The 142,349-nt window shown below is 50.1% G+C and overlaps 3 protein-coding genes and 1 pseudogene across 3 annotated transcripts; 1 reads left to right on the top strand and 3 right to left on the bottom strand.

Moving 5' to 3' along the window:
• The first annotated feature begins 12,312 nt into the window (after positions 1 to 12,312).
• On the top strand, positions 12,313 to 18,870 carry TRNP1 (TMF1 regulated nuclear protein 1). Its single transcript, XM_036256895.1, has 2 exons — positions 12,313 to 13,238; positions 18,138 to 18,870. The coding sequence occupies exon 1, from the start codon at positions 12,409 to 12,411 to the stop codon at positions 13,096 to 13,098; it is 690 nt and encodes a 229-aa protein (XP_036112788.1). The 5' UTR covers positions 12,313 to 12,408; the 3' UTR covers positions 13,099 to 13,238; positions 18,138 to 18,870.
• A 5,250-nt stretch (positions 18,871 to 24,120) lies between these two features.
• On the bottom strand, positions 24,121 to 30,671 carry TENT5B (terminal nucleotidyltransferase 5B). Its single transcript, XM_036256704.1, has 2 exons — positions 30,314 to 30,671; positions 24,121 to 25,859 (listed from the first exon to the last, which is right to left on the bottom strand). The coding sequence occupies exons 1-2, from the start codon at positions 30,575 to 30,577 to the stop codon at positions 24,837 to 24,839; spliced, it is 1,287 nt and encodes a 428-aa protein (XP_036112597.1). The 5' UTR covers positions 30,578 to 30,671; the 3' UTR covers positions 24,121 to 24,836.
• Positions 30,672 to 89,198: 58,527 nt separating this feature from the next.
• SLC9A1 (solute carrier family 9 member A1) lies at positions 89,199 to 141,257 on the bottom strand. Its single transcript, XM_036255720.1, has 12 exons — positions 140,316 to 141,257; positions 102,276 to 102,736; positions 99,150 to 99,400; positions 98,122 to 98,339; positions 96,158 to 96,360; positions 94,310 to 94,399; positions 93,824 to 93,894; positions 93,531 to 93,704; positions 93,137 to 93,251; positions 92,901 to 93,002; positions 91,584 to 91,656; positions 89,199 to 90,979 (listed from the first exon to the last, which is right to left on the bottom strand). The coding sequence occupies exons 1-12, from the start codon at positions 140,665 to 140,667 to the stop codon at positions 90,645 to 90,647; spliced, it is 2,445 nt and encodes an 814-aa protein (XP_036111613.1). The 5' UTR covers positions 140,668 to 141,257; the 3' UTR covers positions 89,199 to 90,644.
• LOC118626286 lies at positions 121,200 to 121,681 on the bottom strand (annotated as a pseudogene).
• Positions 141,258 to 142,349: the final 1,092 nt, after the last annotated feature.

The raw sequence follows: 142,349 nt of genomic DNA, 5'->3' as shown, positions 1-142,349 counted from the left end.
GCAAATGGCACATTGTGTCCTCATTTGGAGCTCAGAAAGTGAGTCACATTGTGTACAGTTGAACATCTGTGTACCCAAAGACCCAGCAAATCCATTCCTGGGGTACAAGAATTGCACACATGCACCAGGAGATGTGTACAAGAATGGTAGTAGAAACATTGTTCATGGTAGCTCCAAACAAAAACACCCAAATGCCATTGACAGAAGATAAAGAATGAAAAACAGCAAAATGGCTGAATCATGGTGATAAAATATTAAGTAAAAAAATGCAAGACCACCTGGCTGGTGTGGCTCAGTGGTTGAGTGTCAACCCATGCACCTAGAGGTCACTGGTTTGATTCCTGGGCAGGACACATGCCCAGGCTGTGGGCCAAATCCCCAGTTGAGGGCATGCAGGAGGCAGCCAATCGATGTTCTCTCAATAAAGAAAAAATAAATACAGTTTTATTTTTTATTTTATTTTATTTTTTATCCTCACCCGAGAACATTTTTCCATCTTTTGTACGGATAGAGTGGGACGGAGAGAGAGGAAGAGAGAGAGAGAGAGAAGCATCGACGTGAAAGGGACACATCGAGTGGCTGCCACCCGCACGACCAACCAGGACCGGGGACAAACTGCAACCGAGGCACGCGCCCTTAGCGGGAACCGAACCTGGGTCTCTCAGGACCACAGGCCGATGGTCTAACCACTGAGCCAAATCGGCCAGGGCAGAACTACTGTCTTTACCTAGAAAGAAGAAGGAAGAGAGGGAGGGAGGAAGAGAGGGAGGAAGGAAAATATACCTCTGAACCTCTGGCTGCACTTTCTAATGTGAGGGAATCTTTGGAGCTCCATCCCTGCCTCTCACCAGCTGTGTGACCTTGGAGAAGTCATTTCCCTTCTCCTCATTCATAAAATGAGGATAATAATTCCCCCTCTAGAGTGTTTTGTGGAGTGTTTTGCAAAAGGCACAAGTTAGCTGGTATTCCAACCACAGCCACACTAAAACCTCTCTTCTCTGCCCCTCTCCCTCCCACACTTGAACACACTGGGCCCTGTAATCCTTTACCACAATGCATATTGAAAAACTTCATAGCACTGGCTGGCTGTGCTCAGTGGTTAGAGCGTTAGCCCGAGGACCAAAGTTGCAGGTTCAATACCCAGACAAAAGCATGTATCTGGGTTGCAGATTTGAACCCCAGCCCCAGTTGGGGTCATGAGGGAAGGCAACCAGTCGACGTGTCTCTCTTATATCCACATATCTCTCTCACATTAATGTTTCTCTCTCTCTCTCCCTCCCTCCCTCACTTCCATTCTATTTAAAAATCAATAGAAAAATATCCTTGGTGAGGATTAACAAAAAAAAAAAAAAAAAGGAAAAACTTCATTAAAAAACGGTGACACTATAGGTGTATACCCAAAAGAATTGAAAGTAGGGACTCAGATACTTATATGCAATGATCATTGCAGCATTATTCACAATAGCCAAAAGATATAAACAACTCAAGTGTCCATCAACAGATGAATGGATAAACAAAATGTATATACACAAAATATAATATTATTTAGCAATAAAAATGAAATTCTGAGACATGCTGCAACATAGATGAACCTTGAAGAGAGTATGCTAAGTGAAATAAGCCAGACACAAAAGAATAGATATTGTGATTCCACTTATATTAAATATTTAGAACAGACTTTATAGAGAGAAATTATCAAGTAGCAGGGGCTGGAGAGAGGAAAGAATGGGGAGTTGTTGCTTACAGAGCTTTTATTTGGGATGATGAAAAATTTTGGAAATAGATCACGGTGAGGACTGCACAACAGTGTGAATGTAATTAATGCTACGAAATTGTACACTTAAAAATATTTAAAATGGCATTTAAAAAGAAATCCTGACCTGAGCCCTGGCTGGTTTGGCTCAGTGGTTAGAGCGTCGGCCTGTGGTCTGGAGAGACCCGGGTTCAGTTTCCTCTAAGGGCACTTACCTCGGTTGCAGTTTGTCCCCGGCCCTGGTTGGGTTGTGTGGGTGGCAGCCACTCGATGTGTACCTTTCACGTCGATGTCTCTCTCTCTCTCTCTCTCTCTCTCTCTCTCTCTCTCTCTCTCTCTCTTCCTCTCTCTCCCTCCCACTCTATCTGAACAAAAAATGAAAAAATGTCCTCGGGTAAGGATTTAAAAAAAAAAAATTTAAATGGCATTTAAAAAGAAATCCTTACCTGAGCCCTGGCTGGTTTGGCTCAGTGGTTAGAGCGTTGGCCTGCGGTCCAGAGAGACCCAGGTTCAGTTTCTGCTAAGGGCATGTACCTCGGTTGTAGTTTGTCCCCAGCCTTGGTTGGATCGTGCGGATGGCAGCCACTCAATGTGTCTCTTTCATGTCTATGTTTCTCTCTTCCTCTCTCTCCCTCCCTCCCACTCTATCTGAACAAAAAATGGAAAAATGTCCTTGGGTGAGGATAAAAAAAAATCCTTACCTGAGAACTTGCTTAAAGAGAGGAAGGGAGGGAGGGAGAGAGACGTAGACTGGTTGCTTCCTGTACAGGCCCGACCAGGTGTCAAACCTGCAACCTAGGTATGTGCCCTGATGGGGGAATTAAACCTACAACCTTTTGGTGTACAAGATGACGTGCCAACAAACTGAGCCATACCAGCTAGGGCAGCAAACATTTTTCTTTCCTTCTTTCTTTCTTTCTTTCTTTCTTTCTTTCTTTCTTTCTTTCTTTCTCTCTCTCTCTCTCTCTCTCTCTCTCTCTCTCTCTCCCTCTCTCCCTTCCTTCCTTCCTTCCTTCCTTCCTTCCTTCCTTCCTTCCTTCCTTCCTTTCTCTCTCTCTCTCTCTCTCTCTCTCTCTCTCTTTCTTTCTTTCTTTCTTTCTTTCTCTCCCAAGGATATTTTTCCATTTATCTACAGATAGAATAGGAGGGAGGGAAGAAGGGAGGGAGGGAGGAAGAGGGAGAGAGAGAGAGAGAGAGAGAGAGAGAGACATTGATATGAGAGAGACCTATTGACTGGTTGCCTCTTGCACGACTGGACCAGGGCAGGGGACTGAACTGCAACCAATATACATGCCCTTGACCGGAATAAAACTCAAGACACTTTGGTTTAAAGGCCAGTGCTCTAAATGCTGGGCCAAACTGGCTAGGATAGCAAACACTTTTTGATCCTCACAATAGCCCTAGGTAGGCATTGTCATATTCATTTTACAGATGGGGAAACTGAGGCTCATCAAGGTTTTGAGGCTCTACTGTGACTGACCAGTGGAGCTGGGTGGGAACCCAGGCTCCCAATACAGTGCTCTCCTCCCAGCCATAAAGCTGCATTTGGGCGTTTTTCTAAGCAGAAAGGCCTGTCTCTCTAACCAGAGCTCAGTTTTGCCTCTTGGCCAAGACGGAGAGCCATCGTCCTGATCCTCTGCTTCCACCACTGTTGCTCTGCTGTGTTCAATGTTTACTTTTCTGGTCTTCTTCCTCTGCTACCATGCAGACTCCTGAGCTGGTGACAGACACTGGTGGGGGAATGGAGGTGTCATGGATGGCTAGGATTCTGGCTTGTGCTACTGGATGAATGGAAATGACTAGAGGAGGGCAAATTTGAGGTATAAAAGTACAAAATCCGTGTTAGACCTGTTGAACTGGTGGATTCGTGAGATAGCTAGGAAATATCATAACATATATGGATGACATTCAGAGTGATATTTAGTATCTGTAAGTCCTGCAGCTTTGGGCATGGGGAGGAGCAGTGGGTCAGGGAAGTGAGAGATCCATGGGTATGTGCTGCTTGCCTCTGGTGTGCTTCTCCTAAAGTGGGCACTAGGGGGCAGCACGCAAAAGCATAAATACCAGAACTTCAACGTCACAGGATCTGAATTGGAGTCCTAGGTGCACCCCTCCGAGTTCAACTGCAGTGTGAACTTAACCTCTTTGAACTCTCAGCATTTCTCATCCAAAAACGGATTTAATGTGAGGTAGGATGTACAGTGGTTCAGAATGTGAACTTTGGAGTCAGAAAGCCTAAATAAGTGCTCCAATTCTGCCATTTACTTGCTGGGTGACTTTGGCCAAGTTACTGAACTTCTCTGTGCCTCAGATATCTGATCTACAAAGTGAATGTAGTAATAGTTTCATGTGGTGATTACAGCAGGGGCCGGCACATGGTAAGTGCTAAATAGATGATAGCTATTTTATTTTGACCCCTTCTTCCTGCCCTGACCCAGCCTCCCCAGCCATTCCGGGCCAGGACTCTCTGAGGCAACACATGCCTCTGAGAATCAGCAGGAGAGTAAATTACTACTACTGACTATGACCACCTACTGTGTGTTAGGTAAATTATGTGCCTAATTCCATTTAATCCTCACAATAACTCAGTACATAAACCCAAATCCTCATTGTACAGCTAAGAAAACAAAGGCCCAGACATTTGAGCCACTTGCCCAAGATGACACAATTCATAAGTGGCAGAGCCCAGAGCTGAGCCCAAGTCCATTCTGTTCAGAGCCTGAGCTCTTTGCATTGGCTCCTCTGGGTACCCCAGAAACTGGGTCCTGGAGATTGCCCCAGGCCCCAGCAGAATGGAGGATTCTCCCTGCAAGAATTCCCATCTGTAATCAGCTCCAATTCTGCCTACTAAACCCCATTTTCCCAGGTAGAATACCCTGGAATTCTGATTGGAATAAATAGAATGGAACCAACTGAAAGGAAACCTGGTGAGGTGGAAGGGAACAGAATGGTAGAGGGTGGGCAGAATGGGAATGTGGGAGTTGAGGCTGTCTCAGCTCCTCTGATTGGTCAGGTCTGTCTGTACAGGTCAGACAATGAATCAATGGCCATTCAGAGTTGCCTCTCCCCTTTCCTTCATTGGCCAAAGGATGGTGTATCCTAGAAGCTGGAGAGAACCAGGGAAGCCCAGGAGTTACCCTGGGGAGTGAAGGGCAGGTGGGCTGGGATCTGGGCTGGATGGATGATGTGGATAAAGGTGCAGCCGGAGCCCCAGAATTCTAAGGAGCTGGTCTGTAAGGGGCTTCTGGAACTCTGGGTTGGGCTCTATGGTGGGGGCTCCCTGGCTTTAGCTAGTGCAGCAGCCAGCTGCTGAACCTGAAGGGAGCTTCAGGGTGAAGCACCATCCTGTGCTAGGCTGAGGCAGAGGCTGCTGCTTTGGTCCTGGGTTTGGTTCTCAGCTTTAGTAGAAGTACTTTCTACAGTTTTGTGCTGAAAGAACCTTCATCAAATTCCCTCAGTTCACTGATGAGGGAATGAGTCCCACAAGGGAAATGGCCTCAGCTGAGGTCACATAGTGAATAAGGGGTGGGCCCTGGAGGAGGTAGACCTCCACTTTTCCACCTTGCTCTGTGTGGTGCCAAGATAGGCCTGGGTTTAAATTCTGCCTTAACTACCCAGTGGCTTTGTGAACTGGGGCAAATGACTCAGCCTCTCTGGGCCTTACAGCTTCCACACCAGTAAAATCCATCCATTCACTCAGCCCTTCTCTTGCCTACCCTCCGTACTGCTCTCTCACTCTTTTACACATGTACACACACACACACACACACACACACACACACACAAACGTACTGGTATGGATACACATTGCCAATATTGAGTCTTCCTGTCAAAATAGGCAGCTCTGGCCACCGATCACCATCCCCACTTTCTGGCCCTTTCTCCCACAGCCAATCTCACAACCCTGGTAAGCCTTCCCAAAGAGCCCCCAGCTAGAAGGTTATCTCCCTGAGCTAACTCAGAAGGCTTTCTGAGCCCCTCTGATGGCCTTGACCTCCTCTGTTGTTTTCCATATCCCCAAATGGGAGCTCTCAGAGAGCAAAGTCTGGTCTGATTCATCTGATTGCCCAGCTGAGGAAAGGGTCCAAAGACTACTGCTGGGACTGTTTGTGGAAAGGAGCCCCTCCAAGCCCTCCCCTTTCTCAGGAGCCCATGCACCTCACCTTCACCTTCCCAAACTATCGATGTGGTAGAAAGAGCCCTGGAGTGAGGAGGGTCACACAGACCTAGGATGGGATCCCAGGCCAGCCTCTTCCTGTGTGAACTTGGGAAATGACCTCACTTCTCCAAGCCTCAGTTTCCTCTTCTGTCAGTAGCCTTCCTGAAGAGAGGACATTTAGGCTGAGAACTGAGAGACCTAGACAGAAAGACCTAGGGGAAGAGTCTTCTGGACCAAAAACTGGGGATTTATAATGGGCTATTACTGTAGACCCCTTTCATTTTTGTAATGAAGCAATTATCATTTAGGTTAAACAAAACAAAACAAAACAAAAAACCTCTTGACTTTGATTTCTCTAGTTATCTTGCTTCTCCCTTGGTCTTTGGTCTTTCCTATCTTAGTCAAGGGCACTGTAATTCATTCTGCAGCTCCATCCACAGACCCAGAGGGCATTCCCTCACTCCCACACTAATCCATTCGCAAATCCTCTCGTTCACCTCCAAATAAAACTCAAATTCAGAGGCAGTTCCTGAATCCTAAGCACAAACCAATGACAGTTGGGGAAATTACGCTTCCCATATTAAGTATGTTATGGTTGTATCTTTGGGACTTGTTTGTATTATTGTCCAATAATATGCCCCGACCTTTAAAAAAAAAACAACCCAAAAAAACAAACTCAAATCCCCCCCCCCCCCCCCCCCCCCCCGTCATTACTCCTGGCCTGGCACTGTCCTCTCTCTGCTGGATTACTGCAGTAATATCCTAACTGGTCTTCCTTGTGCTCTTCTTGCTCCCTTTAAGTTCACTTTTTTTTTTTTTTTTTTTTTTATCCTCACCCGAGGATATTTTTCCATTTTTTGTACAGATACAGCGGGAGGGAGAGAGAGGAAGAGAGAGAGAGAGAGAAACATCGATGTGAAGGGACACATCGAGTGGCTGCCACCCGCACGACCCAACCAGGGCCGGGGACAAACTGCAACCCAATTACGTGCCCTTAGCGGGAACCGAACCCGGGTCTCTCCGGACCGCAGGCCGACACTCTAACCGCTGAGCCAAACTGGCCAGGGCTTAAGTTCATTCTTGACATAGCAAACAGCAGCACAATCTTTATTTTTTTAATTTTAATTTTTATCCTCACCTGAGGACATTTTTTGATAGTTTGTTCAGATAGAGTGTGAGGGAGAGAGAGAGAAACATCGACGTGAAAGGGACACATCGAGGGGCTGCCACCCACGCGACCCAAGCAGGACCGGGGACAAACTGCAACCAAGGTAGATGCCCTTAGCGGGAACAGAACTCGGGTCTCTCTGGACCGCAGGCCGACTCTCTAAGCGCTGAGCCAACCCTGCCAGGGCCTTGTTCATAATTTCTAAGGAAGCCCTATGGCTACGTGGTTGAAAACAGGCTCTGGAGGCAGACTGTCTGTGTGTTAAATCCTAGCCTGGCCACTCCTTGACCATGTGACCTTGGCCATATTTACTTGACCACCCTGTCCTTCAGTTTCCTCCTATATAAAATGGGGTATGCTCCCCTGGCCTGTTTGGCTCAGCAGTTGGAGCGTCAGCCTGTGGACCAGACACTCTCGGGTTCGATTCCCGCTAGGGGCATGTACCAAAAATATATATATAAATAAGTAATAAATAAATAAAATGGGGTATGTTAATAATAGCACATTATAGGGTCAGTACCTGACATAGAGTAAGTACTAATTAAATATTATCAGGTATTTTTTTATTCCTAGTGACACATGCCTTGGGATTTAATTATTTTTATTTCTGAAATATAAGCTTTGAGGGAACAAGGACTGTGCTGCTTTTATTTTCTGCTGTGCCCCTAGCACCTTGCATAGTGGTTGGTTCATATTAAGTGCTTAATTGTGTTGTTGAATGAATGCATGAAAACAGAATGGATCTCGGCCACTTTTGGAGCTTACAGTCTAAAGATTGCGAAATCTTACCTTCTTCTGCTTACCCTTCAATGCCTGGCCACTGTAGAGATGCAAAAACTGAGACTCATAAAGGTGAGGTGATTTGAGCAAAGACCCATCAAGGGGGAAGGGGTTTTGCTCTTCCCAACTTCCCAGAGGAAGTAAAATTTCGACTTGTCAGAAACGTGATGAAGTACCAAAAGCACATGAAACCTGCGACATCCATTGTGAACACACATCATACGCAGCCTTTTATTCTAGGAATAATAACTAGGGCATTTTTCATCACAGGAGAAGTTAAAAACAAAGAGAACCTATGAGCTTTCTGAATGGAGCAGGAGGGTGGGTTATCGTGCTGCTGGCTAAGATGGCACTGACATTGCAGCTGTGCCTTTCTGGGGAAGACATCCAGTCCCGTTCAAGTAATTGCCACTACCCAAACATTTTGTTCCTGCCACACTTAGGAATCCAGAGGCCTCATTATACAAATGGAGGAACAGAAGAGAAGGCACTTACTTGCTCAGAGCACATAACGAATTAAACCCAAAAGCTTCTGACTTCCATCACAAGATTTTTAAAGCTCTAATTAGTATAAAAACTCTTAATATGAGAATTGAGAGAAAGAAGAGGTGAGGAGGGTGGAGAAGGAGAAGAGCTAGAAGAAGGAAAAAGCTGAGGTGTCAAGTCAGGTGCCCACTGGTGGGCAGGGGCACTGACAGGTGTGGGGGCAACCAGAAACCTTTCGAAGAGAGCAGGAAGTCTGCTGGGGAAAGAGGAGATGAAGGCTGAGCCTAGCTGGGTTATTTTCAGAGCTGCTATCTTTATCTGCATCTGCTAAATTATTAAACTGATATCACATCCTGGAGGGTGCCAGGTCAGGTTGCAGGGAAGAGACTGAAAGGGAGGGGTTGGGTCTCTTAGCAGAGACTTGAATCTTCTAGGCTGGGATGGAAGTCGACTTCTTAGGCCTTGACCTCCTGGCCCATGCACTCTCAGCTGATAGAGGGGATATTGATTTGGGCCACAGCCACACTCTCCCACCATAAGGCTGTTTTTCTGCTGGCTGCTGTCCAGGGAGGGGTGTGTATATAATGGACAGGACTCTGGCATCAGGTCCCCCTCAGGCTGTCTCTTCTCTTTCAGAGTCTCTGACTCAGACCAAGGACAGATATTTCTAGCTTTCTGACACCTTGGACAAATCCCTGTATCTATCAATACCCTTGTCTATGCTCTAGGTGTTAGCAGTTCCATTCCTCAGACCCTGAAGATCACAGAGAAAACATGCCTTTCTCAAGGTTGCACAGCTAGGAAAGGACTGAACTTCAATTCAAACTCAAGTCTCTCTAATTCCAGATGCCTTTGTCTCTATGTTTTTATTTTACTATTTTCTCTATTTCCCATCTTTTCTGCAGGAGGAATGTATAACTATTATAAAGATCAGAAAGAAAACACAATGATTATTATAATCTAAAAATTATCTTCCTAAGTCCAAATATTGTGTTTGCCAGGCTGGCTATGCACTAAGAGGTGGTTGGCTGTGGCCCCTATCCATTTCTGGGAGTGCAGAACCCAGGGCAACAAAGGAAGCTGGCAGATGCCAAAGTCCTCACCTCTGGTCCTGTGCACACAATATTCCCATTGTGAATCCTCTCCTTTTCCATCTGCTCCACCATCTTTGCATCGCTTGCTTTAATTCATCCTTCACGTCTCTGTTTAAATATAATCTACTAAGAACTCTCCCTGATTCCCTCCCCACCCAACTGGGATCAGTGTCAGCTTCGTGTTCCCAGAGCCCCTGTGTTTCCCCATCCCAGTAGATAGATACTTCACTGAACTGCCATCATATGTCTGTGTCCCCCCTAGACTGTGTGTTCCCTGAAGGCCCCATCTGATCTTTGCTGTAAACTCCAGGGGCCAGCCCAACAGAGAAGGTAATGATCAAATTTGTCAAATGAATGAATCAATGAGTGAATAAAGAAGAGGACTTCTCTATTCTCAATAAGCTCTATCTACCCTTGCATCATTTTTCAATTCAAACAAATGTTTACTGGGTGCTTTATGGGGCCAGACATTCTACTTAACTTCAGGGGAATCTAATGATAAGCAAAACCAGTCTAGGGTAGGGTAGGGTAACTAAAAAATATACATATATGGAAAATGCCATAGAGGATAGGAATAGGTGACATATCAGAGAATAACAGGGAGGTGAGCTATGACTGTGAGTTAGGTCAAATCTGTGTTTGAATTCTTGCCTGACCAACTACTTATCTACTGTGTGACCTTGGGCAAGTCTCTTTACTTCTCTGGGCTTTGGTTTCTCATCAGGAAGAAAAGGCAGCTGATGCCCTTTTCTTATGTATGTTGTGAGGAGATAGAGAACATTCATCTATTCTATAAAAACAGGTTGCGCTCAGCTGGTGTAGCTCAGTGGATTGAGCATCATCCCATGGACTGAGAGGTCCCTGTTCGATTCCTAGTCAGGGCACAAGCTTGGGTTGCTGGCTCGATTCCCAGTAGGGGGTGTGCAGGAGACAACCAAGCGATGTGTCTCACATCAATGTTTCTCTCTCTCCCTTCTTTTCTCTCTAAAAAATCAATAAAAACATTTTAAAAAATAGGTTGAGTATCTCCTCCTACTTAGAGAAAGGACTTTCCCAAGGTTACCTAAATGGGCCCAGTGTAGGATTTGAACTCAGATTTGTCTGGTTCCCTGGATGATGGGGGTCAGTCCTGGTCTTGTTCCCCTTATTCATCCCCCAGAAGTTAGGAGCAGTGATCTGCCTGCTTCAGTCAAAATACCTGTCAATCTCCCCACAGTGGTGATGATGATAATGATGTGTGTGTGGTCTTCTGCACAGAGAAAGACACAAGGTTTGATGACACAAAGGAGACCATTAAACAGGACATTCCTTCTTGCTGGGGGCAACCTGGTAACTCCTGAGCCTCCATCTGACTTCTCTTCTTTCTTCTTCCTCTGTGACTCCCCTCTAGAACCAATGCACCCACTAAATTCCCCCCTCCCTGAGCCCATCACAGTCAAGGAACCCCTTTTCTTGCCCTCATTGAGCCCCTCCCCTTGCCCTCCACTGAGCCTCCACCACTCCTGGTCACTGAACACCCTCCCCCTCACTCCCTCCTCCTAAGGCATCCTCCCTTCCTCTTCACTGAGCTTGATCATCGATCTCTCCCTCCTCTCCGAGCCCCTTCTGAGCTGCCTCTCAGGAGCCCAGCTGTCTCACCCATGAGTCAGTCAGTCAATCTAAGGCACCTGAAAGCACTTAGAGAACATGGAGGGGGAGGCTCCATCGTTTTCATCCGCATCAAGCGAGTGCTATTCCCCCATCTGCCTCCTCTTCAAGCAAGGGCAGTAATCACACTGGCCACATTTTTGGCAAGTCCTGCTGAGCCCAGGGTTAGCTACCGTTCCCAATCGGTGTGAACTAGTTTCTGGCCCTCCAGCCTCTGCCCCGCCCATCACAGAGACCTCCCATTTCTGATGGCACCTTTAAAGGGATGGAAACTGAGGCAGGGCCCTGGTGTCTGGGCCAGAGTTTGGAGCGGGTATGGCAGGGTCATATCTGGTGTGGGGAAAATGGGCAGGACTCCGTTTTATTGTTTTGCCAGGATGACAAGGTCCCAGTGAAGGCCCTCCCCAGTATCTGCGCCCCAAGAGGGCATAAATGGCAGAGCTGCTCCCATCCAGTGATCCATATTCAGCGACTGACCTGCAGTGTGACCTTGGGGAAGGCACCACTGCACCTTCTGAATCTGTTTCCCTCTGTGTAAAGGGTGGGGACATCTATTAGGAGGAGCAAACAGGAACAAGAGCATGGAAAGAATTTTGCACACTGTGTGGTCCAGGGTTCCTCTGGGGGTCCATCAAGGTTCGCGAAAGCTGGGCTGGACTAAGCGGCAGCGCTGTAGTTTGTTCTGCACGCGAAGAGCCTTCTTGGTGGGGAATATATCCAATCAGATCCCCATCAAGACATCAGTAGCCCCTCCGTGTTAATCTCTCCACTGCCCCCAAGGAGATTGGAGAAGGGGGTCCTGGTGAGCCTTGTGGCCCAGGACACCGAGCAGAACCGATTGGACCAAGGAGTGCATTACAGAAAGGAGCACTGTGCTCCTGAGTTGTAGTCCAGGCTCTCACTGTCGCATGGGCAAAACCCTCCCCCAGGTGGAGACCGGAGTCCATGATTTATAAGCACAAACTACCAGAGCTTACGACTCGGGCCAAACCAGAGAAGATGCAGTCCTCTTTCCACCCAAAATCTGGGGGGAGGTGATGGATGCCTGATCCAGGCAGAGCCGGACGAAAGACGTGAAGGATGTGGGCAATGTCAAGAACCTTAGGGGCCGAGGAGGCGGGTTCAGAGAATGCCAGACGTTGATTGGCTCTGCTGTCTAGCGCTCCGCCCCGTGTTCTATAAGAGGCACTGGTGGCTCGTGAGGCTCTCGCGCGGGGGCTGCGGGCACACTTCTTGCGTTCTTGACGTCCATCCTCCCCCGCGCCGGGGGAGGCCGGCTAAACCAGGGGACAGATCGCTGCAGACCGCCGGGGGGCGGGGGATGCCGGGCTGCCGCATCAGCGCCTGCGGCCCGGGGGCCCAGGAAGGGGCGGCGGAACCGGGGTCCCCGCCACCGCCGCCCCGGGAGCCCCCGCCGTCCCCTCAGCCCCCGCCCCCACCTCCAACTTTGACCCCGACTCCGACTCAGGCCGCGTCGCTGCCAGAGGCGACCCCGGCGTCTGTGGGTTCGACCGGTGGGCAAGAGCTGCAGCGCTGGCGCCAGAGTGCTAACGGGGGTTCGGGGGATACGGGGCCGTTAGGGAGTGCGGGCGGCGGCCCGGGCGCGGCGGGGGTAGGGGGGCGCGCACTGGAGCTGGCCGAAGCGCGTCGGCGACTGCTGGAGGTGGAGGGCCGCCGGCGCCTGGTGTCGGAGCTGGAGAGCCGCGTGCTGCAGCTGCACTGCGTTTTTTTGGCGGCCGAGCTGCGCCTGGCGCACCGCGCCGAGAGCCTAAGCCGTTTGGGTGGTGGCGTGGCGCAGTCCGAGCTCTACCTGGCGGCGCACGGGTCGCGTCTTAAGAAGGGCTCGCGCCGCGGCCGGCGCGGCCGCCCGCCCGCGCTGCTCGCCTCGGCGCTGGGTCTGGGCAGCTGCATGCCCTGGGGCACCGGACGCCTGCGGCGGGGCCGCGGCCCTGAGCCAGACTCGCCCTTCCGCCGGAGCCCGCCCCGCGGCCCCGCCTCCCCCCAGCGCTGACCTCCGCGCCTGGACCCCTGGCCACCCGAGACAGGCTGTTGCCGAGGCACCGACGAACGATTGTTGACGCCGGCTGGATGGACTGACCGACCACAGGAAGAGACAGTCGGGCGGCCAGGGAACCAGTTAAGGAGGCTGAGGTACGGTCTTAGAGGCTGGTGCATCTAAAGGGCGGGAGAGGTGATCCAGGGACCCGGATCTCCCTTCCTAGGAGCTTCTGGAGTCCGCTAGGTCACTAATAAAGCTGTCCACTTTTTGTTGCCGCCTCTTCAGCACCAAGTCCCCATTATACAGTTGGACAAAGTGAGGGTGCTCAGACCCCAGGAGGGTTTGCCAGTAAACTTTTACCAATTGGAGCCTGCTGCACTGACGCAGCACTCCCTCCTCCTTCTCTGCACCTGCGTTGACTTTCCTGAGTCCCTCGGGGCTGTAAGAAGAGTCTTGCCCTTGAGGCTGCTATTTTCTGGTACCGCCTAGCTTCAAACTTTTGGGCGGACAGAATAATGAGGTCCCAAGAGGGGGCGGGGGCTGGTATAGCAATGTACCACCGAATTTTCTCCTAAGCCCCTATTTTGTATTTGGGGAGATGGAATCCCAGAGAGATTGAGGATTTTTTTCCCATAATACTTAAGCCCTTCCACTTCTAGGAGAGATTTTTTTCTCATGCCCTCATGCAGCTTTGCTCAGAGTACAGCCTTAGATAACCATTGTTTGGTAATGCCTAAAGCCTTACCTGTTCTCCTAGCTCTCCCCCCCTCCCCCATCCTGGCTCTAAAATGGCTCTGCCAGGGATGGAGCCAGGTGACATCTTTTAACAGGCCCAAAGGGAGCAGGTATGTCATTGGCTTCTAGAAAGGGAGGCCTTAAAGGGCCAGACCTGAAATGAGATCTCTTCCTGTTCAAATGCCATTCAGGCTGCCCTTCCCCTGCTCCCACTCAGCTGTGAATGACCTCAATGCTGCTTGCTTCTCACCATCTGGGTTGACTGCAGCTTCACTTGTCAGTCTGTGAAATGAGCATCTTCACTTCCCGGAAGGGGAGTAGTGAGGTTAACACAGAGCAGAGGTCTGCCTTCTTCACCTATAAGTCATGGAAGAATGTTGTATCTCTTATAACACCTAGAAACAGGCAGTGCTTTTGCTGGTGGAGCCAGGGGCTAATTTAAAGTCCTCCTTTTGCAGAGTGGCAAGGTCACATGCCAGCAAAGGGACAGAACTAGATCCCCAGGCCTTCTTCTAGTGTCTCTTCCCTGTCCAGGGGCAGGAGTTAGAGAGAGCTGGTGTCCACCTTATCCGCTGTGTGACCTGGAACAATTCTCTTTGTCCCCTGTTTAGGCTGGTTTCCCCAGTCTCTCTCTGAACATAGCTGTCTCTCCTCATGTCAGGGATTGGAGCCAGGTGACATCTGGGAATAGGGAGAAGGGGGTAGGATGAGAACATCAGAGTCAAAGGAATCTGGTTTAATCCTAGAGTCCTGAGGGTCAGGTGTACTGCTCTGAAAGGCAGAGCCCCAGGGACCCTCACCTGACTCTCTCCCATCAGCCCTTCCTTCCCGGTACCAAACTTTTGGGCTGGTTTCTCAGCTAACAGCCAGGCTTTCCTGAACCCATTCTTAGCTGGGGAAGGGGAGTCCAGGAGGAGGTCTCAGAAGAGGAGAGCTTGGGGACCTAGAGAGCAGTGAGTGGCCCTGGCATCCTCTGGCCTCCCCAGAGAGGAGATGCTTCTGAAGCCACTTGGGTCATTGGGGTCTAGAGGTCCAGAAAGGACAAGGACATTCTGGGCATGATGACAGCACTGGGCTGCAGCCGGAACAGTTTGTTTTCGGAGTTGCACAAAAGAGGGGCATTTGGTCCAGAGAAGCTTTTAGCTAATGGTGTAAAGTGCTCTGTGCCATCACAATTTTGTCTTTCTCTGGGATTTGTTGGTAATCAGCTTTGTCCTGGTTTGGAGGTGGGGGAGGGGTGGGGAATTAGAGATGGCTCTTGCTGGAGAAAGTGGTATGTATGTGTAGGAAATGGAGATAGGTCCTGCACAGGCAGCTCTGTCTCTTCCCTCCACTTCCAGATGTCCCACTGCTTCTTACCTTGGCCAGGGCCCACAGTGCTCAGTGGCTTGAACCCCAGCTCTTGGTTTAGTGCTCTGCCCACTACCCCTCAGCCCAGAGTCTCATCTAGAAAGCTCCAGTTTCTCCTCAATCAACAAACACTGATATCTCCTCAATCCAAGGGCTCAAGAGGCAGCACTGAATCAGAGGGTCTCTGCTTTTAAGGTTCTCCCAACCCTCTAGGCAGCCTTCCCTGACAGTCACCATCCCAGGGGATCTCTGGAGGCTGGGCAATTTGTGTTGTTGGGAGAGTTATTATTTTTTCTTTATTAATTTTAGATAGAGAGGAAGGAAGAGTGCGAGAGAGATAGAAACATCGATGAGAGAGAACATCCACTGGCCACCTTCTGCATGCCCCCCACTGGGGATTGGCCCACAACCTGGGCATGTGCCCAGACCGGGAATCGACTGGTGACCTCTTGGTGCATGGGTTGATGCTCAACCACTGAGCCACACCGACTGGTGGGAGAGTAATTGTTAGGCCTTCACAAATAAGAATGGCCCCTAGCCCTGGTCGGTTTGGCTCAGCGGTTAGAGCGTCGGCCTGTGGTTTAAAGAGACCCGGGTTTGGTTCCCGCTAGGCTCGTGTACCTCGGTTGCAGTTTGTCCCCGGCCCTGGTTGGTCGTGTGTGGCAGCCAGCCACTCGATGTGTCCCTTTCACGTCCATGTTTCTCTCTCTCTCTCTCTCTCTCTCTCTCTCTCTCTCTCTCCCCCTCCCACTCTATCTGAACAAAAAATGGAAAAATGTCCTCGGGTGAGGATTTAGAAAAAAAAGAATGGTCCCTAGTCAGGAAACTGACTCCCCCTTCCCATGATTTCCTGAACACTCTCTTGATGGCCCCCAGCCCTGGGTACTGGACCTGTACATTGAGGACATTGATGGCCACCAGTGCATCTGGGATCTCAGCAAAGGGAAATGAGGAAACAGGAACCTTTTTTCAGGTTAATGCCTGAGGCTAGAGAACCAATTCAGGGTTCTAGTCCGAGACCTGTTCCTCCCCTAAATAAGCCGGTCCGCTCTGCTCTTGGCTGGCCCTTGCCAAGTGAGAGCATCCCTCCAGTCTCTGGGTGGCACCACCAGAGGGCAGTGTGGGGCTGCTTCCTTGGGCACCTGGGCGTAGCCTGGAGCAGCTCGGACTCCTGGTGTTCCCGCCCCAAACCAGCCTCTTCTAGCAGTGGTAGGGCGCCCTAGGCCTTGAGCTTTAAGAGTCTGGCAGAAGAGCAGTTAGGGGAGGTCACTTAGAGAAGAGGCTCAAAAGAAGCCTTCTGGTGGGGCCAGTCTCTGGGTCTGGCTAGAAGGCTCATCAGGAAAGACTTTCCTGGAAAGAGGCTGCCCCTGTTGGTGGTCACCATTTGAGTAGAAGCCCGGAGTCACTTTGCTTCTCACAGATTTGTTACACTGATAAATGATCAGAACACCCTGTCTCACCACCACCTGGGGACCAAGGTGGCTTCCTAGAGATTAGGCTGAAGCAACAGGTCTTGGCTCAGGTGCTCCAAACCTGCAAATGGGCAATCTCCAGGAGGCTCCTTTTCCCTGACAGCCAGCTTTGGAGAAAAACCTAGGGGTCCAGACTTCTCAGAGCCGAAGGAGAGAGCCAACAGGGCAGGAGATGTTTGGGAAGGCTGGGAGATCCCCAGTGTATTTCTTCCCCCATTAGTCCTGACCAGCCGCAACCTGGCCAGGAGTCATGGGGGAAGGGAATCCTTGGCTCTGGAATAACATATTACCACCTCTATACCCGGCACTGTGCTAAGCACTTTACACCCATTATCTGTTTCAATCCTCCACGCTATTCTGCAACATAAGGTTTATTATTCCCATTTCCACAGATAAGGAAACAGGGTCAAGGAAGACAGGTGATTTTCCCAAGGATATATAACCTCTAGGTGGGAGATCCCTTAAACTTCTGGCTATGTGGCTTTTATCATTTATCAGGTGAATATGGGGGGATTTCTGTACTCTCACCTTTATGTCTGGGGCCAGTGACCCCTGGTCCTTGGTCTGGAAATGATGTGATAAGATACTGGAGGGATAGCAGAAGGTGCCCCTCTCCAAGGTCTGAGCACACCTCCAGAGACTGGCTCCCCAACCTGGGTTGTCTGTGCTCTGGGGGAAGGGGATAGAGTTAGGCTGAGTCAGCACACCTGATTTCAGGTAAGGGCCGGCCAACCATGCTGAGGGCCTGTGCTTGCCTTGGAGGGCTCGGAGGTTTGGTGCCAGGAAAGCAAAGAGCCTGGGATGGCAGAGAAGGGGGCTGATAGGCCCCATGGTAGGGTAGGAAGTACCCCAGGCTTGGAACAAAACAGACCTAGGATTCTATCCTGGCCTGGAACTTCTCAGCTGGGAGACCTTGGGCAAATAAGTTAACTTCTTCCTGAGCCAGTTTCTTTTCTGTGTGTGTTTATTTTGGGCAGCTAGGGAGGAGATAGCTTCTGAGTATTAAATATGAGGTCACACTAAGCGCCTAGCACCTAGAGAGATCTGTACATGGGTAATGGAGCAGATCCGCCCAGCTTCGGAGAGGCTGCCAGGACATAGCTCCCGGACAGTGTGGGCCTTCCCTTCTCCAGAGCATCGCCATATCAGGAATCCCTGGAACAGTTTCCCTCTCCCCACCACAGGCCCTGGGGAACTCCATAAAGGGGAGAGGTGGAGGAAGGGGCAGGCTTTTCATCCCAGGAACATTCCATTCCAGCTGCTCAGACCAGTGGGGATCCCAGCCAAGGACAAAGACCCAAGGGAACCTCTGCTTACCCCAGGAGCCTCCACCCGTTCCAGGGTGGGAGTCAGTGGAGCCCAGTTCCATAATATTGCCCTGGCACCTTCTCTCCATAATGGTCCCTCTTAAGGAGGTAGATGTTGAAGTGTCTGGGTGGGGCTGGGTGGCTGTGGGAAAGAGGTAATTGAAGATCTTGAAATTGTTCTCTCCAGCTCCTCCCAGCAACTCTGTGGATCTGAACTCCTGGATTCTGTTCTTTCCCTGAGCACCTCCTTCAGGAAGACTTCTTCGGTCAACCCTACACAACTCTGAGCCCTCCTCACTTCATGGGAGCACTTGGTTTCACCGAGGCGAGGGGCTGGATTCTGGGGAAATTGCCTATCCTTTGAATTTCTTTATGTATGCCATATTCGACTTTGGCTTACGCTGTACAACTGGAAGTGTTACTACAGGTCCCTGAGATGCAATCAGATTATTTAAGAGTGCAGTAAACATTTCCAGTGTGAAAGTGAAAAGGATTTCTTTAAAAAATAGAGTCATCATTCTTTTAAACAAGTCACAACGCGGCTTAGTAGCTGCAGTTGCTTCTCAGTCAAACAGCTTGGAGACCTGTTTGAGAGAAACCGGTTTGAGAAACTTCTTTTCCTCATTCACGGTTCTTGCCCCGTCTCCGTGGGAGCATGCCTGTGGCCCTTCAGAAAGGTGATCAGCTCTAGCTTTTTGGGGGACATACCTCTTTCTCAGAAAGAGGTAGTGGCCACATAATTGTAAGCAAAGTTTTAAGTGAGAAAAGGAACCACACTTATTCACATTTATCCTCATAATAGAGGGAAGGGGGCCACATTTACTCACACACAACCCAGAACTTGTAGAATTCTTCAAAATGAATGTGTATTAAGTCAGTCCCCTGATTCATACATTCAGGAAGAATAAACTTCAATAATGTAAGACAATTGCATGTGGTTTTGAGGTTTACTTTGCAAGTGTCCTTACCTTGTTTTCCTTTGTGTATCTGTCACCACTTTAAGTTGGCAGTTAGTTCCTCGAGCAACTTGTTTAGTTTCATTTGGCAATCCTGAGACCGTGGACTGATTAGCAGACTGATTTCTCCCTTGACCTGGTTCAAAGCTGACCCTCTCCAGCAGGTCTTCCTAATGAAGGCTGTGATGAGGAAGCTAGGGGGTGGGAATGCACATGTGAGGCTGTGACTGTGAGGGAGGTCGTGCTTGTTTGTGATAACATGTGACTGCTGGTGACTGTATGGACCTGTCAGTCAGGGTCCCAGCAGGAGACAAGGGCACACTCTAACTGGGAAGAGATTTAAAAGAAACTATTTCATTCCTGGACTGTATGACACAATGGTTAGAGTGTTGGCCCTTGCACTGAAGGGTCATGGGTTCAATTTCCAGTCAAGGGCATGTACCTGGGTTGCAGGTTCAACCTCCACCCTGGCTGGGGAGGCAGCCAACAGCAACCAATTGATGTGTGTCTCTCTCATTGATTTCTCTCTCTCTCCCTCCCTTCCCCTCCCTCCCTCCCTCCCTCCCTCCCTTCTACGCTCTCTAAAAATCAATGGAGCCTGGCAGTCATGCGGGTGGCGGCCACTCGATGTGTCCCTTTTTTTTTTTTATCCTCACCCGAGGACATTTTCCCATTTTTTTGTTCAGGTAGAGTGGGAGGGAGAGAGAGGAACAGAGAGAGAGAGAGAGAGAAACATCGATGTGAAAGGACCACATCGAGTGGCTGCCACCCGCACGACCGACCAGGGCCGGGGACAAACTGCAACCGAGGTACGCGCCCTTAGCGGGAACCGAACCCGGGTCTCTCAGGACCGCAGGTCGATGCTCTAACCGCCGAGCCAAACCAGCCAGGGCCGATGTGTCCCTTTCACATCGATGTTTCTCTCTCTCTCTTCCTCTCTCTCCCTCCCACTCTATCTGAACAAAATATCGAAAAATGTCCTCGGGTGAGGATAAAAAAAAAAAAAAATCAGTGGAGCCTGGCTGGTGTGGCTCAGTAGTTGAGCATCCACCCATGCACCAAGAGGTTGTTGGTTCGATTCCCCATCAGGGCACATGCCCAGGTTGTGGGTCAAATCCCCAGTGGGGGCCATGCAGGAGGTGGCCAATTGATGTTCTCTCTCATTGATGTTTCTCTACCTCTCCCTCCCTTTCTCTCTCTAAAATCAATAAAGAAAAAGAAAAAAATTTGTTAAAAAAATCAATGGAGCCCTGGCCGGTTTGGCTCAGCAGTTAGAGTGTCGGCCTGCGGTCCAGAGAGACCCGGGTTCGGTTCCCACTAAGGGCACATACCCTGGTTGCAATTTGTCCCTGGCCCTGGTTGGGTAGTGTGGGTGGCAGCCACTCGATGTGTCCCTTTCACGTTGATGTTTCTCTCTCTCTCTCTCCCTCCCACTCTGTCTGAACAAAAAATGGAAAAATGTCCTAGAGTGAGGATAAAAAAAAAAAATCTTCCAGTGAGGATTAACAAAAAAATTTAAAAAATAAAGGGCACTATTTCCAAAAATGTGGCATATGAAACAAGGGATGGTACAGCTCTCAGGGGATAGTAAAAATGGGAAACCTTTACAACTGTGGACTTAAAAGGGGGAATGGAGGGGAGGGCAAAGGGGTGAGAGTACAGCTGTGTGGAGAGGTCCCTGACAGGAGCAGGCGCTTCGAGGGGTATAGCAGACAGGACGACCTAGTGGGGAGGGAGCAGGGGAATACATACCCCATTCTCTAATTTCCTGCTGGTCCTCTCATTGGCCAAACCCAGCAGGAAGGCAGGGAACAAGGGAGTCATTGATGTAGTAATTGATCCTCCTCAGGGAAAATAGCAGGGAGAAGGGTGGAGAGTGGGACTGGAGAGGCCAAAACATTTGTAACCGCCTAGGGAACATACCTCCTATTCCCTAATCTTACAGCAATGCTTCTTTCCCCTCTGGAGTTCCCCCACCTACTGTGGTCATAGGGGTGGGTGAACTGTTGCCTGGTGAGCACGAGGATGGGGGATAGGGGGCTTTCCTTCCTCATCCTTCCCGACTGGCTCTCTGATTTCCAGTTCTTTTTTTTTTATCCTCACCCGAGGACATTTTTCCATTTTTTTATTCAGATAGAGTGGAAGAGAGAGAAACATCGATGTGAAAGGGACACATCGAATGGCTGCCACCCGCATGACCCAACCAGGGCCGGGGACAAACTGCAACCGAGGTACATGCCCTTAGCAGGAACCGAACCCGGGTTTCTCTGGACTGCAGGCCGACGCTCTAACCACTGAAAAAACCAGCCAGGGCTGATTTTCAGTTCTTGATTCCTGCCTGTCCTGGCATCTTAGATGCCTGCAGGAATTGTCCATGAGAGAACAATGCCAGCGTTCTTCTCACACGTACTGTACCCCCCCCAGACATCCCCACAGGCACACCTGTTATCATCATAGGCCTCTGACAATCAGCACAAGTCATGGCTGTTGTCACATTTACATCAAGAAAATGTACATCTTGTCATATTGCTACACTCTGCCATAGTCATATATAAAATGGCAAATGTCACAGAAATACAAACTCATTCTGTCACATGCCAACATGGCCTGTCACATATGCATATATGTACAGGAGACATGCTGTCATGCTCATCCATGAGAATTCAGAGTGTAGGGCAGGACGGTGCAGGGGTTAACAGCAATGGCTTTGGAGTCAGACAAACTTCTCTGATCTCTCTGGCATTAGTTTCCTGATCTGTGACATGGAGATAATCCTTGCTCTCTTCTCATGGAGTTGTGAAGATGAAATGAGCAGCAATGATCGGAAGACCTTAGCATAGTTTTGGCCTAGGGTAAAAGCACTCGAGAAATGGTAGGTGTTACCGGGAACTCCTGTCTTACTCTCTCCTGCTTCTCACACCCATGCAGGTTGCATATGAACACCAGTGAGCACACGCACCTGCACAAGGCCAGCTAGACACCCTCAGGTGCACACGCCCTCCTCAGACATGCATCCTGGGAACATGTGTACATTATCAGAGAAGTTCCCTCTGCCTGGACGCTCTTTCCCCAGACATCTGCATAGCTTTCTTCCCACCACATGCCTTTAAATCTGTGCAATCAAATGTCACACTTTTGCCTTGGCCAGTCTGGCTCAGTGGTTAGAGTGTCGGCCCACAGACCAAAAGGTTGTGAGTTTGATTCTGGTCAAGGGCACGTACCTCAGTTGCAGTTTGGTTGAGGTCATGCAGGAGACAACCAGTCAATGTGTCTCCCTCACATCGATGGTTCTCTCTATATATATCTGAAAATAAATGGAAAATATCCTCAGGTGAGGATTTAAAAAATAAAGTTACACTTTTGATGAGATCCACCCTGACTTTTTTTCTTTATTGATTTTAGAGAGAAAGGAAGAGAGAGAAACATTGATGTCAGAGAATATTCATTGGCCACTCTTGCATGCTACCCACTGGGGATTTGGCCCACAATCTGGGCATGTGCCCTTAACTGGGGATTGAATCAACAATCTCTTGATGGATGGGTTGATGCTCAACCACTGAACCACATCGGCCGGGCCACTCTGACTTCTTTTATTTCTTTCTTTTATTTCTTTTTATTTTTTGATACATGCCCCTAGCGGAAACCGAACCCAGGACTCTCTGATCCGCAGGCCGACACTCCAACCACTGAACCAAACCGGCCAGGGCTGACTTTTTAAAAATTGCATATTTCAGCTATTCCAATCCCTTATCCTGCTATGTATATTTTTTAGTATCGCTGACCTTCTAAGACTATATAATTTGGTTTGTTTTCTGTCTACCCTATTAGAATGTAATCTTCAAGAGGGCAGGGATCTTGGTCTTGAGTTTGCTGACACATTCCGTCACTAGAGAGGTAGTTGGCTCACCACGGGCTGAACAGGCATACACACTTACGTACCATTGGTTCCTGGCTTTCTCACCCTCTGAAACAAGCATATCCAAGTGAAGCCTGCTCCTTATACCCTAACAAGCTAAGCCTCTGTGGTTACACTGTGAGCATCCTCTATGTGCCCAAATCAGGAGCTGGGACAAACTTAGTCCCTCCCAGGACCCTAGTTGGGTGGGCATGGTCAGAGTAAAGGTGGGGGCTATTTTAGTCACTAAGCAAAGAAAGCCTTTCCACTCACCTTTCTAGCCATTTTAAGCTCAGCAGGGACCCACTGAGCCGGTGAGGTGGCTGGACTCACCCAGGTGACCTGGGGCCTCTTCTGTGGCCTTGTTTTTTTTTTCACCTGGCTGAAACCATCAAAGCCACCACTTCAGAGACCACTAATGAGGCTGAATATGTTAAGGGCTTTGCAATCCCTGGATCAAAGAGGCTAGGTAAACAGCGGAAGCGTCCAGGTCCATGACTGGCTGATGCCCTGAGGGAACAGCTCCCTGAGAGCTTGACATTCACGAGAGCCTCATATGGCCCCTGGTGGGTTTGAAAAGGAGAAAACTGCCCCTCTAGGGAACCTGCTTAGAACAAGTTAGAATGTGCACATCTGCACTTGGGGGTGACAGAGGGAGTCAGAGGTTTGAGGGGATCTCTCCCAGATAGGGCAGCTAAACCTGGGGTCAGGCTCTGGGGCACCCTAGAAGTACCCCAGTCTTAGCTGTGACTACTGGAGGGGTCTCCAGTCTGGATTCACCCAATTTGTTCTCCACCTGCTTCCTGGGAAGGGATGGGGTAAGATGGGCAGAAATGGGGTCCAGCAGCCCTGAGCACCACACTGTGAGGCCCGGCTCAGGGTCATTAGGACTCTAGGGAGGAAACACTAAAACATTTCCTCTGGAGCAGGAGGCTTGCTGAGGTAATGTGCAGGCGCAAGGCACACGTGCAGACCAGCTCCCAGCACAGTTGTCAAGCTGTGTTGAGGGAAGAACGGACATTCCTTCAGCCACAGCCCAGAGCTCAGACAACCCCCCTCCCCAATGTTCCCTCCCACAATATAAACCAGACTCAGGCTAGGGGAGGCAGCCACAGCCCCCACAGCTATGGAAGGTCCTTCTTCTAGGAGAAAGCACTGTGCTAGGCTCAGTGTAGACAATTTTTATTGGCAGGTGTTAAGAGTGCAAAATAGTAATGGGAGGCGGGGCATGGTTCTCCTTCCCTAAGTGAGGATCCTGTAACCAGGCCAGTGGGGTGGTAGCACTTGACTGTGGCCACTTTGGGCCCTGTACCCTCCTAAGAACAAGCTCCCAGGCAGGAGGGCTCCTCATGACATGGGGAAAGGGAGCAACACCCTGGAAGGGTCATGGGCTGTGTCCCACCCCAGGCCACTTGGTTCCTGCCCACCATACACCTTGGCAGCTCAGGTTAGGGCTATCAAGGGACTGGGTCAAACATATTCCTTTCCAGTTATCTGCCTCATACCTCGTTTTCCCTCCCCACAGTGATTAGCCAGGTTGGACCACCAGGCCCTGTGAGTGGCCCAGCTAGACCCAAAGTGACTAGTTCCCATAACATACCATATTTTAGCCACTGTGTGGGCTGCAGGCCCCTGGAGGCTGCTGGGCTCACTGCAGGCTGACCCTAGCCAAAAACACCCTTTCTAGGCCACAGAAATCAACCCAATAAGACAGACATTGAGGCTACCACCCCAAACATGCTTTGTGTGCTAAAGGCAACTAACCCCCAAGTCAAACAGCTACTGCACCCCACAATCATGCTGGTCTAAAAGTGTGCGACGATAAGCAAAGTGTCCATCTGCCAAGAAACCCGGCTTGGTCTCAAGTCCACAGGGGCCTCACTCAGGGAGTCGGGTCTGTTCAGTTGAAGGCCCAACCCTGTAGCAGTGCTGGGCCACCTGGCACAGGCTGCCTGTCTCTGGTCATGCCCTCCACACACTCCTTGAGGCCCAACTCCATCTGGGGAGACCCAGTTGCTCCTAACCAGGGTCTGAGTCAGTTACAAGGCAGCCAGGTGGGATAGCAGGAGTGGGCCCAGGCCAGCAGAGGTTGCACAGGGGTCACATAATAATTGAAAGTGGCAGGCACAACCCCGTCAGGGCCTGGAGTGTGCCAGGCCAGGGCAGCGGCGGCAGCTGGGCCCTGCTCAGCCAGTGCCTGGAGAGCCATGGTGGCGATGAGGTCCAGCGTCTGGCGGCGCTCGTGGCTCATGAGGCACACAGTGCTCTCGTTGACCACCTGGTGCAGCGTCACCAGGCAGGCATAGCGCCGGGCTGAGTCAGCCCCGCTAAAGTGGGCCTCCAGGTAGCGCTCCAGCGTGCGCTGCTGCTCCACCAGGTCCGGGAAGTCAATGAAGAAGCGGGAACACATGTAGCGTTGCAGGGCGCGCACGTCAGTGCTGGGCTGTGGCTGGAAGCCACGCACCAGGAGGTGGCAGTACTTGAGGAGGCCACCACCGCGGATCTCTTCAGGGTTGCGTGTGGCGATGACTCTGTGCCGCAGGTGCTCCAGGGCTTCGTTGAAGTCCCCGTACAAGCTCTCACCTGTCACAGTTGGATGGAAGGCCTCAGACATGGGCGTGGATGAGCACTGGCCAAAGAGCAGCAGGGAGTCCAGGATGATCTGGAAGGAGTCTATACTGAACTCGAACTGGCGCCTGACTGAGTCTACAAATTTGAGCTCCATGTTCTTGCCACTCTTGTTGGACAGTGAGATGAGGCTCCAACGGTCTGTGTCTGTGCACACTTTCACTAGCTTCTGCACATACGCCTCCTTGAGTGTCAGTGGCGTGATCTTGGCCCGGCTCACACCGGCTGGCAGGAAGTCCAGCAGGCAGGCCAGCACCACCTCCTTGGTCAGCTGGAAGGATGCCTCGCTGCGCAGGTCCACGCGGAACACTAAGTCCAGATCCTTATAGCCCAGGCCATTCTCCGGGTGCAGCACGTGGCTGGCAGCTGAGCCGTGTAGCCGCACACCATGCACTCGCAGCCCCTGTGCTTCTAGGCTGCTTTGGACGACCTGTGGAGGGGACGGCAGGAAGGAGAGGTGTCAGGAGCCTGTCCCCCACCTCCCCAAGGTTCGCTATGGGCTTCCATGTAATAGCCACAATAACATCAACCGCTGTCGACTACTTATCAGCTGTTGTGTCTTTGGAAAGACATTTAACTCTCTAAGCCTTAGTTTCCTAAGCTAAAGAATGGCCTATTTGGAGGAAATCCTCAGAAAGAACAATAATGATACCAAACACAAGCATAGAATTTACTAAAAGCTAGGTACTCATCTAAGCACTTTTTACATGAACCACTATGCTATTCTATGTCTCTAAAACTGCAAGTAAAACACTTAGTTTTGTGTCAGGCATGATGCTAACGGCTCAAATGTATTGGGAACATAATTGTCAGTTCACATGCATTACTACATTATTCCTCACAATAGTCCTATGTTTGAGTATTATCATCCCAATTTATAGACAGAGAAGCTGAGGTAAAGAGAGGAGGATAAGGAACACGTCCAAGGTCAGAGTGGTCAGGCTGAGACTAGAACCCTGGTTAGTTTGGTTCTCAAGTCCATGCATGCTCTTTGACTCTGAGATATTCATCTTAATTCATCTTTACAAGAACACAGCAAGCAAATATACTCATTTTACAGATGAGGAAACTGAGGCTTAAAGTGGTAAAATATCTAAGACTCAGAGGGGAAGCCATTCAGAAAGGGGAGGGCTGGAAGTTAAAACCCAGACCCTTTCCATTCTTGGGAGAAGGAATGGGTCAAGATCTCAGGAAGCCTCCCAAACCAAGTGAGAAGAGATGTAGCAGATCCCATCTGCTGACACAGGAGCACAATAGGTAACCCTACAAGTCATCTTGAACCTGCTCCTCTAGCCAGAGGCGTCTTCCCAGGCCTAGGACCAGAAAGGGAGAAAGAGGGGAGCTGGGCCGGACACTCAGCCACCCACAGTATTTCACACACTGTCCTGAAAGTGACCAGGCAGCATTCCTACCCTGAGTGATTCTGCAACCCTTGCTGCCAAGTCAGCGTCTGCAGAGGGGCTGCCCTCCTCGCCTCCCAAGGAATTACTACAAAGAATGCACCTAAGTGCTGAGGAGGCAAGATGCAGTGGGGCAATCTGAGGCGGGCGGCTCCCTCCAGGAAGACTTCCGGGAGGAGGAAGTCTATTCTACAGGAAGGTATTGTCATGGCTATGGGGGGTGAGCAACTGGCCATCAAAAACATGTGTGTGTGTGTGTGTGGGGGGGTAGCTGGGGGAGGGGAAGAGGAGTGTTGGTTAGGTGTCTATTGGGTGCCAGGTACTGGACCGTCTCACCAGAATGTATGAGCTAGGTCTTTATGACTTCCATGGGGACAGAGGCTCACAAGAGTGAAGTCACCTGCCCCAAATCATGCAGAGGTGCCTTCAAATCCAGCTATGACTGACTCCAAAGCCTATCCTTTCTGCCACATTACCACTCCAAGGTTCAGAGGGAGCAGAAATCAGAAACTAGGGTTCCAATCTTCCCTTCCTCTCAAAATTTCAAAATGAGGGCAAAGCTCCAGTCACTGAAGCCCAGAGCCAGAGTAGCTGGGGAGCAGAAAAGTGGAGGTTGGGGAATGCCTTGGCCGGATAGACAGGGGGGGCTGGAGGTAAGGAGCCAGCTGCTGCAGTCCAGCCTGTGGAGCTTCTAATCCACACCCTGGCAGCTGTGTCCATATAAGCCAAGGAGAGAAATAGGCCAAAGACCTTGTCCCAAGGACCCTGGTCAGGCTTGCAGGGCAGACTAGCCCCCTCTCTAAGCCCCATTAGCGCTGACTAAGCCTTACTCAGTGCCAGCTACTGCTCCCAGGATGATGCTCACCCTAGGGCATGGCATCTAGCCTGGTGAGTAGGTAGCAGTACCCTTGTTAAATCACCTGCGTCAGGCCATGGGGCTGGCTGTGTCAGCCAGCCAGAGGCTGTTGTCTCTTTCCAGGGTGTGATTACATTCGGCTTGGCAGACAGTCCCCAGATACTGCCACACCCAGGGACTGCAGGGCAGCTTGGAGTCTCCTGAATCAGACTTTCCAGCCATGCAGGGGGCAGTGGCTGCATCCTCCTTTCTCCTGTGTCAAGGCCTTCCCTAAAACTATTCTGCTCCCAGGCCACTGCTGAGACCTTCAGGGAGACTGTAGGTGCTGCCAGCCAGCAGGCTTATAAAACTCAAATTAAGAGCCACTAATGCACGCCCTCTGGCTGCAGCTGGAGAGATGATTGTGAACTTGGGCAAAGGACTTATCCAAGGTCACACAGTCAATAAATGCCTGAACTTAATTAGAACCAGGCCTCCCAGAGGGCAGGGGGCCTCCTACCAAAGAATGGGTCCCCTAGCCCACGGACAAGCAAGAACAGCATCTCTAGCTGCTCAAGTTGTTGCTGTAGGTGAAACTTTGTGGAGGAAAGAAGGAGAAAGATTCCAATTCTTGAACCATGGGGCAACTCAGCACTGGTAAGAAACCCAAATTCAATAGCCAGCGCCCCCACCATGCACTCCCAGCACCGCCACCACACACTTCCCAACAGCCTGTGAAGCTGCCAGCTGCAGATTCCTCCAGGAGATGGACTTTCTTCCCCATGGTAGCAATTGTACAGGCAGGTGAAGGCAACTGTTTCCTTTGGATTCTAGAAACAAAAGGGTGTTGGGAGAGCAGTACAACCCATCCCCATTGAACAGATGGCGACACTGGGCCCAGCAGAGAGAACAGACAAGAGTCCAGGTCCGAAAGCCAGATGTCTAGCTCTGAAGTCTCTGCTGCCCTCCCCACCACAGCAGGCAGCTCCCTATTCTGGGATGTCTCTGACCCTTGTCTAGGAAGACGTTGTACTATTATCACATTATAGAGTCAGCTCCTACTGACCTGCAGTTTCCCCCACCTGGATGGGAGAAACTGGAAAGCAGGGAGGCTGCGTCCTAGTCATATCTATGCCCTCTAGTGTCGTGAAGAGGAATGGCATAGAGCAGGCACCAGTAAAGGCAGTTTGGAGCACATGATAAGGGCAGATATTTCCACTCGAGAGCACCCCTTGTCCTTGTGGAAGGGAGCTGCCACATCGGGCTCCTCCACTCCCTCCCTATGCCTAAAACAACAGTCTTGGAGGTACAGCAATTAGGGCCCCAAGGTTGACTGTCCTGGGTAGAAAAGCCTCAACTGGTTTCCTAATTACCCTTGACAGCGGGCAGCGGAGGAATGCCTCTGTGAGGTGTCACTGGGCTGCAGATGAGTCAGCCCAGGAAAATCTGCTCCCACCCTCTCCCATTCCTTGGGAGGGAGGGCAAGGTAAATCCCTCAGCAAGCACCCCGTCCCCTCTGTGGGAGCTAAGGCTTCACCTAGCTTGTCAGCTACTGTCCCAGAAAGTCCATTTCTGGGAGGAATGTGCAGGAATTGTGGCTGATTTTCTGGTTATCAGGAGATATTCCATAGACCTAGAAGTTGAGTCTTGGGAGCTGGGGAAGGGGTGGAAACACCCTGAACCTGCAGCAGAGGCTCCTGAGAAGATCCAAGATTCTCTGGATTTGGGTTTGATTTTCACTTTTGTAGGTAGCCTTAGGCAGCTCACTGCCCCTCTTGGGGCCTCAGCTTCACCAGCTATAAAATGCGTACAACAATTACCATATTCTGGCATTTCAGAGTGTGACAGTGCCTAGACTAAACAGATTTTAGGGTTGCTAAAGATCAGGTAAAGGGAAGAGGGAGTCTGAGGAAGAGGAGAGCTGTTGCCAGACTTCTCCAGCTCCTCAGGACAGAGTTGGGGCTGGGGATCTGGGCTGACCTTCATTTCCAGTCTTGAGGAGGGGAAGAAACACCAAAACTAAACACCAAAACTGAACACCTGAGGTTGCCTTCCAGCATGCGGGCATCAGGTCTGACCTGGTACTTAATGTCTTCCTGCCACAACCCAGCTGAGAGGGAGTCCTTGTCAGGATTTCTAGGCTTTTCTATTTAGTAGCTAAGGGGCTCTTGAGCAAAGGGCTGTGGGAGCACAGGACAGTCTGCCCCCAGAACCTTGAGAGAGGGAAGGCCCAGGAATGGCGATTTGGGGATGAAAATAACTATATAAGACCCAAGAACGCACACCTAGCCACCCAGGGCTGCCTGGCACCTTTTGTCCTTGCAGGCAGGACTGTTCTTCCCCAGTGCTGAGTCCCTCCTCATTCTGCTCCCTCTCCAAACCAGGGCCTAGGTGGATGGTCCTAGGGGAATCTGGGCTCCCCAGGGGCAAGGGAAGGGAAAGTCAATTGGGGAGGGTCTGTGAGGTGCAGGGAGGAAGGGATTAGGTCTACATATCCCCCCCCCCCTTGCACCTGTTTTGTTACAACCCTTGTCTCTCTCTCTCAGTCTCATTTTCCCTAGATGTCCAGCAAATCGAACGGACTCCGGGTTCCTTGCAGCCTCAGGTTAGAGACCCGAGACCCCATCCGCCCACCCAGCGTCCTCTCACCTGCACGATCTGCCGGGGCTGCACGCTCAGCGTGGGGAAATTGCCGCGCCCGTGAATGGGAATAGGTTCGCTCAGGAGTGCATCCAGCCGCTTCACCTGTGGCCAGCTTAGCCCACTCAGGTGCCGTCCGAGGGAAGCCGATGAGGCTTCCGGGTCGGGGCCACCGCCCGCCTGGGTGGCCATGGCCACTACCGAGACCGCAGCTGTCCCTACCTGCCCAGCCGCCCGGTCTGAGCTCTCAGCTCCGCTCTCCGACGGCATCATTAGCCCGGCCCCGGGGCCCCGACCGCAGAAACCGGGTGGAGGGTGGTTAAGGGGCGGAGGGCTAGGAGAGCAGCTGGGCTGGGGCCAAGGCAGGGGCGCGGCTGCAGGGACCGCGCCGCAGCAACGGCCAGGCAATCCCAGGGCACACCTACGACGGCGACGACCTACCGACCCGAAAGCTAGTCGCTTGGTGCCCAGCTGACTTTTATAGGCCGCGGGCGACATGCCCATTGGTCCCAGCAGCTGTCACACAGCGGAAGCCGCCCCGCCTCTTGACGACACTGCCATTGGTCAGCAGAGCCAGGGATATTCTGATTGGCTGGAAGGCACACTTCTGCCCCGTCCTCCTTCTCGGCTGAATTCCCTCCTTTGGGCCTTGAAGAACTTCTGTTCACAGTGATTGGCCCCGCAGAGCAGGCCCTAGACTTAAAGGGATTGCGCTCGCTAGGGCCGGACAGGAGGGAGTGATCAGTGGAGTTCATAGCGGAGTCGGACCACTAATGAACTCCAGGTTTTTTTTGGTTTGTTTTTGACGTTGGAAGAAAATTAGAAATCACCTGGCCCGGTCCTAGTCATCCACTATATTCAGAAGCCCAGCGAGATCGCGTCGCTTGTTCCACTCTACACAGCGCTACTTCTGCTTCTCCGCAATCGTCCAGAGTTGAAGAAAGATAACAAAAGTATACCGAGGTAGTGACTTTTTAACGCACTCTCCTGATTGGCCCTTCCCAACTACGGCCAGCCTTAATGTTCACGTTCGGGGAAGGGGGGGATCCTGGGGGCAGGAGGGAGGTGCATGATTCCCCCAAGGTCACACGAATCTGTGGGCGCATACTCATTCCACTACACTTGCACAGACCCAGGACATTTACGAGGATAGAGGGAACTGGAACTGAGGGTTTGGTTTTCCTGACCCAGCGTCTCAGGCCCTTCTGCAGCATCGACTGTCAGGAGCTTCCTTGGTGACTGGTGGAAATCTTTCCTGCTAGCCTGTTCTCAGCCTTCTCGGGTCCTGTGTGCCCTTAGGCAAGTCACTGAACCCCTCAGAGTCAGTTTCTTCATCCACCCCAGAGAAGGTGCTCAGTTAATATTTTTAAAATGTTGGTTTATTTATAGTTGGCCAAAGATTTTCATATGTTCTATAGAAATAATGTTTACAAGCCCCACCCCTTTACAGAGCCCAGAGAGATGCAGCTTATTATTATTGTTACTTTTAATCTTTTTGCTCCGAATTTAAATATATGTTCTTGTGGCAAATTTTAGAAATTGAATGTGTCTGATTTCATCACTGTAATATTTTCTCTTAAATTAAATATCATGCTCCTAACAATACATCAAATTAAATATCATTCCCTAACACTTCTGAGACAGGCTAGTAAGCAGAATAGAGAAATTGAGACAGATAGTTAAACAGCAGTTTGCAGCCATCTAGCAAAACCTACCTTCCCTAAACCAAGGACATTTATTTATTTATTTATTTATTTATTTATTTATTTGGTACATGCCCCTAGCGGGAACCGAACCAGGGTCTCTCTGGTCCGCAGGCCGACGCTCCAACCACTGAGCCAAACCGGCCAGGGCTAAACCAAGGACATTTAATTGTAAATGGTTTGAGAGAGAGAGAGAGAGAGAGAGAAAGAGAGAGAGAGAGAAAGAAATTACAAGACTATCTGGAGATTCCTTTAATTAATGACATTTTACTCTATGATTAAATCATAACATTTCTTACTAGACTCCTATTGATGAATATTTAAGTTGATTACAATAATAATGCAATACTATATTTTGCCCATATGTTCAAATATTTTCTTTTAAAAAATTCTTGCAGATGTAATTTCTCAAAAAAAAAAAAAAAAAAAAGAAGAAGAAGAAAAAGAAAAGAAGATGCCTTGGCCGGTTTGGCTCAGCGATTAGAGCGTCGGCCTACGGTCCAGAGAGACCCGGGTTCGGTTCCTGCTAAGGGCACATACCTTGGTTGTAGTTTGTCCCTGGCCCTGGTTGGGTCGTGCAGGTGGCAGCCACTCGATGTGTCCCTTTCACGTTGATGTTTCTCTCTCTCTCTCTCCCTCCGACTCTATCTGAACAAAAATGGAAAAAATGTCCTCGGGTGAGGATTAAAAAAAAAAAAAAAAACAGAAGAAAGAAAATAAATGGTTTGCACTTCTCCCCAACCAGAGGTAAATAGCGTAAATCACCCTACTCAGGGAGACAGGTAGCAGAAATCCAATTAGTGCCATTTGCCAACCACACACAAGAACAGAAGAAGTGAAGAGAATAAATCTCACTTTGGTACATAAGTACAAAGCTGATGAATATTCTATTGAGACCCTCCCCTAAGACCTCCCCTAAACACTCAGCCTTTAAAACCCCTCAAAACTCTAGTGCCCACTTGCCCTCCCAGGAACACCCTGGTGCCTTTCCCCTCCCCATTCTCCACTCCTTTCCCCACAGGCATGTATCTCCTGAACTAAGGGACCCCAGGAGGCTTGCAACAGGGCAGCAATGGGCAGCAGTTTGTCCCAAGCAAACCCCCTGAACTTGTCCCCAAGGCCCCCTTTCTCTGACTTCTTAGTGGCCAAGGCAGCCCAGCCTAGGCTCATTTCTCCACATTGTTCCTCTCCTGTTATCCTTGGCTCTTCCTTGCTACACTGTCCCCAGCTTTAATAAATGTCCTCTAAAATTTCACATGGACTCATGTAGTAAAAGTTTTCCTACACAAAGTCAAGAACCCACATACTACCAGCCAGCCTAAGCAGACTGCTAATGGCAGGTCTTCTTTCTAGGAACATTTCCATTCTATAAGGCAGGCTGGGCAAGGAGTAATATGCCCAATGTACAGAAAGAGAAATCAAGAACTATAAATAGTAAACTATATTCCAAAATCTCCAGCTTGTTGCTGACAAATTTAGGACTAGAACCCAGGAGGCTGACTCTCAGACTAGGGAAGCCACTTCCTCCTTCTGGAGGCCTAACCCAAGCAAGATCCTGCACTTGTTCCCTCTCTCTATCTTGTCTGGGACCAGGGGCTTCCTCTGGCCCCCAGGGAAGGGACCTGCTGCTTACTCCACTGCTTGGCTATGTGACTTTGGCCAAGTCCCTTGCTCTGTCCTCAGCGAAGTTGCTTGCTGTTTTGTTTACCTTGAAAGATAAGAAATAGGTAAGCGCCCCTGCTGGTGTGGCTCAGTTGGTTGGAGCTCTGTCCCATGCACCAGAAGGTTGTGAGTTTGATTCCCAGTTAAGAGTACGTACCTAGGTTTTAGGTTCAATTCCCAGTCTGGGTTCATGCAAGAGGCAACTGATGGATGTATCTCTCTCACATTAATGTTTCTCTCTCTCCCTCTCTCTCCATTTCTCTCTCCCTCTCTCCCTCCCTCCCTGCCTCCCTCACCTTTCCTCCCTCTCTAAAATCTATAAAAGCCTGGCTGATGTGGCTCAGTGGATTGAGCGTCCTCCCATGGACTGAGGTCCTGGTTCCATTAGGGCATGATCCCCAGTAGGGGGCATGCTGTGCAGGAGTTGATGTTTCTATTTCTCTCTTCTCCTTTCCTCTCTAAAAAATCAATTAAAAAATATTCAAAACAAAGAATAAAATAAAATCAATAATAAAAAAAGAAATAGCCCGGCCGGGCTGGCTCAGTGGTTGAGTGTTGACACATGCACCAAGAGGTTGCTGGTTTGATTCCTGGTCAGGGTACATGCCCAAATTGTGGGCCCAATCCCCAGTGGGGGGCATGCAGGAGGAGGCCAGTCAATATTCTCTCTCATTGACATTTCTCTCTCTCTCTCCCTCTCCCTTCCTCTCTCTAAAAGCAATAAAACAAAATAAAAGAAGAAGAAAGATAAATCTCTTTTGGCTGAGTCCAGAATCTCCAAACCCTTGACCTCCTATCTCTATGCCTCAGCAGAGGAAAGAAAAGAAACTAACATTTACTGAATACCTGTTATGCATCAGATCGCTTTATGTACACCACCTCTAATTCCTAAAAATACACCTTGAGATATGGGATCATTATCCTCAATTTACAGATGAAGAAACCAAGGCTTAGAGAGGTCAAGAGAAATGCCTAAGGTTATACAACCACTAATTGGCAGTGTGGGTTTCGAATCCAGGTCTCCTGACTCCAGAGCCCTATATTTCAGCTGCTCCTCATGGAAGAGTTGGTACAGATCACAGCCATACTTGGCACAGCTCTGGTATCACCCACAGATTCATTCATTCATTCTTTCGTTCATTCATTCATTCATTCATTCATCAGACAACACATATATACTAAGCACTTACTGTGTACCAGGCGCTCAGCTAGGCCCAGAGATATGAGAGGCAAGGTTCTTGCCCTTTTAGAACTAACATTCTAGTGTAGAAAGACAATAGTTAAGTAAACAAATATCTAAGACATTTCAGATAGTGCTAAGAAGAAAATAAACAGGAGAGGGAGGAACCATGTGTGTATGTGAGTGTGGAAAAGAGAAATAGTGAGCAAGAAAGAACTGGAAAGATGGATTAAATCATTGGATTGTGTAATCATGGAAGGCCTCACTAATGAGGTGACATTCCCATTGCTTCTGCTGGATTGACTTCTGCCCTATCTCCCCATGCTTGTTCTTAGACAGTCAGGGTAGCAGAGAAGGTGCTAAGCCACACATTCCTAGAAACCTAAGGCTCAAGCTGGGAGCCTTGACAATCATCTTGTTTACTCTCTTTGTACTTTATAAATGGGAAAACTGGAGTCCAGATAGCAGATGGGGCTTTCCCCAGGGAGACTGACTGGGGCTGGAACTACACAGGGGCAGGGCCTTGTGAGGCTGGCCCGGTGCTGTGCCCACCCCACACATTTGAATAAAGTTCTTCAAGGAAAGGAAGGTTTCCGTTCCTCTCTCCTTCTATCTGCATTAGGAAGAGCAATTAGCAAATTCATGTACTGTAAATCACCCTGCTGTAGATACTTTTCTTCCCAAAGCTAATTGGTCTAATGTTTGCCCAGTCACAGGACCTGAGCATCATTGTGATGGGGGTGGGGTGACTTGGGGATGTAGGAATAGGAGAGAGAAGGAGAGAGGGAGAGAGGGAGAGAGGAGGGGTGTACTCAGTAGAGTTTTTCATTTTCACCAAAACTAAATTGGGGGGGGGACATCTGTAACAAAAATAAATTAATAAAAATAATTTTTTAAATGAAAAATGAGGAGTCTGAAAAGAAAAAAAAAAGAAACAAAACTAATTTTTTTTTTTTTTTTTAATCCTCACCCGAGGACATTTTTCCATTTTTTGTACAGATAGAGTGGGAGGGAGAGAGAGGAAGAGAGAGAGAGAGAAACATCGACGTGAAAGGGACACATCGAGTGGCTGCCACCGCACGACGGGCCAGGGCCAGGGCCGGGGACAAACTGCAACTGAAGTATGTGCCCTTAGCGGGAACCGAACCCGGGTCTCTCCGGACCGCAGGCCGATGCTCTAACCGCTGAGCCAAACCGGCCAGGGCTAAATTTTAATTTTCCTATTGAATGGAGGAAAACAACGACTGGGGTATATCCTGAAGAGTCCAACTGGCTTTCAAATACTATATATGAGCCTTTCTCTCCTGTACAAATTTCCCATATTCATTCTGACTTATTTTATTACTCTTTTCTTTATTGATTTTTAGAGAGAAGAAGGGGCAGAGAGAGAGAGAGAGATAGAAACATCAGTGAGGGAGAACATCGATTGGCTGCTTCCTGCATGCCCCCTACTGGGGATTGGGCCCACAACCCGGGCATGTGCCCTGACGGGAATCAAACCAGTAACCTCTTGGTGCATGGGTTGACGCTCAGCCACTGAGCCACACCAACTGGGCCTTTGATTTATTTTAAAAGGGAACTTAGTCTCTATGATAATTAAGTCTTAGTAACATAGATAAGTCACTTTATCTGGACCTCAGTTTCCAATTCTATGAAATGGGAGTGAAATAGGAGTCAGGCCCTTCCATTCACACCTTCTATGATTTGAGGTAGTGGGAAGGGAGAAGGAGTTCTGAAGAGAGTCTTGGTCCCTACATTGGCCCTTCCTCAGCTTTGGGACACCACACTAGAGCCTAGATCATACTAGGCACTAATCTTTTAACACAGGAGCCATCTCTCACTTCACCGATATAAAGTGTACACTCAATACTGATTTTTATACTCACAGAGTTATTCAACCAGTACCATAATCAACTGTCGGACATTTTTTTTTTAAATCCTCACCTAAGGATATTTTTCCATTTATCATCGGATAGAGTGGGAAGGAAAAAGGGGGAGGGAGAAACATTGATGTGAAAGAGATACATCGACCTGTTGCCTCCTGCATGAACTGATCAGGGCCCGGGATGAACCGCAACTGAGGTATATGCCCTTGGCTGGAATCAAACCCGTGACTCATTGGTCTGAGGGCTGATGCTCTAACCGCTGAGCCAAACCAGCCCGGGCAATTTTAGGACATTTTTATCACACCTAAGGAAACCATGTACCCTTTAGCAGCCACTCCCCCATTTTCCTCAGTCTCCTCAACTCACAGTCCTAGGCAACCACCGAACTGCTTTGTTTCTAAATAGATTGCCCCATTCTGAACATTTCATATAAACAGAATTCTATATGTGGTATTTGTGATTTCTTTTTTTTTACTCAACAATTTTTTTTTTTTTGGTATGTGCCCCTAGCGGGAACTGAACCCAGGACTTTCTGGTCCGCAGGCCGATGCTCCAACCACTGAGCCAAACAGGCTAGGGCTCAACAATGTTTTTAAGGTTCATCTGTATTGTAGCATGTATTAGTATTTCATTTTTTCTTTATTGCCAAATAATATTCCATGGACATATGGATATACCGCATTTTATTTATTCATTCATCAGTTGATGGACATTTGGGTTGTTTCCACTATTTGCATGTCCAAAGCTGAATTCTTGAACTGAATTGCCCCTCCCACAGCAAATGGCAACTTTCAGTTATGTCCCCTCAGGGCTGATGTTGCCAACTAAAAATGGGAGTAGGGCTCATCAGTGGGTTCCCAGCTCCAGCAGACCCCCATCTCCCTTTTATTTATTTATTTATTTATTTATTTATTTATTTATTTATTTATTTTTAATCCTCACTTGAGGATATTTTTCATCTTTGTTCAGATAGAGTGGGAGGGAGGGAGAGAGTGAGAGAGAGAGAGAGAGAAACATCGACCTGAGAGGAACACATCAACTGGTTGCCTCCCGCACAACCCCAATCAGGGCCAATGATGAACCACAACCAAGGTACATGCCCTTGACTGGAATGAACCAGCAACTCACTGGTCTGCAGGCCGATGCTCTAACCGCTGAGCCAAACCGGTCAGGGCCCCATCTCCCTTTTATAACAAATATCTTGCAATACCTTCTTCTCTGTAATGAAACACAATTCATAGGTAATATATACTATTTATACACTCCTGATTTTGAAAAAAAATTAAGATAATGCTCTAACTGAAATGTAAAAAAGAACTTAAAGGAAGGTAATCTGTCTTTTTATGGTTTAATTTTTCATTGAGATATAATTGACATACAACATGTTTTAGGTGTACAATGTGATTCCATATTTGTATATATTGTGAAATGATCATAGTAAATCTAGTTATCATCTAACACCATATAGTTACATTTTTTTTCTTGTGACAGAGAAATTTTAAGATCGATCTTCTTAGCAACTTTCAAATATACAATACAGTACTGTCAACTATATTCACTGCTCTGTACATTACATCCCAGGACTTTTTAATTTTTTTTATTTATTTTTAATCCTCACCTGAGAATATTTTTCTATTTATCTTCAGATAGAGTGGGAGGGAGAGAGAGAGAGAAACATGGATGTGAGAGGGACACATGGACTGGTTGCCTCCGCATAACCGGGTCAGGACCGGGTCAGGGCCGGGGACTAACTGTGAAGGAGGTACATGCCATTGGCCGGAATCAAACCTGGGACTCATTGGTCTGCAGGCAGATGCTCTAACCGCTGAGCCAAACCAGCCAGGGCCCCAGGACTTATTTTATTTTACTTTTTTTAACCTGTAAGTGTGCGGGTTGACTGGTAGAACTGGGCTTCTCAAATTGCAATGTGCATAGGAGTCATTTGAGGATCTTGTTAAAATACAGGTTATGGTCCTGGCTGGTGTAGCTCAGTTGGCTGGGCATTGTCCTGTGCACCGAAAAGTTGCGGGTTTGATTCCCTGACTAGGCACATGCCCGGGTTACCAGCTGGATCCACAGTTGGGGGCGTGCAGGAGGCAGCCCACTGATGTTTCTTTCTCTCCCTCTCCCTTCCTCTCTTTAAAATAAATAAAAACATATTTTTAAAAAATACAGATTATTATGCCCTGGCCAGTTTGGCCCAGCGGTTAGAGCATTGGCCTGCGGTCCGGAGAGACCCGGGTTCGGTTCCCGCTAAGGGCATGTACCTTGGTTGCAGTTTGTCCCCGGCCCTGGTTGGTCGTGCAGCCACTCGATGTATCCCTTTCACATTGATGTTTCTCTCTCTCTCTCTCTCTTCCTCTCTCTCCCTCCCACTCTATCTGTACAAAAAATGGAAAAATGTCCTCGGGTGAGGATAAAATAAATAAATAAACAAACAAACAAACAAACAAACAAACATATTTTTAAAAAATACAGATTATTATGCCCTGGCTGGTTTGGCTCAGCGGTTAGAGCATCAGCCTGCGGTCCAGAGAGACCCGGGTTCGGTTCCCGCCAAGGGCATGTACCTCGGATGCAGTTTGTCCCCGGCCCTAGTTGGGTTGTGCGGGTGGCAGCCACTCGATGTATCCCTTTCACATTGATGTTTCTCTCTCTCTCTCTCTCTCCCTCCCTTCCTCCTGCTCTATCTGAACAAAAAATGAAAGAAAATGTCCTCGAGTGAGGATTAAAAAAAAAATACAGATTATGAATCAGCAGATCTAGGGAAGGACATGAGAATCTGCATTTCTAACCAGCTCCCAGGTGTTGTCCAGTTGCTGCTCCAGAGCCTGCAGAAGTAGGCGTCTGATTCCTTGGGCCCACTGAGGGGCCACAGCCCACACCCACCTTCCTTCCCCAGGCCCAAGCAAGGGGCAGCCCTGTCTGGAGCCTCCCAAAAGGCTGCCCAGGGAAGTGCCCGCCCCGCAGCCCAGCCTTTTTCCTGGCACCCAAGTGTCTCCGCGCCTGCTGCTGCTGCCAAAACAGCAGTTCCCATGGGAGGAGACAGGAGCCAGCCATGGGGAATGAGCCTCTGGGTAGGGAGGGAGGGAAGTGCTGGAATTGACATTGACGTCCGAGTGGGTGGGGCTTCTGCGTCCTCTTCACGCCAGCCCCACCCTCCTCACGCCAGCCCCACCCTCCTCCCTATTACTGCTTGGGTTTGTAAATCCCAAGGCACTGATCACTTGCTCCAGCTACCCTCCCGTCCCCTTTTCTCCTAAAGCTCCCTCTTCCCTTTGCTCTCAGTCTGGGCTGGGCTTCTGCAGTGGGGAGGCCAGATGAATCCAGAGGCCAAGTCACTAACACAGGTACCAGAGCTAAGAGGACATCCCATACATGTTTTGGGGAAAGTTTCCTGAGTTCGAATTATCCAGGAAGTGCAACCCGTCTAATCCTTGAACATGAGGCCCTAAATTTCCATCAGAGTCCTTAACTTTGGATATTAGAGCTGGAAGACTAAGTTTCTCACTATGTAGGCATGCACCATAATGAAGGTTGGGTCATCTATGGACCACATATAGGCTGGTGGTCCCATAAGATTATAATGGAACTGAAAATGTCATATTGCCTAGTGACATCTTAGCCTTGTAGCGTGCTGACTTGGTAGTGCAATGTATTACACAAATACTTACCATTGTGTTACAATTGCCTACAGTATTTAGTACAGTAACATGCTATACAGGTTTGTAGCCTAAGAGCTGTAGGGAAACAGAATTTGTTATCCTCAAATATGTCTCTTGTCTTTGGTACAGGATTACTTTAGGCTGCTTAAGAAACAGACAAGGAGAAGCTCTGAAAACCAAGTAGAGGTAACACCCTTTGTAAGATATTTATATTTGTAAGGGTGTCTCCCTTGGTACCTGGAAGGGGTGCGGGTTGACCTTATTTCTAGAAACACTTATCAATACAGAAGACTGAAATCTGCATAATAACCTTACTGTGCTTTTCCTGATAACCTCCCCAAACTCCCTCCATCCCCAGCATCTTACTCTGTCTTCAGCTGAAGATTATTTATGCTGGTGGCTTCAGCCAGTAGGGCAAGTTACTCAGTTTTCCCGATTCCCTCCCATCTATACAGGAGGTGTACACATTATTAAATTTTTGTTTGTTTTTCTCCTGTCAATCTGTCTTATTACAGGTATCTCAGCCAAGAACCCAAAAGCATAGAGGGAAAATTATTTTGCCTTCCCTATAGAGCTACAGGCTAGACCGTGTAGCCTAGGTGTGGAGTGGGCTATACCATCTAGGTTTGTGGAAGTACACTCCATGATGTTTGCACAGTGTAATGGCCTAACAACCCATGTCTCAGAATGTATCCCATCATAAAGTGGCACAGGACTGTATAAATGGGGAAACTGAGGCCCAGAGAGTGGAAGAGTCTTGCCCCAGCTCATAAGCCTGGTAAGGTCTGGTCTTCATCCCACCACGGGCTCCCAGATGAAGTTCCTGGGACTTTCACAGCTCCCTCTCCTCCTGGGGACATGGAGGCAACTTGGAGGGAGGATTTAAGGCAAGAATCCTCTAAATCAAACGGGAAGCCCAGCAGGGGCAGGGAGGGGTTAGGGCCTTAGAACAGAGACTTTGCTTTTAGGCTTCATTTCCTAAGATGTGGTGTGTCACTGAAGCAAGGAGGAGATGGCGGTGAGCTTTAATTTGGTCTTGTTTTCATTATTGCTACCCCCCCAACTGCAGAGTGAACATCGGTGCTGAGCCAAGCCTGCTCCTGGCCTGCTCGCTTTTGGGCTCAAGGGCCAGGCTCGTCATGATTCTCGGGCTGAGCTAGGGCCTGCATCAGGTGCAGATAAAGGTGAGAGTGTGCTTTCTGTGGCTCCACCAGTGCCCCACCCAGAACCAGGGCGGGGCTCTCTCTGGGCCTGGGTGGGGATCTTTGTCACCAGGCTCAGACCAGTTTATGACCAAGGTCAGGGCTCATCCTGGGATCAGGGAACAGGGAGAAGCAGTGCTTGGTCCCTCCCGGGACAGATGCACCTCAGAATTCCAACTTCAAGAGGGTGAGTCAGGCAGCCAGGCTGAAAGCCACAGGCCTTAGGCTCCTGGGCTGCGGCCGAGGCTCTGGTGACGGTGATGCCCCTGAGCCAATGCCCAGAGTCCCTGGTCTACCATCAGGTGTATCTTTTGGGATGGTGACCTCCTATCTCCACTATATATACCCACCCGACAACCTGCCCACCAGAACTCGACGCACATAGTTGGCCGGCTCCTTCGCCTGGTTCTGCTCCAGGCTCTGGCATTTATAGAGGCAAGTGGTGGGGATCAGGGTCTCACAGCCCTCAGGGTTCTGTCCAGAGATATGCTGGTGAACTGGGAAAAATAACCCAAAGTCCTCCAATGGAGCTGGTTTCAAGTTACCTACCTGCATTCTGTGTTGGGAAGAGATGAACAGATCGCCTCTCACGAGCTGGTAGGGGCAGGCTCTGGCGCGGACCCAGGGCCGTCCCATTGCCTTCCACAGGCTCAGGAAGGGTCGGAGCCCTGCCAACTCTCAGAGTCAGGGGGCCCTTGAGGATTTCCTCCTGTCCTTGTGGCTGTTGGTGTGAAGGTGACAGTGATTTTGATTGTGGCTGTGGTTGACACTGTGATTGTGATGATTGAGGCTTCAGTTGCTACCACTGGCCCCTTCTCAGTGACCAGGGAGGTGTCAGTGAAGGAAGTGCCATTCTCCCTCTAAGGCAGCGGTTTCAACCTGTGGGTTGCGAACCCTTTGGGGGTCCAACGACCCTTTCACAGGGATCACCTAAGACCATCGGAAAACACATATTTCCGATGGCAATTCATAACAGTAGCAAAATTACAGTTATGAAATAACAACGAAAATAATTTTATGCTTGGGGGTCACCACAACATGAGGAACTGTATTAAAGGGCCGTGGCATTAGGAAGGTTGAGAACCACTGCCCTAGGGAAACTGCCAGGAGGTGCCCAGGAGCGTGAGGGCCGATTAGGGCCTGGGTTCTTCAGGGCTGTATCATGGCTCCATCCAGGACACTGGAAACCTGACATGGCCTAATGGACACACGTCCTGCCACTCTCCCCCTACCCCTGTGCAGTGATGACCTAGCTGAGGGGCAGGAGCCCAGCGTGGGGGAAGCCCTCGCCTTACCACCACTGAATCTGTGCACTCGTCCACACTGTGCCTATCTTCTCCTTCCCGACTCATGGCTGAGGACTCTTCTTCTTTTTTTTTTTATCCTCACTTGAGGACATTTTTCCATTTTTTGTTCAGATAGAGCGGGAGAGAGAGAGAGAAACATCGATGTGAAAGGGACACATCGAGTGGCTGCCACCCGCACAACCAACCAGGGCTGGGGACAAACTGCAACCAAGTTACGTGCCCTTAGCGGGAACTGAACCCAGGTCTCTCTGGACCGCAGGCCAACGCTCTAACCGCTGAGCCAAACTGGCCAGGGCTGAGGACTCTTCTTATCAAAGGACAGCCCTTACTGATGAGCAAAATGCCACTTCTTTCCCCAGTTGACTTTAACCTCATCTCCTCCTCCCATCCCTGGCTTCTCATGCGCCAGCTGCACTGGCCACTTTCCTGCTTCACAAGCACAACAAGCTTGTTCTTGCTGCAGGGATGGAGCCCACACTTGCCCCAAAACTCTGCATGCGTATTTGGCTGCTTATCCTTCCAGCTTCAGCTTGAAGAGTACTTCCCTGATTCCACTCTAAGTGGCTCCCCAGTCCCTCTCCAATTCATCCTCCTTGTGTTCCCAGCACCGCACTTACCTTGTCTACTTGTGTGTTACTGGTCTGAGTGTCTTCCCCACTAGATTGTAAGCTCCATGGGGTAGGGCCCTCATTCTCTGTTCTAACGGGTACCTAGTTGGTGCCAAATAAATAAACATGAAGAGGTTTCTGTGCTTCTTTCCCCTTTGTTCTCCCTGGGCTATTGATAGCATCTTGTTTGAACATCTAGGTTCCTGCTCCACACTGGGCTATGAAGGGAAGGGGCAGTGTGCCATATACTCTTGGCCAGAGTGTGAAAGATGGACCTGTCCCCACATGGGCACTTGTGGTGGTGACAGCAGAAGTCCCTGGGTGATCACAAGGGGCTTTGGGTCTTGCCAGTGTTGGTTTGGTTTTGATAAAGAAGGCAGCATCTCCTTCAGCTCCTTTGTTCCATCATCACCACCAGGCTTCCTTACTGAGTGGGCTTTTTGTTGTTGTTGTTTTTTGGCTGCCCTGCATCCAAAGCCCATTTCTTTTTAGGGGGAAGCCCCCACTGTGTGAATCTTGATGAACATCATGGTCCCACTGCCTACTACTGAAGCTGAAAGGGACCACAGACCCCTCCTCCCACTGTCTGGCAGACAAGACAGGGGCACATAGCCTGAGCTCAGCCAAGGGGATGCTTCAGCCCAGGACTTTACATCTTGAGTGGGTGATGCAAAAACAGGAGGGTTTAGAATTTGCTCAGAAGGGTGGCCTTTGGTAGCAGTGATCAATGTGGTGTCTGATGGTGACAGTCGTGTCCAGGGGTCCTGCAGTGGAGTTTGGTCTGTTCATTGCTGTCACTTCCTTTGTTCTAGCCCTTTGTCTGAGCCAGGATCTCTGGGCTTTGTGTCCATCCTCAGAGCTCCCAGTATCTTCCTTTTCTTCCGATGTTAGCAAGCCCAGTTCTGTTGCTTACACCCAAGACTGCTTGTTACCACCTACCTCTACCATCAGACATTGTCATTATCACCATTTCTGTCAATCCCAAGATCCAGCACCTATCAAACTAGCTCCATCACCCTCACTAGACACCATCATCCTCCATGTCACCATATTTGTTACTTCAAGCATCACTAGCTTTAACCGTCAGGCTCTCGAACTGTATTAGTCAGGTTCCAGAGCAGGAAACAGAAAGCCCCCCTAGCTATTTTTAGCAGGACAATTATTCATTTAAGAGAATTAGCCAAGCCTCCAGGAATGACTCAAAGAACTACACACATCTGACCCACCAAGAGAGCCACTACCTCTGGAGCTGTGAATTCAAGAAGCTTCAATCCAGGGATCAGGTAGCTGGATTTAAGAAGCTGCTACCACCACTTTGACCACCGCCGCTGCCTCTGGGCCAGCTGGAAGCTGCGGAGAAAGCTGGAGACCTGACACCAGAAAACTGCTGCGGAAGAAACTCCCGTTATTTGCAGCCTTGCAAGCAGGCAGGAACAGCCAAAAGGGGGCAAGAAACAAAGACATTTAAAAAACAATAATAGCAGCAACAACCAACATTTATATAGTGTTTATTATGTGGCAGGCACTATCCTATTGTATCCTTATTTTTAAAAAAATTATTTTTCTTTATCGATTTTAGAAAGAGAGGAAGGGAAAAGGAGAAAGAGAGAAACATCAATATGAGAGAGAAACATCAATTGTCCACCTCTTGCATGCCGCCCCTCCACCCCCAGACCAGGCCCACAACCTGGGCATGTGCCCTGGCCAGGAATCAAACCAGCAATCCCTTGGTGAATGGGTCAACGCTCAACCACTGAGCCACACCGGCCAGGCTGTATCCCTATTTTTTAAGTGAGAAAACTGAAGCACAGAAACAACTGAGTTGTCTCACTTTGGCTCCCAATCTTACTTGAGTAAATCTAATTTATCTGTTCCACATACAAACAGGGGAGAAGGTATTTGCTGGCTTTCCAACCTCCCCATCTAGGAGGGTGGAATGAAGGCTGAGAGCCCAGCCATAGGGACATCACTGCCACTGTCACCTCTCGATCAATACTAGTATCTGCCACCACCATTAGCCATCACCTTAACCACCACCAAGTCAATTACCAGCCCCATCACCTCCTCCACCAACATCAAGATCTGACAGAGCCATCATCTTTTCCGTCACTTGACAACGTCACCGTCAGTGTCATTACTACCAGTGCCATGATTATCCTCATTACCTCCAGCCCCAGCGGCAGGGCAGTGTTGAATGGCCAATGAGGTCACTTGCTTGCCTTGGCGCTCCCAGAGCTAATTGCTTAATGAGATGGTTGCAGCTCTGAGCTCTTAGTTACACTGAACAGCTAGGACATCTTCCCAGGCTTTGACAAGCTGGGATGGTTTATAAGCTGAAGAGATCTTTAGCTGAGTGTGAATGAGAAGGTCCAAGACAGGTCTCTGGGAAGCCATTTCGTCCATCCCCCTTGCCTTTGTGGTAGAGAAAAGCAATATAGTATATGGTAAAGAGGGCTGGTAGGGTCAGATTAGGTCAATTTAGACAAGTGGATTCACCTTTGTGGGCCTCAGGTTCTTCATCTGTAAAGTGGGAACTATAAGTGATTGGGTTGCAGCCAGTCTCCAACTCCCTCCTCCCTCGCTATATGCCAAGGTCTCCAACTCCCTCCTCCCTCGCTATATGCCAGGGTCTCCAACTCCCTCCTCCCTTGCTATATGCCAAGGTCTCCAACTCCCTCCTCCCTTGATATATGAAAAGAATTCTGAGAAACAGGATGTTCCAGAACACTACCCCAGGTGTCCAGGTTGAATCACCCTGGGAGTGGGGACCCCCCTTGGTCTCCTTACAGTTAAACCTACGCAAGTAGCCAAATCACATTGTCCTCTCCCTCTAAGGGCTGCCGGCCCCTCACCCATAAATCCCCTATGTAACCTTGCCTGTTGGAGATACTGGCGCTGACCCCACCTTAGGAGTCAGCCCGGCAGGTAACTCCCCAGTAAAGTTCTCGTGCCTGAACCCAGGTGTTCCTCCTTCGGCCGACCTTTCAACAAGAACTGTCGTGAGGGAATGTGGGGATTAGCGGTAAGGGATGTGAAGAACTGTGGGGATTAGCGGTAAGGGATGTGAAGAACCCGGCGCAGTCCCCAGCGCCCAGGAGGCTCTCACATGGAAGTCACTAATACCTTTTATTTCTTTTATCAACACTTATACAGATGGGGCAAAAGTAGGTTTACAATTGTGAGTACACAAAACAGTTTATTCTTATATTATTATTTATTAATTATTGTATTCTTTTTCTTTTCTTTTTTTCTCTAATCCTCACCTGAGGACATTTTTTCATTTTTTGTTCAGATAGAGTGGGAGGGAGAGAGAGAGAGAGAGAAAGAGAGAGAGAGAGAAAGAAACATCGACGTGAAAGGGACACATCGAGTGGCTGCCACCCGCATGACCCAACCAGGGCCAGGGACAAACTGCAACCTAAGTACGTGCCCTTAGCGGGAACCGAACCCAGGTCTCTCTGGACCGCAGGCCGATGCTCTCACCGCTGAGCCAAACCGGCCAGGGCTGTATTCTTTTTCATACAAACAACTGTAAACTTACTTTTGTCCCACCCTGTACAGTTCTCACTTTGTACTAGGCACTGTTCTGAGCACTCCACACATTTCAGTTCATTAAGTGACGCTTCATGAATCCCTAGAGATAGTACCACTATCGCTTCCATTTTACACATGAGGAAACAGGCACAGAGGTTAAGTAGCTTACCTAAGGTTACACAGCCGGTTAGTGACAGAGCTAGGATTTCAGCACAGGGAGTCTAGCTCCAATCTGAGCTCTTGACCTTGATGCTCTTTGGCAGCAAGTACTCCCTGCCCCCCTGTCCCCTGACCCCCACCCCCACCCTCAATTCAAAAAGCTCCCCTCGCCCTAGTTTGGCTTGGCAGTTAGAGGGTCTGACGGCCAGCAGAGGGTCGTGGGTTTGATTCCGGCCTAGGGCACGTACCTGGGTTGCAGGTTCAATCCTCACCCCATTCGGTGAGGGTCGTGCAGTAGCCAACCCATCACTGTGTCTCTCTCACATTGATGTTTCTCCCCCCACCCCTTGCTCCCTCCCTTCCACTCTATCTAAAAATCAGTGGAACCCTGGCTTGTTTGGCTCAGTGGTTGGAGTGTCGGCCTGCGGACCAGAGAGTCCCTGGTTCGGTTCCCGCTTGGGGCATGTACAAAAAAATTAAAAAGTAAATAAATAAAAGCACTTAAGTTTAAAAAAAAAATCAATGGAAAAACATCCTCTGGTGAGGATTAACAAACAAAAAACAAACAAACAGAAAGCTCCCCTCCCTTCCCCATTCAGTTTGGACCTTGAGAGCTTGTTTTGGAGGTTTGTATACCCTTGCCCGAAGACCGGTCCTCTCCTCTGGGGGGAAGGTCGTCCTCTTCCACCAAGCGCGCAGCTTCAGCTTCGGGAGGGACTCACATGGATCGGTTACGCACTTGGATGGGTTGAGGGAGGAGGGGGACACCCGCCTAGCCAGTCGGATCAGCCGAATCAACTCTGGCGATCAATGGGGTGACAGATGTTGCAGCCAGATTGCCCTCACATCTCCCTATTCAGTTTGGAGGAGACTCTGCTCTTTTTGTCCAGCAATAGAAAGGGGCCTCCAGAGTCACTGTGTTTAGTCCCTTGTCTTGGGACAGAAATTACCTCATTCACCTTGTCCAGAGCCTCCCATCCCTCCCAGCCCAGAAGTCTTCCCTGTTCCACTTGAATTTGGGTTGAGGCAATGGTTCCCAGGGAGGAAACGCCTCAGCTAGGATGATACCTTGTGGGGGGACCTCAGGAGATGTGGCAGAGGAAGGGGTCTTTACCCTGGGCTTTGAGAAAGTGGGGGTGGGGGGATCTGAGCACTTGGGGGCGGTGAAGCTCTGGGGCGGGTCTCCCTGTTAGCTGTTCTCCAGAGGGCCTTGTTTCCCCACCCCTCTCTCCAGGACTGGACCAAGGGGACCTTCATGCCCTCACTGAGGTCCAGCCCCTCACCAACTCCCCCTCCAAATTTGGGCATCCTCACCCAGGCCCTCCTTCTCAGTCCCCATCCCCTTTGCCCTCTTGGTGTCTGACATCATTGCTGCTTCCTGGATTCTGAGGTTCCATTCGCCCTGGCTCCCCTCCCCCTATGCAGTCCTCATCATCTACTTTCCCTCTCACGGTTCACGTTCACGGCGGGGTTCCTAGGGGAGCTGGCACCAAACCCGGGGCCTTGACGTCTCAGTCACACCACAGCCTTGGTGTGTCCCAAACCCACCCCATCTCCTCCCTCCAGCTTGGCCTCCATCTTAGCAGGGGCCCAAACCAGAGGGAAGCGGGGAGTTTGCTAGACTTGCTTCTTTCTCTTCCGGCCACACTATTCCAGCCACCCAACAGCAGTGAGTGCTTACTGCATGCCAGGCTGACTGTGCCCAGAACTGGGACTGCCCAAGAGGGTTCCTGTACGTATGTAAACACTGCTGAGCCCGGCTGGTGTGGCCCAGTGGTTGAGCATGGACCCCTGCTCCAAGAGGTTGCCGGTTCGATTCCCGGTCAGGGTGCATGCTCAGGCTGTGGGCCTGATCCCCAGTGGGGGGCTTGCAGGAGGCGGCCAATCGATGTTTTCTCTCACGGATGTTTCTATCTCTCTTTCCCTCGCCCTTCCTCTCTCTCTCAAATCAATAAAGAAAAAAATTTAAAAACACTGCTGAAGTTTCCACAAATACAGGGGATGGGACAGAGCTCTGTAAGCAGTCTAGGTTTCCCACAGTTAAGCTGGGGCGAAGAAGGCCCTTCCGGGGGGTCGTGTGACCAGGCTGCTCCTAGTGACGAGGCTGCACCACCCAGACCCCCTTCACGGTCAAGGCACTCCTTTCTCCAGAAGCTACCAATAAAGATTATGTCCCCTGCCTGGGGGCAGCCTGTATTCGGTGACAAGTCACTGGGAGGCTCTAAGGCCTGGCCTCCTTGCCTCAGCTTGGGCCAACCTGAGGGCCATTCCAGTGTCAACTCGCTCATGAGTCACCGAAGCTTCCAGGTAGTTCCCTCTGTCCTCTCCTCCACCTCCTGCAGCCCTTCTCCACAGAGCAGCCCGAAGGATCTTCAGGAAACTCAAAGCTGACCCAGCCGCTCCCCAGCTTAAAGCTCTACCAGGCTTCCCATTGTTTTTAGGGTACACGGAACTCCGGACCCCTGCGGCCCAGCTCACCACCCACCAGCTCCCTCGCCTCTGAACTCCAGGGCTGGAGCTGTGCTGGGCTTCCCAGCTTCCACACGCGGCTCCGGTCCACGTTCCAGGCAGCTCCTCCACACCCTGCACGGGTCAGCTCAGATGTCCCTTTCTCAGGGACGAGGTCCTGGGTCAATGGGGAGATTCAAAGGCCGAAGTCTGGGTCAACTTGAAGGGTCGTCCCAGCCCCTCCAGGAACCATTTCTCTCTCCACCACCAGTTAGGTGAGGGCTGTTCCCTCGCCCGTAGGTTTCCTGTATTTTTCTTTTTTTTTTTTTAATCTTTTAAAAAATTTTTATTTAGCCGGGGCCCCATTCCACCTCCGCCTGCGCGGCCGACCACCGCCCCCCTCCCCAGCACTGCGCCAAGGCTCCGCAAAGCTGCGCCCCGCCCCATCTCCTTCAGTGGTTTCCTGTATTTTTCATTCCTGACCCTTATCTTCGTAACTCTCTTCCTTCATTCGTTCAGCACCTCCTAGTGCTCTAGGCACTGACACTACAGTGAGTGAGTGACAGGACCCTGCCCTAGATGGGGGACAGATGACAACATGCACATATAATAAAAGGAGGTGGTGACCCGTACTTTGGAAGAAAGTGAAGCAGAACAAAGGGTAGAAGGAAGGAAGGTGCCATTTTGAGATGGTAACATGTGAACAGAGGCCTGTGTGAAGTGAGAGGAAGTTACAGAAACCTCTGGGCGTGGAACATTCCAGGCAGTGGGAACAGCAAGTACAAAGGGCCCTGAGGCCCGCAAACTTCAGAGGCAAGGAGGCCAGTGGGTTCAGAATGGGAAGAGTGGGGGCCAGAGTGACAGGGGATGAGGCGGAGAGGTCACAGGACGCCTGGTCACGCAGGGCCTTGCAAATCACCAGGAAGAGTGGATTTTCTTCTGAGTGGGAAGCTGATGGGTTCAGAGGGAGAGCTGTTAGGAAGCTCACTCTGGCAGGGGTGAACTGCCAGGGGCGGGTCTGGAGGCCTCATTCACAGGATAATGCAACAATCTTGACAAGAGATGGCGGGGGTGTGGGGTAGGGGGCAGTGCGGGGGGCAAGAAGTGGTTGGCCACGGTAGAGCCCACAGGACATGCCTATGGGTTGGCTGGGAAGATACCACAAGAATAGCGCCTGTGAATGGAGCCCCGGGCTTTTATCTGATTATTTGATTCCTTTCTGTTCAGAAGAGCCCTTGGTTGGTCTGCTTTTGCTCACTGCGCTTAGCCGAGTGCCCGGCACACTGTAGCTGCTTTGTGAATGTCTGTTGAATGACAGAACGAAAGAGATGTGGCACTTAGGAGGACTCGACCCCTGGCCTTCTGGCTCCATGCCCAGTGCCTTTTCTTTCCTGCCAGATTTTTGGTGAGGATCGAAGGAGCTAGGGGTTGTGCAAGGACTGGTGGCTCTGGGGTCATTACCAAACAGCAGCTCAACAAACTCAACTCAGAGTCAGCGTCGCCTCCAGCCTGCTCTGCCTGCATGGCGGACATGCTACCAAGCCCTCCTGACACAGCCTCTGGGGAGCAACCCTTCCCCACCCCACCCCCCACCTCCTAGAGCCCAAGCTGGGAACAGCTGTGCCTAAAGGGTCAGCCCATGTGTCCAGGCGTGTGCCCTTTAGACCCTAGAGGCCTGCGGCAACCCCCAGCCCTCAGGGAGGTGAAGCACTTGTGGAGGAACTAGGGCTCCACAAGGTCCTTTCCCCTTCCTGGCTGCTGCAGGCCTCACTCCGGGGGGCCCTTGGGCAGAGCTCTCCTTCCTCTGGGCCAGCCTGGGCCCTTCACCCCACCTCATCCGTGCCCTTGGGCCAGCCCCTGCCCTGCCCTGGTGGCCAGGTGCCCTCAGGCAGCAGGGGTAAGAGTATCCTCGGCTGCTATTGTGCAGGTTTGTTGAGACTGAATTGGGGCCCCTTGTGATGCTGTCTCCTGGCTCCCCTATATTTTTCTCTCCTAGCCCTTAACCCAGTTTCTAACTATGTATTATTTGTATGATTAACTACTTGATGTCAGCTCTCTGGGTTCAGGTACAGTGCCAGGAGATACCCAGGACCCAGCACTGTGCTGGTTTATCCAGGAGGCACTCGGGAAATACCGAATGAATGAATGACAGCACTTTGTAAACGGTAAAGCAGGGCTGATGGAAACGTTGGACTGTGACAAGTGTACAGCTGCTGTCTACACAGCAGAGGAAGCCACAGCAGGAGCCCAGCCATCCGTGACTGTGGCGGGTGCGGCGTGATCTGCACAGCCTCCGGCCCACCGCACCCCGGACCCCAGGACTTGGGGAGACGGAAAATAACAACAACAGCTGTTTCACCCACACTACCTCATTTAATCTGCACAACAAAATCACAAGTACTATCATTATTCCTATTGTAGAGATTTGGAAATCGAGGTTTAGGGAGTTCAAGGAATTTACCCACAGTAAATAAATGGTGGTGCTGGGTTTCAAAATAGGTCTGTCTGGCCCTGGCCAGTTTGGCTCAGCGGTTAGAGCGTCGGCCTGCGGTCCGGAGAGACCCGGGTTCGGTTCCCACTAAGGGCACGTACTTCGGTTGCAGTTTGTCCCTGGCCCCGGTTGGTCGTGCGGGTGGCAGCCACTCGATGTGTCCCTTCACGTCGATGTCTTGAGGTCATATCCACCAGAGGGTTTGCAAGGACACTCTCCTGCTCTTCTCATCTTTAAACATTCAATCTTCCCCATATCCATCTTGCCTTCTTCAGACTCCCTGCTCTATCCTCAACCGCTTGGAGCAGGGTCCTCTCAGAGCCTTGGTGTATCCATCTGTAAAATGGACACATGAATCCCTGCCCATTTTGTATCAAAGGTCCATGAGGCTGCTCCCTGGAAACTGTCAAGGGCTGGGGCAGGTGAAGCAGAGGTAGCACAAGACACTGCGGAGACCTGCCCGATGCCGCCCTGAGGCAGCAGTGAACAGGTCTCTGCCTCCCAGACCCACGTTCTGGCTGGGAACAGTGGGCAAGTGAGTGTGTGTGTGAGGGTGTGGGTGCATGTGACTATAGACCCACCTCCAGGAAACTCTTCGAGGTCAAGAAAACTCAACTCTGGCCCTGGCCAGTTTGGCTCAGCGATTAGAGGGTTGGCTTGTGGACCGGGGGCTGTGGACCGGGGTGTTGAGGGGTCGATTCCAGTGAAGGGCACGTACCTCGGTTACAGTTCGTGTAGGAGGCAACCAAGTAATGTGTCTCTTTCACGTCAATGTTTCTCTATCTCTCTCCCCTTCCCACTCTATCTGAAAAATATCCTCAGATGAGGATTAAAAAAACAAGTCAACTCTGCTTCCAATGTTAAGGCTTCCAGTTTATTAAATAAAAAAGTAAAAAGTGCTGCATAATACATGTTATATTTTAAATGTTTACATTTAACAAATGAGTGCTTTTAACACACAAACACAATGCAATATAATTGCACTATTCACAAGATAATTACAGGATTTTTAGAAAATATTAATTCATGTGTACTGTGGGAGGTGTGGTCGGGTAATGAGACACCACTTTAGAGTTGTCTAATGAGCGGCTCTGCGCTTCTCTTCCACCGCGCACCTTTGTCATTGCGTGTTGTATTCTCATTTGGGCATCACGGTGGCCTATAAGGCCCTGTGCCATCTGGCTCCCTCCGCCTAGCCCCCTTGCTGGCTTCTTCACTGCTCCTTGAACCACAGCAGGCACAATCTTGCACCTGCCTTCCCCTTTGCCTGAGACACTCCTTCCTCAGATAACCTCGTGGCTTACTCCAGTCACATCTCTGGTCTCTGTTTGAAAGTCCCTTCTGAGAGGACTTCCTGAACCATCCTATTTAAAATTGCAAACCATTCCCTCTTTACCTTCTTATCTTTTTTTTTCTTCATTAAAAAGGTAGAGAGAACTAGAAATATCGATGAGAGAGAACATAGATCGGCCGCCTCCTGCATGCCCTCCACTGGAGATTTGGACCACAACCTGGACATGTGCTCTGACCAGGAATTGAACTGGTGACCTCTTGGTGCATGGGTCAACGCTCAACCACTGGCAAGGCCCCTCTTATCTTTTTTTAAAAAATGTTTTTATTGTTTATTTAGAGGAAGGGAGGGAGAGATAGATGTGAGAGATAAACATCAGTCGGCTACCTCCTGCACGCCCCCTGCTGGGGATCAAGCCCACAACCTAGGCATGTGCCCTGATCCAGAATCAAACCAGAACCTCTCAGTCCATGGGAGGATGCTCAAGCCACTGAGCCACACTGGCCAGGGCTCCCTTCTTATCTTTAATCCCCCCACCCCAGAAGATCTTTTCAACATCTCCTACACTACACACACACACACACACACACACACACACACACGAACTCACACACTATGTTGGTTTATTTGCTGCATCCCCAGGGCTCCTAACAGCTGGAACATAGTAGCTGCTTAATAAATATTTGTTGGAGAAAAGGATGAATTACTGGTTGTGTCCAAGTCTCTATCCTATGCCCTCCATGTGAGGCCCACCTTAGTTCTTTGACCTGGCTCCCATCCTTGTAGGATGAAGCTCATGGGGATTGGATGCTTGGACCCCCAAGGGATCTCCTGGTGCTACCATCTCAGAGATGCTGATTTAAACCAGCTGGATGCCATGGTCCCCCAGCACTGGGTCTCAGGCCATATTCCACTTGGATTCTGGGGCCTTGATACTGGCCCCTGTGGTCACCCTCCTAAAGTTCATCAAGTGGTGAGGAGACCAAGTTACTGTGTACCAAGTCTCTCATTCCATTCTCATTCCCATTTTGTGGATGAGGAATTGAGGCATAGTCAAGGGAGGGATTTGTTTCCAATGGCTTACTTGATGGATATCCTGCAGACCTCTCTTCCTTCCATTACGCTCCTCCTTGAGGTTTGAATTCACGTGCACACCAAGCAGGTTCTCTCCAGGCACTTGCTCATGCTGTGGCCTCTACCTGGAGTGCCTTTCCCCTTCCTTCCTTTACAGGGCTCAGCTCTGCTGCTGCGTCCTTCCCCAGGAAGCTTGTCCTGAGGCCCGGGCCAGGTCTCATGCCTCCTCTGGGCTCCGAAGCTCCTGTAGTTCCCTCTGGCAAAGCACTGGAGGGAAGGTGGGGGTGGCAGGGTTGGGGGACAGGAACCACTCTGCCCTTTACCAGTCTACCTGCCTCACTAGGCTGTCAGTGCTTCGAGGACAGGGACTAGTTTGTTTTTCAAATCTTGTCTCATTCATTGATTTATTAGTTCATGCACAAATATTTTTTGAGCACCTATTCTGTGTTCTGAGATCAGTTTTGAGCTCTGAAGACAGCAGTGAAAAAAACAGACTCGGCCCCTGTTCTCAGGAAGTCCACAGTGTTGGGAGATTGACACTTAAATAAATCAAGTCATACGGATGGTGATCAGCACTGTGGAGGGTATGAATAGGAACCAAGATGGAGGAAAACTCTTTCATCTCTCAGTTTTCTCATCTGTAAAATGGTATTAAGTAGTACCTGCCTTTCAAGGCTGGTCCAAGAATTAAATACGCTAATGTCCTAAAAAAGTCTGGCACAGAGCCTGGAATACAGTCAGAACTCAATAAATAGAAGAGAGAAGATAAGGATGAAGAGGATGGAGACCAAGAACATTGGCTCCCTCTGCCCTTGGACTCTGGGCTCCACTCAACCTGGGTGGGCAGTTTCAGAAATGGCCACAAGGTGGTGCCTGAATCCCACTTATTAGAGAGTCAGCAATTCTTAGCTGATGAAACTGTTTAGGGGCCAGAGAAGCAGATGGGCTCCTGTGGCTTGGAATGAGTTGGGGTTGGGGCAGGGACTTGCAGCTACTTGAAATCCACCCTTTTCTAGCCTCTAACTCCCTTTGGTTTTTCTCCTGGAGTTTCTCTGTTCATTTGCAGGCACCCCTGCCTTTCCCTTCAGCTCCCCAGCATTCGTGCCCAAGGCTTCTGTTATGGAAGTCCTGCTTCTTGTCTACTTGATGAGGAGCATGTCAACCCCTCAGCCCCTCAGGCCCTCAAGCCACCTTCTCTTTCCCTTCAAACTCATGAACCAGGCAAAGAGAATTAACCAAATACTTCCTGTGGGCCTGGCAGGGTGGGGAAATGACTCTGTTCCTGTTTGTAGTATCCGAGAGGTGGGGTGGAAGATAGGACTAGAAACTAAAAAAGGGAAATAAAAAACATGCAGTACTTCCTTAAGACTTCCTTCCCATCTGTATGTTCAACACACACAAAATAGTATCCTCATTTCACAGATGTGAAAACTGAGGCTTAGAGTTTTATATCCCACGTATATGCAGCTTCCCATGTATCAGGTGCTTTTACCAGCAGCGAGGTGAGATTCAAACTAATTATGCTCATAAATTCATTCAACAGCATCTACCAGCTCTGCAGATCCAGCGAGAACCAGACCTGACCCCTGTTCTCGGGAGCTGGCAGTTTGGAAGAGGGTGTCAGGGCAGCTTGTCCTCGAAGTCTGGGCTGGGCACAGTGGGGACCCAGAGGTTGCTGTTGCTGGTGCCACATGAACAGGTGGAACGCAGGAAGGGAAGGAAGGTGTGAGAGACTTTGTAGATTCATTGAGGATCAAAAACCTGCTCAAGTATAATTTTTAAAAAGGTAAAATCTTGTCCTTCATGCAATTAAAAAAGCAAACATATGTCAAAGATTTTCTTTAGCTCATTCACTGACAAAGAACTGGCAAGATGTTGAAAATAGTTCAAATGAGAATTTCACTTCAGGTGCTTACATTCTCTACTGGACAAAATTTCTTTGCACAGTTATGAACAGGAATCACTTGTGTTGTTATCTGTTTTGAACAACTTACCTCTATTCCTATGGAGTAATAAATTCAGCCAAAGGTAATCAATCTCATGCACCCTTAAAGAATCAAATCACAATCAGAGGATACCCAGCTCTCCTCTGAAGGGAAATGCAGGAATCTCTTTTTCCTTTTCCAAGGTTTTGATATGTTTTCTTGACTGACCCTCAGAATAAGCTGTTGCTGAAGAGAGACTAGTCCCCATTCTTGCATTATCTCCGCATCCATGTGACAGACTCTAGTAGGAGCTGGCCAGAGTCAGTGCCCGCCAGCAGGTGGCACTGAGGCAAATCTCAGCAGCACTGGAAGAAATTCTGGGGCTGAGAGCTGAGGGGCCCCCCTAATTTCCAACCATTGCTAGCCCCTAGGAGCCACGTTTTATGATTTCAGAATTTCACAGTGCCATCTCCCCAAGCGATTTCACTGGAGCTGTGAATTCAGTCATTCACTGATTCAGTCTTTTTTTTTTTCATTCAACAAGCATGTGGCCAGGCACACAAATCATGTTCCTGAGGGTCTCAAGACAGATTTATGAGTCAAAAAATAGTCCTTGTCCTTGCTTGCCTGGCTTTGCTGTCAGGACTTAGAGCCACCTCTCTGAAGCTAAATTCAGAAATCTCAGGGTCTCGCTCCACCCCTGCTGTCTTGCCTACCAGTGTGTCTGCTCCCTTTGGAAAAATTTACCTCAGAGGCTGAAAAAAGGAACTACTTCTATAACCTCCTTATTATTTCCATCTTCCAAGTGGAAGAGCAAGTCCTCCTCTTCTGGGGCGATCCTGGGTGTGCGGGAAGGCCGTGCCTCACAATGCTGAGGCCCGAGGATGGCCGAGATGCCACCCCAGACCTCAGCTTTTCTCTGGCCTTCCTAGAAGCTCACACTCACAGAGGCCTGAAGCATAAAAAACACCTTCCTAGCTCTTCCCAGGTCTGCAAAGTTCTCCCGAATGTAGTGGGAATAACTACAAACTCAGTCCCACCCCAGCTCAGCAGACAAAATTCTCTGGAGTGACCTCACTTTCTTATTCAACTGAGACCCCTGCTCCGGAATAGGACTGCTGGCCCAGGGATGAAAATGGACAGGCAGGGTCCATCGTGGTAGCAAGGTCTGTGCTGGGACACACTAGTGGTGATGGAGGCTGTGGTGTGGGGCCAAGCAAGGGTGCATGTGCCCCACTGGGGACTGGGCAGAGGTTCCCAGGAGAGTCCTACCTTGGCTCCTTGGCACTTCTCTGTATGCCGAGTCCAGAATCGTGGAAGAAAATCTTCCTTTCATCATGGGGGGTGAGGAGGGAGGTTGGGTGAGGGTCTCTGCCCCTACACCATGACTGTTCCATCAGAAGGACAGAGGTCACCACAGTGCTGTTGCCAAGCCCACCAGACATTTCCTGACAGAGGAAAACTTTGAGGGGAAAACAGGGAGACGACGCGGGAGGCGGGTCCTGGGGTGAAGGTCTCTGAGCACCTGGGCCTGCAGGCAGTGAGATGTGGTAGGGAGGAAGCAGATGGGAGGGTGAAAAGCACGTGGAAAATTAGAAGGCAGAAAAGAGAAGGAGAAGCATAAAGCCTCAGAGGGAGGCTTTCCCTGAGGGAAACGCAAGCCCAGACAGGCCGGGAAAAGTCCCCAAGCTATTAGCTCAAACCGGAGTCTCCCATCTTTCCCGGAGAGCACAGGCCTGACTCAGCACTCCGGGACGGCTCGCACCAATGGCCTGGACTTCTTTGTTCGAACAAATTGGGTCATCCCTGAGCGATTCCTTTAGGATGGCTCCCTGGGCGTTTGGGGAAGGCAATATTTTACTTCTTCAGCTATGCTCTGAGAAACTGCTGAAACTTCTGAAGCCTGCGAAGCTGAGAACTGAGTCCCCTCTGTGGCCTAGACCAGATTTTCTGGTTTCTTCCTCTACTAGGAAAAACTAACCAAGATGGCTTCCTTTAGATTGGTAGGTACCCTGGGATCCTTGGACTCACCTCAGGAGAAGAAAAGGCGGACCTTTCACTATCACTAGGTGGGGCATTCAGAAATCCTGGTACTTTGCATATCAGAGGAGTTGTGACTTATTTTGGCTCTCAGGGTGATGAAGCAGGACATACCCTAAAAGGACATGGAAGTAAGCAGCTGTTTCCAAGGCTTTGGGATCCTTCCCTCAACTGCCAGAGGAGCTCCCCTTCCTCTTATCCCCTATATAGGAGAAGTTGGGGGAGTCTGCATGGCTGCCTTTGGAGTCTGAGGTTCCTTCTTTCTGGAATATTCCAAATCTAGCACATTCTTATTTTCGGTTGTGTTAATTATCTATTACTAGGCCACTGACTACCCCCAAAACTTAGCCACAATAAACAGTTATTCTCTCACACAGCTTCTGTGGATCAGAATATAGGAGCAGCTTAGCTGTGGTTCTGACTCATTGTTTCTCATGTAGCTGTGGTCAAGATGTCAGTCACTGCTCCCTCCATGGCTCACTCACAGGGTGGGCCAGCTGGTGCTGATGGCTGGCAGGCAGCCTTAGTTCCCCACCTCAGGGTCCTCTCCATAGGGCTGCTTGTGCATCCTCACAACATAGCGGCTGCTCCATCCAGGAGAAAATCACATGTTATCTCTCCTGTCATATTCTGTAGGTCACCAGGTCAGCCCTATTTAATGTGGGAGGGGCCTATACAAGGACCTGATCAACAGGAGTGGGGATTGCTGGGGGAAATGGAGGCTGGCTGCCACACCAGCCTTCAAGTAAACCTTCAGAAATATGAACCTCATACCCTGAGGTTTTCCTGCCTCCCAGAACTATTTAAGTCATTTTAAGCATCTCTTCCATCCCATGGTGGGCTCTGTCTGAAAAGGGGTGAGCATGATGCTCAGTGCAGGCCCCACTACCTTCCCCTCAGCTCTCTTCCCTCTTTGCTCCTCACTGATCTCCCACTTTCTGCATCTCAGCAGCAAGTTCCAGCAACAGCAAAAATGTCACAGCTCTTCCAATAGCACCTTCAGCCTTTAGCATCTCATGATTTCCTCAGGAAACTGACTAGATGCGTTCATTTCTTAGGGACAGCCCAGTTTGGGATCCAGGCATGACCTCAGCCCACTGACTCTGCCCCCATCTCACTCTGCCAGCCTGTAGCAGTTAAGGTGCTTTTGGAAGCCAGGGGCTGAAGCTGACTCAGCCCAAAGTAGAATATAGTGGAAAGTTGCCAGAGTTTGTCACAGGATAGAGGGAGGCTGATGAGCCAGAATCCAGAAAGGGCAGGGACCAGGCAATCCTGTAGAACCTTAACAGTGGGGTTCCTGGGCTACCACTATGGAGTACTGCCATCGGTGGACTTAATAGCAAAGCCCCTGCCTCTGCTCTAATGTCCTGGCAGAGAGAATCTGATTGGTTCAACTTGATCAGGTGCCCACCCCTGGTCCAATCAGCAACAGCTGGGGAAGAGGGTGGAATCCCAGCCACGGTGGTGTATAATGGGGGCAGGTCCTAGAGCCAGTAATATTGCTGAGGGACAAGAGACTCACTAAGAGATATGTGTTCAGGGAAGAGGATGGTTCTGCACAGAAATAAACTATCTGAAATATTAGGGAACTCCGAGATCACATTGCATCCCTTTCTTCCTAGAATCTTCTTGGGACTTTAAGAGCCACTCACTTATTCAAGAGTGTTTCTCTTGCTTATTCTTCCCCTCTGAATATCCTGCCTGGAGTCTGGCACCTGCTTATGGACTTCAAAGTCACTTTTTAAAAAAAAATTTTTTATTTTTTTATCCTCACCCGAGGACATTTTTCCATTTTTTGTTCAGGTAGAGTGGGAGGGAGAGAGAGAAACAGAGAGAGAGAGAGAAACATCGATGTGAAAGGAACACATCGAGTGGCTGCCACCCACACAACCGACCAGGGCCGGGGACAAACTGCAGCCGAGGTACGTGCCCTTAGCGGGAACCGAACCCCGGTCTCTCAGGACCGCAGGCCGACGCTCTAACTGCTGAGCCAAACCGGCCAGGGCTCAAAGTCACTTTAAAATGTGGTTCAGTCTGGCTGGTGTGGCTCAGTGGTTGAGCGTTGACTCATGCACCAAGAGGTCACCAGTTCAATTCCCAGTCAGGGCACATGCCCAGGTTGTGGGCCTGATCCCCAGTGGGGGGCATGCAGGAGGCGGCCAATCGATGTTCTATCTCATTGATGTTTCTCTCTCTCTCCCTCTCCTTTCCTCTCTCTCTAAAATCAATAAAGAAAAAAAATTAAAATAATTAAAAGGCTACCTACTTCAGAATCACTGGGTAAGCTTGTTGGAAATCCAGGTTCTAGGGATTGGGGCTAGGACTCTGCATTTAAACCCCTCCACAGGTGGTCCTAAGACAGCAAAGGGTTTCCGAATTAGCCTCATCCCAGCTGGCCTGAGCCCCACAAGGTTGTAGAGCTCTCCAGAGGCTACTTCCTCACCACCATCCCCTGACCATTCCTCAGTCTTGTCCCAGCACTCTCCGGAGTCACTCATGTCCCTCTCTTAGCAGAAGCACTGCCCTCTGGGACATGTTCTGACCCTCACCCTGGTTCATCTGTTTTTTTTATTCCTCACCTGAGGATATTTTTCTACTTATTATCAGATAGAGTGGGAAGGAGGGAGAGAAAGAGAGACATCGATGCAATAGAGACACATCCACTGGTTGCCTCCTGCACGACCCCACCAGAGCCAAGGACTGAACCGAAACTGGAATTGAACCCATGTCTCTTTGGTCTGTGGGCCAGTGCTCTAACTGCTGAGCCAAACCAGCCAGGGCTGTCTTATCTTTTTTTTTTTTTTTATCCTCACCCGAGGACATTTTTCCATTTTTTGTTCAGATAGAGCGGGAGGGAGAGAGAGGAAGAGAGAGAGAGAGAGAAACATCGATGTGAAGGGACACACTGAGTGGCTGCCACCTGCACGACCAACCAGGGCCAGGGACAAACTGCAACCAAGGTACATGCCCTTAGCGGGAACTGAACCTGGGTCTCTCTGTACCGCAGGCCGACGCTCCAACCGCTGAGCCAAACCGGCCAGGGCCAGGGCTGTCTTATCTTTTTTTCCTACCTTCGTGTTCCTTCTGTTCTGATTCTTTTCAATACCTACTCATTTAAAATTTAATTCTATCATTTAAAAACCTTTTGTATTTACATACACAACCTGAAATACTTCTTTGAAGTTAAGTAATAAATAACCAAATAAGGAAATGAATTTCAATTATCCCTGTTCCTAGGGGGTTATTAGTCCCTGTGCAGATGGGCCTAATGAGCATTGCACTAGGATTTCTAATTATCCTTAATGAGCTTCCAAAATTCATGGGGTATGAGAGGGTGAGGTTGGTTGTTACCCAAATGACTCAGTGAATTAAGCCTGCTGGTATCTACACCCACCCATGTTGACTCTTGGCTTGGCCATGTGATTTGCTTTGGCCAGCAGAGTATCAGCAACTATGACACAAACAGAAGTCTGATGAGTGCTGTGCTTTGGGACTTTCTCTTGGAACTCTTATGGAGCCCCATGTGAGGAAACCTAGCTCGGACCATCTTCCTTAAGGAGAGGGAGGCCTAGCGTCCCTACCGTCCCAGCTGAACCTAGGCCTCAGCTACTCCTCCAACTAATGCAGCAGTACAAACAAGGCCTGGAAAGACCAGCACAAGAATGCAACCAACCCACAGAATCATAAGAAATAATAAATTGTTTTAAGTCCTAAACTGTGGGTGTTTTGTTATGTAGCATAACTGTCTGATACACAGAGTCACAGGACTAACCACAGAATAGTATTTCTGTGCCACTATTTCCACCTGATACTCTGTAGCCTCATAGATATCTGCAGCAGGGGAGCAATCCGAAAATACAGTGATGTAAACAAGATTGTTTCTTTTTCTCGAATTAAGGGTCAGAAGTAGATGTACAGGGCTTGTGGGGCAACTCTACCCACCCTCAAGATGGCTCTTCCATCCTGGATCCAAGGTGCCTGCTCCAGCTCTCACTATCTTCCCACCAACTAGGAGAGAAGAGCAAAGGGAGGGCATGCCAATCCTCTTAAGGGCCAAATCTGAATGTGGCACACACACTTCTATTCACATTCCTTTGGCTCGAACTTGGGCATATGGCTTCACCTACTTGCAAAGGAAATATAGTTTCTAGCTAGGCAGCATGTGCCAGCTAAAATATAGCAGTTCTTTTTATTAAAGAAAACAGGAGAAACTAAATATTTGAGAATAACCAGCAATCAATGCCACGGTCTGCCTCCTTGGTGAGTAGTCTCAATAAACATGAGTGTTCCATAGACTAGATGGTTTTATTTCTCCTTGTAAATCAATACTTGTCATCAAGCAAAATAATAATAGCTACGGTGTATTGGGAGTTCACCGTGTGTCAGAATGTTCTAAACATTTTAGGTGTATTCACTCATTTGATCTTCACAGCAACCCTATAAGGAAGGCACCATTATTATTTTCATTTTGCAGCTGAGGAACTTGAGGCAGAAAGATCAAGTAACTCGCTCAAGATAGCACAGCTAATCAGAGGTAAGTGCATACTTTTAACCCTGATTCTGGAGCCCCCACTTTTATTATTAGTATTAATCCTCACTGAGGATATTTTTTCCATTTATCTTCAGATAGCGTGGGTGAGAGAGAGAGAGAGAGAAACATGGATGTGAAAGACACATCAACTGGCTGCCTCCTGCACGACCCCAACCAGGGCCAGGGACTGAACCACAACTGATGTACGTGCCCTTGACTGGAATTGAACCTGTGACTCTGATCCATGGGACGATGCTCTAACCACTGAGCAACTGGCCAGGGCAAGAGCCTCCCCCGCACTTCTAATAGTTCAGCTGCTCTTTCACAGACAGCATCTCAGGAAGGAAAGCAGAAGCAGGACTTACCCTAACTCCCCTCTTTCCTTTTATGAGAGAAGGAAGTCCTTCTCAAAAGCCCCCAGGAGACTTCTCCTTCTGTCTCATTCGCTAGAAGAGTCATGTGCCTACCCCAACCCAATCACAGTGGAGGGGCATGGAAACACATAATTATCTTTTTTTTTTTTTTTAATCCTCACCCGAGGACATTTTTCCATTTTTTGTTCAGATAGAGTGGGAGGGAAAGAGAGGAAGAGAGAGAGAAACATCGATGTAAAAGGGACACATCGAGTGGCTGCCACCCGCACGACCAACCAGGGCCAGGGACAAACTTAGTGGGAACCGAACCCGGGTTTCTCTGGACCACAGGCCGACGATCTAACTGCTGAACCAAACCGGCCAGGGCCATAATTATCTTTGACTAATCATTATGCCTCCTTACCTCCACCCTTTCACCTGAACAAAACAGACTTCTTTTTTTTAATTTTTAAAAAATTTTTATCCTCACCCAAGGACATTTTTTTTTGATATTTTGTTCAGATTAGAGTGGGAGGGGGGGAGAGAGAGAGAGAGAGAGAAACATCGATGTGAAAGGGACTCATCGAGTGGTTGCCACCCACACGACTGAACCAGAGCCAGGGACAAACTGCCACCGAGGCACGTGCCCTTAGCAGGACCCAAACCCGGGTCTCTCTGGACCGCAGGCCAACGCTCTAACCGCTGAGCCAAACCGGCCAGGGCCAAACAGACTTCTTTTAGCAGGGAAGCGGCAGGCATACCTCTGGCCTGACTGCAATGGCAGAACAGGCTTGGCTGGGGGTTCCCAGCTCACTGGGATTGAAATAGGCTGGCTCTCACCCTCACCAGACCTGTAATTTCTCAGGCTTACAATAGTGTGGCTCTGGTTTCCTGCTTCTGCTGAATTCTAGCAGCTGTTCCCTTGATTTCTGCCCTGGAATGGACTCAAGCATAGGATCAGCCCATTTTTTCTCCCAAGAAACCATGACTAGCAGGCTGTTCGGTGAGCAGAATTTCACTGCACATGTGCGGGTCTCTGGAAGTGATAGTGCCGCTCAGCACACAACTGAAAGTGGCCCTGGGACATTCCTGTGCTGTGGCCACCAGGTGGCCCTCGCTCATCTTTCACCCCCTCTCCCTCTCCCTCTGGCCCACGCACGACTGCCTGCTCCCATCTGCTGGCTCAACTTCCCTCTTCCCTCCTTCCTTCACAGCACCCCCCTTCATTGCCCCCTGGGCTTCTGCTCACTCCTGACACCAACAATTTGAGCAATTCAGCCCTTCCCAGCCCCTCCTTCTCAGAAACTAGCTACCAAGCTGCCTTTGCTGGGCCAAACCCAACAGGAGCCTCAGAACAAAAGGGCCTTTAATGGAACAATGCTGGGTCTACTCTCCTGAGAAGGAAGTGGGTTTATAAATGCCAGCGTCTCCCTCCGGACTCCTCCAGGTGCATTGCAATGGGCATTTCAGAATAAGCTGACGTCCAAGGGGCCTCCCTCCCAGTGGCGGGCCTCCTAGGCACCCTCAGTTCACAGTGAAGGGCATGTTCACTTTTCCAGAATCTCAGGAGATGAAATCACACTGCATTAAAGGATACTGTCTTCCCGGAGTTTTATAAACCCGTCCCCCAAACTGGTGACTCTGGATGCCTTCAGGGGTTACCCACCTGGCCAGCAGGTTATGGGCCCCTGAGGCTCAAAACCCTCACTGATTCCTTTTAGGAGCCTGGGAAGGAGGGGAGTGGGGGAGGGAAGGAGGGTTGGGGAGGGAAGGAGGGGGTGGGGGAGGGAAGGAGGGGGTGGGGGAGGGAAGGAGGGGGGTGGGGGAGGGAAGGAGGGGGTGGGGGAGGGAAGGAGGAAGGCGGGGGAGGGAAGGAGGAAGGCGGCAGCTGGCTGGGCGCTGTGTGGACCCAAGGGCCTGAGAACGTGAGAACCCGTTTCAGGGCGGCCTCCGGACTGAGAACAGGAATGTCTCTTGTGTCACTTTCCATTGTGTGCTGCTCACACAACAGCCCTTACCCACGGTTGCTCTGGGGGTGGAGGAAACTGTTCTCCCTCCCTTGTCCCTCATTTGGTTCAATTCCAGGTCAGAAATAGAGGCAACAGCTGTAAGAAATCAGCAGAAGCAGGACAGCGGCCATGAGAAAGAACATAAGCCTAGAGAACTGGAAGAAATCTCCAGGAGTCTTCACATAGTCACAGTCACACTGGGGTTCACACAGCCATCCCCATCACCATCTCTATCTCCAGGGGCGGAGATGGCTGTTGGAGACTGGGTTACGTCTTTGGGGCAGACATACCCCTCTTCCCTGCCAGGATTCTCAAACTGTGGTCACATGGTCCCTAGCCACCCGCATCGGCCACATCTAGAAACTGGAAACTTGTGAGAATGCAATTTCTTTAGTTTTTTAATTGATTTTTTAGAAAGAGAGAAATGGAGAGAGAAAGAGAGAAATATTGATCAGCTGCCTTCTGCACACCCCTCCAGGGATCAAGCCCACAACCTGGGCATGTGCCCTGACTGGGAATCAAACTGACAACCTTTTGGTGCACAGGACAGTGCCCAACCAACTGAGCCACATCAAAGAATGCAATTTCTTGACCCTACCTAATTTCACAGACCTACCTAATCAAGCCTGTAGAGTGGGGCCCAGATATCTGTGTTTTAACAAACTTTCCAGATAATTCTGTGCACCTGGAGTTTGAGACGCACCGGTCAATGCTAACAGAAGACTGATTTGTTCAGGTGTTATATAGTTAAGGCTGATTTGTTCAGGTGTTGTATAGTTAAGGTGTTCCATTTCTTTTCTCTCTGCTCAGTACTTGTTTAGGGACAGGTGTGGGATACTGTTCTGGTCAAGGTGATAGAAGGGGCTTCTGGAAAGATCCCCCATCCCCACCCACTCATAAAACAAGGAAGCCATCTGAGGAGAAGCCTTGCCCTGTCGTTTGCCTTTGGATGCTGTCAGAGGTCATGAGGCAGAGGGGTTGTGAGTGGGGGCTCGCAGCCAGGCCTCTGGGGTGTGCATCCTAGGAGAGAGGGCAAAGGGGGTAGTGAAACAAAAGAATAAATCTAATAGCTGCTAACATTTCTCAAGGGCTTTCCGTGTGCCAGGTGCTGTTCTGAGCACTTCCCTTAGCATATTTGCCCTCATAACAGTTCTATGAAGGTAGGTTCTGTTGTTCATTTTATATGAGAAAAGTGAGGCGCAGAAAGGCTTAAATAGGTTAGTTCACACAACTAATATACGGTGGCCAGGATTCAGGTGTCGGCCATCGTGTGTAGCATCAAGGCCACGGTGGGGAGCTCAAGGCCACGGTGGGGAGCTGAGCCTTTTCCTAAGTGCAGCGGGAAGCTGTTGAAAGGATTTAAGCAGAAGGTAGCAGCTCTGATTCGCCCTTTAAAAGTCACTAAAATGCATTGCTTGTAAAATTCTCTGGGTGGTTGGGGACAAGCCAGACACACTTGCATGGCCTGTTCTTCAGCCTCTTTCACTTGTCTCTGAGACATCACCCCCATGAGCAAACCCAGAGGCTTGGGTGACTGGGACCAGGGTGACTCAGGTGCTGACAGAGGCAGGAGAATCACAAATCTCAATCACCCTCGGGGGAGTGGGGGGAGCACCAAATCACTCTAATATTAGTTAAATAGAAGACTAGAAAGATAATCTTTGAAGAGTGGGGTTGTTGGTGATGTTTTTTTAACCTGAATTTTTACATTTTCTACCAGTTAATTAAAAATGAATTTTATTATGTATAAAAAGAAAGAAGAGGGCCCCGTCCTGAGCCCTCTGCAGTGGCCTCTGCTGCTACCAGCTTCAGCTGAAATAGTCCCACTGGTGGCGGACGCTTCAAGACTGCTGACAGCAGGCCAGCCCCTTTCTGCATGCTTCCCGTGATGCGTAGGAGCTTATTTCATTCTCACTAGCTTGGTCAAGGTCATGAAGCTGAGGGATGCAGGCTAGAGTCCAGGCTCTCAAGTGGATGCCATTCTGCTTTTCTGGAAATTGTTTCCAAGTCCCCTGTGGATGAGAGGCCCATCCTCCGTTCCTTCCTCCATGGTGACAGTGGCCTCCGGGCTGTGCTGTGCAGGCTCACTCCGGTGTGAGGGTCTCGGGGAAGAAATACAGGACATGGAACAGGAGTATTCAGCAGTTGGTTGAGTCCTTGGAAGCCCAGACAAAATTCCTTCTCCCTGCGGGTGTCGGTCCACAGGGCCATCAGCCTAGACCCCAGGCTCCTGGAAGAAGGGTGGCTGTTTGAGGGCCAGACACATCTGAGCAGTTACAAATCTGTGGCTTCTGCCGTGGCTGGTGTGGCTCAGTTGATTGGAGTGTCATCCCGTACACCAAAAGTGTCTTGGGTTCGATTCCCGGCCCCAGTAGGGGTATGTACAGGAAGGAAATGATCAATGTTTCTCTCTCGCATTAATGTTTCTCTCTCTCTCTCTCTCTCCCTCTCTCTCTCTCTCTCTTTTCTCTTCATTACCCTCTCTCTAAAAATGGATGAACATGTCCTCGGTGGGATTAAAAAACACCAAAACTTGTGGCTTCAAATCCCAGCTCTGCCACTTATCAGATGTGAGACCTGCAAGGTCCCTTACTTTTGTCTCACTTTCTTCACAAGTAAAAGGAAGCTCTTGGCAGCTGTCCGTGTCAAATGGCTCTGAGCACAGTGCCTGGCACATGGTGGGCACTTATTTAATAATGGTTATGCCCGGGCCAGGGGGCCCAGTTGGTTGGAATGTCATCCTGTACACCAAAAGTTTGTGGGTTTGACGCCTGGTCAGGGCACATTACAGAAGAAAACCAATGTTTCTCTCTCATGCATGTTTTTTTCTCTCTCTCCCTTCTTTCTCTCAAACCAATTAAAAACATATCCTTGGGTGAGGATTAAATAATATTTATTACCATTATTTTTCAACAAGCATTTATGGAGCATCTAGTTTGTGCCCAGCACTGTGCCAATAGCAGACCACCACTCTGAGGTGCCAGAGCAATTGCACCCCTATGCTCCAAACACCCACAAACGTAAGAATTGAGCAGAAGCAAGAAGCCCGCACTAGAAACCTCTAGCATGTCCATAGGGCACAAGATGGGGTTTGAGAAAAACTTACCTCTGTCTCATGGGACACCCCTGCTGACACCTGGTTGCTAGACCTCAGGGCAGCACGTACCCCTTCTTCTAGGCTGGCAGGGGCCTAACTCTGTCAAGGTTTTGGGGGGCATTGTACCCAGGTCTTGGGGGGATGTCAATTGTATCTGGTCTGAGAGTATGATTTTCCTACTCTCTTTTGCCAGCAAAGGACTTGCTGAGAGTTACTTAGGGTTAAGCAGGCAAGGCTAATCTTTCAGTCTGCGTGAGTTCGGAATAGGTGTGTGACCCTATTATGGCACAAGGAATGGTAGGACCTAACTCTCAGGTGTGTTAGAAGAATAAAATTCATAGTTGTGTAGAAAGTGCTTGGGACAGTGACTGGCAGCGGTGAGTACACAAGTGATGTTAGCTGATTTTATCACTCACTTCCCTCACCCTGCCCCTCTGTTTTAGCTATTTTGGACACTTTCTGTGGCTAAGTCATCATATAGACAAATCTCCCTTGTAGTATATCTAAGCCATATGACCAAGTTCTGGCCAATGGAATATAAGTAGAAGTAGTTACTGCAACTTCAATGAATTGCCCATAAATGGAGGGAGTGTGCTCCTCCCCTCCCTCATTTCTGCTAGATGAAACACAAGCATGATGGCTGGAGCTGGAGCAGTCATTTTGGACCAAGAGGCAAAAGATGAATGCGGAAGACTTTGGAACTGTTAACACGATAGAAAAAGTCTATGTCCTTAATGATTGTGGTACCAGCCTGGACTGCATTCTGAGACATTCACATGGAAGTAGTAAGCTTCTACCTTGTTTAGAACACTGTTGTTTGGGGATATCCATCACTCATAGCTGAAATGATTCCAAACTGATACAGGAACAGAACTTGGATTTGGACCCAGATTTGCCTGGCCCTGGGGCGTTCCACCAGTGTAGATGGCAGGCTGCCTGAATGAGAATCACAGGGTCGGGGGCTTGGTTAAATGTGTACTTGTGTCCCCCATCAGTTCTGCTGATTCAGACTCCGGAGCTGGGGCCTGGGCCATTCTATTGTAAGCAAGCTGCCCACGCAGAGGGTTCTGACGTCCACTCAAGTGCGAACATAGTGTGTTATTCTATTTCCTCTAATGAGTCTTAAGAAGATCAGGGGTCCATTCTGATCCCCCAGGTGGAACTAAAGGCAGGTAGAGCTCAGAGTCCCAATAGGGGACTCTGGGGAGGGGGAGGCTTCTGGGCAGAGGTCCAGGCGAAGGCCCAGCTAGTCTGCGTCCACCTCCTGAGGCAGGTGCTGTGCAGGCTCTCCCAGGAGGCAGCTCTGTCCCCGGGGTTCCTGGGGAGGGTGGAGGGCCAGCTGCCTCCTCAGCTCTGCCCTCACATGTGGCAGCTGCTCCAAAGCTGGAATCCTGTGAGGCCCTGAGTGTCTGTGGAATATTGAGATGTCCTTATGGAGCCTGGGACAAGCCCCAGGAGGCAAAGCTCAGCCCAGGAGCCAGGATTTTAAAGCAAAGATGTGCCTCCTTCTGCAGGCCAGTTCTCCTTCGGAGAAGCAGCTCATTGCTTTCATAAGCTGCTGGGCCCTGGGGAGACTGAGAGCCTGACATGAGGCACCTGGGGACCATGTGATGAGAGCTGAGTGCTGTTTGACCTTGCCACAAAGTCAGGTCTGCCCAGCAGCAGCTGTCATCAAGGGGAGAAGGCCCGTGTGGGAGAGGGACGGTCCAGGCACATCCTGAAGCCCAGGCAGCTGCTGAGCATGCAGTTCACCCCCCGGAGTCCCTCTCGGCTTCCAGCTGCCCCCCTCCCGCTCCACCTCAGGTGCAGGTCTCTGCGACCAGTTGCCCAAGGATTGAAAACTCTAGTCTGTGCCATGCAAAGAGCTGGGGACACTCGCAGCAACACCGGAACTCACAGGCAGAACAGCAGCAGCACTGGGTCCCCTGCCATGTTCTCCCTTTTCACTGGCGTGTGTGAGAGTGACCTTGGGGGTGACGGAGTATGGGGGATGAATGCTAAGCAGTCTGAACTGAAGTGTCACCTGTTTAAGAAAGTGGCCCAGAGGCCTCGGCCCTGTGCCCCACCTTACTCTCAGCCCGAGGGAGGTTGAGTTCAGGCACAGCCCCTCCTTAGGGACAGGGAGCCATTGGTTGGCTTGCTAGTTGCCAGGTAACCCAGGATGAGCCTTTGAGGTAATTTCTCAGACAATTCTGAGCTCTCTCCACAGCCTGTTAACAGATGGTCTGCAAGCAGCCAGCCCCAGCCAGAAATCGATCGCGGTGACGCTGCTGCTCGTTTCCTGCAGCGACAGGGACGAGAAACCATCCCAGGGCTTCGGGCATCACAGGGTGTTGTCCACTGTGCGCGGAAGGAGAAGCAGCCTGAGGTCGCGCTCTGTGTCAGCTCTGGGCAGCTGGGGGCCTTGCCGTGTGGCAGGGCTGTGGAAGGAGGGAGATGCTATGTGGTTAGACTCCGAGTGGGCCCAGATTGTGAGAGAATGCATGTGCGAAGTGACTGTCCATCAGAGAGCATCCCTTGAAGGGCAGTGCTTAGCAATCAGGGGACACCTGCGGGTGTCACTACCATCTCCCCGTCTCTGTTTATAGGGCCTGGAAAATTCAGGACGGTGTCTCAGCTTCAGCTGGGCCTTACCTGTGATACTTCTAATTGCAATGAGTCTTAAATTTGAGGACAAAAGCCCGATCTGTGTGGCTCAGTGATTGGGCATCGACCCATGCACCAAGAGGTCGCTGGTTTGATTCCCAGTCAGGACACATGCCCAGGTTGTAGGCCTGATCCCCAGTGGGGGGGCGTGCAGGAGGCAGCCAATCGATGTTCTCGCTCATCAATGTTTCTCTCTCTCTCTCTCCCTCTCCCTTCCTCTCTCTAAAATCAATAAAGAAAAAAAAATATTTTTTTTTAAATTTGAGGACAAAAGATACAGACCATTCACAGGCTTTTCTCCGCCCCATTAGCATGATCTCAGGTGATACTAAGCAACATGTGGCTATTATTCCCTGGGGACAGAATTGTTCGTAACTTGTTTGTGTCTCCAACTAGTGTAAGGCAGCTACAGAGGTGACATCCCAGCATGACTTTCTTATCTCATTTGAGGTGCAAGGAGCCTCAGCTGTCTAATAGAAACGTTAAACAGCAAGCCAGCACCTTTTTCCAGGACAAGGACAAATTCCTGTAAGAATTTTGCAAACATCACATGTTCTCTTTCCCCTTGTTGCAATATGTATAATTTATCTCCTGGTATAACTTGCTTGATAGTCACAGTTTATTAATTCCATCTGCTTCCCAAGAGGAGGACAAATTGTTACACGGTGATGTCCTGGGTTCTGAGAGTCTCCCATAAGCCACCGCTGGTCAAGAACCTAATCCATGGGCCCGAGAACAACGGCCACGGAGGCGGGATGAAGGCTCTGCCCGCCTCACCAGCATGAATTGCCCTACCTCAGCCGGCCTGGCCACCACCACCTCTGAGTGTCCAAGTCTGTGTCTTTGAGGTTCAGTCAGTCATCGAGTGACAGCTTGTGTTTTGTTAAAACCTACGCAGTTCTTTCTTCAGTGTTGGGAAAAAACCAGTCCTTACTCTGTGTCTTTCTCTCCTGTGTCTCCTTTCCTACTCACACAAAACACTTCACACTGATACTTCTGGTCAGCAAATGTGTGGGAGTTTTCCCCCACACTGAGCAATTCTCCACGACACCAGCTGGGTGTCCTGCAATTTAACTTAATTCTGATGCTAGTACCTGGAGATAGTGTCAGATAACACAGGTTAAGGGCTCAGTCCCAGGAGACTGCTCCCCACTTCAGAAGCCAATCATAAGTAGGAGGGCCCCAGGTTACCCACAACGTCTGTATGACTTGGCTACAAATCAGAGGTTCCCATGACCTCCTCCCCCTTGGATTTGATTAGTTTGCTGGAGAGGCTCACAGAACTCAGGGAAACACTTATCTACCTTTACCAGTTTTTGAAAGGATATGGTAGAGGATACAGATGAGCACCAGGTGAAGTACATAGAGCGAGGTCTGGGAGGTTCCCAAGTGCGGGAGCTTCTGTCCCCTTGGAGTTGGGCTGCATCACCCTCCTGGTACGTGGTGTGCTCACCCACCTGGAAGTCTCCAAATCCCATACTATTGGGAGTTTATGGAGGCTTCATGTAGGCTTGATCCATCATTAACCCCATCTCCCCTCTCTGAAAAATGATTGGTGGTGCTGAAAAAATTTTTTAAATATGTTTTTATTGATTTTTTTTAGAGAGAGAGGAAGGGAGAGAGAGATAGAAACATTGATGTGAGAGAGAAACATCAATCGGCCTCTTCCCACATGCCCCTGGGCATGTGCCCTGACTGGGAATCAAACCAGGACCTCTGAGTCCATGGAATGACGCTCAATCCACTGGTTGGGTGGTGCTGAAAAATTTAAGCTGCTGATCATGGCTTTTTTTTGTTGTTGTTTTTTAATCCTCACCCAAGGACATTTTTTTTACATTTATCTTCAGATAGAGTCGGGGGGTGGGGGGGAGACGTCGATGTGAGAGAGACACATCAGTTACCTCCTGCATGATTCCAACTGGGGTTGGGGACCGAACTGCAACTGAGGTACATACCCTTGACAGGAATCGAACCCACGACTCTCTGGTCTGTGAGCTGATGCTTTAACCGCTGAGCCAAACTGGCCAAGGCCATGGCTTGTTTTTTTTTTTTTTTGGTGACCAGCCGCCACCCGGGAGCCATCCAGTAGCCCACCCAGAGTTGCTGTAATAGAACAAAAGATGATCCTATCACTTATGAAAAAGTGCTCTTATCACTTATCAAATTACAAGGTTTTAGGAGCTCTGTGCCAGAAACCAATATATATTTTTCCTGATTTCACAGCCTGATTACACAAACTCCCTCCTTCATGGAGGGGCAGCCATTTGTCCACCTGCAATTGATCCTATTGTAGAGTTGTGTTTGTTTTCTCATCCTCCCTCTGCACCTCGACTCATAAACCTACTGATGCCACTGTTAGGCATTTTCTAACACCAAGAGGCTCGTGTTTCTATGAGGACCAAAGACGTATGCTAATAGGCCAGTCCCCGTGGGGTTCACTGGTCTTTCCTTGTACCCATCACCCAGACTAGGTGGCCTTCACTCTTGGTGGAGCACCCTCCTGCAGGCCTGGTCATGGTGTGAGCTGAGAGATTCCACCCCGTGGGACCTGCTGGTCAGCAGATTGTGGAGTACACTGAGCCAGTGACAATGCATGTGCTAGTTCTCCTGGCGTCAGACATGTGGATCTGGGAAGCCAGCGAGAGGAGATTGGAGTGGCACATGCTTAGCACCCAGGGAAGAACTGGGTCCATCAAGAGATGCAAAAATGATTTCTCTGAAGTAGAAGCTGAGCCTGTCACTGGCCACTGAGAAAACAAGTAACAAGGTGGGTTATGGTATCGGCTGGGATGTTGACCTTGGCTATGAAAAAGAAATGGAGGCCGCTATAAAGCAGAGATGGGGAGGAATCTGGAGAGAGCCTGAGATAACTCCTTGTTCCCCTGGGCCCGGTGGTAAAAGTCAACAGAATATGTTCACCCCTATACCCAGGGTTTGTGATTCTTCAGGAATAAAGATTTGAGTCATGAATGAATCCTCCAGCTGTGGGGCTGTAAGAACAAGGAACATAAAATAGGTAGTATCAGAAAGAAATACTGTCCTTAAAGGACCAACGGGATCGGAAGCCCCTGGGTCTTGTGGAGGGTGGTGGGGCTAGACTAGGACAGTCAGAGGAAGCCTGGTCAGGCCAGTCCAGATCCTAGACCAATCCACGAGCCCAAGTCCTTCAGCCTTTCCTCCCTCCTTCTCCAGCTCCTGGTGCCCAGCTCTCTCTCTGTAGGAAACGACAGAGGCCACTGGCCCTAGAGAATAGTTTGGTCTGATTTCCTCCCTTCCCCACACTTTTTTTCAATCTTCACCCAAGGACTTTTTTTTTTCTTCTATTTATCTTCAGATAGAGTAGGAGGGAGGGAGAGAGAGAGAGAGAAACATCGACGTGAGAAAAACACATTGGATGGTTGCTTCTTGCACGACCCCATGGCCTGGGACGAACTGTAACCGAGGTACGTACCCTTGACTGGAATCGAACCCGCGACTCATTGGTCTGCAGGCCGACACTCTAACCACTGAGCAAAACTGGCCAGGGCAACACACCTTTTGAAAGCAGTCCATAATGCTGTGTCAGAGTTTGGGTCTCGTATCTGATCTGGATTCCAGTCCCAGCAATTACTTACTAAGGGTGTGTGTGCCCACGTGCAAGTTACTTAGCCTTTCTGTGGCATTTAAAGGGGGGGGGAGGGCATCTAACTCTTAGCAGTTGTTGAAATGTAATGTAGAACTAAAACCGTAAAGCTTTTAGAAGAAAACATAGGAGGAAAGCATTGCAATCTGGAGGTAGGCAAATGTTTCTTAGACTGGACACAGAAAGCAATAACTAATGACAATAAATTAGACTTCATCATAATTTAAAACTGCTCATCAAAAGTCATCGTTAAGAAATTGAATATACAAGCCATAGAGTGGAAAAAAATATTTGTAAAGCATGTATCTTGGCAAGTGACTTGTTTCCGGAAAATATAAAGTATTTCTAAAATTCAATAATAATAACATTTTTTTTTTAATGGGCAAAGGAGTTGAATAGTTACTTCACAGAGAAAAATATGCACATGGCCAATAAGCATAAGACAAGATATTCAACATTATTAGTCATCAAGAAAGTGTAAATTGAAGCCACAATGAGATGCCACTCACAACCCATCAGAATGGCTAAGAATGAAAAGACCACCAACCCCAAGAGCTGATGAAGACATGAAGTAACTGAAATACTCTTCTAGTGTTGATGGGAGGATAAAGTAGCTCAGGCAGTTTGGGAAAATATTCTAACCAATATAATATGGCAAAGATGATGGAACGTCATTTCCATGACTAGGTTACAGATTCTAAGATCTGTCTCACAACAGGCTTTTTCTGGCTTGCACCCTTCGATGAAGCAAGTGGCTGTGTTAAAGAGGTCCACGTGGCCGGAAACAGCAGCCTCAGGCCAGCAGCCAGCAACCCATAAGGAAATGGACCCTGCCAACAATCACATGAACTTGGATGTGGATCCTTCCCTAACTGAGCCTTCGGATGAGACCCTCTCACAACTGCAGCCTTGTGAGAGGTCCTGACCCAGAGCACCCAGCTCAGATGCACCCAGACCCTCAACCCACAGAGATCACCAGGTTATAAATGTGCTTTTCTAAATTGCTAAACTTGTGGTAATCTGTTACATAGCAATAGATTACTAATTATAGAACTATTCAGATATCTCATTTCTCTTTGCTTCAGTTTTGCAAAGTAATAGTTGTCTAGACATTTATCTCTTTTGCCTAAATTTTCAAGTATATCAGCATAAAGTTGTTCATACTATCTTCGTTCTGTTTAAAGACCAAATTGTAAAATATATAACTCACAGAAAGGTGTGTTAAATACAACTGCACAGTATAACGTATAATTATAAAACAAACATCTGTGTAATCACCACCCAAATCAACAAGTAGACTATTGCCAGCCCCACAGGAATCCCTTCTCCATCACACCCCTCCTTTCCTCCTAGGGGTAATCATTCTTGTATTCATGGATATCTCTGCTTTGTGTTATGGTTTTACGGTTCTTTATAGTTTATCCATCCTCATACAATACAGTTTAGGGTTTTCTGGTTTTGAATTTTATATAAATGGCATGATTCCCTATGTACCTTTTGTGTCTTGCTTCTTTTGCTTAGCACTTGATTTATAACATTAATCCATGTAGTTTGTTTATTTTCATTGCTGTTTAACCTTCCACGGTATGATATAACAAAATTTATCTACTGTTGATAGGCATTTTGATTGTTTCCAGTTTTGAGCTACATAAATAATTCTCCTCTGAACATTTCTTTTTATTTTATTGATATTTTAGAGAGAGAGGAAGGGAAAGAGAGATAGAAACATCAATGTAAGGGAGAAACATCCATTGGCTGCCTCCTGCAGGCCCCCTGCTGGGGACGGAGCCTGCAACCCAGGCATGTGCCCTGACGGGGAATCAAACTGGAACCTCTCAGTCCATGGGAAGATGCTCAATTCATTGAGCCAAACCGGCTGGGCCTAACATTTCTCCTTTCTTTTTCTTTTTCTTTTTTTCTTAAATGTTTGTATTGATTTGAGAGAGAAAGAAAAACATCATTGTGAGAGAAAAACATCGATTGGTTGCCTCCTGCATGCACCTCGACCAGGGACCAAACCCATAACCTAGGTATGTGTCCTGACAGTGAATCAAACCTGCAACCTTCTGGTGTATAGGACAACACCCCAACTAACTGAGCCACCCGGCCCGGGCTCCTCTGAACATTTCTGTACATGCTTCCTGGTGCACAGTGCATGTACTTCTTTGGGCATTTTTCCAATGTGGTGGTGTTGGGGTACAGGGTATGAGTATTTATACCACTTTACTGGAAAATGCCAAACTTACCCCCAAAGTAGTTGGGCTAATATTCACCAGCAGGTATGAGTGTTTCTGTTGTTCCACACACTTGTCACTACTTGGTCTGTGAGACTTGAATTGTACCCAACTGGTGTGTGTACAGTGGAATTTCAGTATAGTTTCTGCACTTTCCTGATTATTCCTGGAGTTAAGCACATTTCCATGTATTTACTAGCCATTAGGATTTTCTTTTCTTATATGAAGTACATATTGAATTTCATTTTTCTATTGGATGCGTTTGTCTTTTCTTGTGCGTTTGAAGGAGTTACATGTATTTGAGATAGGACTCCTCTATCAGCGATATGTGCTCTAGTATTATTCTGTTGTAGGGCTTACCTTTTCAATCTCTTTATGGAGTTTCTGAATTTTGATATAATTAAATGTATCTATCTTTTCCTTTATGGTAACGCATGGTACCTAGTTCCCTTGTTCATTTTAAACTAAATGTACACTCTGAATGTTTGCAGACCATGCTAGGTAATGTGAATTTGGTATGTAATTCTGCATAAGGGAGAGCGTCAGAGGGCAACTTCTCAGGGATATGACATTTTCCTCCTGCACGATCTTTGTTGTATCATGGCAGAGTTCCTTGCAGTCGCCTGGTGGTGCGGGGTTGGTTTCTTCTGGTTCACTCTTGTGCTGAGAGTGTGGCCCTTTGGGGTCCCTGATCAGATTCTCCTTCTTTGTTATGTCTGGGGCTTTGTGAGAACATCACAAAGCGCCTATGTGCCTTGTTGGCAAGTGACCACAGGGAAAAATAGTTCCAGACGTTGGCTTTCTCTCTCATTTCACTTAGATTTTGCCTGATTATTCATTACAAGTTTATCGGTTCTTTTCAGAAAGATGTTTTTAGGAAGATGCTTACCAGAAACTTTACTTCCAAAGAATTATATACTATGATGTTACTTGGCAAATTAGTTATAATATGTAAAAATCAAGACTAACAGGTAATGTTCAAAGGGGGGAAATCATCATAATTTAATAATTTATGACATCACATATGACAATTACCATGCTTATTTTCTAAACTGCCCCTGTGGCAAAGACTGCTAGATGTTTACCGAAACATGTTCTCTCCTTTTATATTAGTAGTAGAGTTCCTTATCTGCCCAGCTAGAAACTGCATTTCCCAGCCTCCCTTGTGGTGGGGTGAGGCTATATGATAGGTATTGTCAGTGAATGTGAGCAAAAGGCATATGTATAACCTCCAAGCACAGGCTTCAAATGTAGACACATTCTCCTCCTCCTCCTCCTTCTCTTTTTAATCCTTACCCGAGGATGTTTTTACATTTATCTTCAGGCAGAGTGGGAGGGAGGGAGAGAGAGAGAGAAACATTGATGTGAGAGAGACACATCGATTGGTTACCACCTGCATGATCCTAACCAGGGCTGCGGACGAACCACAACTGAGGTATGTGCCCTTGGCCGGAATTGAACTTGGGACTCTTTGGTCCATGGGCCAACACTCTAACTGCTGAGCCAAACCAGCCAGGGCGACACATTCTTCTTCTTTTTGTTAAATATTTTTATTGGTTTTTAGAGAAAGGGAGAGGGAGAGAGAGAGAAACATTGGTGTGAGAGCAAAGCATCAATTGGTTGCCTCCTGTACACTTCCTACCAGGGATCAAAACTGCAACCCAGGCATGTGCCCTGATTGGGAATCAAACCAGCAACCTTTCAGTGCCTGGGACAATGCTCAACCAACTGAGCCACATTGGCCAGGGTGATACATTCTTCTTCACAAGTTTTCCTTCCATTGGGCTAAACATGGACCATGTTTTGATCATGATGATGAGGACAACACCTTAGGGCATGTCAGAGCAGCAAGATGGAAGGGACTAGGTCACTGAATGACTGCAGGCAGCACAGTAGCCCCAACAATCTGGACCAATTATTTCAGAATTGGGTGGGAAATGAAATAAACCGAATGAAGCTCTGGTAGTGGCCAGGACTGGAGAGTGGCCCTGCTGGCTAAATGAGGACCAATAACCTCCACCCTCTCTCTCCCCTCTCAGTGTGAACTTCCAGTCTGAACACCTGTCTGCCCCTGGGGCAAAGCTCAAACTAATGCACATCTAGCATCACACTGTTTATGCTCAAATTCAGATACTACAGCAACACAGGACCAGTGGAACAGGCTAGGCAAACGGGACACTGGGGGGCTAGCTGGTGGGCCTGGAAAGTCAGCCGGTGGACCCAGGCTGGTTTGCTGAAGCAGTGAGTCTGGTTGGTGTCCTCTGGGGCACAAGCCCAGTCAGCAGACTTTGACCACATTAGGGTAGTATCCGGCTCCTTTGGGACTGGAAGAAGAAACAGCTCTAGAGATGCGTGGCCCCTTCTCTCTCTCTCTGCCACCCTAGACTTTCTACCCGGGACCAGGTCCAGGGACTTTGGCTGCTCAGTTCAATTTCCACGGTCCTCTGTCCTGAAGTGCCCTGGAGGCTAAAGAGGTGTGTTTTAACTCTCCATAAGTGTCCCTTCCCACTCCTATTCTTTCCCCGAGCACAGAGAACAGCACACAGTGGGCCCCCAAAAAGTATTCCTTGGTCCATCAGTAGACGAATGGATATAAAGGCTGTAGTACATTTACACAATGGAGTACTATGCAGCTGTAAGGAAGAAAGATCTCTTACCCTTTGAGATGACATGGAGGGACCTGGAGAGTATTACGCTAAGTGAAATAAGCCAGTCAGAGAAAGACAAGTATCACATGATCTCACTTATTTATGGAATATAATGAACAAAATAAATTGATGAACAAATAGATCCAGAGACATGGAAATAGGGAACAGACTGACAAACCTTAGAGGGAAGGGGGGTGAGGGGGTAAGAAAAAACAAACCAAAGAACTTATATGCATATATGTATAACCAATGGACACAGACAACAGTGTGGTGAGGTGGGGGGGGGGGGGTACAGGAGTGGCAGGGAGGAGGGTGTCACAGGGAGAAAAAGGAGAGACATCTGTAATAAATAATTAATAAATTAAGTATTAAAAAATAGCCCAGCCAGTGGGGCTCAGTGGTTGAGCATTGACCCATGCACCAAGAGGTCACCAGTTCAATTTCCGGTCAGGGCACATGCCCAGGTTGTGGGCCAGATCCCCAGTGGGGGGCATGCAGGAGGCGACCAATCAATGTTCTCTTCCATTGATGTTTCTATCTCTCTCTCCCTCTCCTTTCCTCTATCTCTAAAATTAATAAAGAAAAAAATTTTTCTTTCAAATAAAAAATATATTTCTTGATGGAAAATTGCTTTCCTGGCTCTCACATGATGCTTTTACTGAGCTTACATCGTGGGTAGAAATTAGGACTCCCTGTTACAGATGAGGAAATGAGTCCGAGTGTGTCCGCCCCACTAGCCTGTCAGTTCTGTGCTCTGTGCTTCCCTCTCTCCACATCGACACACGCACGACGCACGCGCACACAGGCACGTGTCCGCACGCATGCACCCGCGCGCTCTCGGCCTATTTGCGGGCCCACTCTTCACTTTCTCCATTCTGCGCTGGTCAACAGAGGAGGACCTTCCCCAAGGCTGCTGCTAGCCCCTCCCTCCCCGCGCTTCCCCAGCCTTTTTCGGTTCCTTTAACTCTGCCCACGATTTTGTAACAGTCCCTTCCTCAAACCCTTTTTGATTACCCCCTTAAGTGCGCCATCTGTTTCTATCCAGGGCCCTGACTGCTACAAAATGGGTACCAGGATAGCCCTGGGAAACAGGTCCTCGGATGGGATTCCGGAATCAGGGACTGGGTTGCTCACACATCTTTTTTTTTTTTTTTTTTATCCTCACCCGAGGACATTTTTCCATTTTTTTGTACAGATAGAGTGGGAGGGAGAGAGAGGAAGAGAGAGAGAGGGAAACATCGATGTGAAGGGACACATCGAGTGGCTGCCACCCGCACGACCAACCAGGGCCGGGGACAAACTGCAACCGAGGTACATGCCCTTAGCGGGGAACCGAACCCGGGTCTCTCGGGACCGCAGGTGGACGCTCTAACCGCTGAGCCAAACCGGCCAGGGCTGCTCACACATCTTGATTAGTGCACGAATAGCCTCCGTGACGGGGTGATGGGCAGTGGTGATCTGTGGCTTGCAGTGGTGTCACAGTGACAGACTTTGGGATGGTGGGGGCTAGAGACAGACTGGTAACATATTGGGAGAACAAGAGCCTATGGCACTTAGTCACTATGGTGACAGTAGTGATTACAAAGACTGGGGTGGCCTTCTGAGGCTACATCTGATTGCCCTGGAAACACACAGAGAACAAGGAAAACAGATGGAAAGCCTTGGATTGAGCTCTACTGAGATATAATTCTCTCTATTGGCCTGGAGGCAATGAGAGGTGATGGGGGTGCATCCTGAGGAAAATCGGCGCCCCTGTGAAGTCACTGAAAGGTTTTTATGCTGGGAAAGGCTGGCTTCCTCAGGCTGAGGCCAGGGGGTGCTGCCTTCTCCAAGGAACATTCAGGAGGTATTGGGGTTTCAAAATTCTACCCAAATATCCCCATCCCCTGTCTGGGGTCCCATTCCTTTGTAACCAGTGTCCTTCCAAATGGTGGGGCTGCTCATCTCATTGGCTCTGCAACCTTGGGACCCTGACAGTCAGGTCCCAGGCTCGGTCCTCTGCCATATGTGCCTTGTGGCTACCAGAGAGCAAAGATCCCTTCACGGCCACCCTAGAGGCTTTCTGAAGTTCTGCCCTTGCACTGAGTCACAAGTTCAAGGCTTGCAATCTGTGCTAAGCCCACGTGCATCTAGTGGGACCACAAACCCATCCTGTGTCTGTAAATTGACTGGCAGAATCCCCTGCTGATTCCCTGACTCGTGGTGTGACAGCTCTCAGGGAAGGAAGGGCCGAGTGGAAGCCCTGAACTACAACTTCACCACCATCAAAATAGCAAGTCAGAGGCAACGCCACGTCCCCGAAGAACTTCAGAGGTTAGTGCCACCATCAAAGAGCTGAAATATGTACATGTGGTCATTCCTATCAAGACCCAGTTTAACTCACCTACTTGGCTGGTGAAAAACCAGGTGGGCTTTGGAGAATGACCAGAGATTACTGTGTTCAGTGTGATGTCAGCTGCAGCTGTGGTTCTAGACATGACATTTTTACGGGAACAAATCAACACAACTTTGAGCCTGTTGTACATTTTTGACCCCAAATGCTTTCTTTTCCATTCCACGAAGTGAGATAATCAGAAATAGTTTGCCTTGTGTATCTGAGACAGTGGTACATCTTCACTCTACGACCTCAGGGCTTTGTCTAGTCTCCTGATTTCTGTCATATTATAGTCAAAGGAACATTGGTCATCCGGATACAGCTCAAAACATTATGCTGGTCCATTATATTGATGACATTATGGTAATTGGGCCCATCGAGCAGGAAATTGCAAACACTTTAGATTCTTAGTAGAACATATGTATGCCAAGGGAAGGGTGATAAATCTCATAAAAATTGAGAGGCATGTCATATCAGTAAACATTTTGGAGCATCCAGTGATCTGGGGCATGTCAGGATGTCTTCTCCAAAGTGAGAGATAATCGTTGAAACTGTATTGCCCACTATGAAGAAAGAAGCGGAATGTTGGATGGGACTCTGGATTTTCTGTACCACCTTTGTCAGTGCCGTGCTAACCATTTACTGGAAAACCCATAGGCCTGCAAGTTTTGAGTGAGGTCTGCAGCAGGTCCAGACTGCAGAGCAAGCTGCCCTGTCACGTAAGCTTTATGATTCAGAAGTGACTATGGCAGAACAAATTGCTGTATGGACAAGTTCCAGTAGGAGAGTCATGGTAGAGTTACAGACCCTCAGGGTTTTAGATTAATTCATGCCCTCTCTGCCAATAACCAGTCTTCACTTAAAAACAGCTCCTGGCCCTGGCTGGTTTTGCTCAATGGTTAGAGCACCGGCCTACGGGCTGAAGGGTCACGGGTTTGATTTCTGGTCAATGGCACATACCTGGGTTCAGGTTCGATTCCCAGCCCCAGTTGGGGTCATGAGGGAGGCAAACAATCAATGTGTCTCTCTCCCTCCCTCCCTTCCACTCTATCTAAAAAAATCAATGGAAAAATAACCTTGGGTGAGGATTAACAAAAAGACCTCCAAAAAACAAAAAACAGCTCCTGGCTTACAACTGACATGGAGACTGAATGCCTGACTGTGGGATACCAAGTGACCCATGCAGTCAGAACTGGATATTATCTGATCCATCTAATCATAAAAATTGGACATGCACGGTAGCATTCTGTTATTAAAGAGTACACATGCCCTGGCCAGTCTGGCTCAGCGGTTAGAGTGTTGGCCTGCGGTCCGGAGAGACCCGGGTTCGGTTCCCACTGAGGGCATGTACCTCGGTTGCAGTTTGTCCCCGACCCTGGTTGGTTGTGCAGGTGGCAGCCACTCGATGTGTCCCTTTCACGTCGATGTTTCTCTCTCTCTCTCTCTCTCTTCCTCTCTCCCCCTCCCACTCTATCTGAACAAAAAATGGAAAAATGTCCTGGGAGAGGATTAAAAAAAAACAAGAGTCCACATGAAGTCAGGTCTGAGCAAGTCTGGAAGGCACAAGGAAACTGCAGGAGCAGGTGGATCACATTCTTGCTGCGCCCAGGCTCAGGGCTTCACTGCTTCTCCCCTCACCCTCAGCTGAGGAATTTGCTATGACCAGTTAGCAGGGAGGAAAAAGCACAGATGTTATTTCTTTTTTTCTTTATTGACTTCAGAGAGAGAGAAGAAGGGAGAGGGAGAGAGAGAGAGATAGAAATATCAATGGGAGAGCCCTGGCCAGTTTGGCTCAGTGGTTAGAGCGTCGGCCTGCGGTCCGGAGAGACCGGGGTTCGGTTCCCGCTAAGGGCAAGTACCTCGGTTGCAGTTTGTCTCCGGCCCTGGTTGGTCGTGTGGGTGGCAGCCACTCGATGTGTCCCTTTCACGTCGATGTTTCTCTCTCTCTCTCTCTTCCTCTCTCTCCCTCCCACTCTATCTGTACAAAAAATGGAAAAATGTCCTTGGGTGAGGATAAAAAAATATATATATATCAATGGGAGAGAACACTGATTGGCCACCTCCTGCATGCCTCCACTGGGGATCGGGCTCACAACCTGAGCATGTGTCCTAACCAGGAATCGAACTGGCGGCCTCTTGGTCATGGGTCGATGCTCAACCAGTGAGCCATACCAGCCAGGCCACAGACATGATTTCTTTCTTTCTTTTTTATTTATTTTTTTCTTTATTGATTTTAGAGAGAGAGGAAGGGAGAGGGAGAGAAACATTGATGAGAGAGAACATCAATTGGACGTCTCCTGAATGACCCCTACTGGGGATTGGGCCCACAACCTGGGCATGTGCCCTGACCAGGAATCAAACCAGCGACCTCCTGGTGCATGGGTTGATGCTCAACCACTGAGCCACACCGGCCAGACCACAGACATGATTTCTAAGTGAGTCTGCATGGTGTGTTAGCACCAGCCACAAATGGACAACTGCTGCATTGAAGCCACACTCAGGGTGTCTCAGAGACAGTGATGCAGGGATGACTTCTCAACGGGCAAAACTTCTGGTTATACTGATTGTCCACTTTGCATGGAAGAAAAGATAAGCGAAGGTACAGACCTACTCTGATTCATGAGCAGAGGCTAACAAGTTGGTTGGCTGGTCAGGGGCTTGAAAATACCAAGACTGTGATGAGGAGGTCTAAGGGAGAGACCTGTGGGTGGACTGCTGGGAAGGGGCACCGTTGGTAAAACTACTTTTAACCCATACGAATGCCCTGAGAGGGCAGCCATGTTAAAGGAGGCTCTCAGTGATCATGTGGCCAAGGTGACCCATTCTGATGTCAACTGCTTTCCCCGGGTACCCTGGTTCTTGCTCAGTGGGTCCCCATGAAAAGCAACCATGGTGACAGGGCTAGGAGCTAGTTATAGCGGGGTGGGCAGAATAATGACCTCCTAAAGACGTCCATGTCCTAATCCTTGGGACCTGTGAATATGATATATTTTATATGGCAAAGGGTGAATTAAGGTAGCAGATAGAATTAAGGTTGCTGATCAGCTGACCTTAAAAATATGGAGACTATCCTAAATTATCTGGGTGGGCCCAATGTAATCACGAGGGTCTTTAAACGTGGAAATCCGAGGCAGGACCAGTGTCAGAGTGGTGTGTGTGATGTGAGAAAGACTTGACCGGTCATGACTGGTTCTGGAGGTGGAAGGAGGGTAAAAGCCAAGGAATACAGGCAGCCTCTAGATCAGAATCTGGAAAACACAAGGAAAAGAGATTCTCCTCTAGGGACTCCAGGAAGGAACACAGCCTGGCCAACACCTTGATTTTAATCCAGTGAGACACATTTCAGGCTTCCGACTTCCAGAACTGCAAGATAAATTTGTGTTGTTTTAAGCCACTAAATTTGTGGTAATTTATTACAGTAGCCATAGAAAACTAATACACATGGGCTCAACACATTTCCCTTACCAGGTCTGTTCTGGCAAGCGGACTGCTGGGTGCCCAAGTTGCGGGCAGCAAAGACAAGCTGTTTTCTGCATGGTACCATTCCGGGGGCAATGGTTCTCACAGTGGGGAACCACAAACCCCTGGGGGGCCCCCAAGATTCTTTCCTGGGTTTTGGGAGGCCAAATCTACTTTCATACTAATACCAAGACATTCTTGGCATTTTCACTGTCATTCTTTCAAGAGCATAGAGTGGAATTTTCCAGAGGCTACACGAGATGTGAACGCCAACGCAGACTTGCGAATCTAGCATCTTCTATTAAGCCAGATTCTAGAGATTTGCAGAAATGTCAAATAATTCCACTCTTTTCACAATTTTTGTTTTGAAGAAGCTATTTTTCATTAAAAATGTTATGTTTATATTAACCCGAAATGGGTTTGTTAGTTTTAAATAAATTAATATTGTAAAGCTTTATTTTAAAAAAATAAACTGAATTTATTGGGGTGACATTGGTTAATAAAATTATGTAGATTTCAGGTGTACAATTCTATAATACATCATCTGTATTTTGTATTGTGTTCACCACCCAAAGTTAAAGCTTTAACTTCTAATCCAGTAAAATAGATATAACCCACATAAACAGAAACCTTTGTAATTTTTAGTGTAATTTTTCAATAATTTTTAAGCGTGTAAAGGACTCCTGAGACCAAAAATTTGAGAGTTACTGCTCTAGGGTGACCTGCTAGGTACCTACTGGCAGGCTGACTACACTGATCCCTTATTTCCCTGCCCGCACTGCTTCTGTAGCATCATTTCTGGACTTTGCAGAATGCCTGATTCCATGAAACCCCGCACACTGCCTATCTTCATTTTAGGGTGAAGGGCATACAGCAATGGTCTCACTCATGGAATGCACTGGACTTACAATGTGACCTGTCACTCAGAGCAGCTGACTGGATAGAATAGAGTTCCAGGGCCAGCTGGGAAACACCACCTGCAAGGTTAGGTTGTTGATGGCCAGGATGCGGTATGTCCTTTAAGTCAGTGGCTGCACCTCTCTCGGCCAGAACCCAGAGGCCCAGGGACCACGGTGTAGAGATGGGAGTGGCTCCTCTCACTATTATTCCAAATAACCTACTGGAGAAATGTTTGCTTTCCATCCCAACTTTGTATTCAGTGGGTCTGGAGTCATTGGTGCCCAAAAGAGAAATACTTCCCCCAGGGAACACAGATGTGGTTTCTTTAAATTTTAATATCATCCCAATGGTCATTTTGAGCTTTGCATATTGCTCATCCAAAAGGCAGAGAGGGAGGTCAACTATACCAGAAAGAGTGACGAATCTGGATGACGAGGAAAATGGAGGGTGGGCAGAAGGGCTACGTCTGGCGTCTGGGATTTACTGGGTGCCTCTCAGATCTCCCAGTCCAGTTATGACAGTCAAAGGGAAACTTGGCAACCTGACAAAGCTAAGACCAGTAAGAACCTGAATTGCCAAGGAATAAAGGTTTAGGACAGCCCGGCAAGTAAAGAACCCAGTCAGCTAAAGTGCTGGCAGCTCTTAAGAGGAACATGGAAGGGGGTGGAAGGAGGATGCCTGATCACCAATTCAGCCCTTGTGACCAGATACAGAAGGGGGCGCTGGAGCAGGTTTTTGTTATTTCCCCCCTGCTGTCTTTTTTTTTTTTTCTTTTTAATTGATTTTTTAGAAGGAGTAGAAGGGACAGATAGAAACGTCAATTAGCCCTGGTCGGTTTGGCCCAGCGTTGGAGTGTTGGCTTGTGGACCAGAGAGTCCCGGGTTCAGTTCCTGCCAAGGGCATGTACCTCAGTTGCAATTTGTCCCCGGCCCTGGTTAGGGTCGTGTGGGTGGCAGCCACTCGATGTGTCTCTCTCACATTGATGTTTCTCTCGCTCTCTCTTCTCTCTCTCCCTCCGGCTCTATCTGAAGATAAATGCAAAATCCTCGGGTGAGGATAAAAAAAAACATTGATTGGCTGCCTCCTGCACACCCTCTACTGAGGAACAAGCCCACAACCCAGGCATGTGTTCTGACCAGGAATCGATCCACACCTCTCAGTCCAAGGGAGGATGCTCAATCCACAGAGCAACACTGGCTGGGCTCCCCCTGCTGTCTTATTGAAAGAGCCCCGGTGATGAATGTTTTAAGTTAGGCTCAAGGTGAGTAAGACTGAAGGATAAGGATATGGAGAATGTGACAAATAGGTGGTGATTGATGAGACTGTTTCCCCTGTTGGGGATAAGCTTTTTTCCCTTCCATCTAAAAAAATTGAGGTGAAACTCCCCTAACATAAAATGCACCATATTCAAGTGAACAACCAGTGGCATTTAGTACCTTCACAAAATTGTGCAACCATCACCACAATCTGTTTCCAAACCTTTTCATCACCCCAAACTGAAATTCTGTAACTATTAAGCAACAGTGACAGGAGTTTTTCATCTAAAGGACAAGAATGGATGGTGTGGGACAAAAGAAATTGCTCTGCTTGGATATCTTGTCTCCCCTCAATTAAGCCCATTCTCCCCTTGCTCCATTTACGGGAAGGCTGACCTGTGTGGCCTGAACTCAGTGAAGCCACTCGGATGCCTGTCCTTCTGGCTTCCAGCGGGGCTTGGCTAAGGCACCAGCAGGATCAGTCATACTTATCCAGTGCATCCCTGACTGCAGGGGCTGTGTTCTGCTCCCCAGGGCTCCAGCTCCAGCAGGGCAGCCCCCTCCCATGGTCACAGCTCTCCCCTCTTGCCCTTCAGGTCTAGAAGTCGTAGTGGCTTCCTGTAGTGAGTTCTCCGGGTCCCATCCCTGGTACATTCCATTAACCCTGCCCACACCCCTGTAAAGAATCCCTTAGTTGAAGGCTCTTAAGTATCCCTTTGAGCATACCATCCGTTTCTTGGTGTGACACTAATTGATGTAGAGATGACGTGGCCCCTCCCTACAGTCCCTTGGCACTGAATACTTCAGATTTTGTGAGTCAAACCTGCTCCCTACAGAGGTCCCAGGCTGAGCAAAGGAGACGCTTCCCTGGACAGCTGGGTTCCAAGGGTGCTGCACTGTGTGCCAAGGCCCCACTGCCCTCTGGTGGTCAGCCCCTGGAAACGCAGGGATCCAGCTTCTGCTGAACTAAGTTCACTGGGCACATGCACTGTGCTGAGCCCACCACACACCTGAGCACATTTCACCCAGGGGTTATTGTCCCCCCCTTTACAGGTTAGAACCTTTCCATTGCCCTTAGTAGAACCAAAACCTTAACTGGAGCTCAGGCGCCATCTTGCCTCCCCTCCTGTCACTGACCTAGTCACACGGGTCTGTTTTTCAGACCCTCCGGTGCTCACTCTGCAGCTCCCAGTTAGAACATTTGGGAACTCTCCAAGACACTACTCACCTGGTTAACCTCAGCTCCTTCTCTAGGATATCACTTAGAAAAGTCCTCCTCACCATCGCCTCCACACCCCGAATTTCATTCAGTCACCCACAAACACACCGGGTTTTACCTGCTCTACATGAATGTTTGATTAATGCGGCTCCTCCCCGAGGCTGAAGGCACCTGAGGGCAGGGGCACTTCGCTTTGCTCACCGCTGTCTCCCTGGCGCCTGGCACGCAGTGATGACCACCCCAGCAGCTGACTCGGATTAAGTGTATCTCTGTGCCAGCCACTGAGCTCAGTCCTTCGGGCCCCAGGCCACCCTACACTCCAAAGTCCCTCGTTCCCAGGAAACAGCCCTCGACTCTATCAAAAACTCACATGGATTTATTAGAATATGAAAAAATTTGGTTTCTTCTGTACAGGCGGCAGAGCAGCAGCAGCTGTGGTGGCTTTGAACATGGTTGTCAACGTCACCCTTGCATGGTGACTCCTGCCCAAAACAGCACTTGCATGGAGAGGGGAACAGATGAGCACCCACTGCCCAGTCCACTGGGGAGAGGGACTCTGACTATTGCACAATCCTGGGGGAGTGCCCTAGGGGGGACAGACACCTAGTCCTGGGCCTGGCCGTGGCAGCAATGGGGGTGGGAGCGTGTGCCTGTGAGCAAAGGCCCCTGGGAGCCTAGGACTCGGCCCACCCACCAGTCCCAGCCAGGTGGGAGATGCTCAGGGGAGGTCTTCTCCCCTGAGAACTGGGCTCCACAGCAAGCTGAGTGTGGTGAATATAAGAGGGGAAGGTTCCTGGGGCCAATGGGGGGATGAGAGAAAAAACAGGCCCGTAGGAACTGAGGGTCAAGCCCAAAAGCAAAGAAGGCCCAGAAGGCCCAGCATCTATGAGTTGGAGAGAACCATGATTGGAGTTGTGGGGAGGGGGTCACTTCTGAAATCAGAGCCTTGGGGCCACAGTCCAGGAGGCAGAGGACCAATTTGGGGGAGTGCTGTGCAGACAGGCCCAAATGAGGAGGGCTGATTCTTTGGAGGGCCAGAGCTTCATTCTGCCAGAGTTTTTCAAAATGTTTTAAAAACAGAATGGCCTCCACGCAAGTAGATCATACACGAAGTGTGAACAAACACAACAGATAAAAGGCAGCACTTCTCAGAGCCCCTGACAGTCCCCTCCCGGACAGTAGCCCTGGAGGGCTCAGGGGTCCCTGCTGGAGTGGTTTGGAAAGTTGTCACATCATGGTCCAAAGTGCCCCAGCTCCACACAGAGAAGCTCAGAGGTGCAGCTGAGTGAGGACGTCAGGTGGCTGGCCAGGATGACGGAGCTGGCAGAGGGTGGGACTGCCATGGGTCACCGATCCCACCCTAGTCAGATGTCTGCTCCCTTCTTTCCTCCGATAATGAAGGGCCTGGCCTAGGTCAAGAGAGGCCTGGGCTTCTTCCCTTCCCAGGTGAGACCAAGGCTGAGCCAGAGGCTCTTTGGTTAGAAACTAAGATTGGTTTGAATGAGGAGGGTGACAGAGGAGGGGCCCCGAGGTCTGGGAAACCCCGAGGCCCTCCTCTGGGGTGGGAGAGAGCCTGGTCGGGAAGGCGCAGGGTCTGCCTCAGCCGAAGATCTGCCGAATGGACTGGGAAGGCAGTTCTGGTGGGGGAGGTGCTTCCCAGGAGGCAGGGGGAAGCCGTGCTGGTCCCAGCTGCCATGCAGGGGGGGGGGAGGGCAATCCAGGTCAGATAGGATGAGGGGAGCCCCCCAAGCTCCCAGCAGCCCCTGCTCTGGTGGGAGAGTCTGTGGTGGGACAGGCCCGGCCCACTGGCCCCAGCACTACTGCCCCTTGGGGATGAAAGGCTCTCCCTCCCCAGGCTCAGGGTTGGGGCCTGGGTCGCTGAGGCAGCGCTGTATCCTCTGGGAGCTGGGGCTGTCACTTGGCCCAGGGGTGAAGACATCGTCATTGCCTGGAGAAGAGGGCTCCTTGGTCCGAATCACAATGCCTCCATCATCATCCTCATCCTCACTGGCCACCCTGGGGTCCCGGTTCAGCCCGAGGACCTTGCCTTTCAGCTCCTCATTCACCAGGTCCACAGACTCCGGCGACTGTGGGGAGGCTGGGTCGATGGTGATAACAGGCAGGTCGGCCTTCGGCTCATACGCCAGGGGGTCTGGGGACGAGAGCAAGGCCCAGGTTGGCTTCTGCCCGAGCCCCGCCCAGCATGCGCCCCACCTCAGCCCGGGCCAGCGGCTCCCACAGACCCTCCCTGCGAGGGCAGCAGTCCTGATGTCTCAGTGACTCCACGTGGCCTTCACGAGCCCTCATCAGGTAGTTTCTCTTCCCCCTAGTCTGGGTCTCAAAGGTAGGACTGTGTTTCTCTCCTCACACCGGGGGCTCCCGTGGGTGCTCCCCTTCAGACCAACAATTAGGGCTCCTTCCTGAGTCAGTGTCGGCCCCGGGGACCCAGGCCTAGGAGAAGGCCTGGCCTCGCTTCCTTCACATGTTGGAGATCTCAATGGTGCAGACCCCTCCTGCCCCCGCCCAGCACCCAGCTCCCTTCAGCCCCACGTGGAGCACTCTGTCCCTGGGGACGGCAGCAAGGCCAATCCCCAACTCCACCCGATGGAGGAGCTCTGACCTGGGAGGGGTTAATGGAGGAGAAGCCTGTCCTCCCCGCTGGCTCTCTGAGGCCGAGGCCGAGGCCCGTTCAGGAGACAGTGGCATTGAGCACCCAGCTGCGAGGCCCCTCCCCAGGCACCGGTGCCCTGCCTTACCTGAGCCGATGCGGGCCCGAGACATGGTGGGTGAGTCGAGTTTGTGGGCCGGCACTGTCAGGTAGTTGTTGATCTGACAGAGAGAGCAGACAGGTGACTCAGGCAGCCCCTCTGGAGGGCAATGGAGGCTGGTGGCCACGGGTGTGCTCAGGGTGCTTGCTCCCTCTTGGCAGCTCCTCATCAGGCTGTGTCATGCTGGCACTTCAGGGGTTCCTGAGGGCTCGGCCCAGACTCCTCAAGCTACAAAATCTCCTGGGCGGCCCTGCCTCCCCCATGGTGACACTGCCCCAGTCTAGCTCCAGCCACACCTACCCCTGAGGTACAGACCCGTAAAGTCAGCTCCGGAGTGGACACCAGGGATCTCAACATATCATGTTGAAAATGAACTCAGCTTCTTATCTTCCCTCAGAACCTGGTTCCTTCCTCGGCGTCCATCATAGCCACCACTCCCAACTACCCCAACCAGAAGCTAGACATGACCCCCGACTCCCCTTCCTCTTCCCTCAGCCCATCTCAAGCTGGTGACCAAGCCCTGCTAGTTCCACCTCCTGAACGTCCCTTGAATCTACCCACTCCTTCATCTCCCCCTGCCACCACCCTAATCCGCCGCCTCCACCCCTTCCCATGTCACTCCCTTACGCAGAACCCTTCATGGCTCCCCATGCCCATAGGATAAAGCCCAAACCTTACGCCATTAACAATCTTCCTTAAAAGCTAAGCTCTGTTCCTAGAACGGGCACCTCCTGTGACTGGGAACTAATGCACGTTCTTCCTTCTGCCTGGACCTTCCTCTGCTCACACTCCCTTCACCATGACTCTGATTCCTAAGCTTACCTGACCCTCCCTGTTCAAGGTGCTCAGGGCCCCTTGCATTTCCTGGATGGGCCACTGCAAGAGCAGCTCCGTAAGGGAGGGACTGGGCTGACACTCGGAGTTACACAGGTTTGGCACTTAGGGACCCCTGGACAAGTGTTTCCTAAAGGAATGCGCGCATGTGTGCCTTGCTTTGTGAACTGGGGCAGCTGTCTTTCGCCCTGGGCCTTAGTTTTCTCAAAAGGAAATGAGGAGTCAGAGCACGGGAGACTCTCCTAGCGCAGGTCCTGGGACGTGGTGAGAGACCTGGGCTCTTCACTGCTCCTAGTGGGGAAGAAGTGGAGGGGGGACAAGGCTTTCTGGAACCCGCCCTGGAGCTCAGCTTTCAAAACAAGAGGAGAAAGCCCAAAACACCAGACCAGACTGTTCAATCTGCAAAAGGGCTTGGTGCAAGGAGAGGAAGAACCCAGAGGAAGGAAGGAGCCACTCCAGTCCCACACACACCTTCTGTTCCAATTGCCGGGCCTTCTGTCTCCGGAGCAGCATCTGGTTCCAGGCCTCCTCGTAGGGGTCTGCCACCAGGGTGTGTCTGTTGTAAGACCGCAGCTGTGGGAGGAACAGCTGTCAGGCAGAGTAGGACCCGGAAGCTGGGCCTGGAGGACATGTGTGGGGCAGGGCTGGAGCAGACAGGCAGAGGGACTCCTGTGCTGCAGGCGGCCGGGCGGGGAGCAGCCCCTCACCCGCTGCCTGGTCTTCTGCAAGTTGTTCCTCAGGATCTTTCGGATCTCCTCTTCCTTGTCCTTGGAGAGTGCTGGCAGGATGCGCTCAGCAGGCAGGGACTTGGGGTGAATATTCCTGGGACAACACGACATAGGTTAGGTTCCCCCCCAAAATTCCTGTGACCCTGGAGCCTTCTGGGCTGGGCCAGAAGGAAGTCACTCTGGGGATGGCCTAGGTGGGTGGGCAAAGCCTCAGGTCCTCACTGTGGCCCTGCAGCTCTACCAGCCCTGACAGGATGGCAAAGGGGCCTTGCTCACGGGCTCTGCCCCCGGCCCCAGGGTGCCCGCTCCAGGCTGGCATTGAGGGGTTACTGTGTGGGTGCAGAAGCTGCCCGGGTCGGCCGTTAGCACTCACTGCATGGAGACGGTGGAGACAGCAGAGGGGATCTTGCCCATGCCACCACTTTCCACCAGCTCGATGGCCTGCTTCATCTCCATCTTGTGGTAGAAAGCGATCAGCTGGGGCTCCTTGGAGCGCTCGCCGGCTATGAGACACTTCTTCACATACTTCTTGTTAAACCGATTGAGCCTGGTGGGAGAAGGGGGAAGGTGGATGGAGCCAGCTCCTAGCAGTGGGGAGACACCCAGGCCCTGGGAGACCATTACCTACCCCTCCCCACCCACCTGCCCACCAGGCCTGCCACCTACTTGTCCTTCCAGTGATGGTGGCCGTAGTGGCCACAGATGTCCTCGATGCCTGTCAGAAGGTGGTCCAGGAACTGAAATGGGCCCAGGGCCAGGTCAAGCCTCACTACTGGGCTCCTTCCCTACCAAGACTTCTGAATAGGCTCCCCACCTTCAAACTCAGTGCTGCTCTGCTCAGCCAGCCCTGTAGTTCCAGGAGCAGCCAGAAGGTGGTGCCCATACCTCACTCATCCTGAACCCCAGTGGCACCTCAAACCCTCTGCCACTGAGGCATGGCTGAAGTCCCTTCTCCAAACCCAGTGGTGCCTGACACCCCCTCCTCAGGCTCCCAGCTGCTCATACCACACCTCTCTTTGACCTGATGACCTCAAAAGGCTTAAGGACCACCTGGTCCTGGGATGAGGGAGGAGGCGCTGAATGAGGGCACGGACATGAGGCCTAGCTGCTTCCCAAGCCTTCTCCTGCAGTCGAGGGCCCAGCTTCCAGTACCTGTGTGTGGATCTCCTCGTTGATGGAGCGCTTCGTTTCTTGCTTTTTCTTCACAGCCAACAGGTCTACCAGGGGCCGAATGGTCATACCCTAGGGGGCAGGTGGATGTCAGGCCTTCCAGTTCTCCTACCTGGCAGGGAGGCCACTGAGCCTCCCCCCACCCCCAGGCCTGAGGCTGGATTCCCTCTGCTCCGAGTCCCCCAGTCTCTCAACCTCCATGTCAGCATTTCCATAAAGGCGGTTCCCAAGACCTGCTCTTCCTGAAGACACAGCCAGTGGTCTGAGAGCCCCTCCAGCTAAGACTCACACACTGGTCATCTAGCCCCAGCCAGGGGGTGAAGGACCTGGGTTTAAGTGTGGGCTCCACCACAGGTATGTTCTGCAACCCCAGGTAAGTCAGGCCTGGCTAATGGGAGAACCACCTGCTCTGCCTCCCTTGCAGGACTGTGACCAAGGAGCACCTAGTAAAGGCACAAGCAGCTAATTTAACTGCAAATTGCCATGTGCCAGAGTCAGTTTTTACTAGAATTAACTCTTTAACACCTACAACAACCATAAGAGGTAGGTCCTTTCACTGTCCTCATTTTACAGATGAGGAGACTGAAGTTCAGAGAGGTTAAATAACTCTAAAATCTCAAAGTAGTTGAGTTGGATTCAAACCCAGGCAGGGAGATCCCTACCTCAATGCTGCCTGCATTGAAAATGGACTTAGTAAACCATTAGCAGATAAAATTGCCAAGTCAAGGTGATAAAATATCTTTGAGGTCTAAGCAGGGCAAAAGGACAAAAGAGACAGCCCCCTCTCCTTTTAAAGGATAGAAAATAAGTGCAGCCCCAAGAGGTTTCCTCTACTTTTTTGTTGTTGTTGTTAATCCTCACCTGAGGATATTTTTCTACTGATTTTTAGATAGAGTGGAAAGGAGGGAAGGTGGGAGGGAAAGAGAGAGAAACATCGATGTGAGAGAGACACATCGATTGGCCGCCTCCTGTATGACCCTGATGGGGGCCGGGGATCGAACCTGCAACCCAAGTATGTGCCCTTGACCAGGAATCAAACCCATGAGCCTTCAGTCTGCAGGCTGATGCTCCAACCCCTGAACCAAACTGGCCAGGGCAACTCTATATTTTTTTCTCTTGAGAAGGCAATGGTGTTTGCAAGATTGGTGTCCAGGAAAGATGGAGGGGATGGTAGAGAAATGGAGGCGCAGAAAGAGTGTCTGCTCACTTGCCCAAGGTCACAGGTCAGGTAAAGTAGAATTACGTAATACCAAGGGTGGGCTCTCAGCTAAGACTGGGTCATTCGCCTGCACAGAAATCACTGACCAGCAAGCTGGAAGGATTCCTCAGGATCATCTAGTCCAGTCCCCTCCCTTCAAAGATGGGGAACCGAGACCCAGAGATGAGAGGAGGGTCTCTCCCAGGGTCATACAGACAGCAGCAGAGCTTGGGCTGACTCTGGACCTCCTGCTGCCTGGCTCAGCAACCTTTCCAGGTCCCCATGTTAGGCTATTATTCCCATTTTACAGATGCAGAAACTGAGATCCTAAGATATTAAATCACTTCTCTAATGAGTATCATGGGTCTGCTAACTGTACCTAACTCCCTCTGGGTTCCTAAGTTAGGCAGCATTCTGGCTCCCTTATATTCCTACTTGTCACTTCAAATGACTAACTATCACAATTCCCCCTTAACAATGGAGGGAACTAAGGCCCAGAAAGGAGTGGCTTTCTCAAGGTTGTAAAGCAAGTTACTGGTGGAGCTGGGACTAGAACCCGTGGTCCCTCTTAGGTCCCTCTTTCCACTGGCAGTCAGGGTCCCTGGGCAGGGCTGCTCCACCCTATCCAGCACCTGCACAAACACAGTGAAGAAGATGACGGTGATGATGGCAGTGAGGAACAGGTCACACATGGGGAAGTGCTTCTTGTCCAGGAGGTAGCCCAGAGAGAAGGCGATGGCCCCTCGCAGGCCCCCGTAGGCGATGATGAACTGGTCCTTGGGCGTCAGCTTCACGATGCGGAACTTGTTGATGAACCAGGTCAGGCCCAGCACGCCTGCCAGGGTGGAGGAAGAAGAGGGGTCAAGCTGTCCCCAGCCCCTTCTGGCTTCTACACCAGAGATATCTCTGTCTGGAGAAAGCCTCCCCTGGTAAGCCCACCCAGCTCATTCACTGGGTCCCTCAGCCCAGGGTGCTCCGACTCCCTCAATCCAAGAGTTGGGTGGATCCTTAAGCAGGGCTCCCAATCGGGATGTACTCTGGAGACATCAGAGAGATCTCCAGTGGCCAACGGTTAGGAGGACAATGGGAAGAGATGAAACAGGGTGATACCTACTAAATCAATATGATGGGTATATGGGGTCTACTTTCCTCTGGTTTGAAATTTTCCATAATAAAAAGTTAAAAATTGCAGCCCTGGCTGATTTGGCTCAGTGGTTATAGCATCGGCCTGCAGACCAGAGAGTCCCGGGTTTGGTTCCCGCTAGAGGCATGTACCTTGATTGCAGTTTGTCCCTGGCCCCATTTGGGGTCATGTGGGTGGCAACCACTCGATGTGTCTCTCTCACATCAATGTTTCTCTCTCCTTTCCTCCCTCTCTCCCTCCTGCTCTATCACTCTATCTAAAGATAAATGGGGAAAAAAAAGTTCTCGGGTAAGGATTAAAAAAAAAAGTTAAAAATTGCAGAGGTCTAGATCCAACCTCAACCCTCAGAAACAGACTCTGTAGAGAAAGAGGCCCCAGATTAATGGGGTTTTATTTATTTATTTATTTGATGGCCATCATTGATTTTTTAGAGAGAGAAACATCAATCGGCTGCCTCCTGCACGCTCCCTACTGGGGATGGAGCCTGAAACCCAGGCATGTGCCCTGACCAGGAATCTAACCGGGACCTCTCAGTCCATGGGACAACCCTCAACCCACTGAGCCACACCAGCCGAGCTAATGGGGTTTTAAAGCAGTACACCAAGGTCCTGGTCAGTCTTGCTCAGTGGTTAGAGCGTTAGCCCATGGACCAAAGAGTTGCAGGTTCGAGTCCCATCAAGGGCACGTACCTCAGTTGCAGTTCATCCCAGGCCCTGGTCGGGGTCATGTAGGAAGCAACCAGTCAATGTTTCCCTCTCACATCGATGTTTCTCTCTCTCTCCCTCCCACTCTATCTGAAGATAAATAGAAAAATACCTCAGGTGAGGATTAAAAAAAAAACAGTACACCATGAACTATGATGCTCACTCAGGCTCAGGACACAGGCCTAGTCTCAGAGAGGAAGTGAGATCCAGGGTGGGGAAGCAACACAGTCACTGAGGTGAGGTAGGTCTGGAAAGTAAGCAAAACCCGAAGACCTGAGGCTGGTCCCTTGTGTAGAGCCAGGTGGCAGCGTAGGTTTGGAGGAGCTGCACGCGGCTTTGCAAGTGCTCAAGTCACCTGTGCCATGGGACAACACAGAGAACACTCACAGACCTGGCTGTGTGCACCTTGGTTCTTCCCTCAGATCCCGACAGGCCCAGAACCACAGGTCCCAGTACTCTGACACATGGTGACCATCTCCCGAGATCAGACTCATGAGCACAGGCTTCTCTCCCATCAAGAGCCCAGCACAGCCTCAGCATTGCAGAGAGGACTGCAGAAGCCCCTGCCTCTAGCTGTGCTGGGAACAGCCAGGCACCAACCCCAGCCTCTCCGCACAATACACCACACACGCTCACACACACACAATCACAGACACTCACATTCACAGACACACACTCACACACACGGTACCCACACACCCAAACCCTACACACACACACACCCCTGGCTTGGGCCCAGGGACCTCACCCAGCACTCGGGCGATGAGGCAGAAGAGCAGGGTGCTGATGACAAAGGTCCAGTTCCAGTGGTGGGAGCCGGCCACAGTGGAGACTCCGAGGAAGATGAAGATGAGGGTCTCACTGACACTACTCCACATCTTCAGAAAGTACTTGATGGTGGTGTGGGACTTGTGGGAGATGTTGGCCTCCACGTAGGGGCGCATCACCACGCCTGAGGCAATGAGTCTGGGGTCGGGGAAGAGTAGGGTACAGGATTCAGAGCTGAGCTGTGCCTTCCCAGAGGCCCTCTGCTGCCAGCTGCCGGTTACTGCCTCCCCTTAGGAGCTTTCCACACCTGTTCTCACTGTCCTTTCACTCAACCCCACAGACAGGCATATTCTTGTATTTTTCAGATGAGGGAAAATAAAGTCACCTGCCTACTGTCACACTGCCAGCAAGTGACAGAACTAAGACACTAAGGTCCAGCCAACTCCAAAGCCTGTGCCTTGTCCCTGATGCCAAGTCGCCTCTCTACCTAACAGGGATCAATTACAACAGCCCATGGCCTAGGGTTTATCTCCCACCCCGAGTGTGGTGTCCCCTTAATGCATGGGGTCCCCACAAGGCGCTCCGTTCCAAGCAGCAGCCCAAGCCCTCCCAACCTGGAGCTCATACCTGGGCTCCACGGGCCCGGCTTTCTCACTCTCACCCTAAATCCCCCATCCAGCCCCACCTCTGCACCTCACTGTCCCTGACTTCAGGACCCAGTGAGGCGTCAGGACCTCCAGGCCTCCTCGCTTCCATAGAAACCTCGAGCCTCCTCACTGGGGCTCCGAGGGGGACGGTGAACGCGAGTGCCTACGTGCAGCTACAACCAAGGGCTTCCTTGGAGACGACGGAAAGCAGCAGCAAGGCTAGACTTCCCAGAACCTCACACTCAGTGCTCCGGGGACAGTCCCAGGGCCTCGAGTGGGAGGCTGATCCTGCGGAGCTCCCTTGTGACCCTCCGAGTCCAGGGCATCCAAGCGCGCGGCCGCCCGCGCCAAGCCGACTCACGCCATGATGCCGGACAGGTGGAAGAGCTCCGCCGACAGGTAGGCCATGTAGCTGTAGAGGAAGACGAAGAGCGGCTCGATGACACGAATGTGGGCAGTGAATCGGGAGGTGAAGGCTGCGATGACCCCGTAGACCACGCCCACAAAGACGCCGCCCAGGGACACCACGAAGAAGCTCAGGAAGCCGAGGACAATGTCCACAATGCCCACGCGGTCATAGTTGGCAAACTCCTCAAAGAGGTGATACAGGACCTGGAGAAGGTATGCAGGCTGGTCGGCGGGAGGGCAGGGTCCTGCCCCAAGGCTCCCTGGGGTCAGGCCAGGGTGATCCCGTCCCTCCAATGACCATGGCCAAATGTAGAGTCCACATGGTAACAGAAGAACCCTAGTGCCAAACAGGTGCTCAGAGCCACTGGCCAGAGGGCCCGCGGGTCTTGCGTGAGACCTGCAGTGCCATGCTTTTATCAGCACAGACTGAAGCCACCTGCCTGGGCTGGACTCTGGCTCTGCTGCTCCCTCGCGTACACATGGGGCACATTATTCAATCTCCCTGTGCTAGTTTTGCATCCACAAAATGGGGTAACATACCAACCTTACAGGCTGTTGTGAGGATTAGACTAGTAAAGGCAGAATGCCTGGAACCGTGCCTGTGACGTGTCAGCTGTGACTGGCACTCCTCAGTTCGCTTTCCTTACTGTCTGGGCTTGGGCAGATCATGCCCCTCCTCCACACAAAGCAAGGGCAGTTCAGACGACGAACTACAATAAGACTTAACCTCACATTTTTGAAAATTCATATGGCCAGCCCATACCCTACTTGGAGTCTCTAGAAGTGGGCCCCAGCAATCTCTATTCAACAAGCTCCCCAGGTGGTTGTGATGAACAGCCAAGTTCAGATGCTATGGAATGAGAGGCTCTCTAAGGCCCCCCTACCTCCAGGACTGGGAAATAAAGTCACTGTAACTGTCGTCAGATGTTTAGGTGGCACTTCAGACACCGTAGGACCCCTTTGACAATGGCCATCTTGCTTGACACACGAGCCCCTGAAGTAGGTGGGCCAAGGATGTCTGCTCCCTCGCTCACTGAGGCTCTTAGCGGTGAAGCAGCTTGCCAGAGGGCGCCAGCGGGGGGCAGAACTGGGCCCAGAACTTGTTCCCTGACAGCAGGGGGCAGGGCCTCCCTGGCAGGTTCAGCCCTGAGGCTCTGCCCTCTTTCTTGTAGGTGCTGGCTCCCTGGCCTGTTCCTAGACAGCTCTGCCAGGAAACCAGCTGGGAAGGTTCCAGGCATGGGCTGCTGAGGGTCCGAGAGGGAACCCTCCGAGCTCCCAGCACCTGGGCAGCACCTGGTGGCAGGGAGGGGGTGGGGCGGACTGCTGAGACCACACTGCTCCAGGCAGCCTTCAGGTTCACTGTCTGGGAGCAGGCTTTCACACCACACCCAGGCTCCAGAAAGGGGCCGGACTAGGAGGCAGGGCAGGGCAGGCAGCAGGCAGGTTCTCAGCCCTGGGCCAATGGGGCGGGTCTAGAGGACCAGGTCCTCCTTTCCGGCCTGGCATTACTGTCCCAGGGACTAGGAAGGCAGCGTAGCATCGTGTAAGCATTCAGGCTCTGGACTGACTGTAGATCTGATCCTTGGCCACATCACTTATCAGAGAATGTAACCTTGGATGAGTCAGTTAACCTCTCAGTGCCTAAGTTTCTTCACTAAAAAAACGGGGATAATGACAGTGCCCCCCTCATGTATTTTCTGTGTAGATTAGATGAGACAGTCAGTACATATTCAGACAGGAAGTGCTCAATGAACACAGTGATCACTACCACCACTGCCACCGCTGTGGTGAGGCATGGCCACGGGCCCACGGTGGCCGGACTGAGGTGCCCACTTGATATAACCACGTCCCACCGCTCCCTGGTGGTGCCAACCCAACACCCAGATCCAGTGGGAGGACTTCATCTCTGGCACCCAGTGGTTTCAGACATTAGGGAGTGTGACGCCTGTAAGAACCCTGGGAGGATGACAGGCTGAGTCCTGCAATCCCTGTTACAGATGGAGAAACAGGCTCGTGTGGTAACCCTGGGCCAGAGGGGGAGCTAACAGAGGCCAGGACCAAGGCCTCCCACTCAAGCCATGCTGCTGCTCTATCAGCCTCGTGAAGAGCTGCCGGCGGGGAAGAAGGGGAGGCCAGGGCTGTCGGCAGGCAGCCAACCGACTGTCTCTTCTTTGAGGTGCACTTCCTGAGGGGCTGGGGGTGGAGAAGAGGGAGTGCATGTGCGCGCATGGGTGTGCACACGTGTCCTTGTGAGTCCAGCTGGGAGGGGGAGGGGATGTTTTCACAACGCAATGTGAGTGTGCACATACATTTATCTGTTTCCTGAGGAAACCGGCTGGGAGGAAGGGCATGTGCAGACATATACAGAGCTGCTGTGTGCAGCCCCTTGCTGGGCTGTCTGTTCCCACTAGACCCTGGGAAGAAAGCACTCAATCCTCTGCCACTCTGCAGCTGTCAACGTGAGGCTCAGAGAGGTACAGCCACTTGCTTAAGGTCACACAGTAAGCAAGTAGCCAACCCAGGACAATCCCTTTTACTTAATCACTTTCTGGATGTCTGGGGGCAAGGTCCCTTTCCACAACTGCGGCCCCAGAACTCTGCACATACCAAATTCTAACTTAAGACATAGCCAATATGAAAGCGGAAATGCCCCTTCCAGACTAAATGGTCTATAAAGAGTAAACCTGAGGTATGAAGAGGATAAGTAATTTAACCAAGATCATATCACAATCCAAGTCAGGGATGGAGCATATGACCTGGTAAAGCCAAGAGCTCAGGCCCTGGCATCAGACAGACCTGGCTTCTAACCTTGGTTCTGTCATACTCCAGCAAGTTACTGAACTTCTTTGGGCCTGATTCATCCTCTGAAAAGTGAGAATACTAAGCACCTCCTACAGTTGCCATGAGGATTAAATAAAATCACCCGTGTCTCATGCTCAGCATGATGCCTGGCACACAGTAAGCAGGAATGGACATTTGCTGTTTTGTTACTATTATCAGCAGGCGGATGTGGGCCACTCTGGACTTGGATTGGGGTCTGTGCCCTGTGTGCACATGGGTGTGGTCCCCACCCCCTCACCACAGTGACGGCGTCATTGAGCAGGGACTCCCCAAAGACGAGGATATGTAGCAGCTCGTTGATGTGAATTTCCTCAAAGACAGCCAGCACAGCCACAGGGTCCACGGCCGAGATGATGCTGCCAAAGAGCAGGTTTTCCAGGAGGCCGATGTTGTTGATCTGCTCGCCACCCACCAGGCACACGGCATACATGAGGCCGCCTAGGAAGAAGGCGTTCCACAGCGTGCCCACCACGGCGAAGATCAGGATGGTGCCCAGGTTCTCTGTGAACTGCCGCAGTGGCAGGAAGTAGCCCGCATCCAGGATGATGGGTGGCAGCAGGAAGAGGAAGAAGACGTCCGACTGTAGGATGGGGGGTGTCTCACCCACACCCTTGATCAGTCCCCCTACCAGCAGCCCCACCACGATCAGCAGGCAGCTCTCCGGGACGATGCTCGAGATAGTGGGGATCACATGGAAACCTGAGGAGGGCGAGAGAATGGGAGGCTGTGGGCTTGTGGGGAGCCAGAACAGAAGGTTGGGGACAGGACCATGGGGGAGGAAAGAAGCTGGTGAGAGGGGTACAGACCTGGTCTCAGGGGGCCACTCTGTTAACTCTCTAACCTCAGCTTCCTCACTGTAAAATGGGGGTGATAATAACACCGGGCTCATAGGGTTGCTGTAAGCTAAGTGACAATGTTTTTAAAGTGCTTTTTTCAAAGGATACACAGATGCTATCTCTGTCACTGTCATAAAACAGCAGCTCTGCATGCCTCCAGAAGGCAGAAATTACATATCCATCACCGAGGCTCCAAGTACCTACGCCTGAACCCAAGCCATCCATCATTCCAGGCACAAGTTCAGGGAGGCAGATGTGAGCTCGAGATCAGGCACCACGATGTAACAATTCCGTCTGAGGGACGATAGTGAGTTCCCCGACCAAGGTGTTTTAGCAGAGGGCAGACCACAGGTTGGTGGAGAAGTGACACAGGAGACAGAAGGAAGCACAAAAGAATCAAAGAATATCAGCGCAGGATAGAACTTGAGGGTTATGCCACCTGGGGCCTGCAAATCTGCAAGACGCATGCAGCAACCTCCAGTCCCAGACTGGCAAACAACTGAGGCTCAAAGGGGTAAAGGACTTGCCCAAGGTCACAAAAGCACTTAGTAGCAGAACCAGGACAAACTCCAGGGGCAGACCCCCCCCTCCCCAAGCTCCCATCAACCTCTACAGTTCTGTAAGTCAACCCCTCCAATTTTCTTTCCCTATCAAGGCCTGAACCTGTCTCTCAGCCTGAGACCCACCAACTATCTCTCCAAGCCAGGTCCTGGTCAGCCAGCAGCATCAGTAGGCCACTCTGCAATGGCCCACCTTGGGGCTCTAAACCCAGAGCTGGGAGGTAGCAAAATTCTCCTTCAGAGAAAGTTTCTCTCAATGCCAGGTTTGGCCCCAAGTTCCCTCTGGGTGCAGGTCTGGGCATCTGGCTGCACACTGGGTACCATAACCCCCAGGGTCAGCTTGGTTGAGAGTATGGCACTTTGCTCAAAGTAAAAGCTCTTGCTTTCCTCCCATCCCTATAAGCTCTGAGCAGACAGATTCCTTATCTGCTTATAATTATATTCCCAGAGCTGGGAACACAGTAGGTGCTCAATAGTATCTACTGATTCTAAAATGCACAAGGCTGAGCGATTACTCACATGATTCCCAGTAGCCTAGCTGACCAGGTCTCTGCTGTCATTGGGAAGGAGGAGAAACATCCCTCCCCAAGACCAAAGCCCTGTCTATTCTCAGGTACTGATCTAGGTAGTGTCAGAATAGCTACAAGTCAAGACTCTCACTCAAAATACTATCTAGGACTAGAACCATGGCACAGTGCATCAGGGGACACTCAAAACATGCTGGGGTAAAAAAGAACACATCCCCATCCTGGGCCAGGAGAGGACACCAAAGCCATCATGTACATTCTCCTGACTTCAAAACAGACCAACCCAAAAGTCACCTCTTTTGCTGAAAAGTCCCCAGTCTTTGTAATGTCCACCAGTAAATCCCCAGCGTTCAGCTGGCTGGTACACCAGGAAAGGTGAGGTCATGCTGACCCCAAGTCTCTTGCTGTATAGGTTAAAGTCCAAACGCTCAGCACTGCCTCCATCATTTGGTCTCGCTCATGTCCCATCCTACTGTCAATTACTACGTTTCAGCCTTGCCAATTCTGTGTAATTCCCCCAAATAAGCCACATCCTCTTTTTCCTGCAAATCTTTGCGTAGTCTAGCTTGTTTCTTCAGAATGCTGTTCCTGTACCTCTACCCCCACTGTGTGTGCCTGACACCTTATCCTTCTGCCTGCCTCCTCCAGGAAGCATTCCCTGACCACTCCCGTCTGTCCAGGTTGGGGCAGGAGTCCTTCTCTGATGTCTCTCATCATCTTCAATCCACAGCTGTCACCCAGATTCCTCTTTCTCCCTGGCACCCAGTAAGATCAGACAAGCCAGGTGCAAGTCGTGGAAACAAGACAATGGCACCACACTCCCAGAGGAGAGAGGACGCATGGACGGTTAGGGGAGCAGAGCTCCCCCTGCAGGCATGAGCCAGGAAGCAGCTTCTCAAGGCCAGAAGTCCAGCTCCAGCACTAGCCAGCAGACCTCCTTGTCAGCACCCTACCCCCACCTGCCCTAGACTTGAGCACCAATAGCTGCCTTAGGAGAAGGCAGAATCTAAAAAGACAGCCCAGGGCAGGAAGATGATAGCCTTCTCTTCCACCTAGGATAATAGATCTTTAAAATGCCCACAAAGGCACAGCCAGTGTGGCTTAGTGGACTGAGCGTCATCCCATGGACTGAGAAGACTCAGTTTGATTCCCGGTCATGGCACACGCCTGGGTTGCAGGCTAGATGCCCAGTAGAGGGTGTGCAGGAGGAAGCTAATCAATGTCTCTCTCTCTCTCTTTTTGTTTCCACTTTTGCATTCATCTTCAGATAGAGCAAGGGGGAGAGAGGGAGAGAGAGATGTGAGAAAGACACATCAAGTGGTTGCCACCCATATGACCCCAACCAGGGCTGGGGACACACTGCAACCAAGGTACATGTCCTTAGCAGGAACCGAACCCAGGACACTCTGGTCCGCGGGCCAACGCTCTAACCGCTGACCACACCGGCCAGGGCCGATATATCTCTCTTATATCGATGTTTCTATCTCTCTTGCCCTTTCTCTCTAAAAAATTTAAAAATCAATAAAACATATTTAAAAAAAATAAATAAAATGCCCACAAAGCTTTCCAGACAGTGCACTGGAGAGCCAGAGACAAATAAGCCACAGCCCCTTGGGAGGGGCAGGGGACATGTGAAACAAGCCAAAAGCAGTAACATGAAGAATGTCCCTTATTCCTGAAGATGCACCATGAGCCAGGTTCTGTGCTGGGATCCTGGCACATACCATCTCTTTTGTCCTTACAGCAGCCCTGTGGGATAGGTGTTGTCCCCATTTTGAAGAGAAAGCTGGGGCTTGGCAAGGTTCGGTGGCTTCTCCAGAGTCTAAGGGAAGAGCTCTACTCTAGCTTAGAGCATCTCAAACTTATAGAAGAAAGAGATAATTAACCCTTCACTCAAGTGCATGTGTGTTCTCTGAGCTGGGCCAGAGCTGGGCCCTGGGGACACTAAGGTACCCAGGTCAGGATCTCTGTGAGGAGCTTGTGGGGATTACCATGCTTTTCTCTGGACTTTAAATTTTATTTTTTTTATCCTTACCCGAGGACATTTTTCCATTTTTGGTTCAGATAAAGTGGGAGGAAGAGAGAGAAACAGCGACGTGAAAGGGACACATTGAGTGGCTACCTCCTGCACAACCCCAACTGGGGCCGGGGACAAACTGCAACCGAGGTAGGTGCCCTTAGCGGAAACCGAACCCGGGTCTCTCTGGACCGCAGGCTGACACTCTAACCGCTGAACCAAACCAGCCAGGGCTCCATGCTTTTCTCGACCCCGGGACCTTTGGTGAAGCAACAGCAGGCAAAAAACCTGCAGCTCAGAGGAGGCAGGACATGGCCAGGCCTCCCAGGATGGGGTCCCGGGCCTCCTGACTCAAACAGTGCACTTCCTTCTAAAGGCAGCTCCCAGAGTACCTGCGGCTGGAGCCATGTTCCCAGAGCGCGTTCCCCCAGGTGTCTCTGGGTTGGCCCTGCCCTTAGCGAGCAGGAGGAACTGTGGACCCTGATAGGCGAGGGAAGGGGAGGGCCCAGCCCAGGCTGAGGAGGAAGGTCTGGATCCTTGCCCACGGGAAAGCGGCTTCCAGGGACAAGGCGGTGGATTCTGTCATAAACTCCAGGGAGGGGTCCTGTGGGCCTGTTCCAGTTTGTCCCTCTCTCAAGGTCGACTCCACCAGTCGTCCCATACTACATCCCTGAAGTGTCTCCTCAAAGCACAGGAACCTTGCTGACACTGGGTGTGATGAGAGGGGCACAGTGGACCCCCGGTCCCCTGACAAAGGCCCAGCATTAAGGCGAGATCCCCAAATGCCAAGAAATGAGGCAAAACTTCCAAAGCACAAACATGTGGCAGTGGTGATGTCACCGGCATGGAATCAGGGGTGGGACAGCGTCAATTAGAATCAGATCTAGAGCTGTGAGGGCTGGAACAGACTGGAAAACACACAAATCCTCCATTATGCAGTTAGGGAAACTGAGACTCAAAGGGAACCGGTGACCTGTTAATGGTCACATGACGGATTCCACCATGACAGCCCATGAAAGCCCATGAAGCTCCAAGTCCAGTGGTCTCTCAACCACATGGCTTTCTGCAGAGGGTCCCGTGCTCCCGGAGCGAGGACAGGAGAGGGTGTAGAATTCGGCATCTCTGAGCCACAGGACAAACCCACTGATACAGTTCAGGGCTGGCTCCCCTTTTAGGTGAAGAAGCTGGGGGAGGGAAGAGATGTTCCTTATTCTGTCCAGTACAGGTGGCAGTTGGGCAACTGGGGGTACTGGGGGAACACACACATTTACCCATACTCTCTCTCTCTTACACACATACCCTCCCTCTCTTACACAGTTTCACAATCTTTTACACACCATACTCACTCTTTCTTACACACACACGCACTGAACAGACACATGACCAAACTTCGAATTAGTGAGGGGCTCCTGGTTCCCCCACTCTTCACCATGAGAACATTTTATTTACTTCTCCCCAGACCGTCTTCATCTGCTGAGACTGGCGCAGAAGCAGGCAGGCAAGGCTGCTCCACGTCACCCTTGGCTGCCAGGGTGACCAGACATCCCTGATCCTCCTTCCGTATCTCTCCCCTGGCCTGGGCAGTCACAGGAGAGTACTGGGAAGAGGGGCCCTCCTTGCCACCAGTGCTGGGTCGCCAGGGACTGGGGGACACACGAGGGGCTCTGCCGCCCTAGTTCCAGGCCTGAGGACTCTGGGGCTGCAACTCGGCCAGGTCCCAAAAGATTCCTGGTTGCACAACAATTCCATTTCTTTAACTCCCTCTTCAACTGCCCCAGCAACCAGTCTCAATGACAGTAATGAAAAGTAATACCTCCCAAAGAAAGCCTGGCACTCTACAGTTTGTAGCAGTGTGCTCTGACACTTTTTAACTCATTTACACCTCACCACAGCTCTGGGAGGTAACAGTTACCATCCCCTACATTTTGTTTAAAAAGATTTTTTTTAGCCCAGCCAGTACAGCTCAGTGGTTGAGCATCAACCCATTCACCAAAAGGTCACTGGTTCGATTCCCAGTCAGGGCACATGCCCAGGTTGTGGGCCCGATCCCCAGTGGGGGGCATGCAGGAGGCAGCCAATTGATGTTCTCTCTCATTGATGTTTTTAACTCTCTCTCCCTCTCCCTTCCTCTCTCTCTAAAATCAATTTTTTAAAAATTAAAAAAAAAAAGGATTTTTAAATTGATTATTAGAAAGAGCAAGGGAGAGGGAGAGAAACATCAATGTGAAAGTGAAACAGCGACAGGCTGCCTCTTGCAAGCTCCTGACCTGGGATCGAGCCCGCAACCTGGGCAGGTGCCCTGACTGGGAATTAAACTGGTGACCTTTTGTTGCACAGGACAACACCCAACCAACTGAACCACACCAGCCAGGACTGCCTCTACATTTTCTAGATGAAGAAACTAAAGCACAGAAAGGTTAAACAACTTGCCTAAAATCAAGTAGCTGGTAACTCATTCATGCCCAGGCAGTCTGTGTCCTTAACCACTTACCACATTTCCCCTGGTTTTATCCTTATTTTGTTTTTAAGGGGTGCACTGGTACCCGGGACTACAGAGGCCCAATGTGGTTCCCAGGAATGGTGCAACCAGGAATCTTTTGGGACCTGGCTGAGTTGCAGCCCCAGAGTCCTCAGGCCTGGACATGGTATTTCTTTCCATGAAGTCTCACTATTCCTCCCCTTCTGCTCTGGTGGCCTACCAAAATCCTCAGGAAATCCTGTCTTTTAAGCCTGCCCCCTCCAGGAGGCCCTCCTAAGTTAACCAAGGGATAGGTCTTCACTAAACTCCTAAGGCAGGAGGTGGGAGTGATCGGACTGCTCAGCCCTGCCTGCCTGGTCTGTACTCAGCTCCGGTCTCTTCTGGGGCTCGAGTGTCCTCCAGGGTAGGAGGGGCTCTGATTCTTCTCAATGTTGATTCTTCCCACCATCAGCATCAGCCATGAGGAGCAGGGAGAAAGATAAACCAGACTCAGCTGCTACCTCTGCAGGTTCACAACCAGACCAGCAGAGACAGACATGTGGCACTAGCCACCCTGCCCTAGGTTCCAATCAGGGCGCAGCCACTGACTAGCTGGGGGACCACGGGCAAGTTACTTTATATCTCCTATCCTCATCTGTGTAAAAACCTGTTTCAGAGGGTTTCTGGAGTACAGGAAGAGATAATAAGGGTAAAGAATGCCAAACAATGTTGGTACTCAATATTAGCAAAAAATGGTGACTGCTATTATATAATTGTCTTCAAAACCCAAGTATAATATGAATTACCCTACATTATCATGACCTATTGGTAGGCACTTGTCCATCACTGGGCTTTAAGCTCTCTAAGGATGGGAACTTTCTAGAGTCATCTGGATCTCCAGCTTCCAGCAGAGAGTAGGCACTGACTATTTGTAAACTGAGATAAAACGGACTTTTAGATGTAAAGTGTGGAAAAGAGAAAGGAGGTGGAAATGGCTCTGAAATTTCGAGTAGGTGATGCTCTCAGAGCGGGCACCATCTGAACTGGGCTCTGAAGTTACAATAGAAGTTTGCCAGAGAGAGAGAAAGAACCAGGAGAAAAGCCTTTTTTTTTTTTTTATCCTCACCCGAGGACATTTTTCCATTTTTTATTCAGATAGAGCAGGAGGGAGAGAGAGGAAGAGAGAGAAACATCGATGTGAAAGAAACACATCGAGTGGCTGCCACTCGCGTGACCCAACCAGGGCCGGGGACTAACCGCAATCGAGGTACATGCCCTTAGTGGGAACCGAACCCGGGTCTCTCCGGACCACAAGTTAAAGCTCTAACCGCTGAGCCAAACTGGCCAGGGCAGAAAAGCCATTCTTGAGTCTGTATTCTCTAAAGAGCCCAACACAAGGACCCTGCACATAGCAAATGGATGTATGGGTAGTGAATAAAATGATAACCAAGGAAAGAAAGACAAACAGGAAGGCAGGCTAACTGCAGCAGGCCTTTGCCAACAGCCAAATATGAGTGCTGTTATGAAGATTAAATGAGATGATGTATATAAAACATTTAGCACAGTACCTGTTATACATGTTTTGCATCTTGGTCCCTTCTCTATAGCTGGGATGATGATGCCACCCCCACGGTGGCTGTAAGAGTCACTGATATAATTTATTTAGAGCTCTTAGCCCACAGGAGTCACCCAATTAATGAAAAAAATTTTTAAATGTAAACCAATGATCCACCTTAAAATATAACCTCCAGTACAGAGAAGAAGAAAAACATTCACTAGAAACTTAGCGCATCTGATGCAAGGCACTATGCTGGGACCTTCTGCATCTCTCTCATTTCATCTCATATTCTGACTCCCATTTGCTAGATAAGAAGCTGAGGCACAGAAAGGCAAAATGACTTGCCCATGGCTACCTAGCTGGGAAGTGGCAGTCAAAATTAGAACCCAGGCCCCCTAATTGCCAGTTTTTTGTGTCACACTGCACCAATGAAAATGAAACCTCTCAGGATCAAGAGGAAAATAATTCAAGCCTGCAATTTGCCTTCCCAGTAAAAACAGCCATAAAACAATCTGTTCTGCGCTGGCTGGTTTGGCTCAGTGGTTGGAGCGTCAACCTGTAGACCGACAGGTCTCAGGTTTGATTTCTGGTTAAGGACACATACCTAGGTTGCAAATTTGATCCCCAGCGGTTGTGCAGGAGGCAACCAATCAATGTGTCTCTCTCACATCAATGTTTCTTCCTATATATCTCCTTCCCTCCCATTCTTTTTTTAAAAAAAATATGTACACGTATATATGTAATGCAGATAGATACTTTTTTGTTCTTGTTAATCCTCACCTGAGGATACTTTTCCATTGATTTTTAGATAGAGTGGAAGGGAAGAAGAGAGAGGAGGAGAGAAAGAGAGAAGAAACATTAGTGTGAGAGACACATGAATTGGTTGGCTCCCACGCAACCCCTGCCAAGGATCTAAGCTGTAACCCAGGCACGTGCCCTTGACCAAAAATCAAACTCAAGGCCCTTTGGTCTGTGGGCTGATGCTCTAACCACTAAGGCAAACTGGCCAGGGCCCTTCCACTCTATCTTAAAAAAGAAAATCTGTTCTAAGTACTTGGGTAGGATTCGTTCCCCATGCTGGGGAGTCAGTCTCTCCATGCCTTCCACTGACATTCTTCCAAACGGCACCTCTACTTCTTGCTTGCTTCAATCCACATCTCAGGGAGACAGGGTCCCACCCTCCGCTGGCTGAGAAATTAGCTAAAAACCTAGCTGAGAACAGAAGTAGCATGAGCTGGGCCACCTGAGGCATGGAAAAAGGAAAACTGGGCCAGGAGGCCAAAAACCCGGTTCAAGACCCTGCTCTGCCCTTAAGTAACCTTTAGGCAAATCATTACACCCTGGACGGGCCAGGTACCTCATGTGCGGGCAGGTGAGAATTAGGGACTGGGCATAGAGAAGCACCTTGTACATTGTGAAGTGGCAAACTTCAGAGATGATTGATGGAGAGGTTAGGAGAGAAAAACCACATGGGCTGGAGGTAGCCCAGCAGCCAAAAAGACTGGAGAGCAATAAGAACAGTGATGCAGCCGTGGCTGGTTTGGCTCAGTGGTTAGAGCATTGGCCCACAGGCCAATGAGTCTCAGGTTCGATTCTGGTCAAGGGCACGTACCTTGGTTGCGGTTCATCCCCGACCCTGGTCGGGTTGTGCAGGAGGCAACCAGTCGATGTGTCTCTCTCACATCGATGTTTCTCTCTCTCCTTCTCTCTCTCCCTCCCTCCCTCCCATTCTATCTGATGATAAATGGAAAAATATCCTCGGGTGAGAATTAAAAATAAAATTAAAAAAAAGAACAGTGACAGGACCCTCGCAGACCTAGCCGGAGAGGCTGCTCCATTCAATATCTGTTGAATGTAATCAGGATTCAAAAGTCAGGAAGCTGGTCAAGCTCAGGATTAACCCTTAGCACTTAACCTCCCATCCACATTAAAGCCTGTACTCCAGTTGCCAGAAGTCCCCAAACCCCATCTGTGCACACACAGAGAGAAACTCTTCTTCACTTTGAACTTCTGCCTGTTTTTCAAATCCCAGTGCCAATGTCACCTCCTCTGGGAAGCTTTCCCTGAACACCCAGGCTGAGTCAGGTGCTCCTCCAAGATGAGGAGCCAGGAGCTCTGTAGTTGGAGCTCTAGTTGGCCTGGCAACCCAGCTAGCCCTGGGCCCCAGGAAGGTGATGCTCAGGAAAAGCAGATTAAGGGAATAATGGAAGTTTCCTAAGGGACATGGGATTGAAGATGGATCTCAAGGGCAGGGGACTGGTGGAAGAAGAGTGTGAACAAATGAAAAGAAATCTCAAAGTCTTCCAAGGACCCTGAAGCTCCAGCCAGCCTGGAAATGAGACTGTACAGTGAGGGAGACGCTGGCACACAGCCGGAGCCAGCCATTCAAGGAACTGAGTCAGGGGGCCCGAGCTGATGCTGCAGGTCTCATAGGGTCCCCTGACCTTCAGGCCTGGTCCTGAATGCCCCTGACCTGGACTTGAGCCAAGTTCTACTACTGCCTTTCAGTCCCACCAGACTTTTCCCCTGGGTCTCAAAAACTCATTACAGTGGTCCCTACCCCACTTCAACCCTCCTCTCCCCACCCTGTGCTGAGGCAGCACCTCTTGGTACCCAGCTTGGCCTCCCCAATCACCGAAGCTCTCCATATTTGTTGAATGAATTTCACTCCAGCAGATTCTCCCCACCCCCCACAGGAAAGGCACCTGGACTGACAGTCCCCATGCAGTGAGGTGGAGAATGACTCACACAGGAGGGGGAGGGAAGGGACAGGGACCAGGAACTTGCAGTAAACAGTCCCTATCTTTGACTAGATACAGAGGCCAGCAGGCAACAACATGTCTGGCAAGGGAGAGGTATCCAGGCAGCCAGTAGGAGTGGCAGCTAAGAGGGGTGGGGCAGGACCTTAGGCTCCAGACTCTCCAGTTGCGAAGGGATTCACACGGGTTTCTTTTGATTTTTTCACAATGAAAATATATTGCTTTGGTGGTTTTATTTTATCTTTGTATTTATTGATTTTTTTTTTTTTTAGAAAAAGAGAGGAGGGGGGAGAGAGAGAAAGAAAGAAACATCGATTTGTTCCACTTATTTATGCATTCATTGGTTGATTCTTGCGTGTGCCCTAACCAGGGATCAAACCTGCAATCTTAGCATTATCAGGATGATGCTCTAACCAACTGAGCTGCCTGCCCAGGGCTGCTTTGATTATTTTAAATGGAACCAAGGGTCATTTAAAACTTTTCCCAACAGTATATAAATAGAAGGAGAAAACCTCCCAGTGATTCTCTTTTCCCTGCATCCATTGTACAAGCACCTCCCCTGAATTCCCAAATCTACGCTGTTAACAGTGTGGGATACAAAATTCCAAAGTTTTCTGCTCTGTAGTTTTAAATTTTTGTATAAATGGTATATTCTACCTACTTTGCTATAACTGCTTTAATAAGGCAGAGACTGCACTAAGCACTTTACTGCAGCATCTCATTTAATTTTCTCAACAACCCTATTATCCCCAACTGAAGATAGTAAAGAGGACATCAGAGGGATGACCACTTACATGCTCCAAGGAGCCAGGGCTACCGAGCAGTGTTTCAGACCCAGGATGACCCACGCCTCACTCCCCCAACCCCCGTGGAGCAGCCTGTCTTTAAGGCCTCACCTGTGCCATAACATACCGAAGTCGCCCTCCACCACGGCATTCCGAAGGCAGGTTTCCTACACTGAGCTACTCCACTAACAGTCCCAGCCAGGCCTTGCCTCTGTGGCTGGCAGTGAAACCAGAGAGCCTCAGCTTCCACTCTCTCTGCACCTTCACCTGACCCAGTGGTACCACTGGCAGCAGAAAAACCTAAATCACATCCCTTGCAAAGGAGGCCCTTTTTGGCTCCGCACATTTCACCATGCAGTATGGAGAGCGTGAAAGCACAGAATGCCTGAGCTGGAAAAGAGCCTGGGATTCATCTGGTTTCAAGCCCCCATCCTCTTCCTTTTCTGGGGTCCCAGGTGTGGGGCTGCCCAGCTCAGGCTCTCCCTCCCCCTGCCCAGCCCCTCCCTGGACCTACTGGTGACTCCTTGCAGGCCGTAGCAGGAGTTCCAAGCACCAGTCTGCGACACAGCTGGGGCAGGGAAAGAAATAAGAGGCTCGATAAGAAAGATTCCATTTCAAGAAACTTTAGAGCCATGGGAAAGCTGGATTTTTCTTTTCTTTCCTTTTGGTGGGGGTAGGGTAGAATTTGCAAAATGCAAATTTTGCAAAATTGAGTATATCAAATACCTGTTGTTTTTAGTGTCCCTTCCAAGTGAAAGTCATGTACCTTAGAAGCCTAACAATGAATTAAACCCATTATATAGAGAGGTGGCAATAAGAAAGCAACACAAAGAGAAATTCTACCATTTCCAGGACAACAGCCCTGCAGAAAGCAAGTCAGGTGGCCCATTTTCAGCTGCTACAGAGGAGGGAGGAGCCGCACAGGGAGAACAAACCTCAGGCGGGGCTGCTGGGCGGGAAGAGAGAACAGCTGCCCAGGGAGGTATGGGGCCCCTCTACTGCTCAATCAGCTATGGAGTCCATTAGGTGCTTCACAGTGTCTGGGTGGTGATGAAGAGGGGGTGTCAGATACCCCTCATTGATATGAGAAAATGACTCTCAGACAACAAAACTTGGAGTAGGCCTAAGAAGGCGGAGAGGCTTCCTGAAGTGGTGGGCGTGGGGTGACCCTTAGGCTGGCGTGTCAGCGGGAGGCGTGGGGTGGACCTGCAGAGTGGCAAGAGCGCAGGAGCAGAACTCTCATTGCCCCACCTCCAAACCTGATCCTTCTACAGTGGTCTCTCCTTCCCCAGCATCGCTCAGGTGCTCAGCCCCAGACCCCGGAATCATCCCGACTCCTTTCTCTCACACCCCACATCCAACCCAGCGGCAAACCCTATCGGCGCCACTCCCTCCCCTCCACCTCTACTGGCCGCCTTGCTTCTCCTTGAGCACAAATACAATTCTACCCTAAGACCTTTGGTTTTGCTGTTCCCTCTGCCTGAAACTCGGTATCACAGGGGTGGACAGCAGACTCTCCCCACTCCTTTCAGGTCCTGCTCAAATGCCACCTCTTCAGGGAGGTCTTCTCCAAGTCTCTCTATTGGCTCCCCCTGCTGTATCCTTCTTATAGCACTTACCACTTCCTGACAGTCTGTATGTGCTCACTGACAGTTCCCTCCACTTAGAACACAGCTCCGTGAGGGCACTATCACAATCACTGTGGACCCTAGCACCTAGAGTTGTGCCTGGCACACAGTAGGCTCACAATCAGTACTGCTCAGTGAATGATCATCTCCTGCCTCATGACCTCATAAGGCCGTTGTGAGGAAGGAACACACGAGACCACAGATAATGAGAGCACGAAGCAGACCCCGACCTGGTCAGGGTAGGTTACTGGAGGCCACGCCAGCTCTGCCAGCAGCTTTCCCTGAGTACTTCCCAGGACAGAAACTAGACACTCAGCCCTGCAGAGCACAGCACACATGGCCCTCAACTGAGTCTGCTCACACTGTGCTTGGGTGGTCATCTCCCCTGCCACACCACTCATCAAGGGCAGGGACCCTGTCTTATTCATCTTTGACTCTCCAGCACTTAGCACAGAGCACGGCACATGGCAAGGATCAAGATTTGTCCGTTGAGCCTGCCTGACTATTCAAGGGCAGAATTCCTGTCTGATTTCCTAATCTCCAGTGTCTGGCACTCAGCTCCTACGCACTAAACGCTAGCTGAACTGGCCTGAACCCGGGGAAGGGCTGGGGTTAGGGAGGCAGTGGGAGGGCCTTCTGGGCAAAGTAGCAGCAAGCGGAAAGGCAGGACAGGGAGAATGAGTGAGGTGTAGTTGAGGATTTCTTTTTTATTTTGTAAATGAATCCTTAATTTCTTCTCATGAACTCTTTTAAAAAATGTTTATTGACTGATTTTAGAGAAAGAGGGAGGGAGGAAGACAAAAAGGGGAGAAAGGCGGGGAAAGAGAAAGAGAGAGGAGAGATTGATTTGTTGTTCCACTTATTTATGCATTCACTGGTTGTTTCTTGTCTGTGCCCTAACCGGGATCAAACCCACAACCTTGACGTATCAGGACAATGCTCTAACCAACTGAGCAACCTGGCCAGGGCTGTGTAGTAGAGGATTTCTACTGGGTGCAAATGACAGTGGAGGCTGGAGAGGAAATAATTCTTAGGTGGTCATAAAGCAGCCATTCCTCTGGTTCTCACTAAAACCCTGGGCAGGACTCAAAAGACGAGGAACAAGAAGTTCAGAGAGGTCCAGACACACCCAAGGTCACATGGGTAGCTCAGAACCAGGTCTCAAATCTGACTGCTGACTCCCAGCCCAGCGCTCACCCAGGACCAGACTATAAAAGGCCTTGAATATCCTTAAGAGAGACTTCTGAGTGGACAGAAATTGGTGTGGGCTCTGACCTGGGGATCCTGTGAAAGTCCTGCCTGCAAGCACCTCAAGGAGGTAGTCAAGGGAGATAGTACAGGTCCCCACTCCCACCCTGGCTCAGCATCCTGGGGTGAGGCAGCGCTGTCCATAGCACTTCATTAAGTCTAGGCTCCAGGGGTACTGCCTCTTGAATATTCTAGCAAGATGGGTGAGCCTCCCCCATCCCACCTTCAAATAGGCCTCAAGAGACCAGAAAGCTACGTCTGGAGAGAGGAAGGGCCTGAACCTAGCCTAGTCTGGGGATCAGGAGACCTGAGTTCCAGTCTAGACCTTGCCACTAACTCACTAGGTGCTTTGAACAAGCCCTTGCCTTTCTCTGGCCTCAGTTTCCCTATCCCCAGACATGTGTCGAGAGCCTTTCCAGCTCTGAAATCTGACTGATGGCTCCTATCCCAGTTCTTAACCTGAACTTCACCATGATCTCTGGCAAATCATGACACTGCCCTGAGCCTCACTTCCTTCCTCTCTAGCATGAGGATAAGCAATGCTCATGGAGCAGGGTAGCTGTGAGAAAGAGAAGGGAATGGAGGTAAAAAACAAACAAACAAACAAACAAACAAACAAAACAAGAAACCACTCAGAAAAACAAACACCCAGAGAGCTGCAGCCATCACTGTGACAGCTCTGCAGGGAGACAGAGGACACCTAAATTGGGTTGCACAAGAGCACAGCAGGAAAATCATAACACTATAGGTGCTGGGCCCTCTACTGGAACGGGGGGAGGGGGGGTCCCTCACTGCCAGGCTCACTCTGGAGCCTCAGTCCAGCCCCACAGCCAGGCCCCAGTGAGAAGAGGACCCACCAGATGGGTGGCAGCCTATACCAAAGGCAGCTTCTCTTGGAGGCTGGGCAGCCACACTCTGGGGGCTGAGGCAGAGGGACTGGGCCTGAGCCACAATGAGGGCTGGTCCAGGGGAGGTAGTCCCATGCGCAGGCTGGGAGATCCTCAGTGAGATGGCTAGGAAGGGAAAATCTGGAAAAACAAGCAGGAGTGTTGCCTCGGGGATCTGTCCAAAGTTTCAACTCAGACAGCCACCAGTCAGGAGAGGCAGGGAGCCCTGTGGTTAAGAAAGAGCACAGTGTGAAGAACATGATGGCCTGGTTTCCTGACTCTGCCATCTATTAGCCATGTCTCACTGGCAGATACTCACCCTCTGAGTCTTGCTTCTTTATCTGAAAAGCGGGCTTATAATCATTTCCATCTCAAAGAGATGTTCTGGAGACTTGATATGTATTTGGAGTAAAGGGCTGCCAAAGAATATGCACAGCAAAGGGCACAGCTCCATCTCTGCACCCCTGATCCCCAGGCCCAGACAGCACCTGCACAGTTGCCAGGAAAGCAACCAGAGTCAGGAGAGTGAGGCCACACTCTGAGGCAGACCCTCTGAAGCAGAGCTTGGTGCTCTGTCCCTGTCATCATTGGTTCTGGCTCAGCCTTGGTTGGCAGGAGTGTCCAGAGGTGCTGAGGGAGGCTAAGGGGAGGTTGGGGGGAGGCTGAGAGTACGCAGAAGCCCTACGAAGCCCACTGAACTGACTTCTTGTCCACCATAAAATCTGTAAAACTTCCTTCCAGGGTAACTGAGTACAGGTCACAAGAGCTACAGAAGCAACTGAGCCGTGCAGACGCAGGTTCCCCGAAACCCGAGCCGCAGGTCTCTGGGGCCGGCTGGCAGGGTGGGGAGGCCAGAGTTTACCCCTAGGCAGGTACCCGAGGCATCCAACTCCAGGTAATGTCCTGAAAGTCTCCCCTACACATCTCCTAAAAACAGCCCAGCTGGCTGAGCATCATGAAGGAGGGGAACACAGAGCACACTGAAGGGCCTCTCCCTGCCCACTGGGGACAATTTGTCACTTCAGGCCTCTAGGAGCCAGAAGATGTACTGAGTAGATGGGAGAGCTAAACATGCTCAGAGAATCCTGCCCTTTAGAGGACACTGCAGGGGAAAGATGAGGACACAGTCGGCTGCAGGCCTTGGTCCTGGTGTGGGCAGTCAGGCCTCTCCTGGGGCAGAAGAGAGACACCAGGAAGCCACTGGAGGTTAAAGGGGGCTGGGTCTTCCAAGACCATTCCAGGGAACATATGTCATCAGTTTGGCTCAAATAAATTCTCATAAAAATTACACATACATACACACACCCCATTCTAATCTAATCCCTCCATTTTACAGATGCAAAGAATGAAACCCAGAGAGGGGCAGTGACTTAACTGAGGTCACACAGCAAGGCAGTGTCTGGGAATTCACAGACAGGACTCATATTCCAAAGCTGGTCCTTGCCTGGAACACAGTGCCACCCCCCTCATCCATTCCCACCTTTGTTTAAATTGCCTTTTATGGAGCACTTTCATGGTAATGCGCCACACAAACTTAACTGCATGATTCTCCCAGAAGTTCTCTGATGTAGGTATCACCATCCTCATTCTGCTGCGGAAGAAACCGAGGCAAAGACATGTGAAGGGATTTAACCAAGGCCTTATAACTGGTCTTTCTGACTCCAGAACCACAGCCCAGTCATGTTTCCTCCAGTTTTGAGCCCTGGCTTTTGTCTGCAGTGCTGGGAATGGGAGCTCTGGTTCACTTCAGGCTGTGACTCGCTTGCTACATGACCTTGGGGGTGAGCCACCCACTCATTCCCTCTAAACCTCTCGTTCTGCCCGGCCAGTGTGGCTCAGTGGTTGAGCGTCGACCCATGCACCAAGAGGTCGCCGGTTTGATTCCCGGTCAGGGCACATGCCCAGGTTGGGGGCCTGATCCCCAGTGGGGGGCATGCAGGAGGCAGTCAGTTGATGTTCTTTCTCATCAATGTTTCTATCTCCCTCTCCCTTCCATTCTCTCTAAAAATCAATAAAGAAAATTTTTTTTTAAATATTAAAAACAAAACAAAGAAACCCCCTCTAGTTCCCTCAAAGACCCCTAGAAGAACCAATATGCCCTAGTAATGTGTGTGTTCTGCCAGCAGGAGAACCAGGAGGTATCTGGTACCCTACTGAGAACGAATGGGACTCTTTTGGGAACACCTACAAGACCCCCACTTATTATCTGTGTGCTGCCTTGGGGGACACAGTACATCCCTCTAGCCACACATGCCAGCAGGGGGAGGGAGAATCATCACCAAGCCCTGTGTTTTCTCACTTAGCCTCAGCAATGCCATGATACAGGCACTATTTCCATTTTCCAGAGGAGAAATTGGGGCTCAGAGCTTAAAGAACTTGCCCAACTGGCACACAACCAGTAAGCAACAAAATTGGTATTTGATCCCAGGACTGCCTGATCCTAAAGGCCAAGTTCTGCCCTCACGCCAGGCCGCTCGATGGAAACGGTCTATAACTGCCTCCTGCTGCTGCTCTCATCCTCGGGACACAGGTTCCAGTCTGGCTCAGATGTGCTGTGCGTGAGCGCCTGGCTGGAGGCTGGGAGCCCGTAACTGACTGAGCATGGCTTGCCTGCTGCCAGCCCACCCCATAGAAGTCCCTGACCTGTGACCAGGAAGGAGTAAAGAAAGCCTCCATCAGTACCTGTTTGCACCTGGGCGGGGCCTTGCACATGGCACAGAGGCAGGGAAGCTTGAAGCAGGAGGAAGAACTGGGGAAGCTGCCACTGCAGGGCCTGGACCCCAGGCTGAAGCCCTGGTTATAATCAACTCAATCGTTCAGCTTCCTCATGAGACAGGGATGTTGATGACAATAGCACTCACTGAGGGTTCCTTAGTCCTCACAACTACCCCAGTGAAGGGCACTATCAGATCCACATCACCTGAAGAACCTGAGACTCAGAGAGACTAGGTCACCTGCCCAATGCCACCTAGCTGGTATTGGCAACACCAAGAAGGACTCAAGCCCAGGAATCTGACTTGAAGCTGAGAGGTGTTCATCCTCCAGAGCATTTCTCAACCATCTGAGCCACAGAACAAATGAGCTAGATAGCTATTCTCTTTCTCTCTCTCACTTTGAAATTTTATGAGTTTATTTGAGCCAAACTATGACATATGCCAGGGAGCAAGATCCAAATGCTCTGGATAGCTATTTTCTCAATTCTCCAAAGAATGGACATAACTAGAACTGTCTCAGGATGGTCAAAGGAGCAGGCTATTGTTGTTATCAACGGAACAGAAAGAGCACTGCCCCTGAATGCCAGTCCCACACTGCCCTAACTCTGAGCCTTGGGCTTGCTTAGCCATATGAGGAAAGAGGACCAGGTAACCTCAAATGGCTTTTTCACTCTAGCTTCATGATTCAAGGTCGCTCAGTTCCACCACTTTCTTGTGTGATAACTTCTGCGACATCACCATTCACAGCCACTAGAACACGTGTCACTCCACAACCTCACCCTGAAATCGAATACCAGAGCTCGGAGCCGCTCCCTAAACCCTGCCCTGGACCAACAAGGCACTCCCAGGCGGCCCTGCCCGGCTCCCTGATATCACTGCCACGGGTGTTTCCATAATGAGCCCTGGCTCCGAGAGAGGTGGGAGCCAGAACAAGAGAGCCATTTCCGCCACCCTGTGCCTGGTACTACGTGTGATGGCTAAACACAGGGGAGAGTGGAGTCCACCTGGGCTGGCACAGTGCAAACCTTACCACGCCAAACTCTTCCTGGGGAGGAGCAGGGTGAGTGGGGCACAGGCCTCAGCCCATACTGCTCAGGGTTTGGTTTCTGGATTCCTTTTCTTTGGGGGGGGGGCGTGTTTCCACTATTTATTTATGACAAATTTCACATCTGTGATGCTCTCTAGTCAGAAGTTCTTTGAGATAATGCCATCAGCCTTGGCCAGCTGAAGAATGGAGTCATCTGCCTCCGCCATCCTGCAAATAGCCCCGCAGATAGCATAGCTTTTAAACTGGCCGGTGAATCCGGCCAGCGTGGCTCAATGGTTGAGTGTCGACCCATGCAACAAGAGGTTGCCGGTTCGATTCCTGGTCAGGACACATGCCCAGGTTGTGGGCCTGATCCCCAGTGGAGGGCATGCAGGAGGTGGCCAATCAATGTTCTCTCTCATCAATGTTTCTATCTCTCTCTCTCACTTCCTCTCTCTCTAAAATCAATAAAGGGAAAAAAAAATTTTTTTAAATTGGCCGTTAAACCTGCCTGTCACCTTGTCAACCTTGGCCATGTTCATCTGGATGGACGCGTGGTCCTTGGCACGATGATGCAGTTGCTGGCGGAGCATTTCCGTGGAACATACAGGTCCACCAACTCGCAGGCGTCGCTCTGCATGTCGACGCGCCTGCGGCCACCACAAGCACCTCCGCAGAAAGGGTTTCTGGATTCTTGATCTCAGCCTAGGCCATAATCTTACTGAGCTGGGAGACGTCTCTCTACCCTCTTATAGAAGCTGCAGGGGCAAAGGTAGGGAGATCTGAACACTGAGCTAAAAGAAGTCTAAAAGAGTGCTCAAATACAGGCCATCATCTGCCAAAGAGGACAGGGAGCAGGATGCTAGTCTGGCTTCTTAGGGAGAGGAATTGAGCTCTATGGGACTGGGAGATTGACAAAGGCCCAGATTTGGGGGTATAGTAAAAACAGGGAAGGTGCTGTGGCCTAGACTGGGGCAGCATGTCCCTCCCCATCCAAGCCCCAACTCCTCTACCCCACCTTCCTGCTTCCTCATCCTTGGATGAAAGGATGGTGGGCAGAGATCACTGCCTGGAAGTTCTAGTCACCCCTGTGGCCCCGTCAGGGACTGGGGGGAGACAGAGGCTGGGAAATGTTCTAGAGTGCCCTAGCGGGGAGTCCCTGCAGATAAGAAGTGGGCCAGTGAGAGCCAAGCTCTGGCCGAGGGAGACTGGGAACTAGGGGAGAGAAGGGAGACTGGGAAGCCCCACTGCCGATGCCCCCTTCAATTTGGTTCCGGCTCCATCACTTGCTGGCTCTGTGGCCTCCCTGGGTCATAATTTCCTAACGTGTAAAACCATGAGCTGGGTTAGAGGCTTCCTCTAGCTCTGACAGCCCATGATTTTATATAAACCAGCATACATGCAGCACTTCACATTTTGTTTTGAGATACTCCACTTCATTTAAACCTCATGGGCATTCCTCTGAGGTGGGTATGAGTTCTCCTTTGTTAAAGATGAGAAAACCAAAGCTCAGGGCATTTAAGCCCAAGAACACACCCACACAGGGTGAAACAGAGCCAGGATTTACATCCAGGGCTCCAGAAGCCAGGACTTGCACCCAGGGCTCTGGGTTCCATGGAACAGAAAGCCTGAGTCTGGCCCTGCCAGGCCAGGGTGAAAGGCCCGAGGAACAGGTTCAGGAGCTCATTCCAGCCTCTCCCTCTTGAAGCTGCTCCTTTGATGCAGATAAGGGAACTCTTTTAAAAAATAAGATTTAATGAAAAAAGTTGCAAAAGAGTATGAACAGCATTATTATTAAAAACAATTTTTATGAAAATGAATTTCACACAACTATAGGGAAAGTCCAGGCAGACGCATGAACCGTGAAGAGTGATCAGCATGAGGAACAGGGGAATGAAAGAGATATGACCTGTGCTTTTTCTTTATATACTTATGTAGCATTTGAATTTTATTCCTTTTTACAAACAAACAGAAAAATCTAGGGGGGAATTTTTTGAGTGCCTAGTCTGAGTCAAGACTCAGCAATAAACACTTTACTATAATAGATTACCTCATTTAATTTTCACAAAAACCCTATGAAATCTAAGAATGTTCAGAGCAGCTTTGCTCATAATTGTCAAAAAAAAAAAAAAAGGAACCAACCCAAGTGCCTGTCAACACGAGAATGACCCACCTGTGGCGTATTCACACAAGCAATGCCACACAGCCACAACAGAGGAACACACCTCATGGAGTGATGGGCCAGGCTCCATCAGCACTCACGGAGATGCTGATCAAAAGCCAGACACAAAAGAGCACCTGTTGTCTGACTCCACTACTGTGAAGTTCAAGAACAGGTACAACCAACTGATGATAGAAATCAGAATAGTGGTTACCTCGAAGGAGTGTGGGGGTACAGACTAGGAAGGGTAGGAGGGGACTTTAGGGGGGTACACAGATGTCCTCTATCTAGATCTGAGTGGTTGTTAACATGGATGCAAACATTTGTAAATAATCACTGAGCTGCACACTTTTATTTTTCTTTCTTTATTGATTTTAGAGAAAGGAAGGGAGAGAGAGAAAGAGAGAGAAACATCAATGAGCGAGAACACTGACTGGCTGCCTCCTACATGCCCCACACTGGGGATTTGGCCCAAAACCTGAGCATGTGCCCTGACCAGGAATCGAACCAGCGACCTCTTGGTGCATGGGCTGATGCTCAAACACTGAGCTATACCAGCCAGGCATGAGCTGTGCACTTTAAGATCACCACTGTATAGCCCTGACTGGTGTGGCTCAGTTGGTTGGACATTGTCCTGTACACCAAAAGGTTGCTGGTTTAATTCCCGGTTAGGCCGGGGTTGTGGACTCAATTCCTGGTAGGGGGCATGCAGAAGGCAGCCAATTGATGTTTTGCTCTCAGACCAATGTTTCTCTCTCTCTCTCTTTCTCTCCCCCTTCCTCTCTAAAAATTAATTTAAAATCTTAAAAAAAAAGAGATCAGCCCTGGCCGGTTTGGCTCAGCAGTTAGAGCGTCAACCTGCGGTCCGGAGAGACCTGGGTTCGGTTCCCGCTAAGGGCACGTACCTCGGTTGCAGTCAGTTTGTCCCCGGCCCTGGTTGGTCGTGCGGGTGGCAGCCACTCGATGTGTCCCTTTCACATCGATGTTTCTCTCTCTCTTCCTCTCTCTCCCTCCCACTCTACCTGTACAAAAAAATGGAAAAATGTCCTCCGGTGAGGATGAAAAAAAAAAGAGATCAGCCCTGGCCAGCTTGGTTCAGCAGTTAGAGCACCGGCCCATGGTCCATAGAGACCCGGGTTCGGTTTCCATTAAGGGCACGTACCTCGGTTGCGGTTTGTCCCTGGCCCCGGTTGGGGTCGTGTGGATGGCAACCACTCAATGTGTTTCTCTCAGATCAATGTTTCTCTCTCTCTCTCTTCCTCCCTCTCTCCCTCTCACTCTATCTGAAGATGAATGCAAAAAAAAAAAAGTGTCCTCAGGTGAGGATAAAAAGAGAGAGAGAGAGAGAGAGATCACCATGTATATTTCTCAATTAAACATATAGAGGGGAAAAAGAGGTTTTAAAAAAACATGCAGGGGAGAGAATTATCTGAAGAAAAAATGATGCTCACTTGTCAGGTACTCAGCCTAAGGTCACACAGCTGGCCAATAGTGAAACTGGGATTGAAAGACAGGTCTGATGACTTTAAGCCACCAAGCTATCCTGACTCATGACTGTCCTTCAATCTCCACCATCTGAGCACTGCACAGGCAGCCTTGTCCATAAGTTCAAATGTAAGGACCCACTTGCTCCTCACTTCTAATCAGTAGTGGCTGTAGTTCAGTCACCTGCTCATGCTAATTGGAGCCTGGTTGCTGTGAGCCTCAGCACACTGACAGCTGCTATTTAACTGTCAGGGCCAAACAGGAGTAGAGGCCAGGCCCACAGCTAAAGCCTTGGGCCACTGGGAACTGGGTTGGAAGGAGTGCCCTACACCAAGAAAGGATGCTGGTGCACATCCACTTGCCATAATAATAGGCTCTGGCCCACAGTGATGGAATTTCAAATGTGGAAGGACAGCTGAGCAGCAGACCTGGACACTGCTCTGGCCACTGGGACACACTTCCTCACTCTTTTTCCAATATAAGACCCCAGTTCCTGTTGATTCAGAAAAGTTAGACCCTGCCTGTCAACCTTAACCCTCTTACCCACCAGGAACCAGGAGTAGAGGAGTTTTGAGGAACTTGGCTCCCCCAGAGCCACCCACGCTCTGCTTTAAATTCCCAGCCTGTGCAGGCTCTCCCTGCCCCCTCCAAAGTGAGCCACTCCTGCTGCCTAGCATGTGTCCCCCTCTCCTGTTACATCCTCTCCACTCTCCCCCCAACTCCTACACAATCCCTGTCCTAAACCATTTCTTACAGTTTCCCATCTGATCAGTTTCTTAGGAAGGATAATTATCCATAAAGAGAGGAGGCGGAAAATTCCCAGAGCCAAGAACACCGGGAAAGACTTCATCTAGTCCATTCTCCACCTGCCAGGACTGCCTTTGTCCTAAACACAGGCCGATCAAGGTTACGCCTCCAAAACCTCTGCAGTTCACACTTATCTGCATTGCATCAGGGGTCTTCCTGATCTGTCCCAAAGTAGGTTTGGGCCTTGTCGCTACTACATCTAAGTGGCAGTGCCAGAACTGAGAGCCGTCTGCCACCAGGGCCCACGCTACATTGTGCTGCCTCCCTGTGTCACTTCAGCCTGCCTTGTATTTTAGCTGTTTACATGTCTTATCTCCCACACAAAACCAGCAGCACCGCAAGGGTGGGAAGCTCCTCCCACACAGCAGTGCTGACACAGAGTAGGTGCTCAGGCCAACTGAAGAGAAGGTGGGACACCCAAGGACAGCCACCTCACCTCTGCAGAAGGAACAGGGGAGTGTTCCAGAGGGAAATGTGCAGGAAAGAATGACCATTTACACCATCACAGAAGAGCTCTGGACTAGGGGTTGGGAAACCTGAACTACCCCAGCTCTATCACCGCCTACTGTGGCCTGTGGGCAAGTCATTTCCCCTCTGGCCTTCTGCTTCCTCCTCGTGAGCTGAGGGGGTTGGGCCAGGCTCCGTCATTGTTCACCGAACATTTCTGTGCCCTTACTCCGTAGCACTGTCACTGACCCTCCGCAAACCTGCACATCAGGCACCACACAGCTGCAAGAGGAAGAGCCGGGCTTCAAGTCCAGACCTTTTGATCCCTAACCCCCTTATCTTTTCCATTACACCTCCTGGACGCCTCACTCTGTCTCTAGGATCCCTCCCAACAATAAAATCCGATTCTCTGATCCTAGGACTACCCTTTCCAGGGCTGAAAACTCCCCAGGCCACATGAGACCACAGAGTTCAGCTGGAACAGGCATATCAGGGTCCCGGTGCTCGGCCGCTGCCATGCCTCCCACATGACAGGTCTGGTGACCGCCTGCCTGCAGGCGCTGGGGCTGGGCAAAAGAGGGGGCAGGAGTCCAACAGAGCCTGGCACCCACTCAACCCCTCCTCCTTCCCTACGTGCCCTCATGCCTTTCTGCTCTGCTTCTGCTCCCTGTTCACCATTCCCTGGGAACAGCTCTCCCAGGCCAGAGCTACTGTCCAGCCGTGGCCAGAGGTGCCTGTTTGGAAGCTTCACTCTGGACGCTTTCAGACCCAGGCGAGTAGCTGTGGGCCAGGGATCTGCTTTGCTCAGCTCACTATGGCCACCCTAAAGCCAGAGCCAACTCCCTATCTCTGACTCCCAGGCTGCTCTGCACATCCCTCCCCAGGTGAGACCACATCATCCTGCTCCAAGCCTCCAATGGCACCACACAGCACCACAAATCCAATCCAATGCCTGACCCAAGGCCCACAGGCCCAGTACAATCTTGCCCTTGCCTTCCTTTCCATTCTCACACACCTCCCTCTCCTCTACTCCAGGTTCCTGAAACACACTCCCCTTAAGTCCCCTGGTCTTTGAAAGGCAGCTCCTTCTTGTCATTGCTCAGTTCAAAAGCCATCTCCTTAGAGAAGCCTTCGCTGATCATCCAAAGTAGCGCATCTCCCTCGTGTGTATTTCTTCAGAATGTTTATCGCTGCCCAACACTGCTGTGTCCACTCTCTAGCACGCCACACTGGCAAGTGAACCCTTGACATCAGGAGCCCCTCGTCTTGCTCCTTCCTGGCTGTGTCATTAGCACCCAGAACAATGTCTGACATGGGGAGCGGTGCTGGTGACGGATGTGCTGCACATTAGGGTGGCCAGGCCTCTCTGGAGAGATGACATTTGATCCAGTGTTTGATCCAGGGTCTGAACGAGAGAGCTGGGGCATACAGGCAGTCATGTAGGCTGGGGAAAGCGAGTGCAGCAGCACGTGGAGGAACAGGCCTGGCAAGGCTCGGTGTGTTTGAGGAACCCAAGAAGGCTGGTGTGAGCGGAGTAGGGGAAAGAGCGGCAGAGAGTGAAGTTGAGAAAGGTGTAGGCCACACCTGCCCTGGGTTTTACCCCAAGTTCATCAAGAAGCAATGGAAAGGTTTTTAACAGGAGCGCATCACATTCTGGTTTACATTTCTAAAGGATCCCTCAGGCTGCTCTGTGCAGAGCTGATAACAGGCAGAGGGGAGTAGAGCCAGACCATTCAGCAGGCCACTGGAGTCACCCGTGTTAGAGATGCTCATGGCTTGGACAGGGAGAGCAAAAGTGGAAACGAAACAAAAAGGCAAGCATTCAACCCATGGAGCCATGCTTTCCACCAGCCTGAGAAGTCCTGGCCAAGTCTACATCCTCCTGACTCAGGAACACAGCCAGCCCACCTACCCAATCTTATTTCTCACTGACCCCCAGCCCAGACTCAAGCCTCAGCTGGCTGGGCCTCCTCTCAGGGGCCACTCATACCCACTGCTCAGAGCCTCAGCTGGTATTGTGACCCTCACTAGATCCACCACCTCTCCTCTTATGAGAGTCTCGTGACCACACCTGCACAAAGGTGTCTTCCCTGCTCGTTCCAGCCACATTTCTCCCCTCCCTGAAGTCCTTTTGGGCTTTGAGGCAATGACACAGCAATCATCATGCACTTAATTATCCCGTTTTACTGTACAATGGATAAAGGCAGATACCACAACTCACATCCCTCAGAGCTGACGTGACACTCAGACAATGATGCGCTATATGGAGCCCTCAGCACAAGGCCAGGCACTCAGTAGGTCCCAATCAATGGTATCTCCCTTCTTACCACCTACCTATGGCAACACCTACCCCTGGGGCTCACAGCCCCACTGAGAGGCTCAGCTTCTCTGCCCAGCCAGGCAGGTGGGTGGAATGTGCTCAGGGATGAGATGGAGGGGTTTCAAAAGCAAAGGCCAGTGGCTCTGCATTATTCACATCTCCACGCCTTTCTCCAGCTCCTTCCTCCATGTGAGCCAAGCAAACCTCTGTTTAACCTCCAAGCCTCAGCTTAAAGCTGAGAAGACTGCCCCGATCCGTCCACACCCTTGCAGCACATCAGAAGTGCCTGTTTGCATGTTGGCCTCCCCCGCCTTTACCCCCCCCCCCCCCCGGCACTGTGAGGCTGAGATTATATTTATTCATCTTTCCACCTTTAGCACAGCATTTATCAGGGATGAATCAGTGTTTGCTGAGTGCAAGTCTCCCCCTCTCCCAACTAATGACCAAACCCAGACACTTCAGCTGGCAGTCTCACCAGTCCTGGTGACTTCAGCCCTACCCCAGTGCCCCCTGGCCCACATACCTAGAATCATTCCCCAATGGAAGACTCTCCTCTCCTCTCCCTTAATGCTACCAGGAGAGTGGCACGTCCCATTTCTAAGTGCTTATGATGTGCCTGGGGCTTTAAAGATATTACCCCACTTGATTAGGGAAACTGAGGCTCAGACAGGATGATGCAGTTATGAAGTAGCAGAATCTTCTGCCCTTAACATGGCACAGTTCATGTGGCACCTCATCATAGCTGAGTCTATTTTAAAAACCATCATCTGTTCTGCAAAAGTGTAGCTTTTATAGCTACATGTCAAGTTGTCATACAAAATCGTACTTTGTTCATTAAATGTTTCAAGTGGTAAGTCTTGCGACTCCAGCTAGGTTGCGAAATGACTGTTAAATGGGAGAAATAGTACAGGACCTGGAATGGGAAGCCCTGGGTCTGGCGTCAGGCCACAAAGACCCTAGGCGAATAACCTAACCTCTCTTGGCCTGTTTATTCATTGATAAAAAGAGAATAACAGCATTTCCCCAAAAGGTTTCCTGATGCATGCTGGTAAGTGCTCTGCCCACCTCAGGGATGTACTCAGTGAAAGGAGAAATATTCTTTATCCACAGCCACCTCACCTCTGCACTCAGCACAGCACTGGACATACAGCAGTAAGTCTTCCTGAGGGATCACTCAGACGCTGGGAGATTCAGGAGTAAGAGAAAACAAACCAGTATTTCTCTTCCTCCTGGATCTGAAAGGGGCTCCTAAGTGCCACCATTTACTGAGTGTTCAGAATGTGCAGAACTCTGCACCACCCATCTCACAAGAACACTCTCCTGGACCTCTCCTGACATCCCTGCCTGGTGTTGCGGATGATCAAATTGAGACTCAAGGAAGGAAAGTGACTTGCCCAAAGTCATGGCGCTACAAAGTGACAGAGCTGAGATTTGATGCGAAGTCTGTTGAGCTGCAAAGCCTATGTTCCTAACCACCATGTTTTGAAAGGGAACTACTCTGGGACACGCCTATGTAATCCAAAGGTCCTGCCCCAAGTAGAAGCTTTGGGTTATGCCCAGTGAGACGTGTTTCACTCAAGCATCTCATCTAAATCCTAGTTCACCAATCACCTCCCCAAAGTACCCCCATCCTCCCAGTTGAGGTCTTTCTGCCTCCTCTAAACCATCACAGAATTCTATCTGCATCTCGAATTGCAGCCACATTCTACTGCCTAACTGCTGGGTCTATCCTGCATTTCTCGGTCCAGTCCCTAAGCTCCTTAAGAGAGAGCAGTTCTCCTGCATCTCTGCTAGTTCCACCAGCCAGGCAGGCCCGGAAGGGTCGGGGTAGCATTCTTGCTCCCCTCCCACAATGAGCTGTAACTTTAGTCTGGGGCTGTGCTCAGCTAGATGAGCTGCTCTGCCTCAGGCTGGCATCCTGCCTACCTGGTATAACATCCAGATTCCTGTGGGCCTTGGCCCAGGACCCAAGAGATCTCATTCCCTGGTTTGATGGCAAAAATGTTATAAAAAGCATAGCACCCAGGCTCTGCAGTGCTTCGAGATGGAGTACAAAGTCCTGAGGAATTTGATGGGTGAGGGCAGAAGCCTCTAAGCTGGCTCACAGGTCCCAAGCCTTGCACTTGGTTCTCCTGCAAGGACCTTTGTGGCCATGGCCAAATGGTTTCCCTGCCATTACAGTTATCTGATAGATATTCCAGCGGGAAGCTGCCCTTCCTTAGCCTTAAAGGGCCTACTAGAGAGTAATCAATGCTTGGATACCAACATCTAGACCAAAGACCACAGTCTCTCCTGTTGGTCTAGCTCTTACTACCCAGAGACCCCCGGGTTAGTTAACAGAACAGAGAAAGCCCTCCCTCTGCCATGGATTCACCTGTGATTCTGGGCACATCCTCTATGGGCCTTAACTGGAAAATGAGAAGACTAGATCAAAATATCTCCATTTTCCCTTTGGGCCCTGGGGCCACAGGCTATGATAAGGTTCTTTCCATCTCTAACATTCTAGAGGTAGAATAATATTCTCTACTTTCACTTACAAAAGCAGAGTGAGAGCAGGAGATGGGGGCCCTTAGTTCCCTCAGAAACATAAGCAGCCATTTGGGGCTGCCTGACCCTCAAAGCCTGTTCCCTTCAGTGGCAATCTCTTGCCTCTACTGCCTCAAAGGTAGCTGCTCCCCCAAACAACACCTCAGAGATGTGTTTGGGCCCTGGCAACTTTAGGAAAAAGGGCAAGGGCCTGAGTTACTGCTGGGTTCACCACAGAAACCCAGCAGACTCAGGGGGGCAGAAGGAAGCCCGTTCCTTCCCTGCCTGAACACAGGAGGAAAGAGCCTTCTGCAGCTACTTTGATCCCCAAGCCAGAAAAGCGTTTTCTCTACTTTACGGGTTCATTCCCCTTGCCTAGGAGTTCAGCAGTTCCCCAGGCAAATTCCATGCATCCCAGGGTTAGTACCACTTCGTCCAAGGAAAGTCCTTCACCCTTCTTCAAATTCCCATAGCACAAAGAGCCAAAGCTCTTAACCTCTGAGGAGCCATAGATCCGTCTGAAAATCTGTGGCTACTATGGGCCTTTTCCTTCTGATAAAACACACATGTATAAATGGCTGCAGACTATTTTAGTGGGTCCACACATCCCCTCAACTCCATCATACATTCAGGAAGAATCTTAGAAACCTATATCCTAGAAGAATAGCAGATCATCCAGTCCATTCTCCCACCTAAGTCAAAATCCCCTCTAACAGCAAGCCCTCCTGAACAAGGGCTTCTCCACCTGACCCACTGCTCAAGATCACTTCCTTCAGGAAGACTTCCGTCTTCTCTCCTCTCTGATACCCTCAACATCCCAGCCTGAGCCATGCAATTTCTTTCTTTTTTTTCTTCAGAGAGAGGAAGGGAGAGAGACAGATAGAAACATGGATGAGAAAGAACATCAACTGGCCACCTCCTGCATGCCCCCCCCCCCCCCCCAGGAATTTGGCCCACGACCTAAACATGTGCTTTGACCGGGAATTGAACTGGCGACATCTTGGTGCATGGGCTGACACTCAACCACTGAGCCACACAATTTCTAACCTGTGTTTTCTCCCATGTGTGTTGTCTTACTTCCCCAGCAAGAGAGTGGGCTTTCTGAGGACCCATTTATTTAATCCCATAACCCCAAGCTGGAGTTGGAAATGACTGTGATCTTATAATCGAGGATTCTGTGCTTTGAAGCCAGGGCTCATGATAGCAGTGACCCATCCCCCAAAGGATGGGCTGTATAGATCCCCTCCAAGGGACTCACAGTCTGCCCAGGCCTCACCAGAGCAGGGCACCCTGGGATGACTGCCTTTCCTGTTGGAAAGTCCCAGAGAGTCTTTCAACAGTGGAAATTGACAGATAGGGAAACTAGGGCCCAGGGAGGCAAAATGACTTACCATAGGTCCTTATGCAAGAAAGAGGCAGAGCTAGGACTAGGACTCAGATCCCTGATTCCCAGACTAGAGCTCTTTTCCTTCATACAAATGGCTTTATGACAACTAAATCTGCCCTCACACTCCCACACTCATATATGCATAGAGAATTTCTGAAAGGATACACAAAGTTAACAGTGCAACCCTGAGGATTTTGATAGTCGGGGTGGTCAGAGAAGTGAGGAGGAGAACTTTTATTTTATACTTTAATACCCTTCTGTACTTCTGGGTTTTATTTTTGTTTGTTTGGGCTTTTGTTGTTGTTTTTACCGTGAACATGTTTTATTTATTCATATTATAAAAATAAACCTGCCACAGAAGAGAGATTCTGGCCCCAGGCCCACTCCCAACACACACATAAACACGAAGAGAAGCCATAAGTCAACCTGTCCAGGTACAACTATAAATTAACGAGACTGCTTTCTTGTGTGGTTTATGGCCACTGGTCTCATTAATTCACAGTCACAGTGTGGTTGATGGCTTAAGGAATCTTACTGGGAAAAGCTTAATTCAATTAGGGTTCTTGGCAGCTCCCTGAGGAAGCTCTGGTATCTTGCTTTTACTTATACAAATCAAGAGCAGACCAAACAACCGAGACTTTCCCAGAGAGACTCCACCCAGCCTGGAGAGGATGCCCTTGCAAGACCCTCCATTAGAACCAGCTAAAGGAGGCCGGGAGGGAGGGCGACAGGCAGCAACAGCAGCACACATAAAGCACGATCCATCTGTCACTCTCCGAGCTCAGTTCAACTCCCTGGCCTGGCATTCAGTCTGGCAACTAGCCTCTCCAACCTTTGCTCTCCCTCCTCTCTGAGCAGTCAAACTGGTTTCTGGGTGCCCAAAGGCTTTCTGTAGACCCTACGGGCACTCATTCATTCCTCAAATATTTCAGAGCCCTTACTCTTACATTCTTGTAGGAATCTGTACTAAGAATAGCTCTCTCTTGTCCCCTCTGCTTATCTAACTCTCCATCCTTCAAGACTGGCTCAAGTTCCACCTCCTCTGAGAAGCCTTCCCTAACCACCCCTGCCGTCAGGGACTGACTGCTCCTCAGAACTTCTGCCAGGAATCAGCCCAGCCCTCCACACAGATCAACCACTTTCTCCTAAGCAGACTGGACGCTCCTAATGAGCAGGGGTTTCACTCTTCTTGGTTCCCCGATGGGCCACAAGTTAAATGCCTGATGGATAATTTCAGCTGACCTGCCTCTTCCACCCCAGCTTGAACAGACGAATTAATTAGCTGCTCTCAGTCCTGGCTGGCCAGCACAGACACAGCCTTTGTGAACTTGGCCTGGCGCAAGGCAAGTGCTATGTAAGTGTTAGCTATTTATTATTTTGGTGAGTTTGTGGGCTCTGCCTGACACACAGCTGTGATGTCACCTCTCCACCTTCAATGGCCTGGTCTGAAACAGGCTGAGCACTGTGGAAGAGCCAGCCTGGGCTTAGGGGTAAATCTAAGAGACCAGAAAGGGGATCTGGGAAGGAAGAAGACCTCATCCTGAGCCCTATGCAGAGCTGTTTAAGGACGCATCTTTTCAGGAAGGAGCTTACTGGGGTAATTTGGGGAACTCCAGATTTCCAGCAAGTCAGTAACAGAACTCAGGGGTCAGGTGTGGCCTAACAGACCCCCCAAACTGGCCCCTCATGTTGGATGAGCTTTAGGGAAAAGAAAATGAAGTCAGCATGATCCCAGGGAAGGGGAGCAGTCCACTGATCCAGGCCCAACCCAAAACTTAGTTCAGTTAAAATTAGATTAGTCCATAAGATTAAAAATACCCACATATAATCACGGGCTGCCTTAAAGTATCAGCTGTTTATCGGCATCTAAAGAGATGGTTTGGCCCAGTGCGGTGTGTGCAGACAACCTTGGGGAGACATGTCTGACTCAGACATTTGCAGAGGGAGTGAGTGCTGCAAAATGAGGCCCACACAGGCAATGGATGACTCAGGTCCTGGGTTTGCTGAGTGAGCCTTCTCCCCACCAGGGAAGGAAGCAGGGAGGAGGGGTGATGAGAAGAGGGAGGGAAGGAGGAAGGCCTGCCAGCTCTGTATAGGCTGGCATTCCCAAAGGGAGCCTGGGGCCCTCAGCTCCAATTGCGAGCCCCTCCTGTGTTTCTCAATGCCAGCCACCTCTGAGAGGGACAATTTGCTTCACAGTGGGACTTAGAGGGGGTCACAGTTTTCCCCCAAACCCAAGAAATGATCCACAGAGAGCAGCCAAGACTTGAAATACTATAACCTTTCAACCTTTCCTGTTTCAAAGGATTTGGGGGGAAATAAAACTTCTCAACCGAAAGGAAGTCAGGGCATGATGATAAAAAGAACATGGGCTCTCAAGTCAGACAGATCTCGGCTTAAACTCCAATGTTTTCCAGCTGTGCAAGTACCTGAAACAGCCTCTGAAACCAGAGTTTAATAAGTGGCAGTTAATAAGGAACAAATATTACAAATTAGGAAACGGGCTCAGAGAGGTTGTGCCTTGCCCAAGGTCACACAGCTAGGCAACAAAGAGCTACGACCAGATCTCAGGTCTCCTGACCGCCCCCTGCCTCCCTCCCATACAGCATGTTTTCTGTTTTAATTCACTTCTCTGCCTCTCCTTTCTACTCCCAGAGGACCTATAACACTTCAAGGGAAAGGAAAAGTCCTCCATTTCAAGGCTGGATGTTCCACAGAGAGAGCTCTGAGAATGATAGGTCCCAAGGCTGAGTCCAGCCCTCATGCTCCTCCTTCAAGTGAATACAAGTGTGTGTTCAAGGGGTTGATAAGAACTTGGACCTGTGTTGACCTGAACCCTAAATCACCCCACTCCTGCAGCCCTTCCCTACCTGCAGGAAGAACTGGTGTTCCTTCTGACCACCATTCAGGTTACCAACGTGGATGTGTCTGGTCATTTACTCTCCTCAGAGCCCTTTTGGATCTCTGATTCCCCCTGATCCTCTCAATGACCCAAATGTAGGAAAGAGGATGGGGCGCCTTGGGTTAGAAGGCCAAGGATATATCCTTTGCCACATACCTGCTAAGTGACCTCAGACAGGTCACAACCTGAGACTCAGTTTCCTTAGATGTATAATGGGTACATCAATATCACCTGTTACTCCAACCCACAGGACCATTAAGATGATCAAAATTAAATACTTTATACACAAATTACAATACCCATGAGAATTATTACTAAACTCTGGCTACCTTTTAGGGATACAAAAAGTTGTGCCACCTGATCCCAACACAGAGGCTGTTTCCCAGGGGGTCCCGCTGGGCCCTGAGGGTAACCAAAAGCAACCTAGCACCCTTTCTGCCCAGAGACAGGAGATCACAATCAGGTTAGCCACCCCTTGCTGGTTAAAGAAAACCATCCTTTAACTGGCACCCCTCCTGCCCAAGCAAGGAAGAGAAGCAAGGTCTAGTTAGACTACCAAGAGGACACCATCAAAGAGATGGCAGGCAGGGTCACTACCAGAGGACAAGGGACAGGCCTAGCCTGACTGCGAGATTCAGGTGCACCCATGCAGACTCACAGGGACAGAGAATGGACCCAAAGATAGCACAGAATCCTTACAGTTTTCTTAGGGCAGCAAGAGGGCTCCCACCCTGGCATCTGCCCAGTCCCCAGAGGCAGTCCTACAACTCCCTAGCGCAGGTGCACTGAACTGGGCACCTACTCAGTCCAGGGCCATGTGCACCTGCCAAGGGGAATGTGAGGCAGGAGATGTAGCTGCACCCCTCGAGAAAGCTCTGCCAAGACTCAAACAGAAAATAAACAGTAATTCAGCATCACAGCAGATAACCTCTTTGAGCTGTTTCCTCATCTGCCAAACAGAGATAGCCTTTATCTCATATGATTTTAGTAAGGATTAAATGAGATCACTTTTATAAAGTGCCTGACTCTACTCTGTAGATACTCAATAAATGGTAATTCTTATTCTCACACACACACACACACACACACACAACAGAAGAGATGTCACAGGGCAGGCTAGGCCTAATGCCAAAGCTGTGGATAAACAATAATGGGAGACGGGTTCAGGGGGAGAAGTGAAAGCAACTGCTGTGGGCTGGAGTGGGCTGGGGAGACCACTCAAAAGGACAGGATCTGAACAGGCCCTGAAAGCGGCCATAGTGGGCACTATGCTGGGCATTCCCACATTCAATCTCTACATGGGTCCTAGAAAGCAGAGATGGCATGTCACCTTACTGATGAGGCAAGTCAGGTTCAGAGGAACAGGGTGCCTTGAGCAGGTTTTCTGACTGTGTCTTTCCTGGAGGGGTGGGGCAGGGCCCAGAGGAAAAGGGTGCTTCATGGGTGCTCAGCTAAATGAAGTCTAAGCAACATGACCAACCCAGGCCCTCTAAGTGCCCTGGCACTTCTGGAGACACATGTCCTACCTGAAGGCTTCCTCCTAGTCCTCAGCTGACTTCCCCTCCCACTGTCCTGCAGTCAGTCAGCTGTTTCCCCGAAGAGCAAAAGGTCACCTCTTTCTTTTTAGAAAGGTCCCATCCGGGTTTCTTGTGACAGTTTCAAGGTGACCTTTAAGTTGTTCCTCTCTTCTTTTGAGAAGTGGGAGAGGAGAGTTCAAGTCTTATTTTTATAGGAAACCAGTTGCTGGCTCTGCTATCCATGCATGTGAAGTGGGCAATAATGATCCTCATTCTCCCCTACTCACAGACTTGTTCTAAAAATAAATGTCAGGATACACCTTGCAAAGACCAAAACAAGCTATAAGATGTAAAGGGACAAAGGAAGGCTTTTTTGTCTCTGGTCAGGAGACAAGATGAATACCTGCTTTATGGGCTCCCAGGCCTCTGCCAGGAGTTCCGGGTCAGGGATATGGGCAAACAAATGAAGTGGGTGCCAATGGTGAGCTGGGTTACAGTGAGGCCCTCCCTTGGCACAAGCACTGGACTGGGAGCCAGGTGAACTGGGGACAAAGCAGAATTCATGCATGGTCCAAATCACAATGTGTGTATGGGGGGGGGGGGGATAGGCTTAACCTAAGGCTTGGGGTCACTCTCCCAGTTCTCCCAGTATCTAAACCTCCTCAAGCCACTAGCCCCTCCCCACCAAGGAAAATCAAGAATGCCTAACTATCAGAGAGAGAGAAAAGGTCCAGAGAAGGGAAGTGATTTGCCTACTCAGCCACTGAATCAGTTAAAGAAGCCTGAAGCATCTACTGTAGAACTTCAGTGCCAACCCCACCCCTCCCACACCCATCTCTGACTGTCTACCTAAAGCTCTGCTCAATGATTAGGAATGAGAACTGCACACAGCACTTTCTATTCTTAAAGGAGGGGTACCTTGCAAGGGAAGCAGCTGCCACAGATGACAGAATGAGGGCTCGAACATAGCTCCTACACACAGTGGGGCACTGAGAGAACAGGCAAGACCCCAAAATGAACTCCTAGGTTCTTGGGTATCTGATAGTGCAGAGGGAGCATGGCCTCAGCCCCCAACCCTATCCCCTAAGTCAGGTGGTACCATCTCCCCTCCCACCAGGACCAGCTCCAGAAGCAGCTTAAGTGAAAGGAAAACAAAGTCAGTAGGACATGCTCCAAACCTGAAACCTTAAGGAAGGACACCCTGTGGCAGCCTAGCGTTGAGAGATTTGTAATCCTTCCACCTCAGAGGAAGTCTGTAGGAGGCTGAGGTGGGGATGCATTTGCCTTAGGTGGTTCAAATACCAACGGGGGGGGGGGGTTGCCACTCATTAAATGCTTCCTGTGGATACAAAGACAACTTTACGTGCATTAATTTGTCAATGGCACACCAGCAGCACTATGGCTAGATACTATTATTTCCCCATTTTATACATGAGGAAACTGAGGCACAGAGAGGGCAACTGGAAAAGTGGTGGAGCCCTTATCTATCCTCAATTCTACACTGCAGAGGTAAAGGGGAAAATGGGCTTTCACTTTTGCCACCTGAACAGGGACCCTTGAGATCTTTTGGTCACCTTTCTCTCTATTTTCTTCCCCAGGATGGCCAGATGCTAGGACTCCCCTGTTTTCAGATGCAGAAAAATGACCTTCTAAGCCAGAAACACAGACTCTTGGAACTGTGAAGTCCTTCAGAGATCATATCCAACCTCCTCCTTTTGCAATGGGAAAACTGAGGCCCCAGCAGCACTGAGTGACTTGCCAAGGTTACCTAAGTCAGTGAAATGGCAGAAACGGCAGACACAGAAGGGACTACAAAGATCAACTGACAAGTGGAGATGTGTGACTGGCCCAAGGTCACAGAGAGAGGTGGGATGAGAAGCCATGTTTCCTAACTTCTAATACCCTTGCCATGGCACCATCTCTGTTCTCCCGCTGCCCAGGGGTCCCTGGGTTCTGGTGGGGACAAAGCAGGCCAAGCCTAACCCCATTAGAACTAGAGATATCAGGCCTGCAGAAACAAACTCCTGACTACCCAGAGTAGGATCTTTGTGGTCATGCTGTCATCCTTCCAGAAGTCTTGAGATTTGCAACGTGTGTACCAGCCCCCAATACCCTAACACAATGCCAGGTGTGCATGGGAGGTGAGGGGGTTGGAGAGAGGAGGGCAACTTATAGACAGTGCTTGTGTGGTCTCAAATGACATCATAGTCATTTGAGTTTCTTACAACAAATTAAAAGACAGGTTTCATGACTTGACTGATATGGTCAAATTTAGATTCTTGCCAGTTTCACAAGTGGTCAGGACCTTCAGAAAAGAGACCTAGCTTGTTCAAGGTCATGATATTTGTCTGAATCAGTAGACATGGTTCCCCTTGCCCAGTTCTTGATTTTTTCTCCAGGAAACTGGTTGCCATCAGGGTATAGATGCCAATGGCCCAGGTCCATGTACAGGCCAGGCCCTGCTACTGTCACAGCACCCAAGCCTTGCACCAGGAAGCAAGTTCCTGGATGTGTTAAAACAGAGTACCCTCCTGCAGCATGTCCCAGAGCCTGCCTCACACAAGCCTGGCATTACCACTCAGCTCCTGTATGTCCTTGGGAAAGCTGCAAGGTTTCCTGCCAAGAGTCACAAACTCCCCAAACCCAAACCACCAGGGTACCAGGCCCTCATGCCTTCTACAGCTAGCTGGGGCTAAAAAAGCAAAAGCAGCTTTTAAAATGCCCCCCCCCCCCTTCCAGGGACTTCTGGGCTACGCAGGCTCCTGTAAGCTCCATCAATCACCCAGCAGAACAGAGTTCTCAGGCCTAGCAGGGAGACCAACCCTCTGGAAGGGTACAACTTTTCTATTTCCTTCTTCCTAAGAACATTTCAAAATCTCCTCAGACAAGAACATCCTGAGCCCCTCCACCTGTCCCTCTCCCACTTGGTTGAGCAGCAGGCCAATGTGACTAGCCAGCCCAGATACCACCTTGAGACACAGCCAGGTGCCAACCTGGAGGTAAGCTGGGGCCAGACCAAGCTTCAACCGCCTCTACTCCCCCTCCACCCCCAAAACAAACTACAGAAATTCCAGGGTCCCCTGTCCCATAAACTGTTTAAAGAATAGCATTCCTGGACCGGAAACAGACTCAGGGGCTCCTTACCAGCCAGGGCAGGCAAAGCTGACAGATAATATTCCTGGGATAAAGGAAGGTGAAACTACTGGAACCCCTCATGTTCTACCCTACTGCTAGGTCTCCAGCATGCAGAACACCCCCCCCCACACACACACACACACACACACACGATAATCAAACTCCTTAGGCCAAGTAGAAATATACTTCATCCTGGAAAACCCTCCCATGAAGCGTGTGACTGCACACTTGCTGTTGACAGAGCAGAACCGTGCCACTTGCTGGAAGACACATCTCTCTGCCTTACACACAGCTGGGTGCCTGACTCCCCTCAGGGTCTGGCCTGGTAGCCTTGCCGAAAGTACCAAGTATCAGAAGCATCCATACCCTAATCCTGCTCTTTCCCATGCACGATGCTGGTTCCAAGCTCATGAGGCCTCAGCCCAGAGGCCACAGAGCTCAAGCTTGAGAAGGACCAAGATGGCAGGATGGAGGCTGCCTACATTGCAGGAGGAGTCCAGACCTTTATTTCTGCCTCAAGTGGTAAGGATGGGACAAGAAGCTCACCAGTTTGGTTGTGGCGACGCATCAGAGCATACTAGACTTACCTATCTTCATGAGGCAGGCCAGCAGGATCCAGAGGGAGATCTCAAAGGGTGTGCGCACGTGTTTGTAGTCGATACCCAGGACTGGAAAGGCCTTTCGAATCTTCAAGCTATGTTCAGTGATGGAATGGTTAACAGGACGGCTCTCAGGGACGAGTTCTGGTGGGGCGGTGGTGACATCCCCAATTGAACGTTCCCGTGGTGGCTCTGAGCCTCGGATGGTGCTGGCAGTAGGGCTGGGCTGGAGACCATGGCTCCTGAGAACAGGTAGTAGCCCCACCAAGGCTACTACCACAAGCAACGAAGGGAAGATTCGAGGCAGAGAGGGACCACAGATGCCAGACCACAGAAGCATCCTACTGCTCCCTCAGCCCAGCAGGCCTTGACCCTTAGCAAAGTGAGAGTAAGACCTGGGACATAGGTGGCAAGGGGTCACCAGGTGGGAAGAGAGACTGGAGTAGTCTCTAGGAAAAGTTCATGTTTTAGAAAAGTCTTTCTTGTGGAAGCAGTCCTCTGGGAGTGGAGAAAAGCTGGGTTCCTGATCTAGAACTCCAAAGAGGGACAAGGACTCAGGAAGGATCACAGGAAGAGACCAAAAGGTCTGGAACCCCAAGCCAGGGAAAAGGAGAGTGGGGAATAGATTGCTCCCTAGGACAGAGGAAGGGACAGGATAGGTTGCACCCCAGGCAGGGAAAAGGAAGAGGGAAGGCTGGGACCCTCCGCTGAGTCAAGTGACTGAGGAGCGGGGACTCGACTAAGGGAGGGAGGGAACCTGAGCTAAAGGGAGGGGACAGAAGCGGGTGGGACCCAGTCCAGGAAAAGGCGAGAGGGGGCTGCGAGCCCAGGCTGCGAGCAAGAAGTGAAGCCAGAAAGCGGCCGGGAGCTTCCCCACCCGGAGAAGCGTCGGGGTGCAGGAGCGCCGGGCTGAGATTCCAGGGAAATGGAGGGGGCAGGAAGGCGGAGGCAGGCGGCCTGGCGGGAGAGCGCGCCGGCGCGGGGTGGGGGCGGCTCGCCGTGGGCCACCGGCAACACCGGCAACACGCCTCTCCTTGCGGCCCCGGCGCGGCGCTGCGCTCCGCCCCGGCCCAGCTTCAGATTTTCCGCGTCCAGCTCCAGTTCTAGTGCCTGCGCTGGGTGCAGCCCCAGCGGCGATGGACTGTTCCCTAGCTGAGCCGGTCGCTGCCATTTATAGGCACCATCGAGCATCCAACGTGAGCGGGCTAGAGAGATCTGTCAGCGCCCAAGCATCGCAGCGACCCCTTGCCGCTGACGGAAGGAAGTATTCTTTAGGAAGAGAGGAGAGTTAGAGATGGCACACAAAAAACGTCCTTAATTTACAGAGATTCTATCGAACGGGGGTAAAATGCTTTACTATTTACAAAGCGCTTCCACATCCCGCAGTCTCATAAAGCTTTCCATTAGTCTGGTGAAGGATAATATATTATTATCTTATATATTTAGTTACCCTATGACCTTGAGCAAGTTACTTAACCTCCCTGTTCCACACTTGTTCATCTGTAAAGTGGAAATGGTCCTAGTACCTTCAGAGGGATACTGGGATGAGTAAATGAGATAATCTATGTAAAGTGTTTAGAATAGAGCTTAGCACATTGTACTGTTATTATGGTTTCAGTTTTGCACATGAGAAAATGAGTGAATAGAGTTCCTCAGCTAGTATGTAAATAGTTGTATTAATTTCCTAGGGCTGTTGTACAAAGTACCACAAACTGGGTGGTTTAAACACACACACACAAAGAGAAATTTATTGTCTCATACTCTGAAGGTTAGAGGTCTGAAATCAAGGTGTTGGCAGAGTTGGTTTCTTCTGAAGGCTATGAGGAAGATTCTGTATCATGCTTCTCTCCTAGCTTCTGGTAATTTGCTGACAATCTTTGGTGTCCCTTGACTGTGGCGGTATAACTCCTGTCTTCACATGGCAACCTCCCTGTGTCACTGTCTCTGAGTCTAAATTTCCCCTTTTTATAAGGTCACCAGTCAAACTGGATTAGGAGCATACCCTAGTGAACTCATCTTAAC

Source organism: Molossus molossus, unplaced genomic scaffold (assembly GCF_014108415.1).
Source record: "Molossus molossus isolate mMolMol1 unplaced genomic scaffold, mMolMol1.p scaffold_m16_p_12, whole genome shotgun sequence".
In the NCBI taxonomy this organism is placed as follows: Eukaryota; Metazoa; Chordata; class Mammalia; order Chiroptera; family Molossidae; genus Molossus; species Molossus molossus.
The sequence above is the reverse complement of the archived record's forward strand: the minus strand, read 5'-3'. Positions and strand labels throughout refer to the sequence as shown.

Excerpts from the sequence above, each read along its gene's own strand:
- TRNP1 (XM_036256895.1), top strand. The coding sequence starts at position 12,409 with ATGCCGGGCTGCCGCATCAGCGCCTGCGGCCCGGGGGCCCAGGAAGGG.
- SLC9A1 (XM_036255720.1), bottom strand. The coding sequence starts at position 140,667 with ATGCTTCTGTGGTCTGGCATCTGTGGTCCCTCTCTGCCTCGAATCTTC. Across the intron at positions 93,895-94,309 it reads ACGAGGAGATCCACACACAG|TTCCTGGACCACCTTCTGAC; the intron begins GTACTGGAAGCT and ends GGCCCATTTCAG. Across the intron at positions 93,003-93,136 it reads TGCAGAAGACCAGGCAGCGG|CTGCGGTCTTACAACAGACA; the intron begins GTGAGGGGCTGC and ends TTCCTCCCACAG.
- TENT5B (XM_036256704.1), bottom strand. The coding sequence starts at position 30,577 with ATGATGCCGTCGGAGAGCGGAGCTGAGAGCTCAGACCGGGCGGCTGGG. Across the intron at positions 25,860-30,313 it reads AGCCCCGGCAGATCGTGCAG|GTCGTCCAAAGCAGCCTAGA; the intron begins GTGAGAGGACGC and ends TCCCCTCCACAG.